This window comes from Pipistrellus kuhlii, unplaced genomic scaffold (genome assembly GCF_014108245.1).
Source record: "Pipistrellus kuhlii isolate mPipKuh1 unplaced genomic scaffold, mPipKuh1.p scaffold_m20_p_9, whole genome shotgun sequence".
Classification (NCBI taxonomy): Eukaryota; Metazoa; Chordata; class Mammalia; order Chiroptera; family Vespertilionidae; genus Pipistrellus; species Pipistrellus kuhlii.
Genome location: NW_023425595.1, coordinates 49,220,750 through 49,364,928, shown reverse-complemented (window position 1 = coordinate 49,364,928; position 144,179 = coordinate 49,220,750). Strand labels below are relative to the sequence as shown.

Sequence of the window (144,179 nt, the reverse complement as noted above, 5' to 3'; positions counted from 1 at the left end):
CACCAGTCAGACTGTCTTTCCTGAGGCAAATTCATTCCAGATGCACTCATGTAATTAGAGTCATCAAGTGCTAAAAATACTCAGTTTGTAATAGGTTGTAAAGAAAAGCTTGTGCGTTAAAGGAAGGGCATGGCAATCACAGGAAAGATATTTTGAAATCTATATGATGAATATATATATACATTTTATATTTAGTGCTTGTGAAATTTTAAGCTGCTCAATTTAGAATATGAAAAATACCATAAAATGAACAATTGCCACATCTGTCGTGCTCTTTGATGAGATTAGCCTTTTAAAATATTCTTCATTTCACACCCCAAATTTTCAAATAAATAATAATAGCAATTATAGCTTCCTCATGTTAAATATTCAATATGTGATTACTTTTAAATGGACAGTAGTAAGATCATTAGTAAAATAATATTTACTTATATAACTCAACCAAAACAAAAACAATCTTTTTTTTTTTTCTCAAAGAAAGCATAAGTGGTCTGCAAATTCAAGGTCAGTCTACTAAAAAATGGCAAAGATTTTTGAAATAATAGGCTTAGCTTTAGGAATTCATTTGAAATATAGATTTAATTTTAAACATGTGTATGAATATGGAGGCACCCTGAAACCATTGCAGGGAAAGAGGGAAAAAATATATATATTTTTCCTCACCAATTGAGTAACCACCTTTAAACCTACAATATTTTACTTCCTGATATGCTCACAATGAGCTGTGAGTGTTTTCTTTCCCTATTTTACTGATAAGGGAGCTGAGGTTCAGGGTTCTTACTAATTTGCCAAAGGTCACACTGCTGGAATTCAACTCTAAGCCAGGTTACCCTCAAAACCTAAACTCTCTCCCACTGCCTCATGTAGATTCCTAATAATACCAAGATCACTGGCCAGTATCCCGTAAATATTCATTTTTAAGAATGAAGGTTTTCCTTTTTCTTTGTTGGACAGTTAATACTTTGTAATTATAATTCTGCCCAGGCTATAATATTTTAAATAGGAAGTCTTACCCATGGATTTTAATTTCCCCTTTTAAGGATAGAGAGAATTGAAGCACGTTTTAGATTTCAGTGATTTTTTAAGTGAGTCTACAACAAATGCAGAGATAAAACTTTATGATTCAACTAATTGTAGTAGTCAAATGCAAAATAATTATTCACAGCAGAACCCTGTGTAAATCTAATTAATCTTGGACCCTACCCACAATAATTAGTCACTGAGGGTACTCATTACAATAAATCAAGAAACTAACTATTATTTCAGGCCATAAGTCTACTGGCTTTCTAATAATTCACTTATGGTCCATGTCACTAAGGATATCATTTTAACCAAATAGGTTCTGCCAGTTGATTTATAAAGTTCACTGATTACTTGTTGGCAGTGGCAGGTTGTAAGAGCCTTTAAGAGAAGAATCTTGCCTTACATATTTTTGTTTTTCCTGTGGTACCCCAAGCCCAGTGTTTGGCACAGAGTAAGGCACATGGTAACACCTATTGAATATACTGCTCAAACAACTTTTAAAGTCAATGCATATATTTTCAGAGTTGGTCCCATGGCACAGTCTCAAGGGCGTTAGAAACGTAAGTATATATGTACCACGATGCAGACTAGGAGGGGAACCTACTGGCCCCAAGGTGAATTGTAGTTTAGCCTTTACCGAAAGACAAAGTTCGCCAAAACCGGTTTGGCTCAGTGGATAGAGCAGCAGTCTGCAGACTGAAGGGTCCCAGGTTCAATTCCGGTCAAGGGCATGTACCTTGGTTGCAGGCACATCCCCCAGTGGAGGGTGTGCAGGAGGCAGCTGATTGATGTTTCTAATTATCTATCCCTCTCCCTTCCTCTCTATAAAAAATCAGTAAAATATATTTTTTAAAAAAGACAAAGTTCATCACAGACATCAATTTAGCTCCATTCCCCAGCAACTAAACATTTAACAAAAAACTGACAGATCGAAACAAAACACTGCCATTAACAGACACCATGAAACTTTTTTTCCTTTTGCATGAGTCCACAATGCAGTTCAATCTTTCACTGTTCTGCTGGCAGGTAATGCCAGCACCCCTGGAGGAATGAAATATTCCAGTTTAAATTTCAGGTCCCATAAAGGCACAAAATAAGTAATTTTGTGGAAAATGACACGGTGGCTTCCTTCTCTTCTGTCTTGTAAACACAGTCTGGTTTTCTGGGAAGTGGGGAGAAGAAAGTTGCTTCTACTTTATTTTCACATCTGTAAATTTAATATGCTCTTTAAAAAACAATCCAGGTTATAGAAAAACATAGACACAGAGAAGACGACATTAGTTAGGGATGATTATTCACATTGTAAAGGGATTCTCCATAAGGCTGTATTAAATACTGAACCCCCCCCTGGGGCAGTGAATTTGGGATGTGATTGATAAGCAGCTTTCTGGGCCCGGCTGGAGTGGCTCAGTAGGTTGAAGTGTTGTGGGTACACCAAAGGGTTGGGGGTTTGATTCCCGGTCAGAGCACATACCTGGCGGTTTTGCTTTGATCCTTGGGTTTTGGTTTGAACCCCGTTGGGGTGAGTGTGGAGGCAACCAATGGATGTTTTGCTGTCTCCCCTCCTCCCTCCAAAATTAGTAATAATAATAATAAACCTATCATCAGGTGAGGATTTTAAAAAAAAAAAAAAAAAAGGAAAGCAGCTCTTCAAGAACACATTTGTGTAAAGAGAGGTACACTTATATATTCACCTGATCTCTTCTCCAAGGACAATGCAGCATCTTGTTTCCGTTCACTGGCAGGGGAACAAACAGTACTTGTTAAGAAACAGTCAACGGATTCTTGGATGACCCTCCTCACCTTTCTCAGGAGCTGAGGATTTGAGGAATTCAACCGACAAAGAGAAAGACTTCCTTGTGGCCACAGCCACGGTCCTTCCACTATCCCACAACAAGGATCTTTCTAAAACCAGGGGTCTGCTGCATCTTAGTCCAATGAAATGTGAAACGAGCAGCAGCGTGTGTGACATTTGGACTCAGCACAGGCCACAAACATGACCTGTGGCAGGCGAGGAAACTCGGAGCAACGGACTCAATGGCTTCTTATAGTGCAGCTATCTCTTCACCTCTGCACTGGTTAATTAGCAGGGGAGAAAGGTGATTTCTCCGATGCCCATCAATAGCAAAGAGCCCGACTCCTCCTCGCGCAAACCCCCCCCCCCCAAAAAAAAAACAAACAACCCATAAAGAACTGAACCGGGATCCTACCCACCCAGCCTTTGTGCTGAATAACACTGGCACATCACCTTGTTCCCACAAGCAAAACCTTCATCCCAGGATTTGGCAATTCCAGGAGATACACAGCAAAGGATCAAAAAGCTGACGACTTGAAAGACCTCCCTGGGTGGCTTCACCGCTCAAACCAGCGAGCCAGGTTGCGTTTGCTCTGGGGCCGGTCGCCGGCCCTCTGCACCGCCTCGCAGGTCCGGCACCAGGGCTCGTCCCAGAAGGAGGTGATGTGCACGGCGTAGCGCCGGCGCCAGTGGAAGTAGCGGCGGTAGACGGCCGGGTTTCGGTCCAGGAAGAGCAGGTAGGCGGCCAGGGAGGAGGCACTGGGGAAGTCGTCCACGTGGATGAAGGCACCGCGGGGCAGAAAGCGCTCGTAGTTGGCACGGTCGGGGCCCAGCACCACCGGCACGGTGCCGGCCAGCAGCGAGTTGCGCCAGAGCTTCTCCGTGATGTAGTCCAGGTGCTGCGAGTTCTCGAAGGCCAGGTAGAACTTGTAACGGGCCACCGTGTGCAGAAGCCCGGCGTCGGGCACCGGCCGCCGGCTCCCGCCTTTACCGAACACGTCCACGTGCACGTGCTGGCTCAGCTGGTGGAAGTAGCGCACCCGCGCCTGGCGCTCGTCCCAGTTGCTCACCACCCAGGCCACCAGCCCCCGCTTCCGGGCCAGCGTGGGGGCCGGGCCGGGCGGCTGGTCGCTGGGATGCGTCCTGGAGTAGAGGTAGCCGTAAGGCACGAAGATGTCCGAGTCGGCCCGGTAGGACAGCGTCCAGTTGAAGAGGTTCCCTGCCAGGCTCCGCAGCCCCGGGGAGTGCGAGGGCGACTCGAAGTTCATCCACACCCAGCGCTGGCCCGGGGGCCTGTGGCCCGAGACGCCCACGGTTTCCTCCTCCGCCTCCTCGTTCAACACCCGCAGCGCCAGCTCCTCCGCCGAGCGCACCCGGGCGCCCCAGGGCGGCGGGGGCCAGTCCGGGGGCCCCTTCACCAGGTCCCGGTGGTGGAAAAGCACAGCCTGGGCTTCCCAGTAGGCGGCCCGGTCGGTGAGCAGGCGGCAGCCGCTGATGTTGAAGCGCAGCCAGCAGTCGGGGGGCGGCCGGGTGGCGCTGCGGCGCCCCGCGAAGGGCTCCCACCACAGCAGCACGCCCACCGCCCGCGGCGGGGCCGGGGCGGCCCAGGGCAGCGGCGGCAGCTGCCCCCAGCAGGCGTAGGCGGCCAGCGCGGTGCACAGCAGGCCGGTGGCCCCCAGCGCCGAGGCGGCCCGCGGCAGCCCCCGCACCCCGCGCCGCCCGCGCCGCGCGCCGCCCGCGGGGCCCCCCGGCTCCCCCATGGCGCGCGCACCCGGAGCCGCCGCGGGCGTGGGGCAGCGGCGCCCGCTCTCATACTGCCGCTGCGGCTCCAGCCGTCGCTGCCGCTCGCCGCCACCGGCCCTCAGTCCCGAGAGGGCGGTCCCGGATCCCCAGGTCCGCAGATCCTGCTCCCCGCCCCGCAGCCGCCCGCGGGGCGCGCCGCCAGGGCGAGGTGAGCGAGCGCGGCAGGCCAGCGGGGCGCCGCCCCGTCCCTCCCCTCCGGGGCGCCCCCAGCCCGACCGGCCCGGCCAGGCCCCGGGCGTTTCCTGCTGCACCTCCACCCGGTCCCTTCCCTCTCCGCTGCTCCCGGACTCCCGGCTGCGCCCCGCAGGCTCATCCCCGCCCGTTACTCCGGATCCCGCCCCCCGGGGTCCCAGGCCTTTCAGCGCCAGCCCCGCGCCCCGCTCCAGCCTGGCGCCCGGCCCTCCCGGCCCTTCCAGAGCCGCCCCTGCGCTCCACCTTTCAATGGCCCGAACCCGCGCCCTGGAGCGAGGACCCGGGCACCGGAGTCTCTCCAAAAGTCGCCGCGGCGCGAGGGCGGGCGCAGGTACCGGCGGACGGGCGAGCCTGGGATGCCGAGCCTCCTGTTTGAACGGAAGATCAGAGTCCACTTCCTTCCTCGCGGCTCCGCTGTGGCCAGCGACGCCTGCCGGAGAGAGCGAGCCCCATCCAGATCCCCGGAGCCATGGGCGACCCTGACCTTGTGACCCACTGAGACAGGCCAGAAGTCTTGCAGAGGTTTTGCATTTAGTGGAACCAAGTTTTAAGGTTAAACCCTACGGTCGTAAGAACCCTCCCACCCCCCCTTTGCCTACTGCCTCAGGCACAGGGTAGAGAAGAATAAAAGGTTTTCTGAACTATTGGAACGTTCTCTCTTTTGCTCCCCACCGAACACTTCAGACTGCTCAGCTCACAGCATTCTTTAAAAATTATATATATATATATATATATATATATATATATATATATATATATATATATATAATTGATTTTTTACTGAGGGGAAAGGAGTGGGAGAGTTAGAAACATGAGAGAGAATCATCGATCAGCTGCCTCTTGCACTCCTCCTACTGGGATGTGCCTGCAACCCAGGTACATGCCCCTGACGGTAATTAAACCCGCAGGCTGAGGCTCTATCCACTGAGCCAAACCGCTTTGGCTCACAGCATTCTTTGTACTGGGGCTAGGCGGCTAGGAGGACTCACTAAACCAAAGATAAAGATAAGACGCTGGAGGTCTTTGTTCTCAAGCAGTTATCTGCCCATTCAGTGACGTAAATGAATGTATATCACCAGTAATTTTACTAAGCACTAAAGAAACAATTCCCTCATTTAAGATTATGCAAAACACTCTGGCCTATAAAAGGATGGCTAAGATAAATAATATGTCACCAAGCACTAGGTCCTGATCAGGTTTATTCAGAAGGCAACAATCCGGCATCGATTTCTACAGTTGCTTGAGGAAACTTTTCTCCTATGGCTTAAATGTGAATTTCTGGGTTTTAGCCTTTTTATGTAATTAAACGTTTATTCAGCAACATTCTAAATAGGCCGTGGATGAGCTGAGGACTTGAGAGGAGGCAGTTTTGAGAAAACTTAGAAGATCACACACAGCTGTGCATCGGTGATGGCCCAGCCCAGTGTCATGTAAGTTACAGAACGTTGTGAGGGGAAAGATTTTCTGGGAATGAGGCCAACCTGTCAGATGCGTTTAATGTTATGCACACAGAAAATAAACTTGGGTTTACTGTGTGGATTATTATTTTTTTGTGTGTGTGTGAAGAACTTTTTCATTAAAAATCAAGTCAAGCCTTGGCCAGTGTGGTTCAGTTGGCTGGGCATCCTCCCCTGCACCGAAGGGTTTCAGGTTCAATTCCCAGCCAGAGCACATGCCAAGCTGTGGGCTCCATCTTTGGTGCGGGGTGTGCAGGAGGCAGCTGATCCATGTTTCACTCTCACCCTAATGTTTCTCTCTCTTCCTCTCTCGCTAAAAATCTAAAATAGGGGTGTCGAACTCAATCAGAGAAGGGGCCAAAATCTAAAATCCAGCCTAAATCGCGGGCCAAATGGTTTACTGAACAGTCATAAACTGTCATTGTGATGGAAACGCAGCGGAGTGCAGTGATGACAGCACGGTGCAGGCCACATTGCAAGGCCTGGCGGGACGGATTTGGCCCCCGGGCCTTGTGTTTGACACATGTGATCTAAAACAACAACTCCAGATTGTAAATGTTTCTATAAAAAATGGTTTCAGGTGGCCCTGCCTGCCGGCCTGCAGTAACTGTTTGGGAGCCGGTGTGAAAGTGCTCTGACTACTAGTATACCCATCAACCTGGTACCACTTTCTTCTACACACTAACACCCTTTTCCTAATGAGTCTATATATTTTTTATTTCACAGAATCATTTTCAAGCTTCTTAAAAGCAAATTGTCATTGAAACCAGGAACTACAGTGATTCTCTACTGTTATTTTTAATTAAAAAAGAAAAAGCTATAAATGCATAAATAACCTTTTTTCAACCAAATGAAGGAAAGGACACATTGACTTTTCTTTTTATGCAATTCATTAATCTATACATTTATGCACCTTCCTTCCCCACGTTAGTAAAGTAAGACATCATAGATAGATTTGTGTCCGGTGCATGGAAGGTAGGCATTTGGTAATGTTAATCTATCAATACTTGCTTGCTTCCTCCCCCTCCTCCATGTTTTCCCTTAAGTTCTCCAGATATTCCAATTAAACCATCAGAATGGCTCAGATCCCATGAATGTCAAGTTCCATTCTGTTCACTTACCTTGGTTGGGTGCTAGGCCACAAATTGCCCCTACTTTAGTCTTATCTTGGTGTGTATGGGTGGATTTTGGGGGGAGGGGGATATACATAGCAGGAAGATATGGCTGGGTCAGAGGAAACCAATCATGACTTTTCTACAAACTAGTCATGCACCACATAAGGGCTTTTCAGTTAATGACAGATTGTATATACTAGTATAGCCATGGTCCTATAAGGTTATAACAGCTGAAAAATTTCTATTGCTTAGTGACATTGTAGCTATCAAAAGATCATATAGGACATATAGCACAATGCATTTACCTTTGTGGTGATACCAGAGTAAACAAACCTGTACCACCGGTTATATAAAAGTACTAGAGGCACAGTGTAGAGTAGGGGTGTCGAACTCAATCAGAGAAGGGGCCAAAATCTAAAATCCAGCCTAAATTGCGGGCCGAATGGTTTACTGAACAGTCATAAACTGTCATTGTGATGGAAACGCAGCGGAGTGCAGTGATGACAGCGCGGTGCGGGCCACATTGCAAGGCCTGGCGGGCCTTGTGTTTGACACATGTGGTGTAGAGGGTCCCCTGGGAATGCACATGGATGACCTTTAATTATCATCAGCTGAACTCAAGGCACAGGCAGAGCCATGCCCTGGGACCATGTTTCCCCAAAATGTGGGAGACTGTTATCAGTACTGATTTATCTTTATCCATGTGCTTGGAATGAGGAACGAATAGGACCTTGACTTACCCAGGTCTTGATATGCTAAATCCCAGGAATGAGGGAATGAATAGGACCTGGGCCCACTCAAAACTTCTTTGATTCTAAATTTTTCAAGGAAACCTCCCTTTATTCTTTTGGAAATAAACAAATGCGCTGTGTTGTCTGTGGTGGGTGGTGACTGTCTCTCTATCTGAGTGACAGCCTCCCACCTGGGTCCCAGTTTGAATCTATTTTTGTGTCTTGGTCTCTTTTTTTCTTTAATTTCTTAATCCCCAGCTCCTCCACTCAGGAACCTGTGGTTTTCCGTGCGGGTCACGGAAAACAGAGAAACAGACCCCACAGCACAGTACATGAAATTTGTGCACTCGGGAGGGGAGGGGGTCCCTCAGCCTGGCCTGCATCCTCTCGCAGTCCGGACCCCTCGGGGGATGTCCACCTGCCAGTCTAAGCCAGCAGTCAGACATCCCTCTCGCAGTCCAGGGCTCTCATAGTCTCAGACACCTCGCTTCTTACCACCTGCTTACAGTGGAGCAGGGGTCCTCAAACTTTTTAAAGTGCGGGCCAGATCACGGTCCCTCAGAGAGCTGGGGGGCCGGACTATATGAACTACTAATTCCTACTGTAACACCTCGGCTGCGCTCACTGCCCAAAAAACCTGGCGGGCCGGATCAGACTCCTCTGTGGGCCGCATGTGACCCGCGGGCCGTAGTTTGAAGACGCCTGGATAGCCTAGAACAATAGACTATACTGGCTTGGTTTGTGTAAGTACACAAGATGTGTTTTCTCTGAAGATGTTCAAACAAGGACAAAATCACATAAGGGGTGCGTGACTGAAGATCTTCCACGTTGATTTATTCACAGGGCAATCGTTTGTTTTCATTTGAAATGAATGGAGAGGAGGAGGATTAGGGAGGAAAGGTATTATGGGAAAGTAATAATGCCAGGTGTTCTTATTTAACCAACTGGGAAACTGGGATGAAAAACACTACTTCTACCTTCAAGAATCTATAAGAGAAACAGACCAGGGAGAAGGAAGAGATCATGGAGAGCTTTGAGAAGATGGCTCCAGGAATAATTAGGAAAGGTTGAAATGGGGGAGGAAAAGGGCTGAGGTGTTCATCTTAAAGGAGCAGCATATGCAAAAGCCAGGCAGTGAGGACTAGAACAGTAGGTTAGGAATTACTAGGGTTTTGTTTGGCCAAGGAGATGGAGTTTTATGCTGTGGAAAGAACTTGAAAGATTTTAACAAAGCAAGGGAGCAAGGATTTTTAAAGGATTATTTGTAAGGGCAGGTGATATATGGAAGGAGACAGGAGGTGGGCTTCTGGCATGCTGACCATGTTTATTGATGTAGGCACTGGTTAATGGGTGTGTTTGCTTGGGGAAATTTATCAAGCTACATGTTTACATAGTAATACACACACACACACACACACACACACACACACATATATACCTAAGTAAAATGTTTTTAAGAACAACCATTTTGTTGTTAGTAAAGGATAAATTGGGTATTAGGGAACCAGAATAAGAGTAGAAATAAATGCAGTTGCTGTTATATACACTGAGTGACCAGATTATTATGATCTCTGAATGCATAATAATCTGGCCACTCTGTGTATATCCTGTATAATATAAGGCTAATATGCAAATTGTCCCCTCGACCAGGAGTTCAACCAGCAGGCAGACCGGCCAACTGCCCATGTCCTCTCCCCCTGGCCAAGCTGGCCAGACCCCACCCATGCACGAATTCATGCACCAGGCCTCTAACACACACACACACACACACACACACACACACACACAATGGCCAGATTATTATGCGTTCAGAGATCATAATAATCTGGCCACTCAGTGTAGATGTGAAACAAAAAGCTACCTGAACAAAGAAACTAGTTGTGAGAATAAGGAAGAGGATTAAAGGAGAATAAGACATTAGGAATTCCTTCCTCCATTAAGCCTTTCTGGATGCCCATATGCACATATCTATATCCAAGGTAGGCTATAGGCCCCTCCTATATGCTCCCACATATGCATCTTTCTGTTTCAATCATAACTCCATCCGGTGCACAGATCTAGGCATCTAGTAGTATTCAGCACCTCAATGAATACTTACTGAATTTATGAGTGCTCTTAATGTCTTACTGAAATTACCTTTCAGTATCTGTGCTCCCACTAGAATGTGGGAGGTATCGCGAGGAATTGGCTGTGTGAATGACTTGCTGTGACCTTCAGAAGCCCCTTAAGCTTTCAGTGTAAAATGCTGCACGGGTGCTAATCAGAACCCTGCAGACAGGCATCACATACTTGACCAAATTAGGCTGGCTCTCACTGACCCAACCTGGATCAAGAGCTCATTCTTGAAGCAGCCACTGCAATCAAGGGACATCTCTGTAGACCCTCTATTGGAGCTTCAGCATGGAATCAGCCCCATCTAAACCTCAAGGCCTAACAATGGGGGGAGGGTAGTTCTCCAAAGGAAAATATACTGTTACCTGAAGAAAACATAGGCATGAAAAAACAACATAGCCTGTGTAAATTATTATTATTCTAAATGAGAGGCCCGATTCACGAAATAGTACAAGGGGCTCAGCTCTCCCATGGCAGCTGTCTTCGTCCCGCAGCCACGGCTTCATCCAGAAGGTCATTCGGCTGTCCAGTCTAATTAGCATAGTACACTTTTATTATTATAGATGAACTCTAAATCACCCGAGAACTGTAAACGTTCTATGATTCTTTTTAAATTGGTAACAATCAGCACACGATTCTTTGTGCACTGAAAAGGCCTCTTCGCTTCCACAAAATGTTACACAAGAAAGCCTGGCTTTCAGTGGCAATATGAGGACAACCAGGTCAGGTATAAAGGAGGGCTTTTGGAACCTGAGGATTGATAAAGCAGCAGAGAGGAGAGCTTCAGACATCAAGGCTCATTTTTTTCAAGCTGAATGAGTAATCACTCACAACGTGTCCAAGAATGACCTACCTATTCAGTTCCAAAATGTAATATAGGACACGATTCTCTGGGGGCAAGAACCAGGCCAACTGTGGTTCCTAACAGTCCAATGCGTTCTTTGTTCCTCCCCAGGGGAATGGTTCGTGGTAAGCCTGTCCTGGTGCTCCTCATCAGAGACAGTGGGTGTTTCCTAAGGGAGCCCCGGACACAGTCCAAGTGCTTAGGGTCTTCCCTGTCGCACCCAGCTCTGTCAGCCTGGGCTCCGAGAGGCTCCCCTCAAGTGGTTGCTAATTTTTATTGGACCCGAGATTTCTGTGACTTAAGATTGACCTGAAAAGTATACTTTAAATTTTGTTGTTTTTTCTTGAAGAAAGAAAAGAGCAATTCAGAGTCCCTCCCAGTATGATGTACTTACTGTGAAATGGGGAACAACCAGTGAGCAAGTGTGGTCAGAAAGGTTTATCCATAGGCAAAAAGGTAGGGATTGTTTCCTTTGGAAGATCAGTATGAAAATGATTGTTAAAAAAAAATCAAGAATTGTGTAAGTTCAACAACAACACAATTGTTATTGCCCTGTTAAATCATTGGTGGAAAAATCCTTGTTTATCTAAGTGCAAAGAACACACTGCCCATAAAAGACATTGTTATGAATAGTTAATATGAGAATGTACTATATCTATTGTAGGGTTTTAGTCTTTTGTACATTCAAGTTTTTCCTGTACACTTGCTTGACTGAACAGGTAATGCAAGAATTTTGGATGTTCAGAAAAATGTAATAAAATTTTTATGAAAGTCAGATATGCTTGTATGATATTTTAAATATTAGGGGGTTTCCCTCTGAATTCTTGTTAAAATATTCTAAAATACAGATTTTCAGTCACATGTAAAAATGATAGAAATCATGACTCACAAAAAGAAAATTATCTTTTATTTTTTTAAAATATATTTTATTGATTCTTTACAGAGAGGAAAAGAGAGGGACAGAGAGCCAGAAACATAGATGAGAGAGAGACATTGATCAGCTGCCTCCTGTGCACCCCCCCACTGGAGATGTGCTTGCAACCAAGGCACATGCCCCCAACCGGAATCGAACCCGGGACCCCTCCAGTTCACAGGCTGATGCTCTATCCACTGAGCCAAACCAGTCAGGACTATCTTTTATTTTTTTAAGAAAATTATTTTGACAGTGAAAAAAACATGTTAATATCACACAGTGCAATATGTGTGATCTAAGTGTATGGTAAAAGTGGCCTTTCCAAATTCTCTTCAGGTGCACCAGTACTATCCTCTTACCCCCACCCCAAAGCTACTTGGGTCTTCTGTCAAGTAAGCACAAATCCTGAATGTCAGGAACTTCAGCTTATTGGATCTGAGCCTACTATGGCACCCGCCCTGTATCAATACTTACGTGTGGCCACACTCCAGGCTGATGCTCAACTACTGAGCCCTGACTCCAGGAGGCAGCCCAAATCTCTGAAGATGGAGTGAGGATCTTGACTACTCTCCCTTCCCCCTGTCCTGACCCACTTTTCACACAGAACCAGGGCACAACTCACAAAAGAAAATGGAAGGAAAATGTATTTTCCCCAGGAGTCAGGTAATTCTGCCCTGACTAGCAAATTCCCCCAAGCAACCAATCAGACCGCAACAGTGTGGACCGAGTTCCATCACACTCATTCCTGTGACTCTTCCCTTAAAAGGGGTCTGAGGGAATTGAAATATTAGGAAATACTTGTTGGATTAAAGTACGCAAAATTGCCGAAACCGGTTTGGCTCAGTGGTAGAGCGTCGGTCTGCGGACTGAAGGATCCCAGGTTCTATTCCGGTCAGGGGCATGTACATCCCCGGTGGGGGGTTGTGCAGGAGGCGGCTGGTCAGTGTTTCTCTCTCATCAGTGTTTCCGGCTCTCTATTTCTCTCCCTTCCTCTCTGTAAAAAATCAATAAAAAATATATTTTTAAAAAAATTAAAAAAATAAAGTAAGCAAAATTAATGACCTATAAATGATTTTGGAAAACTGTGGAAATGCATGTTGCTCATAGAGCAAGAAAAAAAAAAATTCTGAAGAAGTAGGACAGCCAAATTTATCATTCTTGGTTAAGCTTATTGTAGCTGAATACACCACAGCCCAGAAATGTTACAGGCTGCATGAAGATGAAATCACATTGAAAATGCTGGTTATAATAGGATTCTTTCCAACAGCTCCACAAAGAACCTTTGGTCTGTATTTACCCTTGGTGATGTTTATGGCAACTCAACAAGCATAAGATTTTGGAGAGAAAGGGAAGGACGGTGAGTGAATAAACACTGCCCGTCTAAGAGCAGCTGCTGTCCTGGCAGTGCCTCTGTGCTTTGCATAAAGAGGAGATTTCTTTCTTAAGTGAGCTCCTTTACAAAGACTAAATTCCCTGGGTCATTCAAGACAGCAGGGAAATGGCAGCAACTCTTTAACTCAGAGACATTTGATGTGAATGACAGAGGGAGACACTGCCTGACCACCCACTCACGTAGCCCAGAGAGACACACTGTCTGACCACCCACTCACAGAGCCCACCACTCCTCACTCCCACCACCAAACAGCTCTCGTGGCCCTTCGGCTCCCTTGAAGCTCCTTGGGCACATGGTCCAGTCCACAGGGTAAGAAAGAGCAATGAGGATTGTTGTTAGAGTTTGATAGGATGATCCCAGGGCTGGCTGCATTCCTCTGAAAAATAAAATACTTTCATTTCCCCCACCCCCCCACCCCTTTACTTTGATATACTGTGGACTGAGAATACTGTGGTCTGACAGTAGAGTCAGACCTTGTTTGAGCTTATAAACCCACAAAAGTATAACTTCACGCAATAACGTTTATTGAATGTTGATCATGTGCCAGGCACATGAGGGACAGCTGAACAAATAGACCGCCATTTCTGCCTTTGTGGGATAGATAACTACCACACTCAGCACACCCGTTTGAATTATAGCTTTAGAGCAATTCCAGAACTGAAGAATCCAAAGATTGACATGAGACGCTGTGATGTGTTAGGCCAGCATACTGTTTCTTGAAGCACTATTTTCCTTTTTTTAAAAAGACAAAAATATATTTTTTATTGATTTCAGAGAGGAATGGAGAGTGAGAGTGAGAAAGAAACATCAATGATGAGAGAGTCATTGATTGGCTGCCTCCTGCACTCCTACACTGGGGATCAAGCCTGCAACCCCGACATGTGTCCCAACCAGGATTTGAGCCCTGACCTTCTGGTTCATATGCTGACGCTTAACCACTGAGTCACGATGGCCAGGCCAGAAGCACCATTTCCTCGATTGCTTTGTTACTCTGTCCTTTGTCACTTCTGCATTGATCAAGTGTCACTGTCAGAGTAGAAAGCTCTTTCAGGCCTCTACCTTTATACCTTTCTCTTGTCCATTTACAGTTAGGTAGGCAAGGCTTGTCAGATTGCCAATGAAATTTTTCATGTTAAAGAGATGAAGTTTCCGTTGGTGGGGAGGGGTAGATATGAGTCTCTCCCTGCCAGTTTCTATTGTCTCCCTTTTGGTTATAGAGATGTGGAATTATAAACCAGAAGGAAGCCATTTAGTCCACACACGTGCTCCAAGCAAGCACTATAATTAAGTCAGATAAAACTAAAGGCAGTTGGTTGTATTAGTAAGAATTCTTTTGGTTGTAATTATAGTGACTTACTGGAGGCAGCTTTAGACAAAAGGAGCAAAATTTACTACAATTCTAAGTGGCATCATCTATTGTATAGACACCATAAAAAATAAGGGTTGGTTACTTAACATATGTCCTTTCCATTTACCATCAAAAAGGCATCTGAAAGGTAAGAATATAAAGACTGAAAGTGAGACATGGTAAGAAATAAATTTTGGTATTTTTCTGAGTAAACAGCATATTATAATATGATTCGTATTTGACCTTCCTCCTTTAATCTAAGCTTTGTCCCATGCATTTAATTGCACATTGAAAACATGACTTTATCATGGTTTCACCACGTCACACACCCACAAAAATCTGTAGTTGCCTCTGGTTGGAATTCTAAAAATAGGCACACCCTGGATCATACCCTATATAAGGAAAACCACCAGTAAACAGCCCTGCCCATGCACACAGTTTTAGAAGTTATTTTAGCCCTTTATTTTTTTTTTTAATTTTATTTTGGTGTGGTAAGAACACTTAACATGAGACCTAACCTCTCAACAGATTTTTAGGTGTACGATACAGTATTGTTACCTGTAGGCACAATGTTGTACAGTCAATCTCTAAAGTGTACTCATCTTGTGTGTAACTGTTGATCAGTAACTCCCCTATCATGCCTTATCCCATCCCTGGCAACCACCATCCTATTCTTTGCTCCTTTGAGTTTGTTTATTTTAGATACCTTACATAGGTGGAATCATATAGTATTTGTCCTCCTGTGACTGGCTTATTTCACTTCGTATAATGCTGTCCAGGTCCATCCATATTCACCTCCAATTTCCTGTCCCGTGTGTGTGTGTGTGTGTGTTTGTGTGTGTGTGTGTGTGTGTGTGTTTTATACAAGTGTGTGAATCTGGCTGAAACATTCTGGGAACTCAGGAGATTGGGGCTCTTGAATGGGCAAGGCTGACTCTTAACTTGATCACATATTTTTATTCAAAGTCCTTCTGGTTTATTCCTTCTGGGGTATAAACACACAGGCTTCTATCAGGATTAAGGGGAATTATCTGGGCTTTGAAAAAGATCTAAGGGGTTTCCTATCAATTGCATAGGAAGAAGGAGGTGGAAATATTTCTTAAAATACCAAGTTTAGAAAAATTGGACACAAAATGAATGCCCATCAGTAGGAATAAGGTTAAGAAAATTTTGGTACTGTCATGCCAGGACACACTATAGAGCCTATAAAATCATGATTTAGACCAGTGGTTCTCAACCTTTTTAATGCCTCGACCCTTTAATATAGTTCCTCATGTTGTGGTGACCCCCAACCATAAAATTATTTTCGTTGCTACTGTTAATGAATCGTTATGTATATATCTGTGTTTTCTGATGGTCTTAGGCTCTACAGCAGAGCTTCTCAACTTTCTAATGTCAAGACCCACAGGTTGAGAACCTCTAGCAGGGTCGCCTAAGACCATCGGAAAACACAGATGGTCTTTTATCTGAGTGGCTCACAGATACTTTTGCCATGACTTAGTTGGTCAAATGAGGAAGTGGAGTGCAAGCCCTAGGACACTAAGTTACCCAGTATGCTATCACCTGTCTCTGGCACACACTGAGGACAGTCAAGGATTACTGGGGCCTGGAGCATATAACATGAAAAATGTAAGTGAGCAAGTTGCAAACGCCTTTAGAAAAAGAAAGAAAAAGCATTTTTGTTTCATTTCTGAACTCAGAAGGAATGCTTCTATTGTATATCACCAAGTGTGAAAATGGCTGTTGGTTTAAGATTACTATAGATTTTTATCATTTTCAAGAAGTGTCCTTGTAATTCTGGTTTTTTAAAGAATTTTTATTTTTGTTGGGACTGGTTTGGCTCAGTGGGTAGAGCATCGGCCTGGGGACTGAAAGGTCCCGGGTTCGATTCCGGTTAAGGGCATGTACCTTGGTTGCGGGTACATTCCCAGTAGGGGGTGTGCAAGAGGCAACTGATCGATGATTCTCTCTCATTGATGTTTCTAGCTCTTTATCCCTCTCTCTTCCTCTCTGTGAAAAATCAGTAAAATATATTTTTTTTAAAAAGAATTTTTATTTTTTTAAAATGCTTACTAAATTAAAAACTCAGAAAAGATCCATCAGATATAGTAATTTTTAGAACCATCCTCTACATTTGGTGTTTAGATGGTTTCAGTTATTTATTACTACACATAATCCTGGCATAGATAACCTTGTTCATGAATTCGGTTAGGAAGATGTGCAATAAAGAACAAAATTTAACCACAAAAGGAACCAGGGCCCCCAAATAGAAAAAGGATGGATATCCTAGCAAGGAAACAGAAATCAGTCCTCAGTGGAGCACCCAGTCCAAGCAGCAAGTCTGAGAATGAATGGGGCTTGGGAAGGGAGCTGGGGTGGGGATGGAGGGGGTGGGAGAGGAAGAGCTTGATTATTGGGCAGTAGTAAAGTGGAAGAGAGGAAGGAAATCCCTCAGCAAGTTTGTAAAGTCACCCTGGGAGCTCAAGTGCAAACCAGACTTCATTACTAATGGGTGAATAATATTCTCGAACCATTGCACTTTTTCTATGTCATCCTAACATACATGCAAAAAGGTTGAGGGTAAGAAGTTTTAGAAGATTAAGATCTTTAGATTAGTAATGCTTTACCTCAACTCCAGGTCATTTTTGGTGTTATATTTCTTGACTAACTTAAGGTGCAATCTCTCCAATTTTAGCCACTGGCCCCAAACACTGTTATGGAAGGAGCCAGTGATGCGAGAGTTCCATAAACACGGTGGTGGCTGGAATTGGCTTACACGTAGGATCTCTGCTAGTGTGTATTAGCTAAATGGAAATTTTTATATTTAAATCTGGAGAAGTTTGGACCTTGACTCAAGAGCTTATTGACTGTGTCACCGTGTAAATATTTTTAAGTAGGGAAGGAACATAACTAGTCAACAGTCTTTGTTTACCTGACTTGATTTATTACATTAAAACTGAGAAATAGACTTGAGAACTGTAAACTGGAGGAAGTTTTTAAAGATGATCTTAGCCTAGAGAGGAAGGAGAATGAAAGGGGTGTTGTAACCAGAATACTAGGGGGGGAGGGGAAGGAGAAACCTTTTTTGGGAGGTGGTAGTGGTAATTAATCACAACAGTTACATATAAAATGAAAAATCAAAAAAAGCCAAATGTAAAAAAAATAGGTTAGTAAGTGCAAAATTTAGTACAAACATATAAAGATTTTAATATAATTATTTTGAATTAAATTTTAATGAATGGGAAATTATATGTTATGTTAAAAGGGATAATAGCCCTGGCCAGATAGCTCAGTTGGTTAGAGTGTAATCCCTATATATCAAGGTTACAAGTGTAGCCCTGGTCAGGTCACAAAGAGTCAACCAGTGAATGCATGGATGGAACAACAAATGGATGTTTCCTCTCTCTCTCTCTCTCTCTCTCTCTCTCTCTCTCTCTCTCTCTCTCTCTCTCTCTCTCTCTTTCTCTCTCTCTCTTTTTCTTTCTCTCTTCCCCCCTTCCTTTCTTTCTCTAATATTAATAAATAAATAAAAATTTAAAAGGGATAAGAAATATAAACAGTATGCAATGTGATTTCAAACATGTAAGCTAAAACATATTACTAGGAAAAAAGAATTAAATTGTTCAAGTGTATCAACACACTATCAATGGCTGTTTCTGGGAAGTGAATTACAGATTTTTTCCTTTATTTTCCAGTTTTTAAAATCTACATATGCATTATTTTTGACAACTGGGGGTGGGGTGGGACAAGAAGATTGGATTGTTTTCCATCTTTTAACCTCTTTTTAACCCAGTAGTATTAGTAAAATATATTTTTTTAAATCTCTCCATAAACTTCCTGGCTGCTTACTATTTAGTGGACAAATTCTAGAAAAATGAAGGGCTCTATCAAGACTAGCACTAAAATGACTGTTTCTGAGTCAGAGACTTTTCATCTGGGTTATTCATTCACTAACCTGTATAGGTATAGCTGGATGGATGTTTTGCTTTGTTTGTTTGTAATGGATGAACATAATGACACCCTCGTGAAAGATTTGGGTTTATAATGTTTACTTGAAGTGAAGACAATAAATATCGTTTTGTTTTATCATGCTTTACATATTTAATAAAATAATCTGAATTAAAAGACCAATGTATCCCAACTGTAACAACAAAAATAAGTATATTTTCCTTCATTGTTTTTAGGTGCTTAGTAAGCTTTACCAATAGTCTATGATAACATTGGCTTAATTTATAGATAGGAATTAATATTAATAATAGAATTTATAAACATTTTTTTACACATCTTAAACTGTGAAACAAGCTGGGGGTTTCTTCTCTGTTTTTCAGACATTAGGAGAAAGGGGTTTCTTCTCAATGGAAAAATATATTCTTCTTATCCTAAAGTAAAGAAAAATGTGAATAAGTAAGTACGTTTTCACTCTGGGGAAACGCCCTTTAATCCCAACCCCACTTTAATCTAAATTTGATTTGTTCCCAAATGTACTTCATTTTGTAGAGCAGAATGTAAAAGCCACAACCACAGGACCCAAGTAACCGAGAAACCACTCCCATTCTGGGAGCTGCTTAGAAGCACAGAATGTCAGACCCCTGGCCAGACCTACTGCATCCGAATCTGAATTCTAATAAGAGACCCATGTGATCTGTAGGCACAATGAAACTTGAGAAGCACTGGGATAGACAACATATATATATATATATATATATATATATATATATATATATATATATATATATGGTATTGATTTTTTTAGAGAGAGGAAGAGAGAGGGATAGAGAGTTAGAAATATTGATGAGAGAAAAACATCCATCAGCTGCCTCCTGCACACCCCCAAATGGGGATGTGCCCATTGACCAGAATCGAACCTAAGACCCTTGAGTCCACAGGTCGATGCTCTATCCACTGAGCCAAACCAGTTAGGGCAAGACAACTTCTTGTTGTTTGCTCATGTCACAGACTGAGAAGGCAACTGATCAAAAAAATAAATGAAACTTGTGAGGATGATGACAGTGAAACTTCTGTTTGCAGTCTCTAACAGAAATGTGTTTTAGAGCTACAAATGGATGATCATAATTCTAAATTTAAATTTTAAATAATGTGCATGAAATATTGGAAAAGTCATAGCTGCAATGATTGTGTTGTTCATGAGGAAAGTAGCCCAAGTGAATAATAATAATAATAATAATAATAATAATAATAATAATAAAAAAGATGATAAGTGAAGACTGATTGCACTATCTAAATGAGAACATTTTATAGAAGTTCCTGGAAATATTGTAACCCATGGAAAAACTCTATTTGAAAGCATTAGTTCCAAAGTGTAAGATGCGTGAAACTTTTCATGATTCACACACTAAAGTCGATAGGTTCCCTTGCTTTTCCCTCTGTTATCTGCCTTCTCTTTAATTCAGCAGTCTCAGGCAGTGGAAAACCATATACTTATGTGGAGGGGGAGGTGTGAGTTAGCAGCAACAACATTCTGAACATATAGTATGCATTCATCACACTCTTCCGATTCATCGTACATTGGTCATTCTCATGACAAAACATGATTGAGCACTTAGCCTGCCAGGCCCAGGGCCAAGTTCTAGATACACAATGGTGAGCCAGAGACAGTTCCTGCCTTCATGGGCTTCTGATAGTGTATGAATTACTACTGATCAAATTTTGAAAGTTACTTGTATATTTTGTTCATCCATGTTATTTCTGTGCCTTGTACTTGTCTACCTTTTTTCATTGATAATGAGAAATGTTGAGTTCTTAGTTACTGGTCTGATTCATATCTACCAATTAGTTATGATTTGTATACAGATAGTGGCAGTTCTTACAGCAAGATGCAGCTGGCAACTTACAAATGTGAAGCTAAGAGAGATAACAGCAACAATTACATATGGTAACATGATCACTATATGGGCTTGACATGGGGCTGGAGATAGAAGGCTGAGGCCTGCTAGGAAGGCAGTCTGGGAGAGTAACAATGAGCAGGAGCCATGAACAAGTCTCTCCTACATTATATGGATGGAAGTAATGCAATTATGGTCAAAATGAAATGTATTTGTAAATCAAATGTCCCCAATTGAGGAATTGGGTAATCTATTTTGTTTTCAAATGAAGGTAATTTTGTTCTTTAAACCAGTCTTACAACATGGCATTTAGAAAATTATTCACCTTGAAAATAAATTGCTTTACAAGTTAGCTTGGAATGACGGATTTACCCACTGTAAGTGGGACCTGACTAATTGGGTAGAAAGTCGAAATCAACAGCCCCCATTGGGCACGTGGCCCAGACTTAGGTTGAATCAACCACTGCTTCATGACACAGATATCTTTGTAGATTTTGAGTGCAGTTGCCTCCCAACTTCTAATCCTGCAATCCTGTAGCCCTGGCCTTGTGCCTGTCTAATCACTATGACTGGTTCCACCCTTGTTTTCCAGTGGCTGGATTCTCTGCCATGGTGGCCCAGTGATTCAGAGTATAGTCTCAGAAGTTGGATGGACACAAAGTTTGTAATTCTGACCTCGGTACCTCCGAGACATGGGGTCTTGGGTAATGCAATGTCTCTATGCCTCAGTTCTCACCTGGAAAATGGAGATTAAACATCTCATCTCATGGGATCATGTGGGTTACAGAACTATATAACACACTGCCATGCCCGGCACATGGTAAATGGTGGCTATTACTACCTATTAAACCGAGGTCTCCATACTGGCTCCTTTTTGCTACATGAATCTCCTATAGCAACAAGGGTTTCTGTTTATTTGATTTTATTAACTTGTGTCTTAGTGGCATTATTTTCTTTCTACTGATTTCATATTCCAGAAGCTGTCTCCCTGGGAATCCTTCTCCTTTGCCCCACTTTTGCTGTCCTCTCACTGTACTCCAGGCTTGGTCACTATTTGTCTCAAAGAGGCAGTAGTGCCTAGTGGTTAAAAAGCTACGGAAGACTTGCTGCCTGGGTTTGAATCTCAACACTTCCACTTACCACCTGAGTGACTCTAGTAAATTACCCAACCTTTCTGTGCCTCAGTTTCTCAGAAATGAATTGTATCTGCGTCATATGATTGTTGTAAAGATGAAAAACATTGCTGAAACCGGTTTGGCTCAGTGGATAGAGCATTGGCCTGTGTACTGAAAGGTCCCAGGTTTGATTCCGGTCAAAGGCATGTACCTTGGTTGCAGGCACACCCCCAGTAGGGGTTGTGCAAGAGGCAGCTGATCAATGTTTCTCCCTCATCGATGTTTCTAACTCTCTATCCCTCTCTCTTCCTCTCTCTAAAAAAATCAATAAAATATATATTTTTAAGAAGACTAATATATGTGAAGAATCTAGAATCATAAGTGCTACATAGCATTTGCTATTATGTATTTTACTTGAGTAACCCCAAGCTTGGCACTTAACCCCTTCTCTCTTTTCACCCTGGGGTAACCTCCTAATTGTAGAGATATTTTTAGGATTTGTATACCCATTTTCATGTCTCTAGAGACTATCTGGACACTGCTTGTGCTTCCAGGTCAAGGCCCCTGCTTTCTCCATATCCTGCCACAAATGTTCCTGGCAGACACTGGTTGTGACAGTGAAAAATGAGGAATAATTTTGTCCCAAACTTTATGTCTGTGAGGTGCAGTGCCCCTCTTACATAAAATAGGGTGAAACCAAGGAAGCCAAGCAAAGCGGTTGCCTTATTCTCCCCTACTCTCCTCACCTCCCTCTCCCCACTTCCACTGGTAAGCAAAGGTCATCCATCTGGAAGCAAGATTCCTCCCCACTGAGGCTGACTGTACGCTACAGTTTCTTATGTGGCTATACAAAGCAAAGGAAAGAGAAGTACGACTCAGAGCATGAACTTCCGTTGCATACATGGGGTCATTGGTTAGCTGCACTGTTACTGTTTAAATTCCACAATGAGGTAATGTGGCTAACCTAAAAGGAACCAGAGAAAAGCAAGGCAAAAAAAAAAAAAAAAAAAAAAAGATTGAATTTTGATTGAGAACGCTGACTAAAGCAAATACCACTGGTGTGTAACCCATTCTGTGCCCTCAGGACTTTTGGAGGAAGTCGGGGTATTGGGGTCTTACTTCTCAGCCCTCCGTGCCTCGAATAGTACTTGGCTTGTGGCAGTAAGGTGTTTCTGCTGGGCGGTCCTGGCTTCAAGCCTCCCACGGGGAAATTCCTTCTAATGCTCCAAATCCCTTCCAGGGCCACTGTTAATATTTTCAAAAGCAAGATGGTTATTAGCTTATTCTCTTTTTAGCACAAAGTATTTTTAAAATATTTATGTGGTAATTATTTTTTTCAGTCATCTGGTTTGATTAATCAGATCAAAGGTCTTTATTATTTGTTTTATCTTTTACTCCAGTTCATTCATTTCATTATTCCTTATGCAATCAAACCTCTACATTGTTTAATTAGATAATTTAATTTGATCCTTAAGAAGTCGATGAAAACCCAATATGGAAATATAATAAAATGCAGTAAGATAAAAAATATATAATAGTTAAGATATAAATTTCATTCAGTCAACTTTGTCTGATTCTGATTTTATTTTTTAAACTAGTGGCCTGGTGCACAAAATTCGTGTAGGGGGAGGGGGTCCCTCAGCCAGGCCTGCACCCTCTCCAATCTGGGACCCCTTGGGGGATGTCCGATTGCCAGTTTAAGCCTGATTCCACAGGGCTGCTGGCTCCTAACCGCTTACCTGCCTGCCTGCCTGATTGCCCCTAACCACTCTGCCTGTTGACCTGCTTGCCCCCAACTTCCCCCTTACTGGCCTTTTCACCCCCAAATGGCCCTCTTGCCAGCCTTTTACCCCTCAACTGCCCTCCCTTGCAGGCCTGATCACCTACAATTGCCCTCCCCCTGCCAACCTGATCACCTCCAATTGCCCCCCCCCCCCACCACCAACTGGCCTGATTGCTCCCAACTGCCTCTCCCTGCTTGCCTGCTCACCCCCAACTGGCCCCCTCCCCTCTGGCCTGATCACCCTAACTGCCCTCCCCTCCTGGCCTGATTGCCCCTAACTGCCTCTGCCTCTGCTCTCACCATGGCTTTGTCCAGGACATCCAGAAGGTCTCCCGGTCTAATTGGCATATTACCCTTTTATTAGTATAGATTAAATCTTTATTGTTGAAAGTATTACGTACGTCCCCCTTTTTTATCCATTGACTCCCATTACATATGTTCCCCATTTTTAGCCATTGACTCCTTCTAGCCAGCCCGTCCCTGGCCCCAGGCCTTCACCATTGTCTCTGTTTAAGGATTATGCATATATACATACAAATTCTTTGATTGATCACTTCCCACCCTCCCTGCCTTCCTTCTGAGATTCCACAGTCTGTGTTCTATGCTTCTATGTCTCTGGATTTATTTTATTCATCAGTTTATGTTGTTCATTAGATTCAACGTATGAGTGAGGTCATGTGATACTTGTATTTCTCAGATGAGCTTATTTTGCTTTGCATTATACACTCCAGGTCCCTCCATGTGGTCTCAGAGGGTAAGAGATCTTTTTTCACCCCCTAGAAACATAAAATCACTAGAAAACACTAAAGCAAAATATTTAGAATGTGCTGCCTACACATTGGCACAAGGCAGATTAGAGACTAAAATACTGATACTATTCAATAAGTATTGGTTTAGTAATGATTTGCACTGGGCTTTTCTCCATATCCTAAAGACAATTAGTTCATTTTCAGATTTATTCTACACAAATTTGGTGAAAAATCTACTGTGTAGAAATCTGTGACCCAAGTCAAGTAAGGTAGTGAATTCAGGTTAGTGCTCAAGTTGTCTTTCCCATTTTGGAAGCTGTAAATTTCAATGACATACATTTTCTACAGGTCCAAAGATGCCCACTGACATCTGATCCCTTGCTAAAGGATTTCATACCATGTAATGATTAGGGCACAGCTTTTGAGTTAGTAGGAGATCTGGGTTTTAGTCTCTGCTTCACCACCTACCAGTTATATGACTTTGGGCAAGTTATTTAACCTAGTATGTCTCATCTATGAAATAGGGATGATAATAACTACCTTAGAGAATTATAACAAGATTACGATAAAATGGAGAAAAAGGGCCATACACTAAATAAATAGAGCTATTATTTGGAAAGGAACTATAAGTATGGACTTGGATTCCATTTCTAGAGGTGCCGAGAGCCAATTCCAGCATGTAATAATTACAAGAGTTTCCCCAAAAGGTTGGTGAAGCTTGGGGAGCTCAACAGGGTTGAGTCATATGTAGTTTACCTATTGGAAATGGCTAACTGGCACTTCCCCCAAACCTGAATAGGATTGTTAGTTGCCAGACAGCTCAGGGCATTTTATTGCCTCATGTTGGCCAAACACCTGAAAAGCTGTAGGCTATTCCCCAAACTGATAATGCTTCTAAACCCTTTGATACCTTAATCTTTGAAGTGTCTTGGATAAATTGTGTTTAATAAAAGCATGGGGTCCTGAGACAAAGAGAGTCATCAGTTCCCTTTAGCTGAAGCTCCTCTGACCCCCAATGCCTTTCAAAACTGTCTTTCATCCTTGGACTCCTTAATAATCTACGCACAGCCCCTTTCTCCAGAACGCCGAACCCTTTGTAAGGCTGGGGAAAGAACCCTGGCATTATGGTGCCCTAACGAAGGACGCCAACGTAGAGGCATCGTGACTGAGCTAATTCTCTGAGCTGAATGACAATGCTTGTTTCTCCCTCTCCTGAATAGCAGCTGAAGCTATCTGTCAAGATTAGTTTCTTCCTTCTTCTTCAAAAACTTTCAAGGAAAAACTCCACAATCTCCTTCTGTCAAGACTTACAAGGTTTAAGCTGTTGCTTATATCTAACCTAAATCTTCCCCCACCATTCAAACCAGATTCCTCTTATTCCATCTCATCTAGAGATAGATAAGGGCTGCTCACCATCCTCTGGGTAGTAAACTCTCAGATCAAGGAGCCCACAAACGATATTAAATACCCATTGTGCAAGGCACCCCATAAGAGAACAAGGAAGCAGATTTAGATTTGTTCTGCACTGTGGGAAGGTCAGGTAAATGGGACACAGTTTAAAATCAGTTGGTAGAACTATGTAATAAAACCATGGCCAATTAGATAGAAAACTTGCACTAATCTGATTTAGTTGAGGTCTTTCAGATGCAATCACAAGCATAGCTGGAAGTTTACAACTAAATAGGAAAAAAATACTTGAAATGCAGATGTTCAGAAATGCATGAAAAACAAACAAACCCTAGAAGGATAATATGTGCATAAGTATGTTCTGTACTCAAAGGTAGAGGCTGCTGTAAAAAAATAGCATTACTTTGACCTGATGTGATGTTTGGATGAAGAGGTTACGAAAGATGATATATTCTACTGGAGAAAGATGATATATTCATCTGAAAAGAAGCTCGGATACCCTCGGAAGCAGCTGCCTCCTTAAAGAGAAATCCAGCTCCCTCAGCTCTGGCCAAGGTCATGGCCACGCGCATTCTAGGAGGAAGGAACACAAAGGGGGAGCAGTGCCAGAGACCTGTGTTGGCAGCTGGACCCGAAAAGGGAAAGGGCAGCAGGCACAAGAGTGAAGCTAAGAGAAAGGAATTAATTTTTTTCTCCAAACTCATGAAATATGGTAGCCCTCATACTTGGGTAAAAACTGCTGTTTGAATTTTAACCTTGCTATCTGACTTCGACCTTCGATTACTAGCTTGAACAATAGGGTAGTTGCAGGAGATTGACTCCCACTGACTCAGTAGCTTCAGGGGTAGAAACTGTAGATAACCTTTAGTTCTGCTTTTGTATTATGGGCAAGATAGGGCCACATTCCAATGTCCAGCAGGGTGTGACTGGGAACCCACCCTGCGGGCTGTCCCCAGTCTTTAGAATTTAGTCCTGAGGGGCCAATGAGGGTTAGCCGAGGCAGTGACATCACCGACCTGAGTAAAACCCCTGGACTGGGCGAAATTCGCTCTCTTCCGCCATGCTGCCGGCGTGAGTGGGACAGCCCATGCTAGCATGGAGATGGCTCTTTTGTTTATTGCATCGGGCTCGGCTCCCTGGTGGTTCTTGGGGATCATGACTGGAATCCCCAGCCAGGACCATGAAGGACCCCCATTCCGGAGAGCCTGACTGGCCTCGGTAGGTGTGTGTTTGTCTGTGTTTTTGTGTGAGCGCTCTGGAGGGACTGCCCCTCCATCAGGGCTCTTACCTGGGTGTTTACTGGCTGCTGCATCAGCCATGGTTTGAGCCCAGATTAGAATCTGTAATAAATTCTAGCATGCTTAATCAAATTGGCTCCAGTGGTCCATCTCTTGGGGACTCGCTTCGTAACAACTCAGACTCTAGCAGGCATTCTTGTTTCTCCTCCTCTCATGCCCCCAGCCCTTTCTACTCAGAGACCTTTCCAGTTATGTGTTTTTTTAAATCCCTACCCGAGGGATATATTTATTGATTTGAGAGAGAGAGAGAGAAAAACATCAATGTGAAAGAAACATCAGTTTCCTCCCCTACTCACCCTAACCTGAGATTGAACTGCAACCTTTTGTTGTATGGAATGACATGTCAATCAATGGAGCCACACAGATAGGGCTTAGGTGTGTTTTTAAAGTTACTAAACCACGCCTTTATGCTGGAAAGTACAGCCAATGGGGCCTGGCCTGGTCTTTCAGGGAAGTAAAGCTCACCCTTTAAAAATATTTGTGTTCTCTTCAGCTGCCTCTGGGCTGTGCATAATGCACATCAGAGCCTGAAAAGCCAGTTTATCTTTTATTGTTTTTTTTAAAATATATTTTATTGATTTTGTACAGAGAGGAAGGGAGAGAGATAGAGAGTTTAGAAACATCCATGAGAGAGAGTCATCGATCAGGTGCCTCTTGCATACCCCCTACTGAGGATGTGCCGCAACCAAGGTACATGCCCTTGACTGGAATCAAACCTGGGACCTTTCTGTCCCCAAGCCGATGCTCTATCCATTGAGCCAAACCTGTTTCGGCCTGAAAAGCCAGTTTAGAGACATATAATCAATGCCTCCTTTGTGTAAACACGGTCAGATATGATCAGAGAAAGAAAAAGGTAAGTGATTTAAATTTATGTTTGTTGGCTTCCAGGTTCTGTAATTATCTTGACATGCCTTTGGGGTCCAGTAAATTCCTTGCATATTATAGGTAAACAAAACATTTTTGTTGAATGAGTGAACAAATAACAAACATATCCACTGTCCCTGAGCAACATCTTACATTCTCTCAGTTGGTACTAAACATAATAAATAAACCAGACTCTAAATTAAGCTTCCGTGCATTAGCCATTAGCACAGAGAGACACAGATGAATGGATTTGGCAGGACACTATTGAAATCATTGGGGAAGGAAATGAGGAAGAGAAAGGTAGGAAGCTTCATTAATCAAATTTATCATGACTACTTACTAAAGTTCTACAGGTCTTAGCCAGAAAAATACAAAAGTCCTTGCAATGTGGAAACATTAAATTAGAATATTAGTTTTATCTCGGCAAAGTCATCTGTAGAATTTCTCAGAAACATATAAATCATTTAAAGATAAATCATTCCATAATGCATTCCTCCCAAACTTACCTCTTCTTTTTAAAAAGTTGTAAGGAGGGGGAAATCTTCAGGGAATCGCTAAAAATATGTGAATGATGATGTCTGCTAAATTCGCATATGTCCAGAAATTTCCATAAGTTGCCCCAAATTCCATTTTCACCCGACAGGAGAGCTGATCAGAAAATTGCATTTCTTTTTTTTTTTTTTTTTTTTTTTTTTTTTTTTAGGATGCACAGAACCTTCCTGGGGGTCCTGGCCCTATTCTCACCTGTCAGGAATGTGTGTGATGAAACCTCCGTTCTGAATCTAAACTGGGGCTGAAACAGGGGAAATGTGCCAACTTTTGTTTTGGTGTTGGTTTTGGGGTGTGTGTGTGTGTGTGTGTGTACTACTATTTGCTAACACACCGTAGTTGTTTTTTAAAGAGGACAGTATAAAAGCAATGGTTAAGAGTCTGCATTCAAATATCAGCTAGTTCAGTGTGTGAAAATGGGCAAGTCACAGAATGTCCCTGAGCCTCGCCTTCCAGATCTGCAAAATGGGAATAATAAGAGCACAGGGTTGTTGCAGGAATTAAGAGAGATAATTCGTAAACACTCTCATGTCCAGAAGACACACTGTGAATGATAGTTATTATGATAATAATTAGTATTCCCATTATCTGTCTATCTATCTATCTATCTATCTATCTATCTATAGACACCCTTCATCTACCTCACCCCTCATCACAACATCCAATGCTTCTTACTGAGCCCATATGTCTCTGCTTCAGGAGCCTGGAAAAATATCAAAAGCCCAGAGAAGAGAGGGTTTAGAGGCCTGGCCCATTTTTCCTGTGGCCACTAATAGCATTCCCTAAACCTAAGTATGGGGACACAGTAACCACCACCTAGGACATCTTGGCCATTGCATGGTCTTCACAGATCTTATTAACTATTGTCACAGCACAGCCATAAGAACAGATGGGACAACTTGTGCAGCCAAGGGCCCCAGAAGACTTCACAGCTCCTTATCCAGAGTCCCCTATTCCTACCCAAACAGCAGTATCCCAAAAGAAATCTATTGCTCACTCTGTTAGATGTCCATAAACATAACTTCTGGATCTTCTAGGGTTTATTATTTATTTATTTATTTATTATTATTATTTTTTACCAATTTCACTTAACCCAAAGAGAGGAAACTTTTGATCTCTTACCAACCAAAGAAAAAGAGAAAAAGCACATACATAATTTAAGTCTAATGCTTCTGGATTCTTGACATTATTAACTCAGTCACAATTAAAACATGACATAATTTGAGTTGCTTAACTTTGGGACAAATCCCCCTCCTAACAAATGGCAGAATTTCTGCAGTAGGTATACCTACATGCACTTTGTTATGTGCCCATGTGTAGGTGTTTTATCATTGATTGAGGAGAAGCCCAGTCTGGACAGTTTTTGAGAACTCACCTTCAGCAATCATATCATTGTGAGAGTCTATAAAATGGATTGTTTAAAAAATCAAATGAACCCAACTAATATATACATAACTCCACAAACATGCTTTAATACATGCATATACCTTGGAGTCCCTAGAATTTAGATTGACTTGTGTATACCTAAGAAATAGTATATATTGTTTATCTATCTTAGAGAACTTCTAAAAGAGAGCGAAACCAGGCAGGTAATATAAGTAAGTAAAGTCAGGGTTAAAAAAATAACTGGCTCTTCTTGTCTTATTTTCTTTCTACTTTTACTGGAGTCATGAATGCCACGGAAATACTTTTTTCCTACTTTTACCACAAGAAGAGGAAGTGTGCAGTGAACGTGTAAACATTAAATAGGGTGTGATATGCCCCACATGACTGGGGAAATGGGTGAGCAACATTTAACAGTTGAGTGGAGAGGCCAGCAGGGACAGTGGGACCCAGCTCTAGCCGCTGCTGCCAACTGTGAATGTTGACTCTGTTGTCACATCTTTCTTTCTCTCCCCTCCTTTCTCTTCACCGGAGATAATCTGGAAATAAGTATGTTTGCAAGAGGAGGCTAGCATATTAGCCAACAGTTTGGATCATGAGCCAAGCCCTGATATCTTTTTAAAAAATATATATTTTATTGATTTTTTTACAGAGAGGAAGGGAGAGAGATAGAGAGTTACAAACATCGATGAGAGTCATCGATCAGCTGCCTCTTGCACACCCCCTACTGGGGATATGCCCACAACCAAGGTACATGCCCTTGACCGGAATCGAACCCGGGACCCTTCAGTCCCCAAGCCAACGCTCTATCCATTGAACCAAACCGGTTTCGGCAAGCCCTGAAATCTTAATGAGTTTAATTTTGGACGTGGATCCTAGGTACTTATGGGACATCTGGGAAGAGAGGGTTAGCCTGGAGACACAGATTTCAGAAGCATGGCAGTGATATAGTGGAGGAAACTACAGGAATAGCTGAGCCGATTCAGGGAGAACTCATGAAACAAGATGAGAAGACTCTGGGTAATATCTTGCAAACATCCACATTTGAAAATGGAGGTCATTTAAAACTATTCATAAAGGAGGATTAGAAGGACTAGCCAGAAAAGAGAAGAATGAGGACATTGTAGTATCAAGGACTTTGAGGAAGAAAGAAGGATTAAGGAGAAAGCCATCAACTATGTCAAATGTTGCAGAAACCTCAAGCCACTAGATTTAGCCAGAATATGTCACAGGAGGCACTACAGTGAATAGAAAGTCAATGGTGCCCTGGTCTGTGCTCAGTTGGTTAGAGCATCATCCCAATAAGCCAAGGTTGCAGGTTCAATTCTCAGTTAGAGTAATCCAGAAATCAACCAATGAATGCATAAATGAGTGGAACAACAAATCTCTCTTTCTCACTCGCTCTCTCTCCCTTTAAAATCAATCAATCAATCAATCAATAAAAAAGAAAGTCAATTGCATTTGGGGTCAGACCTGAATTTGGAATTCGGTTTTCCCATCTACTTAATGTATAACCTTGGACAGTAAAAGAAAAACTCTCAAAATCTTAGTTTACTCATCCATAAAAATGGGTAACACCTATATCTCAAAAAAGCCATAAAAGCTATAGCACATGGCTTTTGTGAGAGTTTGTGGTAAGTAAAATAAAGATTCCATCCTCAGGAGGCTTGTGTTCTAGTGGGAGAGTCAATAAAGGAGTACACAAATTAATATATAACTCAGGAAGTGATAGAAAAAAGAATAAAGTAATATAAAGGCTTAGAGAGTAACTTGGGAGGGAGGATAGTTTCTATTTTAGAGAGGTTGAGAAGGTTGGTAGAGAGGTTGCCTCTGAGTAAATGACATCTGAAGTGAAATTTGAATGAAGAGAGAGGAAGATATTTGATGTTCTAAGTGAAGTGTAAAGGTGGGGGTGATGGTAGGGGTAGTAGGTTTGGCCTGCTCCAATATATCAAGAAAGCCTATATGGGTAGAGTGGATTAGGAAAGTATAGGAGATGAGTTCAGAGAGGTGAGTTGGCCATAGAAGGAGATTAAAACATAAACAAAGACTAATATGGAGCCGTTGGAGAGTGTTGAGCTTAGAGGCGATGTGTGAAGATTTACATATAAGACGTCCCTCTGATTTCTGTGCAGAGAATAAATGACAGAAGCTGTTATAGGATGTTACTGCTGAGCCTGCAAGAAATGATAGAGGCTTGGGCAAGGCTGCAGTTGGGGAAATTTAGGCTATATTTCAAATGTAGATTCAATGATTGATGGGCTGGATATGAAGTTTAAGGATTTGACTTCTAGGTCTTTGGCTTTCTCCACTGAGTGAATGGGGTACCATTTCTTGAGAAGGTCAGACATGTTGAAAAGTGGGATTTCAAAAGCTGGAGTAAGAACATGAGTTCTGTCTGGGCATGGTAGGTTTGAGGGACCTATTAGATATCCAAGTGGAAAGTTAAGTAGGCTTTTGGGATTTTAGGGGAAAGCAGAAGCTAGAGAAATCCATCTTGGAGTACAATATGGTTAGATATGACCACCCAGGGAGTCAGTATAGATAAGAGAATAGGGCCTGTGATTGAATTCTCCAAAGTTGACAGCAAAAATTTTCCAAAGTGGTATGAATGAAACCAGGAGGTTATAGCATGGGGACCTGGAGGCTATTTGAGAATGTGTTTTAACAGGGAAGAAGTAAACAACTGTGTCAGATGCTACAGAAAAGTTGAGTTTGATGAGTTTGTGGATTGTATCTGATCTTCAAGATCATTGGATTGGACCTTCAAGAGGAAAGCCATTTGAAATCTGGAAGACAACCGTTATCCTGGATTCATGGAAACAAAAACCTAATTGGAATGGATAGAGGAACAAAAGATAAAGAAATGGAGCCCGTAGGTCAAGTGTACTAAACTCTCAACATCTATAAGAGCCAAAAAGAAAGTAGTTTGTTTTCCATAAGTAGAGTCCCTTTAAAACTTAGCCTTAAAGAAAGTATTTTCAGCTTTGAAAAATTTTTATAACCTAAAATAGTACTTCTCTGCCACCTCTAGTGGATATTATTAAAATGCAGCCCAAGCATTCTCTATTTTATTTGAATATATTTGAAAAGGTTATGATATTTCCTATTCACATAGCCTGTCTTATAATCAAATATATACAATAAGAATAATACATTGCCCAGCTGTCGTAGCTCAGTGGTTGAGCTTTGACCTATGAACCAGGAGGTCACGGTTTGATTTCAGTGGGGGCCCCTGCCTGGGTTGCAGCTCGATCCCCAGTGTGGGTGTGCGGGAGGCAGCAGATCAATGTTTCTCTCCCATCATTGACATTTCTGTCTCTCTCCTCTCTTCCTCTCTGAAATCAATAAAAATACATATATATTTTAAAAATATTAATTCAACATCCAAATAGTATATAAATCATATATATATAAACCCAGCAACCGAATGGCAGAATGACCAGAACGACTGGTTGACCAGTCGCTATGACGTGCACTGACCACCATGGGGGCAGGTGCTGCCCCTTGGTGATGAGTGTGCTCCCACAGTGGGAACACCACTCAGCTGGCTGGGATGAGCAGCACTCTCACAGCAGGAGCAGCCGCTCAGAGGGCAGGTCCACAGCTGCTATGCTGACAGGGATGAGTTGTGCTCCCATAGGGAGCCATCTCTGCAGGCCACACTCCCCACCAGTGCACAAATCAAATCCTTGCACTGGGCCTCTATTAAATTTATAAGTATATAAATGAAAATAAGCCCCAAATATAATTGTATAGATTACACAGTGTTTAACTACCAGGGAAATGGTATGCAGTCTTCGTTTCATGGAAACAGGTTAGTGGGCACTCTCCATCCATTCACAGGAGTTCAAACTAGACTGTAACTCTCCTTCCAGATACCACATGAACAAAATTGCCCACTTTACTAGTCTCTTCTTCTGTAAGAATCAGTGAAATGGGAGACCTGAAAAGATGTTTCTCTGGCTGGTTTTGAAAAAGAAGGCAAATGTGTCAGGAGTCTGAAATTATGCACCTTGCGGCCTGCAGTGTCTGCTCTTAGGAATTTTTAGAGAATTCAGGCCTTTCCTGCCTGGTGTTCAACAATCCTCAGAGTCATGTTTTCATTTATTTTATTTCTCCCAGCAGTGCTGGTACCCAAGAGAGTTTCTATAAAAAACTGATGATTAGTAATCAATGAGAAAGAACTGTGAAAATGAGAGGCTCCAGCAGTCTCAAAATTACATCCGTGAGGAATTCTGATTCTAGAGCATGTCTTTTCCCCAATGAACCACCAGTAGAAGCTCTCAATGCCATGTAACTCATATGCTATATGTATGTGCATTAAAACCTTGGATAAGTTGACTTATTTAAATGACTTAGATTCTTCTGGGTCAGTAATTTGCACAGCACAGCCCCTTGACCTGGGAACTTGAAACAAATGCAAATTCTTGACCCCCACCCCAGACTTACTGAGCAGTTTCCAGCAATCTGCTTTTGATAGGCTCGTAGGTAATTGTGATGGAATCTAATGTTGGGAACCACTGTTATTGGTCATACATACAGTATACTGATAAATATCAAAGATGTTATTGTCCTTTTCAGGCGCTTGGTAAAAAATTATGCTTGCCATTAAATAGAAATAACTTCAAAAAAATCTGAGATAGCAATGTAGATACTGATACTTAGTAATTTTTTCTTCTAAATATAACAGCTTGTTTGGATATAGGCAAATAATTTATAAAATTACTTCAATAATTTCCTCAAAGAGCCATTTGTCTTTTTTTTTTTTTTTAAATATATTTTATTGATTTTTTACAGAAAGGAAGGGAGAGAGATAGAGAGTTAGAAACATCAATGAAAGAGAGTCATCGATCAGCTGCCTCTTGCACACCCCCTACTGGGGATATGCCCACAACCAAGGTACATGCCCTTGACCGGAATCGAACCCGGGACCTTTCAGTCCCCAAGCCGACGCTCTATCCATTGAGCCAAACCGGTCTCGGCCCATTTGTCTTTTGATAGTCATAATTTTGTAATAAATAATCATTCTGCAATCAAATAGGCAATTTCATATCCATTTCACAAATACTGTCCACTCATTTGTCACCGAGATTACCTGCAGGTGGATTTTTAATGTGGCATTCATCTCTCTTAATATAGAGTTCTTCTTCCAGTACTTCCTTAATTCTCTTGTGTGGCTCACAATATAAAAATTTCTTCCCTATAAAGACATTAACAAAGTTGGTTATGTACCATAAATTCTTCCCAACCTTCTAGCCATTACACTTATATGGGTAATTTTTTAAAAAAAACATATCCTTCTATACCAATGCAGATGATAAACCCTGTAGACTCTTTTTTGGAGGGGAAGATCTGTTTTTTGGGGGGGCTTCAAACTGTTTAATAATTCCTGAAACTTTTGTGTAGTTTAAGATACCTCTTTTAGGTGTTATGTGGAAATACATGGAGTTTTCTTCATTAGCTTCAAGAACACTTTCAGCCCTAGCTGGTTTGGTTCAGTGGACAGAGCATCAGCCTGCAGACTGAAGGGTCTTGAGTTCAATCTGGGTCAAGGGCAAATACTAGTATTTCAGTTGCAGGTCCTCTCTGGCTGGGGTCCTGGTCAGGGCATGTGCAAGAGGCAACCAATCAATATTTCTCTGACATCAATATTTCTCTGACATCAATATTTCTCTGACATCAATATTTCTCTGTCTTTCCTTCTCTCTGAAAATTAATGGAAAAATATCCTTGGGTGAGAATTAAAATTAAAAAAAAGAACACTTTCATTTGTTTAATAAAATCCTATTAAAGACTTACTTTGTGCCAGGCATTTGGCTAGGGGCAAAGGACATAGCAATGAATAATTCAGATGTGTGCTTGGAATCTACAATCCAGATATATAAGAGAACAGCATCAGCACTATTTAATCATCATTTTTACAGACTGAACCTGAACTGTAGTAGTTAATCACTTATGGACCTATGACTTTGTCCTGGCCTCTAACCTGTCCCTAAAGGACATCACTGCAATAGTGGGGAACTGTGTTGTTTGTTCGAAGTACCTTAGCTATATTTTTTCAGCTCTGTGCTATCTGACTGTGTCTGTCTCTCCAGTCTCTCCTGTCAGTCTTTCTCTCTTGTTCTCTGAGCTGTAACATGGTCCTCTTGCCTGTCCCCACATCTATTTTCTCTGCCTAAAGAGTGGTTCTCCTAGTATTTTTGCACAGGGAACTTGTATTCAAATTTCAGGTGTAGCCTTAAATTTTTCTTTTTTTTAATATATATTTTATTGATTTTTTTACAGAGAGGAAGGGAGAGAGATAGAGAGATAGAAACATCGATGAGAGAGAGTCATTGATCAGTTGCCTTTTGCACACCCCTTACTGGGGATATGCCTGCAACCAAGGAACATGCCCCTGACCAGAATCGAACCCAGGACCCTTTAGTCCGCAGGCTGACGCTCTGTCCACTGAGCCAAACCGGTTTCGGCAAATTTTTTTAAAAAAAAATATTTTTATTGACTTCAGAGAGGAAAGGATAGGGAGAGAGAGAAGCAACAATAATGAGAGAGAATCACTGATTGGCTACTTCCTGTACACCCCCTACTGGGGATTGAGCCTGCAATCCTGACATATGCCCTGACCAGGAATTGAACTGTGACCTCCTGATTCATAGGTCAATGCTCAACCACTGAGCCACACCAGCTAGGCAAATTTCAGTTCTTTAGGAAAACCTTCCCTGACTCCACAATCTCAAAATGCTCCTGGTTATTTCTCCTCGTAGCATGCTCCTCTTCCTTTAATTTCATTTATTGCAATTTATATATGGCTTTATTTACTTTATATACAATTACTTATATAACTAGTAACATATCTTCCTTACCAGACCATTAATATCCTAACCTAAAAGCAGGGATGTCTATTTAGTCAGAGCTTGGTATAATAATAGATGTTTAGCAAATGTATACTCAAATAGAATCAAGCATTGTTCAATTAGATAGAGCTCGCCCTGGTCAGTTTGGCTCACTGGATAGAGCATTGGCCTGGGGACTGAAAGGTCCTGGATTTGATTCCGGTCAAGGGCCACATATCTTGGTTACAGGCTGCATCCCTAGCGGGAGGTGTGTAGGAGGCAGCTGATCAGTGATTCTCTCCCATCATTGACGTTTCTATCTTCCTCTCTCCCTCTCCCTTCCTCTCTAAGAGCAATAAAAATATATATACATATATATATATATATATATATATATATATATATATATATATATATATTTTTTTTTAAAAAATTGGATAGAGCTCAAGACTGTTCTCCATGCATGTCTGCCAATGCAGCCTTGTGAATGTCAGGGAACCAGTAGTTCTAGTCTCAACACAAAGAACCATGGAACACCTAAACAATAAAATACTTTAGCTATTTAATAGCTGGCTTTAAACTCACAAAGATATGGCAGGTGCATCATCTTTTCCAAACTAACCAATGGAGAACACAAGTGAATAGGGCGGCTTATGTGCAGATTGGCCCAAATGGGGCAAGAGACGCGCTGCTTCTGGCCGTGGCCCTGGGTCAGGCCAGGTCATGAGGACCCCACACACCCTTAGACAAGGACAAGGTCGAGCTACCTTCTGCATCTCATTGTCTCCCCAAAGCTAGGAGTCATAGGAATGAGATGGGGTCAGCATTACTCCAGCTTAACTCTGGTTTAAACTTTTCCTGGTTAAAATTAAGGCAAAAAAGCCTTTAAGAAATGTAGCTAAGAAGGAAGAAAAGCCTAAAACAAGTTAGTAAAGAGGAAGAGACCACCTGTCCCAAGTTCAAGTCTCTTGACAAATTTCAGCCCAGCTGCTAGAAGAATTTATAGAGGAAATCACAAAGGTTTTGAGGAGCTAGTATAGGCAAATAATCCCTGACCCCAAAGAGAAATGAAGAAGGAAGGAAGGAAGGAAGCAAGAGAGGGAGGGAGGGAGAAAAAAATTAAAAATTAGCAGCAGTTTAATGTCAATCTTCACCAACATTTTGAATGAATTGGTCAACAGATTGATTGTGAGTACAATGAGGAGCTGTGATTACTGTGTTAAGGACTGCTGAAAGCAACATTATTCCAGACTAAACTGTTTTGTTTTTTATTAGGAGCTAATAACAATTGCTATAATTTATCGAATGCTACCATGCCTTAAGCATCTTACATGCTTAAGCATCTTAAGCATCTCACTATCACCCTATGGGTAGGTATAATTATTCCTATCTTATAGGTGAAAAAATAACTTCCAAAAGTCACAAAAAGTCATCAAAAAAAAAATTAAAAGTCTTGCACACCTAATTCCTCCCAACCCAAGTTACTAACCAAGCTAGATTAGAGAGATGTAGCCACAATGTATCTGCCTTTCAGCAAGGCATTTGATAAAGTGCATTTGTAGGAGACACAATGTCCATGTCTGAGATGCTGATTGACAGGTCAGGGGCTTCTAGAGGCTCTTCTTGGAATTGTTGAGATCACCATCTAATTTGCTCACTTGGATGTGGAAAATGCCAGCAAACTAACGAAATGTGAGAATGGCACAAACTTGGTAAAGGGCAAACGTTCAGGACTCAAAGAGCTACTTCTATACCTGGAATGAAGTGATAAAATCCACATGATGGTACAGGGGGATAACTATACCAACTTGTATTTAGGAATTATGGATGTCATAGACTGCACTTGTTAAATGTGTTAATAGTATAAAATGTCTGCCAAAACAGCTAAGGCAATTTTGGGTCCATTTAATAGGAGTGTCGTGTTCAGATCAAAGGAGGATATAGTCCCACCAGACTATCCTAATCTGATCATACCTAGAATACTGGATTCAGTGATTTAGTAAACTGGAGAACATCGGAAGAGGTCAACCATCATGGTGTGTGGGCTACAAAATATTTTAAAGGTAACATTGAGTCTATGAAAGATTTAATAGGTGCTCAAATTAACCTTTATACAATTCAAGGATGAAATTATATCACTTTAATGGGAATTGGACCATACTCTATCTGTGTATATTTGAGAACAGATCCCTGATTAGGGAGGTCAAGCTGTAGAGAGACTGCAGACCTTTCCATAAAATAGACTAAAAACATTTGAAAATTGACTGAGTATTTTGTGTGAGTGTGAACAGCCTGACTCTACTTAGGCTGAGGCCCTAAAAGGAGGTTTTTGGGGAGGTTAAGGAGGGAACTCTAAATGACTCTGCGATCTACAGAAAGTTTAGACTCCTGCCTCAATTCATTACTCACTTCTCTGCAACTTTCATGCCCAATGCCTGGCATGAAGTAAGGACTCAGTATTTGTTGAGTTGATGAGTGAATGGTTAATTCTACCTTTTACACCTACTGCCATGGGAATAAAGAACCTTTATATTCTAGCATCTTTAATGAGAAAAGTCCTAGATGAGAATTTTGTCAAAATAAGAAATTACTTAAATATATTAAAATACTTTCATATACTGAAGTATGTTGCTTTAAGGCCTCTGCATGCAGAGAAATAATGTATCATAATCAGTCATACTGGAGGTGATGCTGAGGGAAAAGGCCCTTTCACCAGGAGACAGAGGTTTTGGGGCTTCTTGATGAGGTAGGTCTTGTGGGAGGACTGGTTTGTGATCCCCCTCTCCCAGCGGGAGACAGCCTCTTCAGCCCAACCCTCCCCCCAGGGACCGCTGAGCTGGGAGGTAGCTGCAGAACAGAGACAACTCTCCAGAGACCCAACAAGGCAACGCTGCAGAAGGGCTGGAGACCGCTGGGATTCCGACCTCTCTGGCTTATTATCTTCCCCATCATCATTCCTGTACATCCATGGAACAGTATGGATGAGCACTGCGACCTGGCGCCGACAGACTCCCGTTAACCACAGCGTGGGCTGTGACTGTGGCCCAGAACTGCCTTCTGTGCGTTTGGGAGGGAGAGCAGGGAGGAGACAGCAGGGTAAAAAGTGGCCCAAAGTTGTGAGATTTTAAAAGGATTCGGTAATAATTTATGGACCAAAAGCCCAAGAGACGAACGAGTTCACGTGTTTGAAGTATTTCTCCAGCCCTGGCTGAGTGACCGTGGGAGAGTCGCTTCCTTTCCTCCAAGCTAGACCTCAGGTTCCTGGTCTGTAAACGGAAGGAACTGGCCAACATGATCTACATGTTTCCGTGAATATTGATCTATAATACAATATTCCGAAATATTATTTATATTACATATAACATTTTTAAAATATATATTTTATTGACAGAGAGGAAGGAAGAGGGATAGATAGTTAGAAACATCGACCAGCTGCCTCCTGCACACCCCTTACCGGGGATGTGCCCGCAACCAAGGCACATGCTCTTGACCGGAATCGAACCTGGGACCCTCCAGTCCGCAGACCACTATCCACTGAGCCAAACCGGTTTCGGCTACATATAACATTTTAATGACTCTGTATTTTGATACATTTTATGTATACACCCCCACCCCCCCCACCCCATACCTTCCAGGCCAGTGACGCAACCAATGAAGTGGGAGGCTACCTGGGGAAATGGACTTGGGTGCCATCACCTCTCCTTTCGCCAAAACAGCAGCTCCACCCTCTCCCTCCCAAACCTCCCCGGCTTCAGCCAGCCTCCGCACTCCGGGGTCCGCCAGCTTCCTGCTCACCGGCTCTCCACAATGCGTGTCCCTCTGCACAGGGGAACTCACACTGCGTGTGCGGCTCCCAGGGGCCGCCGTCGCCGGGCTCCCCGCGCGCCCTGCTCCCCAGCCCGGCCGGCGGCCCCAGCCGCTCCGGGTCGCTGCCCGCCTGGGGCGCCGCCGCCGGCGAGTCCTCCACCCTCATGCCGCGGGCCGGTGTCTTCGCCGCCGGCCTTCCCAGCATCAACGCCCGTGGCCCAGAGCCCGGAGCGTCTCCGGTTGCCATAGTGACCGCGCAGGTCCCCGCCCCCAGCTGCTCTCAGCCGCCTCCTCCCGGCCCCAGGGTGTCCTGCACACCCCAGAAGGCGCTGAAGCTAGGGGGCCGCCCTTAGTTACTGACCAAAGCAAAGGATTTGCCCTCGATCAGTTTGGCAAGAGGGGCTTTACTATTCCCGGGCAGGGAAACTGAGATTCAGAAAAAGCTAAGGAAAAGGTCTTAGTGGCCCAGCGGGAATCCGAATTCAGGGAAGTCTAGCACCAAAGCCTAAAGAACAGGTCGCCACCTGGAACAGGCAGGAGCGGGGGCAGGTACTGGACAGGGGAGTGGGAGGTAAGGTTATGTTTATGGCGTCTCACTCACACACAGAACGAACGTAATGGAATAAATGAAGGTTGAGGATTCCCAACTGTTGGATTCTAAGTGTTGAATCACTGTTGTTGTCATTAGACAACGCTTGTAGTTTCCAAGCACTTCCGTATTCACAATCCATTTCCATCTCTATAACAACCAATTTTACGGGTGAGGAAATCAAATTCAGAAAAAAATTGATTTGATAGCAAGTGGGAAAATCGAGAGTTTTATCTGGAGCATGAGATTGCTTTTGTTTGCTTGGGTGCTTTTTTTGTTTATGTGTGTGTGTGTGTGGGGGGGGGGTGTTGTGCCCCCCCCCTCCCCCAGCCATATAGAAGAGGGAATTATGCTGTGTTAATTTTATGAAAGCTAAATGTGCATTATTTTACAGAGTTAAATAGTTCTACGAGGCTTATAACCAAATACAAGGGACCCCATCTGCCTCCATTTCACTCCAGAGGCAATCACTTTCACTTCTTTTGGCTGATAACTATTTACAACCATATAACCAAATGCTCATTTAGCTGCTTTTTATTTTTAATGTTAGGTATATGTTGATTTTCTACCTCGGAAGACAAGGATTTAGCTATCATTCATGCTCACCAACTATTCAGATACTTATTGCCTCCTTCACCTTCCTAAAACAGATAAGCTGAGCATTTTACATGACCATGAATATGTAAACTCCAGTGATAAATAACCACACCCAGTCATAACCTTTTTCTTTCTGGAGTTAATAATTGCCTTGTTCTTTAATTTGCTTGATTTTTAATGTCCATATCACTAATTCCCACACTCTTCATCCTTGTGTAAATCTTTTTTTTTTTAAGAAGAGTTTTTGTTGTTGTTGTTGTTGTTGTTATTTTTTTTAGAAAGAGGAATGGAGCAGGAGAGAGAGAGAAACATCAATGTGACAGCATAACAACCATCACTGTCTCCTGCACTGGAGATCTAGACACTACCCAGGGTGTGTGCTTTAACCAGAAATTGAGTTGGCAATCTTGCCATGCACCGGAGGACGCCCAACCAACTAGGCCACACCTGCCAGGATTGTAAATCTTTTAATAAGTTCAAACACATGAGGAATTCTACCTTTCCATCTTTTCTAGAAAGTCTCTTTCAGAGTCTGGACTGGTTGGTTGCTATGTATACCTGTGGTTGCACAGCTGCTGTCTAAGGATTTTTCTTCATCATCATACCTCTCCTGCACTGGATCCCTTACTTGTGAATCCCATCTTTTTCTCTTTCTTGGAAGAGCATATCTGCAGTTGCCCTTTGATAACTGGTCTATGGGAGATAAAATATCCAAGTCCTTATAGGTTTACAAATGTCTTTATTTTACTTTCTATTAAAATAGAGGTCTAGCTGGATAAAGAACTCTACATTGGAAATAATTTTTTTCTTAGAATTTTAAAGTCATTGCACCAGGGTCTTTTGGAATCCACTGTTGCCATAGAATTCTGCAGCCCTTCTATTCCTTATCTCTTGTGTAGAACCTGTTTTTTATTTCTAAAAACTTGGAGAATCTTCTCTTTTTCTTCATTGTTTGAAACTTCATGATGATACATCTTGATTTGTGTCAAATTTTCAACCATTTTACTGGGCATTCAGTAGATCATTTCAACCTAGAAACTCATGTCCTTCACTTAGAGACTTAAAAAAAAATCATTTCATTGCAGTGTCATTGTTTTCTCTGTTCTCTCTGGAATCCTGTTATTTGTATGTTAGATCTCCTGATTTGCCCTCTAATTTTCTTACCTATTTTATATCTGTATTTCTGCACTATATTCAGGGAGATTTCCTCATTGTTTTCTAAACATTTGATTTTTCATTTCTGCTATCATGTTTTTAATTTCTCAGAGCTCTCTGATTCCTTTTTTAAAAATATATTTTTATTGATTTCAGAGAGGAAGGAGAGGAAGAGAGACATAGAAACATCAATGATGAGAGGGAACCATTGATTGGCTGCCTCTGCACGTCCCCCCACTGGGCACTGAACCCACAACCTGGGCACGGGCCTTTGACCAAAATCAAACCTGGGACCCTTGAGTCCTCAGAACAACACTCCATCCACTCAGCCAAACGGGCTGGGGCATAGCATATGTTTTTAAAGTTAACCCATGCTTAGCATGTGTCAAAATTGCATTCTTTTTAAAGATGAATAATATTCCATTGTATGTATATACCACATTTTATGTATCTGTTCATCTCATCTGTTGGTGGACATTTGGATTAAACATTTCCACCTTTTGCCAATTTCCAATGCTGCAATGAACATTAGTTACAGATTGTCTGTATGAGCTCCTGCTTTCAATTCTTTAGAGTATGTACATAGAAATTGAATTGCTAGATGATATGAAAATTCTTTAACTTTTTGAAGAATCATCAAACTTCTTCAAGTCGCTGTACAATTTTACATTCCCACCAGCAAGGCACAAGGATTCCAATTTCTCTAACTCCTTGCCAACATTTGTTCTCTCTTCTTTTACTTGCTCTTTCTCTCTCCCCTTTCATAATGCCTAGCTATCCTAATTAGGGTGAAGTGGTATCTCTTTGTTGTTTTTATTTGCATTCCATTCATGCCCTGTGATGTTGAGCATCTTTTCATGTGCTTATAGGTTAGTTGTACATTTTCCTTATAGAAATGTCTATTCAAGTATTTTACCCATTTGAATTATGTTCTTTGTTGTTGAGTTGTAGGAGTTCTTTATATGTTTTGGATATTAATCTCTTATGATAAATATTAGAGGCCCAGTGCACAAAATCTGTGCATGGAGAGGCTGGGTCCCCTCAGCCTGACCTGCACCCTCCCACAATCCGGGACCACTGGCTCCTAACTGCTGGCCTGCCTGCCTGCCTCATCATCTCTAACCACTCTGCCTGCCTGCCTGCCTGATTGCCCTTAACCACCTCTGTCTTGGCCCCCACCACCACAGCTTTGCTGGAAGGACTTTTGGAATGATGTCCAGATCTTTTGGCTGTCTAGTATTATATAATTGGCATATTATGCTTTTATTATTATAGACTATTATAAATGGTCTTAAATATTTTCTCCCATTCCATCAGTTGTCTTTTCACATTTTAATTTTGATGTAGTCCCTACTTATGTATTTTTTTCATTTGATAGCCATAATTTTTGTGTCATATCGAATAAATTATTGATAAATTCAATATCATGAAGCTGTTTCCCCTATGCTCTTTTCTAAGAATTCTATAGTTTTGACTCTTACACAAAGTGGGGCAAAATTAGATTTACACTTGTTTGCATGGAAAATAATACAATAACCCTAAATAATAAAAACATAGCATTCAAATTGTCCCCTCAACAGGGAGGTTGTCTGGGAGTTCAAACGGGGGGTGGGGCGAGCCTGGGGAAGGGAGGGAAGCCCCAGCTGGTAGCTGGCAGCCAACAGGTGCTAGAGACTCTACCAGTGCACACATTTTGTGCACTGTGCCTATAGTTAACAAAATAATAATACAAGAATAGACTGTTTCACATACTCATCACTGTAAACCTACTTTTGCGCACCATGTATTTAGGTCTCTGACCATTTTGAGTTAACTTTTGTATTAACATTATAGTGTGATGTAGGAGTCCAACTTTATTCTTTTGCATGTGGATATCCAGTCTTCCCAACACCATTTATTGAAAAGGCTATTATTTTTTTTCCTCCATGGAATTGTCTTGACACCCTTGTCAAAAGTCAATGGTCCATATATGGGAAGATTTATTTCTAGACTCTCCATTCCATTTCATTGATCTATATGTCTATCCTTAATATCAATACCAAAATGTCACAGTTAACAGTTTTCTAGAACATTTTAAAATAAAAAAGTGAGAAGCCTCCAACTTTGGTGCTCAGTAACAATAGTTAGTGCTTCTTTCATTGCTTTATCATACTTGTTGTTCTCAGAACAAAGGTTTTGCATTTCTTGTGTTAATTTTATTCCAAATTTTTTTATTCTTTTCGATGGTATTGTAAACAAGTTTCCTTAGTTTAATTTTCACTTTGCTTACTAAAAATGTTTAGAAAGACAATTGATTTTTATATCGGGTCTAGTAATAATTAATGTCGTTTTTAAACATTCGTTTAAAATCTTGCTTGGCGTTGACTTGTATTGACATAACCTTCAAACATGTGGTATCTACAGAATGTGTGAAGTGCAATTAACAAGTTTTGTTTGAAAAAGTTTGTGTTTGGTACGGTTTTTGTTGCAAAACTAGGGCTAAGAAGATGGCAGATGAAGAGCATATTCGGCACTGCATGCTTTACGAGTTCCAATTAGGAAGAAAAGCAAGTGAGGCTGCAAAAAACATCTGTAGTGCTCTTGGTCAAGATGCAGTTAGCGCCAGAAAATGCCGGCATTGGTTTGAGAAATTTCGCGAGGGAAATTTTTCGTTAGATGACAAGAGTGGTCGAGGCCGTGTGTCCAATTTTGATTAAGAAGCTCTTCAAGCTCTTTTGGTGCAAAATCCTCAAATTACCCACAAGAGCTTGCGACAACTTTAAATTGTTCACAAAAAACAATTTCCAATCAATTGCGTGCACTTGGCAAAGTCCAAAAGTTTGGAAAATGGGTTCCTCATGAGTTGACCGACAACAACCGTAATCAAAGAGTCACAATTTGCAGTTCGCTCCTCTCTCATCAAAACCGTTTGCCGTTTTTAGAGCAAATTGTTACCGGAGATAAAGAATGGGTGCTGTATGTTAATTTGAAAAGGCGGCCTCAATGGTTGGACAAAAATGAGGCTCCGCAGCCCACGCCAAAACCTGACTTGCATGTGAAAAAAGTGATGTTGTGTGTTTGGTGGAATTTTAAAGGAATTCTTCATTATGAACTTTTACCATCTAACCGAACCATTTCAAGTGCAGTGTATAGTGCCCAATTGGAAAGGTTAGCCCAAGCTTTAAGAGAAAAAGAACCCGCGCTGATTAATCGGAAGGGCGTAATTCTTCACCATGATAACGCACGACCGCATACTGCAAGAATCACTGCTGAAAAACTGCACCAGTTGGAATGGGAAGTTCTCCCTCAACCTGCATATTCTCCTGATATTGCCCCTTCCGATTACCATTTGTTTCGTTCTTTGCAAAACTTTCTTCTTGGAAAAAAATTTAATAATGAAGAATGCCTCAAAAATGCATTGACCGAATTTTTTGCATCAAAATCACAAGAATTTTACAACAGAGGGATTAAAATGCTTCCTGAGCATTGGGCACAAGTAGTAGAAAACAACGGCAACTATATTGTTGATTAAATTTTGTTGTATTGTTTAAATAAATTCGATTTAAAAAAGTATTAGAAAACGACATTAATTATTACTAGACCTAATAGATTGATCTTGTATTCTGAAACATTGCTGAGTGCATTTATTAGTTCTAGTTTTTTCAATGGATTCCTTATTATTTTCTATATATAAGATTATATTATCTACAAAGAGAAGTGCTTTTACTTCTTTTCCATGCCTTTTATTTTCTTACCTAATTGCACTGGCAAGAATTTCCAGTACAATGTTTAATAGGAGTGGTGAGAGTCAACAACTTTGTCTTGTCCTTGATCTCAGAGAAAAAACATTTGCCACTAAGTTAGGATGTTAGTTTTGAGTTTTACAGATGTCCTTAATTGGGTTAAGGAAGTTCACTTCTATCCTAGTCGGCTGAGTGTTTTTATCATGAAGATTACCTTCTTTGTGTATTATGTTAGTGGTTGCTTTAGTGTTTATAGTATACATCTTTAACTTTTCACAGGCCACCTTCAAGAGATATACCACTTTAGGTACAGTTTTAGGAACTTCCATTTCTCTCCTCCCAGCCATTATATATATATATATATATATATATATATATATATATATATATATATCCTATATACTTATTGGCATACATTTTACTTTTAGCTATGTTATAAACTCTATAAAAATGAATACTTCTGTTTAAACAATTATGTTTTTAAATATTTTATAAATCTGTTTATAACATTTACTTGTAAATTTAATAAGGCCATTTAGGGCATTTTGAGAATCACAAACATTTGAAATTATCTTTTTTTTTAATTTTTAAATTTATACTTTATTGATTTTGTACAGAGAGAAAGGGAGAGAGCGAGTTAGAAACATCGATGAGAGAGAGTCATCAATCAGCTGCCTCTTGCACACCCCCTACTGGGGATATGCCCGCAACCAAGGTACATGCCCTCGACAGGAATTGAACCCGGGTCCCTTCAGTCCCCAAGCCGACGCTCTGTCCATTGAGCCAAACTGGTTTTGGCTGAAATTATCTTTTTTTTAATGTAACTAATAGTTTAAGTGATAAATATATTTACATTGTTGTGTAACAGCTCTCTAGAACTTTTTCATCTTGCAAAATAGAAACTTTATACCTACTGAAGACCAACTCCCAATTTCCCCTTTCTCCCAGCCCCACCAACAACCCATTCTACTTTGTTTCTATGAGTTTGAATACTTTAGATCTCATATGAGTAAAGTCATGCGATATTTACCTTATTGTGAACTGGCTTATTTCATTTAGCACAGTGCCCTCAAGAATCATCCCTTTCTTAGCATGTGACAGCATTTTCTTTTTAAAGGCTAAATAATATTTCATTTTATGTATATACTACATCTTCTTTATTCATTCACCTATTAATGGACTTTTGGGTTGCTTCCACCTGTTGGCTATTTTGAATAAGGGTTTGATAAGTGTGGGTGAGCAAATAACTCTATTTGTATATTGACCCCTTATCAGATAATTGATTTGCAATTATTTTGTCCCATTCTGTATTTTCCCCTTAAACTTGAATCTCCTCTAGATTTCGATGTTATTTTCTGTATATTTATTTTTTTTCCTAGAAAAAAATATACAAAATCCTTGCTATGCTAAATATCCCAAGCCTAATACTTCTTTTCCTTTGTGTCCTATTTTCTTAACAAGAATATTTAAATTTGGTCTCCACTTTTGCATTTCCCACAGTTTGTTTCCAATCTCATCATGTTACTAAATTTAGTCTTTTGAAGGTCACTGATCACCTACTAATTTCCAAATCAAGCCATGATTTCTCATATCTCTTGGCCTCTCCAATAACATTTGACAGATTTATACCCCATTTTTCTTGAAAGGCTTAATAATATTTCATTTTATGTATATACTAAATTTTCTTTATTCATTCATCTATTTGTGGACATTTGGGTTGCTTCCACCTGTTGGCTATTCTGAATAAGGCTTTGATAAGTATGGGTGAGCAAATAACTCTATTTGGATATTGATTCGTTGGTTTTCCTCTTGGTTTTCAAAACTGCATTTTCCTGACGATCCAGTTACCTCCATAGTGGTAATGTCTCCCTTGCTGTCATCATTATTTTTAGAATTTGAACCTCATCAATGTAGACATTTCTCCAAATTTCCTTTTTTCTCCTTTTACTTATTCACTCAATTCCAACACTTTTATTATCACCTTAAGGTGCTATACCTTTTAAATATCTCCAGATTCTATCTTTATCCTGACTCCAATCCTAGATTTCTGTCTGCTGGTTGAACATCACAGTCATAAAACTTTGGAGCTGAAAGAAGCCTACAGAAACTGTTCACAGTACCCAAGGGATTTCCTGCACACAGAGCAGGTGTGTCTGTATCGCTTAAGCTCCGCTTTTTTCTGCATTGTTTGTTCGTTTAATATATACTAGTATTCTTTGAATGACTCCTTAATGGCTTATAGACATTTACAAGATAATGTTATGAATAATTTGATGCTAGTAAATCTGACAATTTTGATGAAGTGGACAATTCACTTAAAAAACACAACTTTTAAAAATGGACAGAAGAAGAAATATCACTTTAATAGAAGTAAACATAGAAATATAACTATTAAATATATTGAATTCAAGATTAAAACCTATTCCACAAAGAAAACGTAAAGCCTCACTATTGAATTCTTCCAAACATTTACAAATATTATAACACTAATCCTATTCAAACTATTCCAAGAATTAAAAATGTCAACTCTTCCCAACTCATCTTCATTTCAAAATCTGAAAGAACACGACAAATAGTAAAAGTATATGTAAATCTCCCTCATGAAGACTGATTCAAATATTAAATTAGATATTAGCAAATATAACCCAGCATGTTAAAAGAGGATAACACATTATAATAAAGTTGTGATTATTCTAAAAATGCACAGTTAGTTAAACATTTGAAAATCAAGCAATGCAATTTATTACATCAAAATTTTTTAAAAGGAAGAAATGAAGCTTTTTTTTTTTTTTTTCCACCAGTCAACATGGTTGTGCACATAGAAAATTCACAAGAATGTATAGACAAGCTAGTAGAATACATTTACTAAGGTCACTGGATACATAGTCACAAAGAAAAAAAATACAAATAAATAGAAAGTAGAATATAAAAAACAACATATTTATTATAGTATCAAAAGTCACCAAACACATAAGAATAAATATAAGAAAAACAAAAGAGCTGTACCCAAGTGCTCTAAATATTATCAAGAAAATTTAATGAATACCTAAGTAAATGGAGAAATATATTATTTTCAAGAATTGAAACATTGTTAGTTGTTTTCAAATTGATCTATAACTCTAATCTAAATCTCAGCAGGATTATTTTATAAATAGAAATTGACAAGGGAATTCTAAAATTGAAAAGCACAAGTCAATGCAAAGGTCCAAGAATGGCAAAAAAAACATTAAAGAATAAAAACAAAGTTGAAATATCGATAGTTACACTCCCAGATACCACGACTTACTGTCAAGCTATAGTATTAAAACTTAGGTATGGAACAAAGTAGAAACAGACCAAACCAAGTACGATCACCAGATATATAATAAAGTTGTCACTGCAATGTAGTGGGGGGACAGGAAGAGGGGATGGTCTTTTTCATAGGTGGTATTGGATAAGCTGGCTATTATTTTGAGAAAAAATAATCTTGACTCCTATCAGACATAAAACACAAACATAAACTCAAAATGAATTATTACACTAAAGGTAAAACGCTAAAACTAGAAGACACTATGTTCATGATCTTGGGATAGGCAAGCATTTCTTTAGTAGAAAACAGAAAGCACTAACCATAATGAAAACTGATAATCAAGAGGTCATTAAAATTAGGATATTCTCTTCATCAAAATTACCATTAAGAAAATAAAAAGGCAAGCCACAGATTGGAAGAACATTTCTGCAATCCCTATTTCCAACAAATGACCAGTATCCAGATTATATAAAGAATTGGTGCCCTAGCTGGTTTGGCTCAGTAGATAGAGGGTTGACCTGCAGACTGAAGGGTCCCAGATTTGATTTTAGCCAAGAGCACAGGCCAGGGTCGCCGGCTCTATCCTCCCCAGTAGGGACTGTGCAGGAGGCAGCCAATCAATGATTCTCTCTCATTATGTTTCTATCTCTCTATCCTTCTCCCTTCCTCGCTGAAAGCAATAAAAATCTATTAAAATAAATAAATAAAACAAAAAGAATTGGTTATAAAAATCAACAAGGGCACACAATCCAATAAGAAAATGGATAAAGATGAACAAGCACTTCACAAAAGAGATGCAGATGGCCAATCAGCACGTGAAAACCTTGCTCCACATAATTAGTCACCAGGAAACTGAGAATTAAATGTACAATGATATATTACTACATGACTATTAGAATGGCCATTTAAAGAAACCACACACACAAGGTGGCAGTAAGAAGGATTGGGAGGATATGGACAATTGAAACTCTCATTGCAGCTAAGAGTATAAATTGGTTAACACTTTGGAGAACTGTTTTGACAGTTTTTACTAAAACTGAATATAAATATATTCTTTGGACTAACAGTCCTAACACTAGGTATATACAGAAGTGTATAATGTGCACATCAAAACCATATTCTAGAATGTTCATACCAGCACTATTCATAAAAGCCTCAAACTGGCCCTAGTCAGTCTGGCTCAGTGGATAGAGCGTTGACCTGCAAACCAAAGGGTCCCAAGTTCCATTCTGGTCAAGGGCTGTACGTTGGCTCCTCCCTAGCCTGAGCCCTGGTCAGGGTGCTTGCAGGAGGCAGCCAATTGATGTGTTTCTCTCAAGTGTATGTTTCTGTCTGTCTTTCCCTCTTTTTTCCACTATTTCTAAAAGATCAATGGAAAAATATCCCCAGGAGAGAATTAACAACAAAAAGCCCCAGACTGAAAAGAATTCAAAGGCCCTTCAAAAATCAACAAAATGTACTTACAAAGTATTTTAGTTAAAAAATTAGTCTGAAAGTTTTACTTCTAAAAAATTGTTTACTTTGATCAAATAAAAAGGAATTATGCAATTATTATTATTTTTGTATCCAATATCAAAAAGCTTGGAGATAAGTTAATAGTTAATTGCAATAATTATATTATTTTAGATGGCTTATTTCCTTCTTTCTCCTTCTAAATATGTTTTGATTTTCTATTTCCAATTATTATGTGTTTCAATTATACACCACCTGAAATCTTTTTAGGAACAAATTATTGATAAAAATAAGTATAAATTGTACTGTTTTATCTAAAAAATGTGGTTACAATTTTACTTTTTTTGTCAAAATAAATAAAAAATGAACAGCAAAAACATCAGAATGGCTTATCCTATTTTCATTTTAATTAAATGTAAAATATTAATATGGCCAATAGATGGAGGCAAAACCAAAGACTAAAATTTTATTGTAATAAGTTATAAATTGTATCGGTTCTATATACTTATTACTTATTGGCACATTAGTTAAAACTAGGTGGATTAATTTTTACAGTTTGTGTTTAATTTTATAAATTTTGAACACATCTCCAGAAGTTATTTCAGTCTTTTTTTCTGCTTAATAACAGGGCAACTAAATAACAATGGATGGTTAATTCTATTGTTTTACCTCCAGAAAAGATGCTAGAATCACTTTGGTATCCTAGATTCTAACATTCCTGATCCAAATTATTATTATTATTTTTTTAATATATATTTTATTGATTTTGTACAGAGAGGAAGAGAGAGAGATAGAGTTAGAAACATTGATGAGAGAGAGTCATCGATCAGCTGCCTCTTGCATACCTCCCACCGGGGATATGCCCGCAACCAAGGTACATGCCCTTGACCGGAATCGAACCCGGGACCCTTCAGTCCCCAAGCCGACGCTCTATCCATTGAGCCAAACCGGTCTCAGCCTGATCCAAATTATTTTAAAGTCAACAAAATCTTTCTTATAATAATTAAGCCACCTTTTCAAATTTGTTGGAGTATTGCCAAACAGACTATTTTAAATTAGTTTGTTTCCTACTTTACCATTTAATGGATAAATTGTTTCTTCCAATTACAAAGGGCTTTTTGCTTGGGATTTTAAAATTCCAGTGAATTAGTGAATTCTTTTTTTTTCTTCTTCCTTTTTTATAATTCACAGGACTCTGCAGCCCCTGAGGAAGATATACTCCTAAAATCTGACGGAGAGATCCTCATCAGTCCCTACTTGCTATGGAAAAGAACAAAAGGATGAAATTAGTCATTGCTGGATAGCTACTTTTAAAAATCTACTTTACTGAAGAATAACATAATGTACAGAAACTTAATTCCATTTAAGTATAGAATTTAATAATTTGGGCAGTTGTATACACCTGCAATGAAGATACAGAACATTCCCACCACTTCCCAAAATTTTTCCCGCCCTTCTCCAGTCCAACTTCTGGTCCCTGTCACCAGGCAACTACAGCTCTGGGGTCTATAAATGAATTAATTTTTCCCCAAGTAGATATTCAGGTGTTCCAGCACTATTTCTTTAAGGGAGTTTCTCATTGAAATCCTTAGATGCTTTGTCAAACTTTAACTGATCATTCATATCTGGATCTATTTCTAGACTCTCTCCTGTTGACCTATATGTGTCTAGTCACACTGTCTTAAAACTGCTGCTTCACGATGAGTTTTGAAACCAGGTGCTATAAATTCCCCAACTTTATTATTCTTTTTAAAAAATTGCTCTGGCACTTATGATTTAATGAAACTTTTGTATATTTATATTTTATGCCATAAAATGCAATTTGCTTTTAATAATGGTAATTTTTACGTCTTAAACACTACCATTACATCAAAACAGTAATAAAGAAAATGGAATCTTTGTTATGATTATTTGATAGACTAACCAGTGATACATGGATATTAACATTCAAGAACCCCACTGATGAAAAGCTATAATATTTAAACGTGAGCTTTCTGAAAACTTACTTTATGAACACAGGCAATTTACTTAGCCTCCAATAAGCCCAGCTTCCTCATTTCTATCATGTCATCTATCTCACGGGTTATTGTGTGGCTCCTGAGATAACATGTGAGCACTTACAACACAGTTGGTACACAGTAAGCACTCAATTGTTAGCTGTTAATAGTATCACAGTGGGTCAGTATAGCACATCTTGGATATATAAGAACTTTTATAAATAAGATCAGAGGAGAGTATTTTATAAATGATGATTGGGGAAGGCTGTTAAACAAATGTGGAATATTTTTTACACTATGATTTTTACATATTTCATCTTGGAATTCATTTTTAAAGTGAAACTAATTGCCAAAATTAATCACACCACATTATTTTTTATATTTAAATAACAAACAAAAAGAGTTTTACATCGGTAATGACATTAAGAGAGTATTGTCTAATTCTCCAGTGGTTTTATACCTGGAACCTGCTAACTCCCTCCTCATCTCATTCTCCTCCTACAAAGTCTGCTGGCTTTGCTCATTCCTTTCCTTCTAGGAGTAGAAAGCCTGTATATCAACTTAGCATTTTATTCAACAATGCAATGAAAATTTACATTTGTAGTGGTGTAACCTATTAAAAATCAGAATTTGATTATCATCTCCATTAATACCAGGGAGTTAGAATTTCTCTAAAAAATAAACTCATCCGCCCTAAAAGGTAAATTTCCTAGAGGCCAAATCTAGGAGCAGGGGTTGAGTTTTTCTTACAAATGACACTCAATATCGAAGCATTTTCTTTTTCTAATTGTATGTTTTAGCCAATTTTGAAATGTTTAAATGATTTCATTAATAAAATACTAAGAACTTAACATGGAATCAATGATTAGTGTTTGAGTGTACACTGATAGATATTTGGACTCTAAGGAAACATGCTTTAAATAAAATTTAATTGCATGCTAATAAAACAACTTTGAGGCTAGCCAAATAATGAAATCTCCTGCCTTAGAGATTTTTGATGACAGAGCAGGGAACATTTGGCAATGTCTGGAGACTTGTTTGGTTGTCTTAAGTGGGGAGGAGTGGGAGGTGCTCCTGGCATCTAAGAGTAGAGCCAAGAAGGCTGCTAAAGATTCTGCTGTGCCCAGGATGCCCCACAACAAAGAACTATTTGGCTCCAATGTCAACAGTGTGAGAAAACCTGACATATGATTACCTTTCTCGATGAATTCCAAAACCACCTCATTTTCTAAATGTGCAGACTAAAATAAAAGGAATAGAAGGACCCTAATGTTTCTTCCTTTTGATTCTTCTTATAAGCTTTGCCTCTCTTCAAATAAGAACTATGCAAGAGCACATGAAAGCAAATATGAGCTGTAGTACTTTTTTTTGGAATGTGCTCTTAAGAATCTGTTTCTTTCTTTCTTTTTTAAATATATATTTTATTGATTTTTTACAAAGAGAAAGGGAGAGGGATAGAAAGTTAGAAACATCAATGAGGGAGAAACATCCATCAGCTGTCTCCTGCACGCCCCCTACTGGGGATGTACCCGCAACCAAGGTACATGCCCCTGACTGGGAATCGAACCCAGGACCCTTCCGTACGCAGGCTGACGCTCTATCCACTGAGCAACACCAGCTGGGGCAAGGATCTGTTTCTTTCATCAGTTGTTAGTATGATTCTCGCAGCACAGCTACATCCTGACCTAGAGTCGACCCCTTTAATTGGGATATGCTTTCTATGTGAGTTATTAAATTGGAGTGTGAATAAATCTGAGAGGCATCTAATTTTTAAATAATGGCAGGCTCACTTTCTAATTTTTTTGATTGCTAAAAATTGCTTCTGTTTAAGGCAGCTATATCTGAAAAGGGAACGCTAATGACTGTACAAGACACAGTGTTCTTAAGAACTCACATTAATCCAGTAATGTTTTCCTAATTTTCAAGTACTTATATCTAGTAGAGGTGAAATGCTGAACCTATTATAACTGAAAGAGAAGGAAGAAAACAAATTAGGTAGCAACTAGCTCTTAGATTTTTATAAGCTATGCATTTCATTAAGCAGATTTTTCTGGCCTCCATATCCCACTACTCTGAGCTCCTCTGGAGGTTATGGTCTTGTCAATGTCATTAAATTCCTGGCAAGAACCATTTGATAAATGATTCCAACTGAGTTTCAATTGGATATATCCAACTGAGTTGCAATTGGATAATTAAAGCAATCAATGAAAAATGAATCCTTTTACATTTTTATTCCATTTGCTTAGTGCATCTTGAAATGGGGGAAAATTAGATAGGAATTTAAAGAACAACTCATCTGCTAGGCATTGAGAAGCTGCATATAGAATGAGCAATAAGCCATTCTGTTTCCAGGCTCTGGATCCATTCTGGAAATACATTTTCTCTCAGAACCTTGTATCTTTAAGTCGTTGTAATTATCTCTAAAATTCTTTTGCTTTATTTTGCTTACTTCCCGAGTTCTCTCTTTTGTTGGATACTGTTGACACCTAGCAGGGACCTTGAAAGATGTGGAGGTGTTTGGATTCTTGAAAGAAGCTCTATGCTGCACATTTTACTGGAAAGTCATAAGAGGAACTACACATAGGAATATAAAGGTAGAGCTTTGGGATATTCAAGGATCCAAACACTTAAAGCAGGAAGGATATTTCTGCTTGAAATGCTGGGTAAAGGAACCACTCAATACCATTATTTTTTTACAAACCTACCATGTAATAGGTACCCCATCCATATCATAGCTCTATGCCTTACAAAACTGTAACTAGATATTTCCATTTTGCATATGAGAAAACAGAGTTTATTTGCCCAAAGTCACACAGAGGTGGCAATTGTATTTGAACCCAGATTTGTCTGCTCAGAGTTTAATGCGCCTCCTAGCTATTCTGCTATGCCTCCAGGGAATGTTTCAGACATCTGACCTACCCTGTTCATTAGAGTGGCCGTTAGTTAAATGAGGCTAGTCTGAACTGAGATGTGCCACAAAACACACTGTTTTTGAAGACTTACATTACCCAAAAGAGTAAAATAACTCCATAATTTTAAAATATGTATCTCAAGCAGAAATGAGATATTTGGATTTATTAAATAATATGTATTATCAAAATTATTTAATAAATTAGTTTTTGTTTTAATGCAGCTACTAGAAAGATTACACAGGTGGCTCACGTTATGTTTCTGATTCAGATTATTTAGCTCTGATTTAGATTATTTCTCTTAGGTTCCCAAAAGTAAAATTTTAGGGTTTCAAAGGGATATTTTCAGGAATTTAAATCATCAATAGTTACTCAATACTTCTTTACTGTTTTCTAAATGTAATAAACAGAAATCTTAAATTTCCTAGACAGAAAGCACTTGATATTACACTGGTTAAATGGTCATCTGGTCATCCTATAGAGGGGCTAGAGCATTCCACAATAAGCTAATTATAGTAAAGGCATAATCAGTGACAGTGATCATGTTTTGTACCTCCCAGTTCCACCAGTTCCTAGAGTCATTTCAGGCAGGGGTAAGGTTATGTATGTGTTGATCATGAATCAGAGTACATGCTACTACGTCTCTGGGTTACTTCTGATCATAATGTTCTAGAATAGTGGTGGATATGGTGATAAATGCCAACAAATAGAAATAAATGGATGCTTTTACATCCTTAAAGACTCAAAATCCCATCACTGTGGTAGGTTGTGTGTGGGCCAGTAAACTCTCCAGAGAACTGTATTTAAGATTAAAAATAACAAAGCTGTTTTCTTTCACTGTGTGCTTATGAATTACGATGTGTCCCTTAAACAATGACAAAAAGTCACCTCCTTTTCAGGCACATAAGTTAATCATGATTAAGTAAGCCTTAGTTATGAAAAGCATATTTTTCCCCCCCAAAGTATAAGGTAAGAGAAAATTTTGTTTGCAAACTGAGCTATTTAGTCTTCTGAAACTACAAAGTGCAGGTAGGTAATATAGTAAAAAGCATGATTAGTGAATGACTTCTACAGATAGAAGAGTCTAGTAAATACTGAGTAAAAAGGAAGCAAATGATATAAACTCTGCCCTAAGGGATAGAAGGGATTCCCATGCACTAGTTTATAGTGTTGAGGCCTGAAAACCAGGAAGTAGTTACATGTCAACTCACCTCCTGGTCAGAAAAAAGGTGGCTTCTTCGGCCCTATACAGTACTTAAGTGAAAAGCTTATATAAAATCATGGATGCAACTCACTCCCAATTAAGAAAGGAGCCATGGGCTCTTTGCCTTCCAGATAACCAGGCAGCCTCATTTAGCAGTCTACTGAAATAGGACGGGTCCTGTCATACTGTCTGTCATGTGGTATCACTAAATTGGGTCAGATGAAATACAAAGCAACTCTCACTTTCTGCCAAAACCCTTATATCATAGATATTGATATTCTGAAACCCAGGCCTCTCCTTGCCAGATATCACAAAGCAACTGAAGTTCTCTTAACTCTTGAGACCAGTTTGTCACAATATTCAGTCCTACATTACCTTGAACTTTTCAGAGATTCTCCAATTTTGTTCTAATGTAAAAACTGCCACACATATTTGATGAAACAACGTTACTTACTCTAGGGTGATCGGGTTACAAGTGCTGACTCAAAATAGACAGACCTTGGTTGACATTGAAAAAAATATAATTGAAATAAGGGACCACTGATTTAGTGCCCTTTGTCTAGTGTTAGTTCTGGTGTCGAGAAGATACGAGAAAAGCCTTCAGGAATAGTCACAGAGGGCTTGGTAGTCAATGGGAAACTGCTGCTGGAGAGACCAGGAGAGCAGACACTTAATAAATGTATGCTGGATGAACAAATATGCTCTGGATTCAAGGGTGCTATATACAGTTAAAAAAAAAAATTCATGCCTTTTTTGTTGTTGTTCAAAACTTTTGTTTTTTTAATATTTATATTTATGCTTTTGTCACTATTCTCACTGTGACTTAAAAAAAAAAAAAAAAAAAAAAAAAAAAGCCTGAGCCACTGTGCGGTTCTAGCCCCAATATAATCATCATCCCCTCACTCTTAGAATTCCTTTTCATTTGTCACTTGGCCTTTGTATGGTTTGTATAAAAAGAGGACCCTGGAAAATCAATACTTCCTGTGAACTTGAGAAGCTAGAAGAACAGTGCCCAAATAGGCAGGTAAAACCAACAGGGCAGCAGATATATTACAATCTCTTGGACCAAGGTATAGTTGTAGGCATGTCTAAAAGTCATGCTAATTCACCAATAGAATAAAGATTATATAGGTGGACCAGGGTGAGGTAGGACTATCCTCAGGTCTGGGTGAATTGTGGTAGGAGAGGCAGTATATAACAATCATTGATTAAACACCCAGCTAACTACTTTCCTAAAATTCTAGGTTCCAAAACACAAAGATCTAGGTTATTGACTTTATTTAACTTCTGAAAATTCAAGTCACTACGTTAGTTCTTATGGTTTAAAATGAAAGCAAATGGCTATGACAGCTGAACTGCACCAGTATACTTAAGACTTTTAAATTGAATTCTGAGTTGCTTTACCTTATAAAAATACATGTCATTATACTAAATATTCAACAAAAATTCAGGATGGGGATATTTAAAAATACATTTCCCTTGGGTCAGCACCAAAAATATCATTAGTTTTCTGTACAACTCGGGGCAAATTTTTAAGTATAGATAAGTTAAAATTTTTCTGATAAAAACCACACACTCCACAGAAACCAGTAAAGATATATCCAAACAGCTTTCAAATACATTTTGACATCAAGGTCAGGCAATTCACTTGGATATAACGAGTACCACTGAATTTTTGTAGTAAAGACTTTTGATGTCAACTTTGTCTTATCGGGGTTTTTGACATCTCATAGAAAGGAGGCACTGGTACTAAATGATTAGAATCGTTAAGACTGAGGTGAAGAATTTGTGCAACCTTCCACAATTTCAAAGAGGTAGTGATAGGTACTTGTCCTCCTGGCAATATCAAATGCAGTTTCTTCCAAGTTGTTTCTCAGACCGGGTTTGACGTAGCGGTTCATCAGGAGGAGTTCTAGGATATCTTTGTTGTCTCTGTTCCCAGCAGCAAGGTGTAAGGGGGTCAAGAGGCCTTTTGTCTGGGCATTGATATCTGCATCATGCTGAAGTAGGAAAGAAGCTACTCTAGTATTATTCCACTTACAAGCGCTGTGCAGGGGTGTCCAGCCATCCATAGTCACCGCATGAACATCTGCTCCTTGTGCAATTAGCTCACGGACAACCTCTAAGTGTCCACTGTAGGCTGCTCGGTGAAGAGGGGTGTACTCATCTTCATCTCGGGTGTTCACGTGAGTGGCCTTTTCCGAAAGTAGTCTCCGCACGGTAGACAGCTGAAAAGAAAAAGAAGATATTTAAAAAACCCAACTCAAAACAAAACAGTAAATCGAGAAAATTAAACTGTCTAGTGATTGACGTTCAATAAAAACTTGTTAGCAGGTGACTTTAAAATGAAAACAAGATTTCATTTTTGGAGGGAGAGGGTCAACGGTTTAAGAATGAACCAGTTAGTGTTAACCATAAACTGTTGATTCTAAGAATGTGATTCCCTGAATATCAAACCATATATTTATGTCCAAGACCAACTAAATGTATAAAAGCTTTAGTCCTAGATGAATAATTGTATTTAATCTTTTATATGTCACCTGTAAAGAAAACATAACAACAGGCTGACTTTTTTCTGAGGAGCAGCACACCAATGACATAACATATAAAACTTTATGAAATAAATTTCTTTATCAGAGTGTAATGGTATTAAACAGCTCAATTCCTTCTAACTAAAGCAACCTAAGACATGTTTCAAGGAAGTTTGGTCTATGGGCCTGTGGTGGAATACAGTGTGCTCTTGGGTTAAAAAGTTATGCAAAAATGCAAGGCATTTTACTTATTAGTTTATTAAGACACATGAGGGAACTTAGTAAAATTAGGTAAAAGTAGCTGCCTGGGAAGAACAGACTTTTAAAAAATATTTTATTAATTTTTTACAGAAAGGGAGAGGGATAGAGTTAAAAATATCGATGAGAGAGAAACATCAATCAGCTGCCTCCTGTATACTCCCTACTGGGGATGTGCCCACAACCAAGGTACATGCCCTTGACCAGAATCAAACCTGGGACCCTTCAGTCTGAAGGTCCATGCTCTATCCACTGAGCCAAAATGGTTAGGGCGGAAGAACAGACTTTTAATGTTAAGTCAGACTACCCTGTTTGGATGATCCTGGGCAAATTAATATTCCTGAAAATCTCAATTTATTTTAAAAAATATATATTTTATTGATATTTTACAGAGAGGAGGAAGGGAAAGAGATAGAGAGCTAGAAACGTCAATGAGAGAGAAACATCGACAAGCTGCCTCTTGCACACCCCCTACCGGGGATGTGCCCACAACCAATGTATATGCCCTTGACCGGAATTGAACCTGGGACCTTTCAGTCCACAGACCGATGCTCTACCACTGAGCCAAACCGGTTTTGGCAAAATCTCAATTTCTTACTCTGTAAAAGGGAATATTACTTATCTTTAGGGATATGAAAGGATTTAATAAAATAATAAGGCATATGGTATAGTTGGTATCCAATAAATGTTAGTTCCCATCCTCCTTTTCCTAAATAATAGTTATTTTTAGGATGATTCTAACAATATAAATGATTTAAAAATACTGATGATTGCTTGTGATCTTCATAGTTAATTATCCTTAAAGTCCCCCAAATACCTAATTTGACTTTTTGTAGCTTAACATATACTTTCATGTACATTGCCTCATTTGATCCTCAAAACCTTGCATAAAAGAGGCAGGTATTAAATGACCACTTTTACTGATAAGAAAATAGAGATTCAGAAATAGTAGGATTTTCCCAGAGTTACGGATCAAATAGAGGCTCAAGGTCAGGTCTTCTGGCTCCAAATTTTCCTGTTATATTATGGTTTCTTCCCTGTTTGTTTACCCGATTTTTTTCAGCAGCCCAAAGAAGCAATTTGCTTGGATCTTTTTCCATCTTTTTTTCTTGGAGTTGATACCACTCTTCAGTTTCTTCATCTTGTTCCTCTTCTTCATCAGAATTCCCTACCCAGAGACTTTGGGTACCAGTGGGGATAAGGTGTCCATGTGTTTCCAACAACTCAAGTTGGTTAAAGTGTTCAGAAATGTCCAAGGAATTCTCTGGGTCTGGTTGTCCATCATCATTTACTTTCTCCTTTTCCATTTTTACTACTATTCTACACACAAAGCATTTCAAATACCAGCATATAAATAATCTTTTTAGAGATGAATTATGTCTGCTTTATTTTATTCATCAATATCTGAAAAAACAAACAAAAATTATTAGGAAAAGAGCAATTGAGGTTTTATCAACATCATATATGTCTTACAAACACACCCAAATAAACCTTGTCTAAACTCTTTGGTGTTTATTGATACTCTTTATATTCACTAGATATTAGAGTTGATAGATTTCATTTGTCTATATATTTAATAACCTAATATTTCTTTTTTGTTATTGTTTGCTTCTACTAAAAAAGTGGTTATAACTGTAGAGTGGTTATAACTGTACAGTCATATCTCATTTTATTGTACTTCACTTTATTATGCTTTACATATACATATATATATTTTTTACAAATGGAAGGTAAGACCCTCCACCAGCAAAAAGATTACTATTTGCTTCAATGGGATGGTTTGGAACTAAACCCACAATATCTCTGACTTATGGGTGTATTTATTTTGAACCTATTGGTTTAGATACTGTTGTATTATGCTAAGAGTGATAAATGCTTAAAGCTTCTAAACTGTAAATAATAAAGACAGGTACATTTTAAAAATACTCACCCGAGGATATGCTTATTGATGTTGGGAAGAAAGAGAGAAGGGGAGAGGGGGAGAGAGGGAGAGAGGGAGAGAGGGAGAGAGAAAGAAAGAGAGGGAGAGAGGGAGAAAGAAACATAGCTGAGAGAGAATGGATTGGTTGCCTCCGGTACATGGCTCAACCAGGAATCGAACCTGCAACGTAGGTATGTACCCTGACAGGGGATTGAGCCTGCAACCTTTCAGCATACAGGATTATGCTCCAACTGAGACACATCGGCCAGGGCAAGCCAGACACATTTTAATAAAATACGCTCCTAGATGCTATAAGAGGACAAAAAACTTCTACTAAATAAAAACTACTTAAAAGAATCAGGAATTTAGAGACAGAATAGCCCTCAAAGGACATGTATCCCAAACTCTTCAGTGCAGACATCTTTATCATGACATCTGTAATAGTTATTCTATTTCTACTTAACTAATTTCAGGCTTGGGAAAATTCATTGCTTTAAAAGTAGTCATATTCATTGATACACAACTATAATTCTTAATTAGCTTATTGTTCTGAAACTGAATTTTGCTGTCACTCATGCCTTCATTTAACAAATATGAATAGAATGCCTGTCTCTGGGTACCAGGATTCAATCATGAACAAGATCCACATCGTAATCTCAAGAAGCTTACTGTAAAGTTGTATGTCAATTGTAATTGAAAAATACGTTTAAAAAAATACAATTTTTAGCCTCCCAACTATATTTGTTTGGATCCTTATCTTTTCAAGGCTCTTCTCTGATGTTAATTCTTTCATTAAGTCTGTCTTACTCCTCAAATTAGATCTCTCTCAAATTCTACATTTTTTTGTGTGTGCTATATAGTGTCTTATTTCACCACTAATTTCGTGTTTTGGCTTCTTAAAATATAGTAAGTTTAGGTATAGGGACTATATTTAATTTACAATCATGTGTCACTTAAATACAGCAAGAAATATTGTAGAATTAAATTTAATTAAGGGCCCATCACTTGATTTTGACTGAAATGGATTTGAGAAGTTGGAGAATTAGTCATACCCCTAAAAGACTTATTTATTTCTAATTTTACAAGTTTAAGAGTATAGAGTCCTAATGCATTAGATTTTATTAGTAGTGCAAAGAGCATTAAACTCGAGTTTAAATCTATCACTCATGTTTAGTACCTTCTCTGGGCCTGTTATTTTATTTTAAAATGTAATGATTTTAGAAAGAATTCACAGGTCTGTCCAGCTTTCAGTCTATGAGAGACATTATCAGAATTGCTTTATGTTTTTTTTTTAATATATTTTATTAATTTTACACAGAGAGGAATTGAGAGGGATAGAGAGTTAGAAACGTCAACCAGCTGCCTCTTGCACACCCCCACTGGTGATGTGCCCGCAACCAAGGTACAAGCCCTTGACCGGAATCGAACCCGGGACCCTTCGGTCCGCAGGACGACGCTCTATCCACTGAGCCAAACCGGTCTCGGCTGCTTTATGTTTTAATAGTTCTCACTTTTTTCTTCATTCTCAAACTATTCCCCGAACTTTGCAACACAAAAATGACCATACATTTAACCATGAAACAATAAACACCAGTAAATAACAAAATTAACTAGTTATCATATCAATTTAAGGACAGATCTCATGGGTCACCTCTCCTTTTTATAAAGTCTCTCTTTTTATAAATTTTGAATTTACTGCTCTGGATACAGTAAATTGCACATTAACATTTTCTTGGTGGATTTAGTCTAAACAGTTAAAGCCAGATGCACTCACTGGTTCAGGATTTTTCTTTTCCATATACTATAAACTTGACATAATACAAAACTTTAAACTTAACGAAGAAAATGAAAATATGCACCTTTTATAGGTCAAAGAAAAGCAAGTCTTAGCATTTGGATTCATCTGCAACAAAACAAAACAAAACAAAAACAAAACTCCCAAATATATTAAGAGGTACAAACTGTGCTACAGCAGATCTAAAAGAAGTTGTACAGAGTCCTTTTGAAAAAGTTAAAACTATTTCTAAGATTACTTTTCATATTTAAATGTACAGGCATTAGCCACTTTACAAATATTTACACAACCCCAAACAATCTTAACAAACACTAGCTTTTTCAGCAGCCACCAATACTTCTTCAGTGGAAAAGAAACACTAAAAAAGTATCTTTACAAACATTAAGCTTTTATTTATAATGATTTTATGTCTTACCCTAAAACATTTCATTAGGGACTTACTGCCTAAAAATTCCAGTTGATTACAATCCTATAATTGCACACAGAAAAAAAAATCTGATATGATCAATAGGTTATAATCTCAACTTTGAGTTTTCAGTTTCTGTTGTTTCACGTCATGTGGAAAATAAAAGCACAAAATGGGAAGTAAAGCTAAAATGCATATTGCACTAAGCTACCATAAAGCGTAGGGGACTTGATCTTTTCAAAATGTCTACAATGAATTGATTTTTAAAACAATTCACTAACTGCTGTTCAATACAGAGTTAGCGCTCATATTACTACAGTGCAAAAAGTACTGCTGCCCACCCCCCAAAAAAATTTTTTTTGAAAGCAATCTCGAGTACATCAAAAGCATCTGAGGCACTAATGAAATGCTAATACAGACTCGCGTATAGCTTTTATCCTGGAATCAAGGGAAGACTTAGGGCAACTGTCCTGGTTCAGGATTTAAAAAGCCAATCAGGATCCTTGGTGATATTCCACTAGGGAGAAATGGGGTGTGTTTTGTTTTGTTTTAAACAGGGCGTTTCTTAACCTAATGGACACATAAATGACAGGTGGGGCCAGAAACCCCATTTTACAGGTGAAGGAGCTGAGGTTGGAATAGATGGAAACAACTTTGCCCCTAGATTAAGAAACTTCAATAGAACCCGAAAGCCCAGATTTTCTAAATGAAAAGTTTCACTTCTTTCTGAACTGCACTAGACTACTGCTGTCAGCACAAAGCAATACGGATGTGCTAAATCCGAGGTCAAACGCTAAGGGGAAACAGCGAAAGGACTATGGTCTGAATGTTGAACCTCTGGGGATGGGAGGAAGGGGGAAGGCCACCAAGCCCCGGCCCTCCGGCACCGACTGGTCACTCCACAGGCCCGGCGTCGCTCCCCCGGCCGGCCTTGGGAACAACCGAAAGCAGAGTAACAGCTCCAGCCCCACCTAGAACCCGAGACGCGGCCGGCTGGCGGGGGTCGACAGGTGACCCGCCCCGAAGGGGCCAGGAGATCTCCGATGGCGCAAGGAGACCAGGAAGAGCCAGGAAGGGTCACCCACCTTACAGAGGGGAATTCGCCGCCGCACACCTCGCTTCCGGGGTTCGTCCCCTCGGCTGCTCAGGATTGGCTCCTATGCGGGGGCGGGGCCTCGCCGCTAGTTTCCAAGCGCCCTCACGGAGCCCGCCAGCCAATGAGAGCCGAGGAGGGCTGGAAGCGCTTACGTCATCCACGAGGTATCGCGAGAGGGAGAGGCCGGGCATCCCTCTCGCGCCCAATTCAGGTGTACGTCCAAGCAGTTCTCAGAGGCGAGTTCTGGCCGGGCTGTTGCGTTTTATTTTTTCTGCTCACGAATCGCCCTCCTTACTGGGTAAAAGACAGCCTCAGTCCCGATGGCGTGGCTTTTGGAGAGACTTTAGAGTGGGGTAATTTACTAGGAGTCGTACCCGCCTCCTGTATGTGCAGGATCTCGGGCGGAAGCCCAGCGTGGCGAGCCCACTGGGAAGAATGGGCTGGGTGGGCTGGGAAGGAGTCCTAGGGGTTCCGCGTTCTGCTTCTAAGTGTCTGGTGGCGGCGGCGTGTGGAGGCTTGGATTCCCGGCACTGGGAATCTGGACGTGGGAGAGGTGGTTCAGCTCTAGCAGCCTCTCCTCTCCTAGGCTGCCCACTGGTTCCGCTGGCACCTGGCAGCGGAGGGTACTTCTCCCGCGGACCACGTGCTTCTGTTTATTTGCACCGGCTTTATTGGTGGGGCTATTCTCTTTCCAAAACTACCCCATTCCTTTGGTGTTTGAGCCGGAAGTGGCCTCCATGATGCAGAGTAGCCTGTCCAATTCCTTGAACATTCTTGTTCGTGTGCTAAACCAGAACCACATTTTGCCCACTAACTTAACGGTTTCCCATAGTTTTAGGGAGATGGTTGATGGAATGGCAACTAGAGCTGTGCTCTTAAAAAGTACAGTAGGTGCTTAGATGAAATTGGACTCTTCCACTGTTGCTAGTCTGCTCTTTTAAAATGCGTGTTTTAAAACAATATAATTTTGTTTTTAGAATTTGGAATCGAGTTTTCTGAACCGGGGATTGCTTGGAGAGAAAACTGGTCCTAGAGGAACTGGACTGACCGTAGAAATGAGTCCTGCAGATGCCCTGTAAGCACTTGTCTTCTGGAATCTTTTTCTGTTGCTATGGTTTTTTTAAAGCCCATCAACTAAGATCACCCCAAAAGAAAACGTATTTAATAAATTAGCAGTAAGTAGCTTAACTGAGCAGAAGTGATAATCATCGTAAATAATATTTGGACTGTTTAAAAAGTCATACTAGATGTTTATTAACTGAAAGATGGGGTCTTGCAGTAGTGTGATTATGTTGCTATATTATGTAAGTTTATGTTTCTTAGGTTTGTCTTAAAATATATTCTTGAGCTTTAAATATTCTTGAGCTTTCATGGTAAAGTCTTACTAGTCAAGGCAAGTCTGTTGAAGCAAATTTTTAGATGAGTAAATTGCTCTAGTACTGAATAAATTGGAAATGATTTTGAGCAAAAAAAATAGGTAAAAGGACAAGGAACAGGAAGGTAGAAAAGCTTTAGACTTGGAGTCTTTCACCCTGGTTTTAATTTCTTAATTAATACTATGACTTTAAGCAAGTTAGCAATTGTCTAAACTTTGCCTCAGTTTCTTCATTTGTATAATTGGAATAAAAATGTCTTTCTCAGATTTATTTTGATGTTTAAGTGAGAGAATCATATGAAAGTAATTCATAAGTTGCTGTGGAAGCATTGGATAGTAACATGAGTTGAAAGTATTCAGATCTGCCTCTGTGTACATAGCAATCAGAACTGTGTGCATATCATTTTTAAACGTTCTGAAGAGAAATCTTTTCTGGAAGAATCTCTTGCACGTAAAGATTTGAAGTGTATGTGTGAGTGTGTAAAATATGTATTTTGAATTATATATACATATACATGTATATCATATATAATAAAAGCCTAATATGCAAATCATTCAAATGGTGGAACCACTGGTCGCTATGAAGCACACTGACCACCAGGGGCAGGTGCTCAATATAGGAGCTCCTCCCTGATGGTCAGGGGGTTCCCACAGGGGAAGCGCTGGTCAGCCAGAAGTTGGGCTCATGGCTGGCAAGCCCAGCATCAGTGGTGGGAGCCTCTCCCGCCTTTGTGACAGCACTAAGGAGCAGTGAGCTGAGTGGTAAGGAGCGAGGGGTACCGGAACTGCGAGAGGGCACAGGCCAGGCTGAGGGACACCACCCCTCCGCCCTGCACCCCCCTACCCATCCTACAAATTTTGTGCACTGGGACTCTAGTATATATTATGGATAAGTGAAAAATAACCTGAATTTTAAAATGGGGTTTTAATCCTATTTCACTTAGTTGTGCAATAATTAATTTCTCTGTGTTTAGTCTTCTTTTTTTTTTTATTTAAATCAATTTTTATTGTTCATATTATTACAAAGGTTCCTCATTTCTTCCCCCCTCCACCAGGTTCCCACCCCATCCTCCGCCCCCTCCCCACCCCCCATTGTCCTCATCCATAGGTGCACAGTTTATGTTCAGTCTCTTCCCGAATCCACCACTCCCCCTTTCCACAATAACTGTCAGTCCACTCCCCTCCTGTATCTCCAACTCTACTACAATCAACAGCTAATATTGTTCATCAGGTTTTTCAACCTCCTTTTGTTGTTGTTGTTGTTGTTTTTTAATTAATAAACTTTTACACTTCTAAGAATAAATTTTAAAATCTAATAATTATAAACCTTGTTTTTTCTGCCCTGGGAATTGAGAAGCAAACTTGTATACATGTAAACTTGCCCTTAGGCTATCAAAAGGTATAGCCATTCAAATGTAAATGAACACATTGTTTAAAGATAGCTGTTAGTTGGAAATGGATTACCTGTTCTGGGTGGGAAGGGCTTGTCTTCCCCTTTCTCCATTAAAATTAGGTGTTAGCTTTAAAATCTCTTTTTGGCAAGAGACCTTAAACTTTTAGAACTTCAAATTTTTCAGATAGTAAATCAGTTACTTAGCATTTTCTCAAATCAATAATACCTCCACATGCCCAAGGATACACTTCACACAAAAGACATTTCTAAATAGATCAACTAACCTCATCCAGACCCCACACAAGGCACTCACAGATCAACACCCCAGCGCTATACTAACTCAACACATCCAGATCTAAGCCTTCATCACTTGATTCAGCAGACCCTCAAGTTCCCCCAAAAGTTTCCAGCCATGTCTGAGAGGCAGCCCTGGGGCGTGGGCAGGCGAGGAGCTATCTGTTCCGGGCCTAGCCTCTGTTGCTCTGGTCTGCTCCATAACCTGCCGCTCCCGGCCTGGCTGCTGCTGCTCCGGGCCTGGCTGCTCCCGACCAAGCTGCTCTGGGCCCGGCTGCTGCTGCTGCTCTGGGCCTGGTTGCTCTCGACCCGGCTGCACTTGGCCCAGCCACTCCGGGCCTGGATGCTGCTGCTCTGGGCCTGGCTGCTCCCGACCTGGCTGCTCTGGGCCCCGGATGCTCCGGGCCCGGCCACTCCAGGCTTGGCCGCTCCCGACCTGGCTGCTGCTGCTCCGGGCCTGGCTGCTCCTGACCCGGCTGCTCCCAACCTGGCTGCTCCAGGCCAAGCCGCTTCGGGCCTGGCCGCTCCCGGCCTGGTTGCTGCTGCTCTGGGCCTGGCTGCTCCAGACCCGGCTGCTCTGGGCCCAGCTGCTCCTGACCCGGCTGCTCTGGACCCGGTTGCTCCGGGCCCGGCACTCTGGGCCTGGCCACTCCTGACCTGGCTGCTCTGCGTTTGGTTGCTGCTGCTCCGGGCTTGGCTACTCCCGACCTGGCTGCTCTGGGCCCGGCTGCTCTGGGCCCGGCCGCTCCCAGCTTGGATGCTCCGGGCTTGGCTGCTGCTGTTCTGGGCCTGCCTGCTCCCGACCTGGCTGCTCCGGGCCTGGCCGCTCCGGGCCTGGTTGCTCCGGGCCTGGCCATCCTGGGCTTGGCCGCCTCCACCCCAGGCCTGGCTGCCACTGCCCCAGGTCTGGCTGCTCCGGGCCTGGCTGCTGCTGCTCTGGTTCTGGCTGCTGCTGCTCTGGGGCCTGGCTGCTGCTGCTCCGGGCCCGGCTGCCACTGCCTTGGGCCCAGCCACTCTGGGCCTGGCCGCCGCCACTCCAACATTCTGTCCTTTTTTTTTTTTTAAACGCATTTATGTTACAGTGTTGGCTGCTGGGTTGAGTTCTGTGTTAGTCTTCGATTTTTTAAGATCTTTGTATTCTTTCTTAAGTAATTTTACTATCTTTTGCTATTACTTGATTTCTTCACATTGAAAACTTCTTCGGTTTCTTCCTCCTTGTCCTGGGAGCTCAGCAGGCTGGCCTGCAGCACTCCTTTGTTCCCCGCAGCCTCCTGCGCGGCTCCAGCCTGTTGCCAGGGTCGGCACCTCCCAGGAAGCAGCCCCTGGCCTTGGCTCCGTGGCCAGCGATCAGCGATCGAGGGCCCAGCGGCACCCCCCTCTCCCCCTAGGGGCCCCATCACCCGGCTCCTTGCTGGCGCCCGGCTGGCCGGTGTCCGGCAGCGGCTCCTGCTCCTCAATGCGTTCCTCCCAGTCTGGAGCTTTTTTCTCCTTCCTGCTTGGAGAGTCTAGCATCAGAGTCAACAGACTGTCCTCTGCGCGCAATGTGCGCGATTCTGGGGCCTCTGCCCCTCTCTGCTCCCCTGGGACTCCGCCTCACAGCCCAGTCTCCCCCTGCCTGAGCCTGGGTCCCCAGGGTCTGGCCCAGAACTGGGGCTCAGCGCTGCTGGTTCTGGGGTTCAGCCCAGTCCGGGGCTTTTATTTCCTTCCTGCTAGGGAATGCCAGGCAGGCACCCAGCCTTCTCCTCCTCTCCGGCTGCATCCTCTCCGCACGCACGTGTGCACCATGCGCAGCATGTCTCCGTACCTTAGACTTTTTCAGCTCCTCTGATTTTCCTTCTGCTTTTCTCTTTCCTTCTTGTTGTAGAATTTTCAGTCAGTCGACTACCTGTAGCTCTGGGCAATGACCACTCTACATTTTAGTTGTATTCCATTGAAATTGTTGTGTGCTGCTGCGGTTAGGTGTTTACCTGTGCAGCCTTCTTGGATCCCACTTCTCGTGTTGGCCATGTAGTCTTCTTATTTTTTTATATTATTATTATTATTATTATTATTATTATTTTTTAAGGATATTCTTGGCTTTATCTTTAAAAAAAAAAACGTGTTTTTTTTTTTTTTTTTTTTTTTTTTTTTTTTTTTTTAGAGATAGAGGGAAGGAGAGGGAGAGAGCTAGTCACAGACCTTTTAAAAATTCGTCTACATTTGTTCTGTATTGAATTAGTGGTAGGCAAAACTATGTGGCATGAAAGATCTTTTGAATACTTCAAATTCAGACTTAGTTTAAGACCAGAAAAATGATTTACTTTAAAGTGATTTACTGCTGTAATCTGCTTTATAAACTTAGGTTTTAATTTACTTGAACTTTCTTTTAATGAATTATATTGAAACATTTCTTTTTTTTAATACAGTGACGATGAAAATACATTTAAAATTTTAGTGGCAACTGACATTCATCTGGGATTTATGGAGAAAGATGCAATCAGAGGAAACGATACATTTGTCACACTTGATGAAATTTTAAGGCTTGCCCAGGAAAATAAAGTAAGTTTGCTTAATGTTTTTCAGTGTTCCCTTACTCAACAGGCTCTTTTCCCTATGCTATGTGCTCACATTGCCTGTTTAAATATCAGTATACTAAAAACCCAAAGCAGGTTTTGTGTGCTTTGTGCCCTTAATTCAAGTAGGAGTTACTTTTGAAAATAGTTGATAAAGATTTACAAATATTGATGGGGTATTTCCTGAATGCAGAAATGTCATAGTTTCTACTTTTAAAGAACATAAGGGCAACCAAATTTGAGATAAGACAAATATCCAAAAAGCTCAGATGCAAGGTCATATGTCATAAGAAAATTATGAAGAACCTTTTCTGGGAAATTAGAGGAGGAAGAGATGGTATTTAGAAGGGAAGAGCAAGATGAGTTCAATGAAGGAGGTAGCATTTAACTTGAGCTTTGATGGGTGAAGAGCACAGAGAATGTACATTTCACAGGAAGCAGGAGGAAGGACACACAGGTAAGCCAATATGATGTATGTCGGGAACAGCAGGTCTGGTCAGCTGTCTGATAGGCCATGTGTTTGTTAGAAAGCATCTTGAAAGTCCAGAAATGTGATCTGAATGGCACTAAGGAGAGCTTAAATGCCAGATTGAGGAGTTTGTACCCTATCCAGTAGAATGTCTTCTGGCAACAAGGTATAGCATGAATTGGAGATCAGTATGAGGCCTCTTTAAGGACATAGCCTGGGATGGAAAAGAGGAAGTGAATGCAAGAGATATTCCAAAGATAGCATTTGCATACTTTGATTGGTTAGTTGTAGGAAGTGGGGTTGAGGGAAAAGAGGATGACAGTGACTGAAGTGTGTTAAGATTGGGTGAATGGTGGTACCAATAATAGGAATAGGTTTTAAATAAGGAAGAGGTACTGCTTTATGTGGGAAGGTGATGAATTCTGATTTAGACCATTTGGGTTTAGAGATTCCAGTAGGATATTCAAGGAAACATTCCTACAGGCAATTGAAATATTGGTCTAGGGCCCAAGAGAGAATCCTGTTTCCTTTATTTTCCTACTCTTAGGTGTTAAAATATCTCTTTCCTTAAGCATAAGCTCCCCCTAACCCCTCTCTACTTTACCCTTTCCTTCTCTTTTTTTCTTGTTTTCCTTCCCTGCATTCCTTAAGTTTAATTGCCCCCTCCCCTCACAGCCCCAGGTTGGTACTTCCAGATGCATAGTATATTTACTTTTTGCCTTAATTCTTCCTTACACATACTTTTCTGAACCATTTAAAGTAAATTGCATGTATAACAATAGTGCACTTACCAAAACCAGGAAATTAATATTGACTCAATACCATTATGTAATTTTAAGATGTTACCACTTGTCTCATTAATGCCTGTTATACCAGTTTGGCAGGTAGGGTTGTCTCCAAGTTCCCAGCCAGGATTGCATTTGGCATTTAGTTGTCATGTGTCTTTCATCTCTTGTAGTTTGTCTTTGTTTTTCATGACTGACATTGTTGAAGAGTGCAAGCTAGTTATTTTGTAGAATAGTCCTCAGTTGGATATGCCTGACATTTACTTCGTCGTGATTATATTCACTTTTGGCCCGAATACCACAGAAGCCAGTTTTGTCCTTCTTAAGATTCCCTGGATCATAAACCACTTTCTAAAAATATTTAAAATGTTTTTCCTGCCATAGCTGGTTTGGCTCAGTGGATAGAGTGTTGGCCTGCAGCCTGAAGGGTCCCGGATTTGATTCCGGTCAAGGTGGCGTGGCCAGATTGTGGGCTCTATCACCATTAGGGGGTTTGCAGGAGGCAGCCAATCAATGATTCTTTCATCATTGATGCTTCTCTCTCTTCCTCTCCCTCTCTGAAATCAGTTAAAAAGTGTATATATATATATAAAGTTTTTCCTTCTGATACAATACACAAAATAAAATTTACCATCTTAACCATTTTTAAGTGTACACTTCAGTAGCATTAAGCAAATTCACATTATTGTACAATCAATCTCCAGATTGCCTTTCAACTTGGAAAAGTGAAACTACAACTCTCCTTTCCCCTTCCCCCTTAAAATAGTTTTTTATTTGTTTTGTTGTTTTCTTTCTTCTATGCCTTCGATTATGATTTTCTTCCTTTACTCAAATCATGTATATTTTTGAAGATCTAGCTTAAATCCCACATTTTTATTAAACTTTCTCTGACTGCTGTAGGAATGGAAAATTTTTCCCTTTCTTTCACGGTTCTTTGGCTGGTCTGATAATTACATTGACAGATTAACAGGAGAAAAACAAATTTCAAACATAAAAGTATGAGACTCCTTGGTAGTCAGGTAATCGAGGCTCACATACCATCCTGAGCCAAAAGAAGAAGGGATTAGAAGTGTGGGGCTTCAGAAGGGTGTGGGGAGGAAGCAGTCCACAGGAAGACGGGAAGAGCAAATGTTGGGTAATGCAGATAAGTCTTTCTGATACAAAGAGTTGTCTCGGTAATAGTCTCTTCCTGGTATAGGCTGTCTGTCTAAGCTCTTTCAGGCTGTTGAGGGAGGGGTAGAAATGTCTTAGCTAGGTCTTAATTGCCTTCAGCTCAAAATAATCCCCATGCCAAAATGGTGTATTTAGCTCCCACCCACTGCTAAAGTTCACAGTGATCTGTACTGCTGCGTTCTTTTGTATAATTAAAAACTTCATCAAATTTCTTCAGTCAGATTGGACACTTACTGAAAGCATCAGTGTTAGGTGTGGTTTCTCCTTCTCTCTGGTTGTTCCTCAGAATCTCATTTATTTTCATAGCATCACTGTGTAGGCAGATCCTTCCCAGACTTACTGCTCACAGAGGAATTTCCTTTCCTCAGTTAGAATTCACTGTTCTAATGGCATTTCTGCTCCTGGTTCATTTACATATCTATTCTAGTGCATGTCAGTCTGACTTATCTCTAGATGCAGAACAGTTTGTCTCTTCCATTAGATTTGAACGTTTTTTAGGATAGGGATTGTATTTTATTTATCATTGTATTCTCAGGACTGAATACAGGTTATTTATTGCACATTGTCAGTATTTAATGAGGGCAGGGCCATTAATGACTTTGTAGATTATTGTTTCTTTAGCTACCAATACCTGTAGGAACTCTAATTGTTGAATAAATTGAATGAATAAGTTGGATTGAATCGGCTATCTCTTTCATAGGTTCCATTAAAGTGCTACATTTTATCCTTGATTTGAATAATGGGGGAAAATGTGATCACTTAGGGTTGCATCAGAAAGAGATTGGTGTTGTAATTTGAAAATAGCTTGTTTGAATGTGGCCAAGAAAACTAAATTAGAATGATTCATCACCAGATTGGAAGGTGCTTTAAATGAGTAAAATAAAAAAATAAAAAATTTAAATTTCCATATGTAATGGCATCATACACACACACACACACACACACACACACACATATATATATATATATACACATACATACACACACACACACACATATACATTTACCTTTCACCCATGGAAATATTTCGTCTATAAAACATACTAATTTTAACACTTTTCTGTTGACTAGGTGGACTTTATTTTGTTAGGTGGTGATCTTTTTCATGAAAATAAGCCCTCAAGAAAAACATTACATACCTGCTTGGAGAAATTAAGAAAATATTGCATGGGTGATCGTCCTGTACAGTTTGAAATCATCAGTGATCAGTCAGTCAACTTTGGTTTTAGTAAGTAAGTATATTTATGTGCTTACGTGAAGTTTCCTATGTAGAGTATTTTCGTTAAAAGACACAAACACATTAACATCGAGCCATTTCACCTTTATTATAGCCTATTTTCATAGTAAATGTTGTTCTTTGAATTTTCTATGCATTGTTATATTAATTTGTAATTCCCTAATTGTGGGACTGATATCTTTTTGAAATTTTATTGTACATTTGGGTATCCTTTTCTGTTCATTTCCTTTGCTCATTTTCTAAATTGGGATTTTAAAATATATAAATATAAAAAAATATAAAATATAAAAATATATATTTTATTGATTTTTTTTTATAGAGAGGAATGGAGAGGGATAGATAGTTAGAAACATCGATGAGAGAGAAACATTGATCAGCTGCCTCCTGCACACCCCCTACTAGGGATGTGCCTGCAACCAAGGTACATGCCCTTGACCAGAATCAAATCTGGACCTTTCAGTCTGCAGGCCAGTGCTCTATCCACTGAGCCGAACCTGTTTCAGCTAAATTGGGATTTTTGCCTAATGTTACTGACTTTGATGAAGCTATGTATACTTAGTATTTTCCCCCAATCAGTGGATTACCTTTTGACTTTGTTTATGGTGCCTTTTGTTGATTGAGATATTTAATTTTGATGTAGTCAAATATATTATTGTGTTTTGTGTTGTTTTTAAGATTTGTGCTTTTGGGACTTATTTTTGATATCCACCTCTAAGAACCCTATGTCATAAAGGTACTCATGTTTTTTCCTAAACATTGTATTAAGATACCACATTGCATTTACTTGAAATGTTCTGTTAGTTTTCTTCAGCCTGTACCAGTTTCTCCATCTTTCCTTGTCTTTTATAATCCTGAAACTTAAAAATATATATATATATATTTGTATTGATTTCAGAGAGGAAGAGGGAGGGAAACATTAGTGATGAGAGAGAATCATTGATCAGTTGCCTCCTGCACTGGGGATCGAGCCCACAACCGGGCATGTGCCCTTGACCGGACCCAGGACCTTTCATTCTGCAGCTGACACTCTGTCCACTGAGCCAAACCAGCTAGGGCTTGATCCTGACACTTTAAAGTGTACTGGTTATATATTTTATAGAATGCCCCTCAGTTTGGCTTTTTCTCATGATTACACTAGAATTATGTGGGGTTTTTTTTGAAGAATATTCCCCACAGAAGTGAAGTGCCATTCTCATAGCATATCAGGAGTACATGCTATCAACATAGCTTATCACTGGTGAGGTTAATCCTGATCATCTGGTAAATGTGGTATATACCAGGTTTCTCTGCTATCAAGTTCCTTTTTTCCCCTTTCTGTACACTATTTGTTAGAATGGAGTTGCTAAATCTAGCTATACTCAAAGAGAGGGAATTAAGTTTCACATTCAGGAGAGAGGAGTGTCAAAGGATTTATGGCCATAGTTAAAACTACCACTGTGACTAGTAAATATTTTGGGAGGATATTTTGAGGGCTCTATTCAGTTTCTCCTTAAAGCTTAACCACTAGACCATGCCAACCGTGCGGGTTTTCTTTAATAAAGTGTAATACTTTGACATATTTTCAAACTTGAATTGAAATAAATTGTTACGTTTGATTTTATTTTTTTTAAACTTCAAAATTGTGGTCTTTTGCCATCTTAAATCACCCAGTTTGCCTGTAATTGCATTATTTTCTAGAGGCTACTGGGGGTAACAGCTTTTGTCTCTTACAGAACCTTTAATTACCTTACAATTTTTTATTTTTATTTTTTAAGGTTTCCGTGGGTGAACTACCAAGATGACAATCTCAACATTTCGATTCCAGTGTTTAGTATTCATGGCAATCATGATGATCCCACAGGGGTAATTATTGGGTTCTTACAGTTGAAATAGAAATGGCCAATTTAGTTTGTCTGTAGAAAGCAATTTTTATTAAATAGAGTCAAAAAGTCAAATTGATTTTTTATCATTCATAAAAGCTTTTATACTGCTTTTTAGATAATTTTTAGAAATTTGGACTAACAATTGGTGTGTGAAGTATGCTTTTATTTCATTACTGCTGAGATGAACAATAAGTAACCAGGACTAGCAAAAAGCAAACATCTATCATTTGTACAATGCTTTACAGTTCACCATGTGCTCTTGTGTCTCTTATCTCATAGAATCTCATCTGTAGGAAATCATTGTTTCATATACAATTTTAAATGTAAATTAGGTCATCTTATTACCTGTTTATTTGGGAGTAATAATAGAAGTCCTAAACTCAAAATATCTTTTTGTTTTATCTGTTAATGAATATTATAAATCACTAGTTATCTAGTCTTTTCCCTCCTACATCTTAAAGAGGCCTGCTTAATATTAAAAAGCACTTATTTCATGGCTAGCTTTTATTTTTCAGTGGCCAAGCCATCATAAGTTTTGATGAAATAATGTTTACTTTACATTTAGCATGTGATTCCAATTGGAGAACATTTCTAATAGAAAAAAGGTAACAACAACTTTTAATATTGTAATTCTTTTTCAAAGAGACACTTTGTTAAATTTTTTTTGTAACTAGTATATAGAATATATTTTAATATTATAGTTAATAATATGATATGCAGATTACTTATTTTTAATATATAATAATATTCTTTGAAAATGTTTTACGTAGGCAGACGCGCTCTGTGCCCTGGATATTTTAAGTTGTGCTGGATTTGTAAATCACTTTGGACGTTCAATGTCTGTGGAGAAGATAGACATTAGTCCAGTTTTGCTTCAAAAAGGAAGCACAAAAATTGCTCTGTATGGCTTAGGTAAGATGGTTTTATTATTTATACCAATAAATATTTAATTATCTAAGGAACTGGGAAATCAAATTCTGGAGTTAATTTTGTTGCTGTTTGGGGAAAAAATGAGGCAAATCTCTATACTCTATATATTTTTATTTAGAGATATATAAATTCTTTATATAAATATATAAATATAAATTCTTATTTTTATAGTTATATAAATATAAATTATTTATATTTACTATAAAAATGATAGGTTTGGGTAGATTTTTTTAGTAATTAATAAGAACTAGTAGTCCTGATTCTTGTTTTCAATAGCAGTTTTGGTTAAGAAATTTTTTTCTTTAGTATCTACTTATTGTTCTTTTTTTCTTTCTTTTAGACTTAAAGAATCCTGAACATTACAATTAGAGTAATTAGATATTTTGGTCTTTGAAGGTTCTAAAGCTTCACTGTCCAATGCAGTAGCCAACTAGCCTCATATAGATGCTGAGCACTTGAAATGTGGCTCAATTGAACTGAGATATGCTAACAGTATCAAATACACGTAGATTTCAGTGACCCAGAAAAAATGTAAAAATACCTTACCTGTTTCTTTTTACTTGTTTTACTTAATGTGGCCACTGGAAAATTTTGAATTATAGATTTGGACTGCATTAGTGACTCATTTTTGTTAGTTTTTGCTAGTCTAGAGTTGTCAGCTCTAATGCTCAGAAAATTTGCCTTTATCAGCTTTATTATCAATTTATTTAGTGTCCAGTAGGTAAAAGTCTATTTGCTAAGCTTTATTCTATTTGAATGAAAGACCAATGACCTTTTTAGAGTGCAAAGTTTATTTATTGTGTTTTCCCTGGATTAAGTTTAGCTTGATATTTTGTTTTTTGAATACCATAGCTTTATTTTATATAGAGTATTATGAAAATTATATTCCATGTTAAATCAACCTTGAAGTACCCTGAAAGAAATTGGGGGGAAATTTCACACTGTAGGTCTTACTACTTTTTGAGTGATTTTAGTATAAAAGAAGCCTTAGAAGATCTTTCTTATTTCAGTTGTCTTTGAATATGTTCATAAAATAATCAGTTATGATGGATGGGTTTATTTAAACACTTTTTTCTAGGGAGCTTATATTCTTTGTCCATTTCTTTTTTCTTTTTTTTTTTTTAATATATTTTATTGATTTTTTACAGAGAGGAAGGGAGAGAAATAGAGAGCTAGAAATGTCGATGAGAGAGAAACATCGACCAGCTGCCTCTTGCACACCCCCTACTGGGGATGCGCCCGCAACCAATGTACATGCCCTTGACCGGAATCGAACCTGGAACCTTTCAGTCCGCAGACCGAAGCTCTACCACTGAGCCAAACTGGTTTCGGCTCTTTCTGCATTTCATAACTTCTCTTAAGTAAAAAAGCATCATGTTTATATTTTCAAGTTACAAAAAATGAAGTTGAGATATATGTCTGATTTTGCAAGTAATAGAGTAAAAGGTTTTCTTAAAAGAACTGGTATTTTAATCATTACAATGTTTCGGTTCATAACTGCAGAAAAATAGTTGATCTTCTCACGTTCAGACCAAAGACATCCCATTATGCTTCACTCATCCACTTTCTCTCAAACTCTCATCTCATCTTGTTATATTTTCCTTAACTGGTCTCAGTCTACTCTCCACCCCCTGCTCTCACCCCAACCCTTCTCAAACACTCTAGAACTCTTTTTAGCGTTGGCAAATTCTCTCATTTCATCAGGAAATTGCTGAGCAAGTATTGAATGTTGCCTCTGCTCTCTGACTGGGCCTGAGGTTACCGTGTCCCACACAGTTCTCTCTCAACCTTTTATGGGCTCCAGGGCAAGAGGGTGGGCCAGGATGATCCCTGTTCTCCTGGTTCCTTGCTGCCACTTTTTTCCTGCCTGCATCCTCCCTATTCCCTTGGAGCTCAATGGCAGTAGGCTAAACTGCCCTCTCCTTTCCCTCCGAGTTTTTCCCTACCTACAGATTTGTGAATGTTCTCAGTGCTTTAAGACTTATATAGATTCACCTTCCAATGCCCTGGACTTTGTATGCCTTGACTTTTCCTCTCTAGTTATAGGTTCTGTGTTCCACCATCTATTCCGTTTGCCATATTCTAGGAATCCTCTTTAGAGTCTAGGCCTCTTCTAGCTCTTATGCTTTTGCATTGTTGGCTTTTCTCCAAAGCCTTGCCTAATCTCTACATAAAGTAGCAACCTCATCCCCTCACTGATATTCCCCATTTTAACACTCTGACATTTTCTCCTTTATAATTCTTAAAATTTTAATTTGTGTGTTTGCTTACTTGTTTGTGTTGGCCTCCTTTATTTGAGCAAGCTAATCCTTTGGGGTGGAGGAAGAATTATTTAAATTTTAATCAATTATTAAACAGCACAGTATTTTTTTTTATTGTTTAATGTATTCAGTACAGTATTTTTACTTAAAAACAATATATATGACTATTTACTTATAAATACATTTATTTTTTATCTCATCCCTCTTTCTGTGTATTTTATAATATATTTGTTAGGTCAAAAGTGCTATGTGCTTATTATAAAGGGATAATGAAAACAGTATTTTAAATAGAAATGTTAATAACAACTTAACCTAAAAACTCAGATTTTTATTCCACATTTTTCAGATTTTGAAAGTGTATATGCTTGACAGGAAAACAATCTTTGAATGCATTTAACTGCTCAGCAGTTGTCATGCAAGAACTTAGAATACATTCATTTGCAAGTAATGATACAAGATATCAAATATATCTCTAATTGGAAAATGAATTACTTACAAAAGCACATAATTTAGAAGCAAAACATTTTTTTTTTTTTTTTAACCAAGTAAGAAACCAGTTTTAAAATAATGTCATGTCTATTTCAGGATCCATTCCAGATGAAAGGTTATATCGAATGTTCCTCAATCAAAAAGTAAAAATGTTGAGACCCAAAGAAGATGAGAACTCTTGGTTTAATTTGTTTGTGATTCATCAGAACAGGTAAAAGTATTCTTTGGAAATGTTGAGTCAAGTATTGAGATTCTCCAAATCTCTGTTTCCAGACTTACCTATTTGAGTAAAATGCTCCCCATTTTTTGAAAGTTGTCAGTGCACGGTCAGGCAAGACTTAGATATGTATGATTGCATTTAAAAATTTTTCAAAATACATTTATACCTATAAAAGAATATTTAGGGCATATGCATAAGGTATAAAAATAATCATAAAAGGAATGTCTAAATATCTCAAAGAAGTGTAAGTAGTGCTCTTCTCTGACCCCATTTCTTGCTCCATATTTCAGAGAGAAACACAATAGTCAGTTTTTATTTACTCAGACCATTGCTTTTCTTTATTGTTTAATCACATATATATCCACTGGTATAACTGGACCCTTGCTGTAAATTTTGCAGCTGGCTTATTTTCAATATTCGAGGCCAGTGCACAGATTTGTGCACCAGTGGGGTCCCTCTGCATGGCCTGCAGGGATTGGGCCAAAACCAGCTCTCTGATATCCCCTGAGGGGTCCTGAATTGTGAAAGTGTGCAGGCCAGGCCGAGGGACCCTACCTGTGAACGATCAGGGCCAGAGAGGGTCTGCGGAAGGCTCCAGTGCGTGTCCGGCCCCTCTTGCCCAGTCCCAATTGGGGCTGATCAGGGCTGGCCAGCCAGGGAGGGACTGTGGGAGGGCATGTCCAGCCCATCTCGCCCAGTCCTGATTGGCCAGACCCCAGCAGCAGGCTAACCTGCCCTTGTGGTCAGTGACTGGTCGAATGGTTGGACACTGGCACATTAGGCTTTTATATATATAGATTATGTCACTAAGGTGTATCCATTTTGCTGTTTAAAGGTATAATTCATTTTTGCTGATGTAACAGTATTCCTGTTAGTGAATATTTTATATTATTTCCAGATTTTTGCTTATCAAAATCTTGTAAACATTCTTATGCATGTCTCCCGGTGCATATATGCAGGTGTTTTTCCATATTATTACATATAGCTGGATTAGCTTTCTTTTGTTAGTAGTTTTAAGAAGTTTAATCTTATTGATAAGGTGCAGGAATGGTGACTTGAAGAAGCAAAATTTATTATGTGATCATTATAGTAAAAAAGTGTGAGATGGTAATGGTAATATCAGTGAGAAAGCTGAGAAGTTATTAAGGAATAATCTCAAGGGATTTGGGTTTGATTTTTAGACCCTAGATGTATGTTTTCTGTATAAAAATATTCCTAAGTACATGATCTTGCTCTGATTTCACTTCCTGCTCTTCCCTGCATTCATTGTGCTCAGCCACACTGATCTCCTTGATGTTTTGAACTCACTGACCACATCCCCACCTTTGTACCTTTGCCATCTGCTTGTCCCTCTGCCTAGGTCTTTCTTCCCTTGCCTGCTAATCCCTTACATCAGGGTTCTGCTCATTTGTCACCTGCCAGAGAGGCCTTTTCTAACCACACTGTATTGTGATATCTCCTTTCGATGTCACTTTTATTTATCTTTATCATGTCCATCACTACCTGGCAAATTTTATATATATATTCTAAAAAATGTATACACATACTTTGAATAATTTTAAAGACAGTGTTCATTAAAATACATTTCATTTTCAAAATTGAGTTGTCAGCTGTTGAAGTGTGTATACATTTTTCTGAGGATACATCTTGTATTGTTGGTTGTTCCCCTCACTAGGACAAGGACTTTGTTTACCTACGTGTCTTCTGCATTTAAGTATTTGTTGATTGAATATTGTTTTGCATTAAATGAATGTTAGATCAGAGTATTTGGATACTTTTACTTAAATTCCCAACAATATAAATTAGTGTTAGGAAAAACTTTTCCTTCTTATTTTGACTCACGTTGGGTTTTCACATATCTTTTAATAATAATAACTAACCTCAGAATAAAACCAGAGTTTGCAAATCACTTATATATTTTATTTAATATGGAAAACTCTTCTCTCATGTAAGATTGATATTCTTTTTTTAATATATAAATATATTTTTATTGATCAGAGAAGAAGGGAGAGAGAGTTAGAAACATAAATGATTAGGGAGAATCATTGATTGGCTGCCCCTTGAATATTCCCTGCTGGAGATTAAGCCTGCAATTCAAGCATGTTCCCTGACTGGAAATCAAACTGTCACCTCTTGGTTCATAAATCAATGCTCAACTACTGAGCCACAATGGCTAGGCAGATTGACATTCTTACTTTCATTTTTATAATCAGTAATAAAATAGATGATGTTAAAAAAAATGACTGGGCATATTTAGAGATTTGTTTTTATTCTACAAAGTTTCACTTTTATTTTTTGTGTTCTTTATTTGCTGTATAATTCGACCAAATTATAGGTTTTTATTAGTAACAGGGCTCCTGCTTTTCTGACCTGCCCAAAGCAGGTTTCTCCTCTTTGAACCTTTCGTAATTTGTATCTAAAAGTAGGATTGACTGCTTTCTCTTTCGGGTCTCCTACTTGCCTGTGTCCTACAAATTTGTAAGCCCTTTGAGGAATGAGATAATGTCTTTGTATTCTCAATCCCTTGCACACAGAAGGGGATGTAACAATTCTTTAATGAAAGGAGAATAAAGATCTATACAGTGGTTCCCAATGTGGGGCACAAGCCCCACAGGGGTGGCAATTTGATTTTTAGGGGGGGCAATTTGAGAATGAGTCATTAACAGTGAATTTTTTGCATTTCTTATAGTTCTAGTGGCTTCATTATACAGTATGTAAATATATATTGTGACATATTTATCCGTTTCAGTTCTCTAATATATGTTTTGAAACTTTATTTGCTATTTTTTTAATCACTTCATATTATTATCTTTTTTTTTTTTGTAACAATTTCTTAGTGATTTCTTCCTCAGTACTTCACCTGTCCTTTCATTCTTTTATTTTTCTCTTTCATGGCTGCCATGTTCTTTGGAAGCTCGTTTAGACACTGATAATCAGAGAGATGCAAATTAAAATAATGAATTATCACCCCACACCTGTCAGAAAAGAAAACCATTAATGGCCTTTTCGGCTTCTACATGAATAGCAGTTGACTTTTGGGATAATAAGAATTATACATCACATGGGGGGGCATCGGGTGGGGCATGGCCAAAACAAGGTTGGGAACCACTGATATAGATACTTAATATGAAATTTTTTTATATCTCTGAACATTTATTTGTTTTTTAAAATCTTGGTATAGGAGTAAACATGGAAGTACTAACTTCATTCCAGAACATTTTTTGGATGACTTCATTGATCTTGTAATCTGGGGCCATGAGCACGAGTGTAAGATAGCTCCAACCAAAAATGAACAACAACTCTTTTACGTGTCCCAACCTGGAAGTTCAGTGGTGACTTCTCTTTCCCCAGGAGAAGCTGTGAAGAAGTGAGTAATTGTTTTCTTTTCCAAATCAACTTAAAAAAAATCTGCTAAAATATTCTAATTATCCCAGAGTTACACACACACACACACACACACACACACACACACACACACATATCTTTATTGGTTTCAGAGAAGAGGGGAAAGGGAGAGAGAGATAGAAGCATCAATGATGAGAGATAATCATTAATAGGCTGTCTTCTGCATGCCTTCTACTGGGAATTGAGCCCACAACCTGGGCATATGCCCTGACCAGGAATTAAACCATGACCTCCTAGTTCATAGATTGACCCTCAACCACTGAGCCATACCGGCGGACAGATATCTCATTTCTTTTGGGGATGAGGGGAATTATATAATAGCGTAGTTAGTAGTGATTAACTAACAGAGGTTTTATTCTTTAATCCTCTCAAGTTCTGATTGTTAAGATGATAATAGGTTTAAAGAATATGATAATAGGGTGTAAGTTAGCTGTTTTTTTCTTCATAGTCTGCTGCTAATTTATTTTATATATGCATGTGCACCTATACACACTCAGATAATACATATATATGTAATAGCATATACCATATATACTACTATAATAGCCCTGATAACATTTTATTATTCTTACTGTTATACTTGTCTTCTATTAAACTGTATATTTGTTCAGGCAGAAAAATGATGGATGAGTGGATTTTATTCTGAGGAAGAAGAATATTTAACATTTTTTCTCTGTGATATAACGTCAAATTGCTAAAAATATTTTTAAGGGCATGATTTTGTAAAGAATTGTTTTGTAAAAACTTAGAAATGTGGTAGTTTTGGTGCGCACATTTTCCTGGGGAAATTTACAACCTGACGAGCCTTTCCTTTCCTCCTCATTTCAGACACATTGGCTTGCTTCGGATTAAAGGAAAGAAGATGAATATGCAGAAAATCCCTCTTTGCACAGTCCGGCAGTTTTTTATGGAGGATGTTGTTCTGGCTGATCATCCAGACATTTTTAATCCAGATAATCCTAAAGTAACCCAAGCCATACAAAGCTTCTGTTTGGAGAAGGTAATTCTTCTAGGTAAAGGTCAATGAGATCTACTTTAAGTGAGAGATTATTTACATTTAATTAAATAATTCAGTCATTAAGCCATTATATAGAATAGGATAAAAGCAGGTTTACAGTTGTTTGTATGGAAAATAATGACTAATAAATAGTACAAGAATAAACTGTTTCATGTACTAACAGCTGTAAACATACTTTTGCCCCACCCTGTTTTTATCACAATCTCATGGAGCCTGTAAGGAGCCACCTTTGTTCAATAAATGAGTTTAATTGTACCAAAAATCTTTCAAGTCTTCCAGATGGAGGAATGTTATATACAGTAGAAATTTTCATTAAGCCCCCTCCCAATTCCTTTCCCCCTTCTCAAAAACATATACATAAAAAATTTTCTCTTTTTACCCTGATTAGATCATTTATTTTATTTATGAAAGCAGGCAGTGGCTTTGATTGGGAATGGGAGAAAATTATGATAGATGAGGAGAACCTTAACCTATCTGCATTAGGCATCCCTTTCGCCCTAAAAGCTACCACAAATAAAGTCTTAAAATGTGTTTGCTATGTACCTCACACCTCCCCTTTCATGCATTTGCCTCCCCTAAACCTTTGCACAAATTCTAGAGCCACTACTGAAGTTGATCAATGCACTTAATAATATGTAAGTTAACAGCTTACTACTCATTGCTAAAACTTCATTCTTATTCTGTGCTAACTCCTCTGCTTTGTATTTTATTCTCATAAAAAAAAAGTCATATGAGGTAGTAATAATGGAAATAATAATTATCACTGATATTCATTGCCTGCTTATATATTCTGGGCCATTGACAACATTTTGCATTTAATCCACTCAATGATGCTGTGGATAGATTATCCATCCACATTTTATAGAGAGGGAGCTGAACCTTAGATAAAGTAATCTGCCCCGTGTTGAAGCGTTAGCAGCAACATGTAACTCATAACTAAAAGGTTAAGAGTATGCTGGTTTTAAGATGATTAGATCCAGAAACTCAAAATAAGATGGGTCTTGCCGAAACCGGTTTGGCTCAGTGGTAGAGCGTCGGTCTGCGGACTGAAAGGTCCCAGGTTCGATTCTGGTCAAGGGCATGTACGTTGGTTGTGGGCACATCCCCCGTAGGGGGTGTGCAAAAGGCAGCTGGTCGGTGTTTCTCTCATCGATGTTTCTAGCTCTCTATCTCTCTCCCTTCCTCTCTGTAAAAAAATCAATAAAAATATATTAAAAAAAGAAAAAAAAGATTATGGGTTTCTCTATCTCTTTTTCCAGCCCCATGCCACCCATTCTGATAGTTTCTGTCTTAAATTTCACTGTAAGGAAGGTGTTTTCACATGGTGGCCCACAGACATACCTGAATCATTTCCCTCACTAGATTTAGATAAACCCCTAGTATTGGACTGAGGTCATGTGCTTGTTCCTAAACGTGATCTCTGAAGCCAGGAAGATGGAAAATGAATAAATTGGTCAGGCCTGAGTCAGGGAACCCAGGGTCTCTTTACTTTGGCATAACTGACAATTTAAAAAAAATTATTATTTTTAAAATATATATTTTTACTAATTTCAGAGAGGAAAGGAGAGGGAGAGAGAAACATCAGTGTTGAGATAGAATCGAGCCTACAACCCGGGCATGTGACCCTGACCGGAATCGCACTTGAGCCAAACCAGCTAGGTTGGCACAACTGATATTTTAGATTGGGTAATGTTTTGTTGTAGGAGTTGCCCTGCATTGTAGGATTTAAAAAAAATAAAAATAAAAAAATGTATTTTTGTTGATTTTTAGAAAGAGAGGAAGGAGAGAGAGAAACATCTATTAGGCTGCCATGTTCTCTACAGAGGATCGAGCCAGAAAGTTGGGCCTGTGCCCTGACCTGGAGTCAAACTGGGAACCTTTTGGTACACGGGACGATGCTCAACCAACTTAGCCACACCAGCCAGGGTGCATTGTAGGATTTTAACAATATCCTGTCTGACCTCTACCCACTGGATGCCAGTAGTATCCTACTCTCACGTCATGATAATATTTTTATTCTGAGATTGAAGAAATGCTTGAAAATGCTGAACGGGAGCGTCTGGGAAATGCTGGACAGCCAGATAAGCCTCTTATACGACTGCGAGTAAGTCCTATTTTATTTTATTTATTTTATTTTATTTTATTTTATTTTATTTTATTTTATTTTATTTTATTTTATTTTATTTTATTTTTGAGTAGCTTCTATTTCAGGTAAATTGAACTTTATTGACTTTTCAGAAGATAGTATTGCAGAGTTTATTTCACTCTTTGGCACCTTTGCCCAGGTGCCTGGAATGTACTTCTCTCCTTCCATAATACTTCCTCCAACACTCACTTAAGCTTCCCATCTTCGTAGAAGCCTTTCTTGACCTCCCTTCCTTTGTGTCCTCAGTTTACTCTGTACATACTTTTTACAGCATGATTTCATTCTGCTTGCAGTTATCTACATGTTTGTCTTCCCAGGCAGCTTGTGAATTTTTTGATGACTGTTTTATTCATGGCTGTAGCCCTGATCCTCAGCCTAATGTCTAGTACATTGTGAACACTCAATAAAGTTTGTGTAATGAACAAGCTTTATGACTCCTAGGAGCAGCAAATCACAAATAAAGCTAGGCCAGAGTACAATGGTTAAAATATCTGAAGAATCTGAGGAAATCTAATAGCTTGAACATTTCACGTGTTTTATAATATGGCAGCTGTGGAGATGGTTTGGGTACCACAAACATAGTTGCTGTGGGAGAACTACATTGTTCTCTTTATCAGGGCAGAAGGTCCCATGTTTCTCATCTATGTCTGCCTGAAACCATTAGAGCCAACAGACTGAAATAGAAAATTGGCATTCTTTTCCCTAAGCACAGCAAATTACTAATTCATTTGTGAAATAAGAGAACAAATAGTTCGTGTGAGTAATATTCCAAAAGTACATTGTATTAACCAGAAACCCCTCATTAATTCATTGATTCAGTGGATCAATATTTATTATACATTCTGTCCTGCAGGGTGGGAACACAGCGGTGATAACACAGAGGAGCTGTTGAACTTGTGAGCTTATGGGAGGTGGAGCTGTGAGACACAGTAAACAGATAGCAAGTAAATGGACAAAAGTCGTTTTGTGCTGAGTGTGATGAAGAGTCTAAGTGGTTAGGGAGTAGTGTAGAGAGGCTGGTGATGCGGTATAATGCTGATTCCAGTGCATTACATTGAGCACAGCTAGTTTAGGAAAATGATTACAGTTGACCCTTGAACTTATATGTCGGTTTTTTGAGAAATGCTGTAAATCTATTTTCCTTATGATTTTCTTAATAACATTTTCTTTAGCTTTATTGTAAGAATATAATGCTCACACAACATACAAAATATGGGTTAGCCAACTATTCATGTTATCGCTAAGTCTTCTGGACAACAGTAGGCTATAATTTGGGGGGAGTAGGAAGTTATATGTGAATTTTTGACTGTGTGGAGAGTCAGCACTCCTGACCCCCACTTTGTCAGCTGCTTATCTCTTAGAAAGAAATGTAATATTTTTCTTTGTAAAGGTCTTTGTATCATTATATACTTTTTTAAAAAAGACACAGCCTTGAGGTTGATTGTTAGCTTTAAGTAGATCCTGTGTTTTGAAGGGTAATCATTTCTCAAAGCTCATGGATTTGATTCTTTTTCTACATGGATTTTCCCAGCATTTATTCTTGCCAAAGTGAGAGGATATACCTAAGAGGAGAGACCCGTTAACTAATGCATGTGGAGAATTTTCTTTCTGTTTTGGAAGTTTAAAATTTTGTTTAAAATTCCACCTCCTTTTCAGATGGTACTTCTGGTGCCTAAGGCTACTGATGTTTTCTCTGTTTTTATTATCCTCACTTGAGAATATGTTTTTATTGATTTTGGAGTGAGAGAAAGATAGAGACAGACAGACAGACACACAGACACCAATCTGAGAGGGAAACTTTGATTGGTTGTTTCCCATACACACCCTAATTGGGCATCGAACCTGCAATCTTTTGGTGTATGGAATGACATTCCAACCGAATGAGTCATCCAGTCAGGGCATTACTAGTGTTTTCATGGGGAGATGTAGTTATTCCAACATTGTGAGAATTTTTGCTATATCTTGATTCCATTGAATAGTGTTTTGCATAAGCTTATAAACTTTATTTTTTTCTCTTTTATTTATTTTTTATTTTTTTAAATATATTATTGATTTTAGAGAGGAAGAGAGAGGGAAAGAGATAGAAACATCATGATGAGAGAGAATCATTGATCGGCTGCCTTCTGCACATCCCCCATTGGGGATCAAGCCTGCAACACAGGCATGTGCCCTTTATCGAATCAAACCTGGGATCTTTCAGTCCATAGGCTGACACTCTATCTACTGAGCCCAACCAGCTAGAGCTAAGCTTATAAACTTTAGAAGCTTTATTTTTGCAGTTGAATAAATGGTACAGCACTATTAGGATCTTTAAAATGAAATGTAGAACATTAATTTATTAACTTAAAAGTATTGAGCGTAAACCTAAATACTGAAATGACTTATTCTGTATTTCCAGGTGGACTATAGTGGAGGTTTTGAACCTTTCAATGTTCTTCGCTTTAGCCAGAAATTTGTGGATCGAATAGCAAATCCAAAAGATGTCATCCATTTTTTCAGGCGTAGAGAACAAAAGGAAAACAAAGGTATGCTAGTTATTTTTACAAATTAAAAAATGTTCTTACAGGGTTTATTTTAAATCAGTCTTTAATAAAAGACAGATAATAAATTGACAATTGAATAATTAAATTTCTTCTAAAAATTAGATAGCAATATTTTAAAACTATGTTTTCTTTGATTTTTAGACAGAAGGGGCAAGAAAAGGGGAGAGAAAGAGATAGAAATACCTATGAGAAACATCTGTCGGCTGCCTCCTGCATGCCCGCTACTGGGGATTGAGTCTGCCATTCTGGCATGTGCCTGGACCAAGAATTGAACCAGTGACCTCTTGGATGTATGGGACAGTGCTGGACTGTTGAGCCATACTGGCTGGACAATAGCAATAATTTTTAAACTTATGTGGATATCAAAAAAAAAATGGAAGGCTTTTCCTACAGATACAGTTTTTTTCAAACAGTGCTGCTGACTACCAACATATACAGACATTCCAGATTTATTGCTCAAAATAAATATTTGCTATTTATTATACATTATTCACGTTCAGAGAATATATTCTCAAAGTTTGCATTATTAAGTATTTCAGCTTTAAGGGTATACAGTGATTTAGGAAGACACCAGTCTTTTAAAATAGGAAGTGGCCCATAGTTCAATGTTTCTGATGACCAGATAATTACTTCCCATTAAACATTTTGTAAAAACTAATTGTCCTTAATTTAGCATTTATCAAAACAGGTCATCAGACTAAAATAGTTGACCCTTGAACAACACAAGTTTGAACTCCATAGTTTCATTCATATGTGGATTTTTTCAGTGAATATATACAATATTGTATATGTGCTTTCTTTTTCTTATGATTTTCTTAATACTGTATTTTCTCTAGTTTGCTTTATTGTAAAAATACAGTATATAATATACATAATATACAAAATATGTATTAATTGGCTGTTTATATTATCAGTAAGATTTCCACTCTATAATAGTAGGCTATTAGTAAAGTTTTTTGTAAGTTACAAGTTACATACAGTTTTTTCAACTGTGTGTTGAGTCAGCACACCTAAGCCCCAAATTATTCAAGTGTTTCTTCATAATAAATATTATCATGTTAAATAGCGAGGCTGTTTTCCTTAGAGCTATTGAGTCAAAATTTTCATAGAAAAATACAGCCCATGTTTACAAGTAAGCTACCTAGGTTCTTACTAACTTGGATTTAATGGCCTTCTGTATTCATGGTCAAATTGTGATAAAAATTTGTATGCTGTTAATTTAATCTGAAATAGTTTTGTAGATATTTAAATGGAGCTCATAAAATACTGTTTTTGTTGTTTTTTGGGGAGTGCTGTATCAAATAATTATATTTTCGTGTTGTGAATTTTAATTAATTACTTATTGATAATGCTTTACTTTAATTGTTCATCCTTATTAATTGAAATTTTATAGGTGTAGCATTTGTAAGAACAGAATATAAAAGTAGTTACTTGAGTTTTACTTATAGTCAGTTTTGTTCCAATTATTTCTTTTTTATTTAACCATAAACTGCTCAGTAGAAACGAGGACCTCTTTGAATGTTTTATTGAAAGTATTTTTGTTATTTTGACCAACTCTACTATTTGAATACAGGTGTTACATTACTTTACCTGTCTGATGTCTAGAGAATCAGCATAGTAATTGTGCCTACCTCTTAGGATTGTTACGAGGCTTAGTAGAACTGTGTGCGAATGATTTTAACATAGTGCCTGGTATAGTAAAATGTAGTAATCATGTTTATGTATATTAATTCTACTATCTTGAAATTCAAAAGAGATTTTTGTTCATTTTTCTTTACCACTTTGCAAGAGGCACACTGAGCTTTGTGCCTCTTTATTCTCTAGGCTGTTGCATATACTTTTTCCTCTGCCTAAAATAGATTTTCTTTGTGCTAAGTGAGCCTTACTCATTCGGCAAGGCCTGATTCAAATGATAGCTGCATTGGATAGCGCACATTATGCTGAACCTTCTTTAAGAAGAATTAATTTGTTTCTTCTCTGTGAGTCATATTCTTTGTTCTTACCTCTCTGTTGTAGCACTTATCACCCTATATCATAATCATTTGTTCTCATGGGCAGGATCCTATCTCTTTATCATTGTGTTTTCAACGCCAGGTCCAGCACTTGCTATATAATTACTGTTTGTTTCCCTGACAAAGATCAGCAGCAGAGCAGATACTACTGGGCCCCATGCTTCCTGACTTCTACCCAGTGCTCTTCTGTCCCTCACCTACTGTTTTCTGAGGCAGCCAACCTGCTTAGGAATGCAGCAGAAGTGCTTTAAACATACACAGAATAGTAAAAAGATAGGTACTTCAAAGCTGAGATTTAATTAAATTAATAATTTTTAGTTTCATCAAAAGACATTTTAAAGTGAACTCGGCTTTTTCTGTTTTGTTTTGAACTGCATGTAGTAGTGACTGTTCATAGAGTTCTGAGCTACTGCCTTGACTCATCCCAAGGCCCTGGCAGTGTTACTTATCCACAGCTGCTTCAGTATTATCAGTAAAGATGTCACTATAATGGAAAAAAATAAATAACATCTTAGTATTATTATTGAGGTAGTTTTTATCTTGAGCGACCCCTGAAATGGTTTGGGGACCCCCAGAGGTCTGGGGACCTCCATGTGAGAATTGCAAGAAATACACCACTTAAAGATTCAGAAAACAAATACAGACTGTGGCTATTAGCAAAAATGCCATGGGTTTATTTTTTTTACTTAGAATTTACCACATTGAACAAGCCAAAAGTTGATAACATTTGACCACATCTTCTCTACTGACAGCACCCGGAGTGAGTTTGGGTGCTGTGTGTAATAACAGAAGCTGCTCCTTTTTCAAGAATTTCTTTCTTCTAGGAGAAGAGATCAACTTTGGGAAGTTCATTACAAAACCTTCCGAAGGAACAACTCTAAGGGTAGAAGACCTTGTAAAACAGTATTTTCAAACTGCAGAGAAGGTAATTCCTTAATTTCAGTTCACAATTCAAATAATGGCTCTTACAATAACAGATTTTTACTTAGAATTTGTATAATGGATAGTTGAAATAAAAGGAATCCTCAAAATGTTTTCAAGAAGTAAGTATGATGGCAATTAATTGCATGCATTTATAGCTACTGTACACCAAAAGAAATTATATGCTTAGTTAATGTTATTAACCTGTTAACTGAGCGGGACGTATAAATACGTCAAATGTAAACAATATCAGGTACGGGTAGGACATATGAATATGTCCTTGAAATATATGTTGCGCCCTGAGACGGGTGGGACGTATATTTCTGAACAACAAAGGTATTAGTCATCCATACATGTCTCAACATGAATTTAAGACACAGAAGGAATCAGTATAATTTTGCTATTGAGAGTGGTAGACGTGTTATGGGTGAGCAGTGACGGGTACGTACTTACACTTACCTATTTTTGTATTATATATTATTTACTTATATTTTTTATATCTCCAACCTTTATATAATAGAAAAACATATAAAATTGATCCAATCATCAATAATTTGTCAGAAAAGTTTAAAAGTTTTTATGTATGTGAATGAGAAATATGCGTAGATGAATCTCTTTTATTATGGAAAGGGAATTTATCTTGGAAACAATATATATCTACAAAAAGAGCTAGATTTGGAATGAAGTTGTTTATTTTGAGTGAAAGCCAATCTGGATACGTACAAAATATAATTTTATACACAGGCAAGGACACAAATTATGGTTTGAACTACCCACAAGAAAAACAATCAACAAGAATTGTTTTGGGGTTAACACATGACTTACTGAATAAAGGGTATAGGATTTACTTAGATAATTTTTATACATCAAATTCATTTGGCTGAACTCTTGTGTCAAAACAATACAGACATTATTGGAACAATGAAGATAACAGAGTCAGAATCCCCAGGGAAATAAAAACAAAAAAATTACAGAAAAATGTACATATAGTAAGAATCAAAGACAAACTTATGGTTTTAAAATGGAAGGATAAAAAAGACGTATTGATGCTCAGTTCTATCCATAATGACTAAAAGACAATGATTGAAAAGAGAGGAAGAAGGCAAGAAAAACTGAATGTTGACCTGGATTATAACAAGAATATGGGCGGCGTAGATTTGGGAGATGGAGTTATGGTGGCCTACACGACTGCCCGTAATAGGGTAAAAAAATTTTATAAAAAAATTTTTCTACGGTTAATTGATAATGTGCTGCTTCAATGCATATATTATATACCAAAAAGACAAAGGTCATTTGGATCGATTACACTTTTTGATAGAGTGTGTAGAGAAATTAGTAGATAACAACATAGTGAAAACCCATGCAAAGACATCAACAAGCAGCTCTACATCTAAACCATCACGCTTAGTTGAAAGGCATTTTCCAGAACAAATGAAAAGCGATATAGGAAAAACTAAATCCAGGAAATGCCGAGTTTGCTACAAAAAAGGTGTTAGGAAAGAATGTACAATATATACTGGTGTCCAGATTGTAAGGTAGCACTATGTATCAACAATTGTTTTAAAATATATTACATGGAAGTTGAGTTTTGAATTTTTACATCTATATCTCAATTTTTTACTCAATATTTCTATTTTATTTGTGTGCTTTTGTTTATTGTTCTGTAATTGTTAACTTTTTCATATTTTTTATTGTGTATAGAAATAAAAAATGTATATTTTTTGTAATCTTTATAATTGTTTGTAAAATTTATAATTTTTTAATTCGATGTTTTCATTTTTTTGTTGGTATTCTTTTCTATTTGTTTGTAATTTTGTATTTTCCTTTGTGCTTTATATATAAATAAACGAAAAAATATATATTTCATTTATTTTAATTAAATATAAATAAAAAATAATAATATAAAATTACGTCCACTGGGCATGACGTACTGACACGTCCTAGTGAAAGAGTATGCGCCCGTTGTGCGTTGCGTAATTAAAAAGGGAACTCCCCGGTTAACAGATTAATAATAATATTATTGTTGCTAGAGGCCCAGTGCATGAAATGCGTGCACGGGTGTGTAGGGGGGTGTCTCTCAGCCCAGCATGCACCCTCTCCAATCTGGGACCCCTCGAGGGATGTTCAACTGCCCGGGATCGGGCCTAAATGGGCAGTCGGACATCCCTCACAATCCAGGACTGCTGGCTCCCAACTGCTTGCCTGCCTGCCTTCCTGATTTCCCCTAACCACTTCTGCCTGCCAGCCTGATCACTTCTAACCACTCTCCCGCCAGCCTGATTGATGTTTAACTGCTCCCCTGCCAGCCTGTTTGCCCCTAACTTCCCTGCTCTGCCAGCCTGGTCACCCCTAACTGCCCTCCCCTAAAGGCTTGATCACCCTCAACTGTATTCCCTTGTAGGCCTGGTCCCTCCCAACTGCCCTCCCTTGCTGGCCATCTTGTGGTGGCCATCTTGTGTCCACATGGGGGCAGGATCTTTGACCACATGGGGGCAACCATTTTGTGTGTTGGAGTGATGGTCAATCTGCATATTACTCTTTTATTAGATAGGATTGTAGCTATTGTTGATGTTGTTATCCTCTTTTTTATTTACTTATTTATTTTTTGATTTTTATTGATTTTTTACAGAGAAGAAGGGAGAGAGATAGAGAGCTAGAAACGTCGATGAGAGAGAAACACCAACCAGCTGCCTCTTGCACACCCACTACCGGGGATGTGCCTGCAACCAACGTACATGCCCCTGACCGGAATCGAACCTGGGACCTTTCAGTCCGCAGACCAACGCTTTATCCACTGAGCCAAACCGGTTTCCGCTATCCTCTTACTTTTTATTGCTACTGCATAAGTCTGAATCCACGATTTACTTTTCTTGCACCTGGATATAATTTGAGAATTACATTATTATTATTAAATTTATCTTTATTATTGAATGTATTATAGATGTCCCCTTTTGCTCCCCATTAATCCCCTCTATGCCTCATCTACTCCCTGCCCCTTGTCCAGGCCTTCACTACACTATTTTCTGTGTCTATGGGTTATGCATATGTGCATATAAGTTCTTTGGTTAATCTTTCCCCACCCACTTACCCACCCCTGCCTTCCCTCTTAGATTCACCATTCAATCTGTTCCATTCTTCTCTGCCTCTGGGTCTGTTTTGTTCATCAGTTTATTTTGTTCATTAGATTCCACATATGAGTGAGATCATGTGATACTTGTCTTTCTCTCACTGGCTTATTTCATTTATCATAATACTCTCTAGGTCTCTCCATGCTCTCTCAAAGGGTAAGAGAGCCTTTTTTTACAGCTGTATAGTATTTCATTGTGTAAATGTACCATAGCTTTTTTTATCCACTCAACTACTTATGGGTACTGGGCTGTTTCCAGATCTTAGCTATTGTAAATTGCTAATTACATCACATTATTAATATAGGAATCACATTATTAACATAGCTACCACATTGTGAAGCTCCTTTTTTCTTTCTTTTTTTTACTTAGAGTTCTGGCTAAGAAAGAATTCAGAGACAAGACTGAAATTATAAGAGAAAGTTTATTTAGAAAGCACAGAGGTAGAAGTGAACAGTAGAAGAAATGGGTTCAGAAAACAAGTATAGAGGCAAAAGAAGGGTTCTTGGAGTTTAGGAAAGAGCGAGGCAAGGAAAGCATGCCTGGGGGAGGCGATGGAGAAAGATGTGGGCGTGTTTTATAAAGAGCTGCCAAAGCAGTTTTTAAGCCATAAGTATATGCCACTTTAAGATCCTCCAGTTGTATTAGTTTCCTTTTGCTGCTGAATCACAAACCTAGTGGTTTAAAACAGCACAGGTTGCTCTGACCAGTTTGGCTCAGTGGATAGAGTGTCGGCCTGTGGACTCAAGGGTCCCAGGTTCAATTCCAGTCAAGGGCATGTACCTTGGTTGCGGACAAATCCCCAGTAGGGGGTGTGCAGGGAGGCAGCTGATGAATATTTCTCTCTCATTGGTTTTTAAAAATATATATATTTTATTGGTTTTGTACAGAGAGGAAGGGAAGAGATAGAGAGCTAGAAACATCAATGAGAGAGAGTCATATTTTGTGGCTCCTGGGCAGCTGCTTCCATCTTTGCAGCCAGCAATGTTGTATCTCTCTGGCCATTTTCTCCAACTTACATCTTTCTCCGACTCCCTCTTCCACTTTTAAGGAAATCCATAATAACACTGGGCTTACCTCAGTACTCCCTCATAAACTGATTTAGCAACCTTAGCTCCATCTGTAACCTTAGTTCTCCTTTGCCATGTTACATATTCACAGGTTCCAGAGATTAGGATATGGATATTTTTAGGGTTAGCACACTGGTTAACATAATCACTTAATCAGTAGCTGCCCCTTCTGGTCTCCGTATTCCAGCCAGTCCAGCCTCTGCATGTTCACCTGCCTTGTTTTCACTTTGCTTTTCCTGACTCCTAATATTTATTAGTTGGCTTAATTGCTGTCCATTGTTTTGTTTTCCCTTCAATAACTAGATAACTTGTCTTTTACCCTGGAAACATTATTCTTGCATTTTTCTTTCTCATTTAGAATTATTTTGTAAGGGATGGATACTATTTTCTGCATCCATCCAGTGATTTGTATCTCTCTTGCAGAATGTGCAGCTCTCACTTCTAACAGAAAGGGGGATGGGCGAAGCAGTACAAGAATTTGTGGACAAGGAAGAGAAAGATGCCATAGAGGAATTAGTGAAATACCAGTTAGAAAAAACACAGCGATTTCTTAAAGAACGTCATATTGATGCCCTAGAAGATAAAATTGATGAAGAGGTGAGTAACTAATTTGGGGGGATAAGTCTATTTAGATAGTCTCTCCTTAAGAGTAGCTTTTGAGTTTCCTTCTAGTAAACAGTTCATTATTTACTCTAATTTGTTTAGTGTTTTTTTTTATATATAAATTTTTTTAAAATATATTTTATTGGTTTTTTACAGAGAGGAAGGGAGAGGGAGAGAGACTAATGTCGATGAGAGAGAAACATCGACCAGCTGCCTCTTGCACACCCTCTACCCGGGATGTGCCCACAATCAATGTACATGCCCTTGACTGGAATCGAACCGGTCCACTGACGCTCTACTACTGAGCCAAACCGGTTTCGGCAGTGTTTTTTTTTTTAAATTTTATTGGGATGACATTAGTCATCATGGGCATATAGGTTTCATGTGTGGGTTACTAATTTACAAAATCTGTATATAGGACAACGTGCCCACCACCCAAAATCAAATCTTCCTCTGTCACCTCTTATTAGGACCCTTCTCCTCCCCAGGCAATCACCACACTGTTGTTTGTGTTCGTAAGTTTCAATTTTATATTCTACATATGAGTGAAATCATATAGTTCTTAGCTTTTTCTGTCTGACTTATTTCACTTCACATAATGTTCACACAGTCCATCCATGTTGTTGTAAATGACGCTATTTCATCCTTACGGCCATGTAGTACTCCAGTGTGTATACATCAGTATCAAATCCTAATATCAGTGGACCTGTACAGTTCAAACTGCATGTCCAAGGGTTGACTGTTCTGTATTGGTCAAAGTGGCAACAACTTGAGAAAAATATTTAGTGTGCTGCTGATGAGAGAACGAAGTTTGAACAGTTGCCCTGAGACACAGTTTGATAGTGTTTGACCCTTTCACTCAGCTCTGGAGAATTTTTCTAAGATAATAGTGAGGTAGAGATTGGTGTATGGAGTAACTCATTTTAGTGTTATCTGCTGTTATTTCTTTCAACAAACAAATCTGGATCCTGTTTCCCTTTACTATATTTTTTGGTTCCTCTTTACAGCAAAATTGCTTCAAGGATTTTTCTATATTTTCTGCCCTGATTATTTTCCCTTCTTTTCCTCTTAAACCCATCTTAAACTTCATTATTCCACTGGAACTGCTCTTGTCATGGTCACTGGTGATCTCTGTTGCCAAGTCCCCTAGCAATTCTCCACCTTAAATTTCACTTGACCTCTTCCTAAACCTTTTTTAAGGACTCCATACTCTTTTGGTTTTTTTTCTTCCTCCTTGTCTGTGTATTCTTAATCTGTATTCTTAATCTCTCGTCTCCAACCTTTTAAGTTGGAATCCTTAGAACTCAGTCCTTGGACTCTGCTATCTACACATTCTTTTTTGTAATCTCCAGCATCCTGGCTTTCAATACCATCTCTTTGTTCAGTGGTGACTTTCAAAGTCTAGCCAAAATATTTCCTCTTAACTCTAAGCAACAGCCTACTAGTTATTTCCACTGGAATGCTTAATAGACATCCCAAACTTTTTTTTTTTTTTAATCCTCACTCGAGGATATTTTTCCATTGGTTTTTAGAGAGTAGAAGAGACAGGGAAAGTTAGAAATATCGATGTGAGAGAAACACATCAATGGGTTGCCTCCTGCCTGAGCCCCGATCTGGGGGACCTAGGAGGAGCCTGCAGCCGAGGTAAGTGCCCTTGACAGTAATTGAGCCCAAGACCCTTAGCTCCGTAGGCTGATGCTCTATCCACTGAGCAAACCAGCTAGGGTGACATCTCAAACTTTTAACATTCCCCTCATAATTGCTAATTCTCAGCCACTACTCTCTCTGTAGTGTTCTAAGAGAAGCACCATTCTTTCGTTTGCTCAGACCAAAATCCTGAAGTCACTCTCTTTCTGGACCTGTCTCCTGTCTGTAAATCCTTTTTTCTACCTTGAGAATATATACAGAATGTGACAACTACCTACATTCATCACTGCCAGTGGGCTAAGGCATTGCCATTTTTCAGCTAAATTATTCCAGTAGCCTCCAAACTAGTCTCCTTAATTTCTACCCTTGCCCTGTCTCCACCCCCTATTCTGTCCTTAATTTAGCTTTGGATAATCCTAACATATTTCGGACGAAGTCATTCCTACCTTTAAAAAAGTTTTTCCAGTTTCTTGTAAAAGGCCTTATGCAGTCTGGTGTTCTGTTACTTCTTTATCTTCTTATCTGTTCCAGCTATAGCAACCTTCTTGCTATTTCTTAAAAATACCAGTCATGCTTCTGCTCCAATGTCTTTGCATAGATTTTTTTGAATGGAGTGATTTTCTCCAGTTATTTGCAAGATCCATTCCCTGCCTTTTAACATCTCTGCTCATACATTACCTTTCCGATGAGGCCTTTCCTGGTCATCCTATTCGGATTTCACCCTGTCCTTCTTTATTTTTATTTTTCTCTGAGCACTTACCACGTTTTGCAGAGATTTAACAGGTTCCGATATTTGAGAAGACTCACAGGACTCCATTGAGCATACTCAAGGTTTTATTTAAAGGCTGGTGATTGAGCACCTAGAAACCAATAGGTCACCAGTTTGATTCCTGGTCAGGACACAATCCCAGGTTCAGGTTTGATCCCCAGTGGGGGGTATGCAGGAGGCAGTGGATAGATGAAGTTTCTTTCTCATCGATGTTTCTATCTCTCTATCCCTTTCCCCTCTTCTCTCTCTAAAAATCATTAAGAACTTTTTTTTTTTTTTTTTTAAGGCAAAGGGTAGAGTAGAGGAAGAAAAAGAATATAGGGACTCATTAAGGATCCTATTTGCATATAGTGTGTCCTGGATTGAAAACCAAAATCTGTGTAGAATTTCCAAAGGGGTGTTTTATCCCCCTCTGGTCACAGAATCAAATAATGGTATCTAACTGGTTATTTAGTTTGAACAAAACTGGTCTTAGAATTGCCAAAGGCTCCTCAGAAATAAAAATAGAGCTCTTTCAGTCTAGCTTTAAATTAACTGGATCCTATATGCCTTCTAAAATACAGTATAACTTGTTATTTTGTATATTGACTATCCTTACACTCCCTTTCTCTCTCTCTCTCTCTCTCTCTCTCTCTCTCTCTCTCTCTCTCTCTCTCTCTCTCTCTCTCTCTCTCTCTCTCACACACACACACACACACACACACACACACACCAGATTGTAAGCTCCAGGAGGGCAGAATTTTTTACTATTTTGTTCAGTATTATATTCTCAGTTTCTTCTATGCACTTGTGCAGAGTAGGTGCTTAGTAAATATGAGCTGAGTACATTATTAAATGAATGGAGCTTCTCTCTATCTACATAACTATTTTGAGACCCTTTTGAACCAATATAAAAGGAATCTCTGGTATTCTTCATGGTACTAGGACCAAGGTCAGCAAACATTCAGTGGTTGACTGTTGATGAAATGGATCTTCAGGGGCCCACTACTTCAGAAAGGCTCCTGAATGTCTGTAGCTAGATGTTCAAGAATGATTTGAGCAATGTAATAAATAACTGAAACCTCTTAAAAGTGAGATTTTTAAATCTTGCTAACGTATAACACCGGTAGGATATTAGAAGTTTTTTCTCTGCAGTTTGGCAGTTTTTTCAGAGACATGGAACTTTTTGGCAGCAGGTAATAAAAGTTTGATTAGGGCCAATAATATTTTTTAGAGTACATTTCTGAAGTTTTAATGTAAGTCACTGGGAAAATATGATTTCTTTAATCAATGTTTTGTGAGAGAAGACTATACTTAAATTTCCAGATTGTGTTGAAGATGGAAAGCATCTGTTATTAATCACTTGTAACCCGTATTTTACAATTCACATAACAGGAATAAGCAACATTTTTATTATTGACTCTTATAACCCAGGTACGTCGTTTCAGAGAAAGCAGACAGAAAAATACTAAAGAAGAAGATGATGAAGTCCGAGAGGTAAGTTTTCTACTCTGAATCCCTATGTTTACATGTCAGTTTTTTAAATTACCAAGGAGGTGCTAATTTAGCCTCTGCCTGAGGCTACCCAGCAGGAGCTATGGAGAGATATGCAGATTCCTTTTCTTTGTTTGGGTTTTGGAGGTGCCCAGATGAGGCCCAGCTGTGAAGCAATGCCAGCTTCTTTGGGGCCTTGGGGCTTCTTTTGGATGTTCTGGGTCTCACTGACTCAACTACAATTTGTTAGGGAAGTTTAGATTGCAAAGGGCCAGGTCATTCATATGCAAAAGCCTCTGAGCACAGCTGGGGTGGGGCAGAGTCTCAGGTCAGAGCAAACCACAATGGCTTCTTGTCATTGACTACCCCCGGGGCTAAGAGGCCCTCCCCTCCCCCTCAGTGTCCCTTGGTAATCACTGCAAGTACCTCTGAGAGAAAGCCGCCCTCGAGTTCCACCTATTGCCAGACAGTCCACTTTCTCCCTGTATGAGTCTGGGTTTCCAGAGTCTCACCAGGAACTGGAGTTCAGAGCAGTCGGGAGCTTTTATCTCCTTCCTGCTTGAAAAAGACCCGCATACTCAGTTGCCAGACCTCTCCATGTGCGCCTCTCTATCTCTGCCTTTACTTCCACAGCTTCTCTGAGTCTCAGTATGCTTTTCTCTTTCCTTCTAGTTGTAGAATTTCCACTCAGCCAGCCTTTCTGTGGTTCTGGATGATGTCCGTTTTGTCTTTTAGTTGTAGTTTAGAAGTTGTTGTGCAAGGTAGCAGTTCACGTGTTTACCTATGCTGCCATCTTGGTTTCTCTCTATATGTTCACATTTAAATAAAAAACCAGACAGTGAATATTTTAGGCTTTGCAAGTCATATATGGTCTCTGTCACATACTCTTCTCATTTTTATTTTTTTTATAGTCCTTTAAAAACATAAAAACTATTCTTAGTCTGATCCATAGTCCATAGTTTATTTGGCCTCTGATTTCTTACTTTCTGACTTTGAGGCAGGGTTGATATCCTCTTTCAAGTGGTAATATCAAGTCTTGTTCTTTACCTAAAATTTTTTTTTTGGGGGGCGGGGGGCAGAAAGGATTGTTAGGGCATTGTTCTTTCTCTAATTGAATTGTAAGAGTACTCATGTGTGCATCCTGTGTATATGTAGCATTTTTAGGGTTTTTGTCATGCAAAAAAGTATCCTCCATTCGTAAGGAGGTTTTTTTCTTCTTTGTTTAAATCCAGAGTGGGTGATGAATTAAATGTCTTTATTGCATCTGTGGAGATAAGCAGATGGTGGGGGAGATCCCCCACTGTGTTCTGTTAATATGGTGAATTGTAATACATGGCCTGTTATTTACCCATCCTCAGTACCACTTTGTGAACCTCCTGGTAATGGGTGTACTGGTCTTTCCTTTGATTCTCTTTGTTTGCCTTAATATTCATAAGTAAGATATTGTAATTTTCTTTTTTTCATGTAATCTTACATCAGTTTTTAATGCCAAGTTCTCCTGGCTTTATAAAAAGAAATTGGAAACTTCCTTTATCCTCTGGGACTATTTAAATAGCAGTGTTCTGTTCTTTGAAGATTTGGTAGAATTTACCTTTGAAGTTTTCTGGTTATTGTTCTTTCAGGAGTATAGTTCTTTTAGTGATTTTCTCAAAGTTTTCTTTGATAATTAGTTATTGAATGTCTCTTTTTTTACTCAGTTTAGGTAATTTATTTTCTAAATTACTTAGAATTGAGCATAATATTTTATCATGATTCTTTTATTTTCCTTGGATCTTTGTTTCCTCCATTCTCATTTTTTTTTGCTTTAATTTAATAATTTAATTGTTTTTATTTGTTCTGATATGCAGTATTTTTATTGCCATTAATTTCTAGATATTATAGAATTTTAGTTTTGTTTTTCAGGTTTGGAGTTAGTGGTTTTATTTTGCTATTATTAATTTCTAATTTTATTGCATGGTTATTACTCTTTAGACTCTGATATTTTTTAGCACCCCATTATATATTACTTAAAACAGTTTATGGGGTCTTGAAAAGTATGTTATTTTCAGAGTATATAGTTTAGCACATATCAGTTAGATCTAGCTGATCTGAAATTGGGTCCCCTTTTTTTCTTTTAAATCTACTTTTTAAAATGACATCTGATTCTTATTATTTGTGGTAGTTATGTTTTGAAAAGTCACTAAATTAGTGAACACTGAACAATTGCTTCGAGGGAAAATATAGAATTAGGTTTCTGCTAGCCGTTAAACATTTTCATCAGCTGAACAATATATAACCTTTTCATATGTGTTTATGTTACATTCTTGATTTGTTAACGTGGAACTCATGGCCAGGAGCCCTATATTTCAGGATGAAAGGGGCCACATGCTAACCTAACATGTGTGGCAGTCTTGCAAACTGTAAGACCTAAACTAACCACAAGGATGGTCTGAAATTAAACCTTTAAAAGCAGTTATGGTGGGTAGCTATGTCCTAAGCTGGTACCTTCATTGACAAGGTCAATCTATAATAGACCTTAACTGAGCCTATTATCTTTTTGCATCTAAGATAACATACCTATGAAATGTCTGGATAACTTGTAACTTACCTTTTTCTGGACCCTCGGGGCATAGCCAACTGTTCCTGGGTAGCTAGACAGAGACCATGAATTCCTTCACTTTTATTGTTACCTTGTTAATTGTTGACTGTTAATTATCCTGCACCCACTTAAGTAAAAGAAGTATGTGTCTATCATTTTACTTTTATCCAATCCCAGAGGTTTCCCCACTTTACTTTCTCCTGCCTTCCTAATCTATCACCAGTGGGTTTTATATAACCCACTTACATCTCCTCTTTTCATTGTAATGTATTAAACAAGGTGAAAAACTTTCATTCTCTGGAGCATTATCCCAGTCTGTTGAGATTCTACTTCCCAGCAATTGTCGACAGTTTGGCTCAAATAAACTCACAAAAATTCTTTATAGGTTTGAACGTTTTTACGTTAACAAAGGACACTTGTTTAAAGTACAAGAGCTGAAACAAAAGGGCTGATTGTCACTTTGTTTGACTTTGTTTGTGTACCTGTGTGTCAGACTACTTAGAATTTTCACTACTTTGCACATGTCCACGAATGACCATGAAAGTATCAGGATTGTTTTTGGGATTACAAATACATTTTGGCAAGTAGGTGAATTTGCAAATATGGAATCCAAAATGAGGATTGACTGTACTTCATCTGGGATAAGAAAGATGAATTGGAATATTTTTCTACTACTTAAAAATATTTTTTGTTGTATTCCCTGAAGTTTTTTACTTTGTGTTATGACATCATATTGAGTCCTTCATATAATAATTTGACTGTTATTTCACTGCAGCTAAGATCATCATTATGAGGCTGTATTACTTCCCCCTCCAAACACCCACTTCTCTCCTATTTATACCCTGCCTGCTTTGTTCTCATCTCCTCTTTTTAGCTCTGTCTCTCCTTATTTCATGGCCTTACAGAGAGCTTGGAAATGCTCTAGCCACTATAACTGGACAAACAACGGGTCTGTGCTGCCTGTCACTACTGGAGCCAATTAAGCAGAGACAGGGTTGAATCCTATATGAGCGTTTATTCCAAGACTGCCGGCAGCGCGGGAGAGCAGCAGGTCATCCACAGATATGCTCTGTACCCCACCGTAAGGCGGCTGCTTATATTGGTAGAACTTCAAAACAAAGCAGGCAAAAGGGCAATGGGCAGTTTACCAACATGCAAAGGGCTGGGGTCTTCAAAGGGCTGGCGAATCTGGTTCTGCAGCAAAGGTGTTCATCTTTCCACGATGATAGGCAGCTCCCAAAGGGGAGGAAGGGCTGCATCTCCAGGTCAGCTCCCAGGTCCGGAGTGTGACCACCAGCCAGGTTAGAATGTACCTTCTTTAATCAGAATAAAACAATCACCGTTAACAGAGCGTGATTAATATTTCTTACAGTCCTAGCTGGTTCCCTAACATTCTGTTTATGCCCTTATCACCACCTCTTTTAGACCCAGAATTAATCATTCTAAGCAAAAGAATCTTGTTATGGCCTCTTGATACATACAGATCAATGGTAGAAAGCTCTGCACTGCTAAAACTCTTCTCCCAACCTTCTTCCTTTGCCAGGTCACATGTTCACCATATCCATCAACTCTTCATAAATTTTGTATTTGGGGGTTAGATCTATTTTTTTATTTTAGTGAAAATGTATGGTGTTTTATTTTTGTTCTCCTTGTTAAATTTTGTTTGGCTTAAGGGAGGAGATCAAAGCAACATTGCTTTTATTCTGTTTTTAATAAGAAAATCTGTATTCATTTCAGCACATTTTGTTACATCCCAAACGTGTCTATCTAAACAGTTTCTCCTTCCTTCCTTCCTTCCTTCCTTCCTTCCTTCCTTCCTTCCTTCCTTCCTTCCTTCCTTCCTTCCTTCCTTCCCTCCCTCCCTCCCTCCCTCCCTCCCTCCCTCCCTTCCTTCCTTTGTTGATTAATCCTTTACCATTTTTATCCAACCTCAAAATCCACCTTCCCTGACAGCTATCAGTCTTCTGATAGGTGTGTGTGTGTGTGTGTGTGTGTGTGTGTGTGTTTTTACCAAATTAAAGTTTATCGTATATTCTTGATTTTCATTCTTCTTCCAGGTTTCAAATTGCTATATTTTATCTAATTCTTGTTATACATTTATGAGATACTAGAGGTTCTGGGCATGAAATTTCATGCACTAGAGGGGTCCCTCAGCCTGGCCTACTCCCTCTCGCAGTCTGGGACCCCTTGCTCCTAGTACCCGCCTGTGGCGAAGGCGGGAGAGGCTCCCCTCACTGCCACATTACTTGCCAGCCATGAGCTGGCTACTGGTTGAGCTGTGCTCCCCCTATGGGAGTGCAGTGAGTCCAGGGGGCAGCTCCTACATGGAGCATCTGCCCCCAGTGGTCAGTGTGCGTCATAGCAACAGGTCATTCTGCCTTTCAGTAGATTTGCATATTAGGGTTTTATTATATAGGATTGCTTATGTTTTTCTGATTGCAAAAGTAATATTTTAGAAAAAGTACATTGTAGAATAGTTGTAATATCTATCTATATATATAAGGCTAATATACAAAGTGTCCCCGCAGGAGTTTGACTGAGAGACCAGGAGTTCTGTCACTCGCTATGACATGCGCTGACCACCAGGGGGCTGCGCAGAATGAAAGCAGGCCCCAACTGGCAGGCAGGGAAGGGAAGTCCTGGCTGGCATCCTGAGGCCCCAATTGGCCCTGATTGCTAGCCAGGGTTAGGGACCCTACCCATACACTAATTTCGTGCACCAGGCCTCTGGTTTAAGAATAAAAAAAACAAAAGCATCTTAAAATTTCATCATCCCAAAATAACAGCTGTTGTGATTTTTTTTCTTCTTATTTATTGAGCCCATTGTACAAGGTAGTTCAAAAGTTGACAGTCTCTTACAAATGATGGCATTGAATTACGGGCATTGGCAATCTGTCTCCCAGTTCTGACAGTGTAGATTCTGTGAAATTTTATCTTTCTTGGGAAACCTTTTAAAAGGTCTTGGTTTGCAGGTAGTATTATAAATCGATCTGACAAGTTACAGGTTATGAATCTGACTGATGGGGGAAGGAGGTTTTCTCGCTTTACACTCTTATAGCATGGCTAGTGAAAAATAATAACATAGACAGTTTTTTAATATTAAATGTTCATCTGAGTGGCCAGACTAATGACTTTTTAGGATGATGCACTTTCTACTAATATGTAACTTCTCCTTGTTATTTTCTCAGGCCATGAGTAGGGCCAGAGCCCTCAGATCTCAGGCAGAGGACTCTGCTTCCGCCTTCAGTGCTGATGACCTCATGAGTGTAGATCTGGCAGAACAGATGGCCGATGACTCCGATGGTGGCAGCACAGCAGCAGCCAGCCAAGGAAGAGGCCGAGGAAGAGGCCGAAGAGGAGGAAGAGGACAGAGTTCAGTGTCAAGAGGAGGGTCTCAGAGAGGACGAGGTAAGCACTGAGGACACTGAGTCTTTGCCCACATTTAGACTATGCCCTTGAGTGGGAAATACAGTTCTGTATTCCTTTGGTATAAGTGAGGTACACAGTCTTCTAAAAATTTATTTTGATAATAAATTCAGCTTTATTGTAGTTCTGACATGAACATTTTAATAATAAATTTTAATGGGCTGTATTGTACAAAGGGTTTTAATTGCTCTAAATAACGTGTTTTTTTTGTGTGTGTGTGTTTTTTAAAAGAACACTGTATTTTTTCACACAGCACCTTTTGGTACATTTGATGTCATTATCTTTTACACGTACAAAGGAATAGTGAGGCAAATATGAGGTGTTGAGCAAATGGCTAGCTAATGACAGTGGCAGCAGGAAGAAAACTCCAGATCATAAAAATTATTATTTTTGTTACCATCATTAGATGCCCACCCTCTTATAAAGTGGCTTCATAAAATTTGTTTGGGAAAAAACTACCCCAAATACAATTTGATTTCTTAAAGCAATTACTAACATTAATCGCCATCATTGTGTTTAATGTGACTTGTGTTTACTGTTGTATTTACTATTGTCACTGAATAGTCCAAACAATAGAAAATAGTCATCCAGTGACCTCCTGATCCTTAGGAATATTTAAAAACTATTTTTATTACATATTTTTTCATAGGAAAAATTGATAGTACATTAGTTAAAAATATCTAGAGAGAGAAATCTTAATGTTCTAGTGATAATTCTGATAATTTTCCTTACATTTAGAGAAATTTTTCTTAAATTTTAATTGGAACAGTATTAGCCAAATATGGTGGAAGTATAGTCTCTGAAAACTGACTGATCAAATTCTAGATGTTTCTTCTTTTGTATGTCTTTGTCTTTTTAAACATAAGTTATATTTTGACATAACTTCATTAAGATTTTATTTTGGTGAGGTTGGATAAAAACCTTGGCTGCTGACGTGACTGTATGTTTATTTGCTCATTATTCTCACAGCAGGCACTCGTCTGGAAACTTCTACTCGAAGCAGAAGTTCAAAGGCCACTATGTCAACATCTAGAAATATGACTATTCTGGATGGTGAGTATAGACGGCAAATGATTATCTAGCAGTTATTTGTAAGTTTCAACAGAGGAAGACCTAGGAAACGCCCTTAGTAAATCTCATTCCTCTGTGTTGCCATCACTGGGTAGTCAGAAGGGCTATCAGAATCACAGGATAAATTATGCTAATTAAAAGATCTTCACCATTGATTGGAGCTCTTGGAGAGGGTGTGCTGTTTGTTTTTTTTTCTTAAAAAAATAATTCTTTATTATTGAAAGTACATATATCCCCTTTTTTCCTCCATTGACCCCCCCCCCCCCCTTCCAGCCCGCCCGGCTCCTGGCCCTCACCACCCCATTGTCTGTGGAGAGGGTGAACTTGAAAAAGTAATTATTATAGCCCTGACAGTTTGGCTCAGTGATTGGAGCATTGGCCCATGGACTGAAGGGTCTTGGGTTCAGTTCCTGGTCAAGAGCACATACCCAGGTCCAGTGAGGGCATGTGTGGAAGGCTACCAATCGATGTTTTTCTTTCACATCAATGTTTTTCTCTCTCTCTTCCCCTCTTCTGCTCCCCCCTTTCCTCTCCCTTCCACTCTCTCTAAAACTCAATGGAAAAATATATTCAGGTGAGGAGAAACAAAAACAGTAACAAAAAAAATTTTTTTAAGCAATTTTTACAATTGTTTACTTTTAGACAAATTTGATTATTTTCCTTTTATCGAAGGGTTATTAAGACAGAAAAAGTCAGTATATCTACACTGTTCAGAGAGAAGGAACTTCTTTTTTCTTCTAAATCCTCACTTGAGAATATGTTTGGAGAGAGGAAGGAAAAGAGAGAAAAAGATCGATGTGAGAGAAACATCAATTAGCTGCCTCCAACATACCCTTGGACTGGGGATCAATCCCAAAACCCAGGCATGTGCCTGACCAAGAATTGAACCCACAACCTTTTTGGTGTATAGGACGACACTCTTAACTAACTAAGCCACTTGGCCAGGGTGGAACTGCTTCTTAATATATTGTTTACTTTCCTTCCTCATTCTGCTTTTGTCTCTACTGTTAGTATAGAGTCATGTGAGCTATATATAAGGGAAATTATGGTTAGGTTTCTTTGAATTCATTTCCTGTCTGTGTTCTAAAAATCATCCTCAGACTAATGGGACTTCCTCAGAAAAATGGGACCTCCTATTTTAAGTAATAACAATATAAAAATTTAATAAACTCTTTTAAATAGTTTGGTTTATGAGATCAGCTGAAGTTGTAAGATATATGAAAATACATGTCAAAATAGGTGGTGATAATTTTTTCCTCCCATATGTATTTTTTTATATTATCTTCTGACTATAGATAACTTTTATAGGTAGTAGGATTAATTTATGATGAATGAAGAGTTGGACTAAATCTCACAAAATGAAATTTAGCAAGGGTAAATATAAAATGCATTTATATACAGGGAGTCAGAAATAAATAAAACAGTTCTGAGAGGTATATGACATTAGCCAAAACCTCAGTCAAAAAGACTTAGATCAGTAAGAATTCTACAGGTTGACCTAACTATCCAAATCTACTGATAATAGTGTCTTCTCAAGCATTATTAATAGGAGTTGTACATCTCTAAAGTAAGTAAGTTCTCCCCGTGCACAGAATTACAAGCAATATGCCAAAAATACTGTGCTCATCTTTGGAACTGTATTTTAAGAGGGATACCAGCTATATATAATCACTCAGAAGACAAACCATATATTTTTTAAATGGTAGAAATTACTTGGAATATCAGATCTGGAAAAAATTCCAAGCCTTTACATAAATTAAGTCCTATCATGAAAGATCAAATAGATTTGACTTGTATAGTCCCAAAGGTGGTGATTTTAAATCTATTTTGATGCCCTGGCCTGTGTGCTTAGTGGTTAGAGCATGGACCCATGCACCAAAGGGTCAAGGATTTGATTCCCAGTCAAGGTCACGTACCTGGGTTGTAGGTTTACTCCCTGCCCTTGGCATGTGCAGGAGGCAGCACAGGGGGAGTGCTGCTCAGCCAGAAGCCGGGCTAATGGCTGGTAAGTGCAGCGGCAGTGGCAAGAGTCTCTCCCACCTCTGCAGCAGCGCTAAGGATGTCCAACTGACGGCTTAGGCCCACTCCCCACACCATCAGTCAGACATCCCCTGAGCGCTCCCAGACTGCAAGAGGGCACAGGCTGGGCTGAGGGACCCCTATCCCCAAGTGCATGAATTTCGTGCATTGGGCCTCTAGTGTACTATAAAATATTTTTATCATAGGTATCTTTATGAACATGGCTTGTTTACTATATTTCAATGAGCCAAAAAATCATATGAAACTGGCAACAAGGCATTGATTTATTTTAAAATAATTGCACCTCCCTTCAGATTTTAAGAAAATTTAAATGGTTTTATAATTAGGCATCACACGTTTTTACAGATAGGAGTTAGAAAATTTTCAGCTAAAAAAATGTGCAAATTTTTTTTTAAATATATTTTATTGATATTTCACAGAGAGGAGGAAGGGAGAGAGAGAGAGAGCTAGAAACGTCGATGAGAGAGAAACATCCACCAGCTGCCTTTTGCACACCCACTACCAGGGATGTGCCCGCAACCAATGTACATGCCCTTGACCGGAATCGAACCTGGAACCTTTCAGTCCACAGACCAACGCTCTACCACTGAGCCAAACCGGCTTCGGCAGAAATGTGCAAATTTTTCTGTTACTTTAAGAACAACATAATGGATATTTCATCTTTTTCATTACAGCCTTTAAATCTGTAAGACAGCAGCCCTCACGAAATGTTGCTACTAAGAATTATTCAGAGGTAAGAAAAAAGTTATACAGTTGTGTTTAATAACGTGTGTATTCTGAATTACAAATTGTCTCTTCTTTGACAAAGTAAATAAAAGAAGAAAACTTGTGGAACATTAAAGCTGGAGAAAACTTTACCAATGATCTAGAAAGGGCTTCTAGGATTTTTTTGTTTTGTTTTGTTTTAAAAAATAATGGTTCACATAAATCTATAAATGTCTGCATCTAGTAATATTTTTAAAGATAACAGTGTTGAAACAAATAACCCATGCATTAAATACTAATTTAGAAGTATTCTCAGTTCAGACAGAGGTCTTATTTATGGCAGGCTTCCTTTTGCTGCGTATATTCTCAAACTCTGACTTGTGCCTTAATGGCTAAAGCAGGATTCAGGCAACTAAAAGGTTGAAGTCGAAGGACCTCTGTGTTCAGTTCTAGATATAACACAGGCCTCTGCTCTTCCTTTGCCTTCCAACAAGAATCCAGTGTGGGCTTGACTCTTGTTACATCACTTGCAGAACCCTGGTGTCTTCACTCCAGGCCAGAGCTCTTCCTTCTATATCAGGGCTTCTCAGCAGCAGCACTGTTGAGGTTTAAAAAAAAAAATTATTGATTTTTAGAAAGAGAAGACGGGAGAGAAACATCAGTTTGTTGCTGCACTTATTTGTGCATTCATTGATTGCTTATTGTATTTGCCCAGATCAGGTGATGATGCTCTAACCAACTGAGCTACCCAGCCTGGGCACTGTTGACATTTTGGACCCGGATAAGTCTTTGTTTTGAGGGACACACTGTAGGATGTTTAGCAACATCTCAGCCTCTACCCACTAGATGCTAGTAGTACCCACTGAGTTCTGACAATCACAAATGTCTCCAGACATTTCCAGGGGTTTATGGGATGTGAGTGGGGCTTAAAAACCACTGCCCATTGAGACTCATTGCTCTATATCATACTGCCTCAGCAGCTTTTTCTAAAATTTTATTCTTTTTTAAAAAATATGTTTTTATTGATTTTAGAAAAAGAGGAAAGAAGAGGGATAGAGAAATAGAAACATCGATTAGCTGCCACCTGCATACACCCTAGTAAGGGTTGAGCCTACAACTCCCAGGCATGTGTCCTGACTAGGAATTGAACCAGTGATGGGTTCATGGGTCAATGCTCAACCACTGAGCCATATTTTTTAAAAATATATTTTATTGATTTTTTTACAGAGGAAGGGAGAGGGATAGAGAGCTAGAAACATCGATGAGAGAAAAACATCAACCAGCTGCCTCCTGCACACCCTCACCGGGGATGTGCCCGCAACTATGGTACATGCCCTTGACCGGAATTGAACCTGGGATTCTTCAGTCCGCAGACTGACGCTCTATTCACTGAGCCAAACCCGTTTTGGCGCACTGAGCCATATTGTTTGGGAAATTTTTATTCTTTTTGATCTCTCGAGTACCTGGCACAGTTGACTACTACAATTTGCAGAAAACTTCTCTGTCCTGATTCTAATCTTGTTCTTTTATCTCTTAACTTCATCCTTTTTATTCCTATCTTCTTTCTACTATTCTCTTACGTGTGGGTGTACTAGTGCTAAATAACTTTTATCCTGAGCTTTTTTTTATTCTTTTTAATCAACTATTGCCTGCTCATATTTTAAGATCATATCTAAAAAAGTTATTGTCATGTTCGCAAGGTATTTTCCCATCTAGATTTTTCTATTTTCAGTCATGAACACGAGTTTAAAAAGAACAAGCCATGCCAAACCAGCTTTTTTTTTTTTCTTTTTCTTTTTTTTGATTGAGGTTATACATATTAGGTGACTGTTGAATCCATTTAATTCCTTCAGAGCACATAAGACAATCTTCTGATAGTTTTATGGACAGACTGCAGGACTATTGACTAAATTCATAACCGCTTGTACAATTGCATTTTAATGACTTTTGATTAATAGTTCAATGTCAATCTCAAGGGTGAGGTCTCAGGCGCTATCTTTTCAGTATTTTGTCCTTGGCTTTACGTTAGGTGAAGACATAGCAAATGTGTTATTAAGTGTCAAGATAACACAAAATGTAGATGAATGGGTAGCATTTTGGATGTTAGAATCAAGAATCACAAATATCTTTACTGGGGCTTAAAGCCAACCAATTGTATTTAACAGGGATAAATGTAACAGAAAGATAGATACCTAGCACTTCCCACCCAGTCTTACACCTCATTTAAGATTTGAGCTCGAACACCAATGGTTGAACTCATTAGAACCCAAGAAAATCACAGGGCCTTGTCTTTACCTGACCCTCTGTGAGTATTCAGCAGGCCAGCTGCATGTTCCTCTAGGTCACATGTGTCAAACACAAGGCCCGCGGGCCAAATCCGTCCCGCCAGGCCTTGCAATGTGGCCCGCACCACGCTGTCATCACTGCACTCCGCTGCGTTTCCATCACAATGACAGTTTATGACTGTTCAGTAAACCATTCGGCCCGCGATTTAGGCTGGATTTTAGATTTTGGCCCCTTCTCTGATTGAGTTCGACACCCCTACTCTAGGTACCCAGGCTGCCCTGGTGGCCTAGAGAGCAGCAAAGTACTGTTTGTGAAATGAAGAGGAACCTTGGAGGAGGCCAGGCTGAGCTTTAGTTTTAATAGTTGCTCATTACGTGATTTCTGCCTCCTTTATTTTGACTGGTTTTGTATATTAAAAAACAACAACTTGAGATTCAGTTATTTATTTTAAATTTAAATTTCTATTCCCATTTGTTGCTTTGTTCTCTTCCACTGAGATGATTGAGGTGGATGACTCTGATGAAGAAGACCTGCTTCCTACCACTTCAAAAACAGATCAAAGGTAGGTACAGTGGCTTCCTACAAAAAGAAACATTTGAAAAAATTAAAAGTTATCTAGAATTTTACTAATACATATTACTGTGCCACAGATTTATTTTCAACTAGTCAAAAATGTAGAGAAGTGAAAAATAGACCCAAGGACTATTTCAAAGAGGAGATTCAGCATTATTACAAGTATTTTCACCGAAAATGTAAATTACTGTATTTGTTTCCTTCTGTCTTTATTGGCCACTGATTTTCTTGATGGAGTACTATGTTCTCCCTAGTGAACAGAAAATAGTTTTGCATTTTGCTAATGCTTGATTTCAAATTCTCTTCATCATCGTATCTTTATATACTGAGTTATACAGGATGCCATGCTAACCACTGAAGAGAGGATCACGTTGACTTTCTCTGCCCTCAGAGTACTTACATACTTTTCCTGTCCTTTTTGGGTTTTGCCTCTTACCCAAAGGCTTGACTTGGTTCAGTATCACTATTTTCTTCTCTGGGTTAACATTTTAGATGAGTGCTGTTTAACTAAAGCTCACTTAATGAAAATTTTTACTTATGAAAATCGTCAACAGTTTTTTAATAATTTATTTCCTGTGTGAGCATTATATTAGGTCTGATGGGGGACGTAAGTGTTTTAATCAGCTTACTGCTTTCAGGCAACAAATTATAGCGGAAAAGAGAGATGAACACATTTCAATCCATTAAGGGATGATTGAGTCAGCACATAATTACATGTGGAATTTTATTACACAAACTAAGTCTAAGTGCAAACAGGCTCTCAGCAAGAGGAGCAAGCAGTGAAGACTCTCATAGAAGAAGCAGGGAGTGATATTAATAGAGGGAGTAAAATTACCTGCGATTTTAAAGATAGGAATTACTTGGATTAGTGGGGTGGAAAAATGACAGCCAATGGTAATGACATGAGCAAGAGCTAAAGAAATCAGGCAGGGAGATGGAGGGAAAAGCTCTATCTCAATATGTCTCAAACTTTTTTTCATGATCTTAACCGTTTTTTCATTAGCTAAGGATAAAAATTAAATTTGATTTAAATTAATTAAAATTATTTTAATTTAGAAATTAAATACTAAAGAATGGCATTTTGCTGGGTAGGATTGAGCTTGAGAGAGCCAGAAACCATTGTAACATCTAAGATTTTCACCTCCTCCATTTCTGGGAACCAATTTTCTTTCTGTGGATGTGAGATTGTATGGTTTATGTGAGTTAAAGGTCGATGTCAGAAAAATAGGTATGTATAGTTCCACATCTACTTTTTATTCAGTTAAACCCAATGCCAGGAGCTGGGGATAGAAAGATGGAATAACTTTAGACATGGAAACTTTGAGATGCTTGTGAAATTTATATGAAGGGCGGGTATAGATGATTGGATATAAGACTCCAGAACTCAGATAAGAGGTTTGAATGGTGCCTTTATTTACCTTTCAGTAGCTTGTAACTTGATATGCAAGTCACTGGAATAGATTGATCACCTTGAAAGAGAATGTAGAGAGAAAAGAGAGTTCATGTGTTGATCCTGAGGTAACAACCTTTAGACTGTAGGTAGAGTAGAAGAGGCAACAAGAAAGACATGAGAAAAACCAAGGAGAATACAGAGTTGCCAAAGCTAGTGCTGGCCTTTGCAGAAGGAGTGAAAAGGACCGAGGTGGGCTCAGAGGCAGGTCAGCTTTGTAGTTGTGGTAGGTAGTTGAGGATAATTGAGGTAGTTAGCTCTTGTTGAGAGATTTATTGGAAGAATATCAGCATGACTCAGTCTATCGAAGGAAGTTCCTTTCTATGTACCACTTGTTTGTTCTTATCTTTGTAAATTAAAACACACACAAGCAAAAAAACAGGGCTAGCTTTCTGTTTTGTTTTTCTGTAGTGACTATAGTTCAGCTGTGTAGGTCATTGTTTTTTATTACCAGAACTAATGAAAATACTGTTTTAGGATGTTTGACATATACTTAAGGCTATTAAAGGAAAAATATCTTGATTTTATTAGCATTTGGGGTTGTCTACTTTTCAGTAAAATGTTGGTTGGGCTTCTTCTTTACTTATGAAGTGGTAGTAACTGAGTATTTAGCACTTCCTATGTGTCAGGCACTCTTTTCATCATTTCCATTTGAATTAGCTCATTTGGAGCTCACAGCCACTTCAGGAAGTAGATATAGCTTACTACTACCTTACCCCATTTTACCTTTGTAGACAGTGCAGAGGGTAGGCTAAGTAACTTACCTAAGGTCACCCAACTACATGGCCGCGCATTCAGCTCCGGAACTTGTCTCTGCTATTGCTTCTTTTTTTTTCTTTTTTCTTTTTAAAAAAATATATTTTATTGATTTTTTACAGAGAGGAAGAGAGAGGGATAGAGAGTTAGAAACATCGATGAGAGAGAATCATCAATCAGCTGCCTCTTGCACACCCCTACTGGGGATGTGCCCACAACCAAGGTACATGCCCTTGACCGGAATCAAACCCGGGACCTTTCAGTCCACAGGCCGACACTCTATCCACTGAGCCAAACTGGTTTCGGCTGTTGTTGCTTAACACAACAGACCAGCTCTCAGATTGTAGTGCAAGCAATAAGAATCACTTAAATGATTCGAGGCAGTTAGAAATTAACATTCTGGCAAGAAATCTGACTTCAGCCTTGCAGACTTGTGCTTCTGATGAAAGCAACTGAATGGTACAATTTTAGGCTGTTTTTTTTTAATTACAGTAGAACCTCAGTTCTCGAACTTAATGCGTTCTGGAAGGCTGTTCGAGAAGCAATTTGTTTGTAAACCAAATCATTTTTCCCCGTTAGGAATAATGTAACTTTAATCTGTTCCAAACCCCAAAATAAGTCCTTGTTTTAACCTTTCTTATATACAGTAGGTGTCTAATGTACTGCTTAATCTATAAAAACTTCTTAAATGTATTGAACCGCTCCCTACTAGCCTTAACGGAATCACTTTCAGCACTCGCTCCAGGGGTGTGTTTCAGGTCATCACACAGCATCTTGGCTCGTTCAAATTTCACTGCGTTGGAAATGGCTGTCACTGGCTAACTGCTTTCTGTTTATCCAAACCAGCAACAGTTTTTCTACCTCGCCAATTGCCCATGATTGTGGTTTTGTAAGCACTTTCACACCTTTAGCAACATGAAGTACAGGAACTGCTGGCACATAGTAACAACGGTATGAGTGCTTATTAAATAAATATAAAAGGCCAGGGAAATAAAGCAAGAGTGATGGCAAGAGTGGAAAGCAGTAACAGCACTAATAATTTTTGGAAGTAAAGTTTAAAAAGGAAATAATTTCCAGCTGTAAAAGTCCCTTCTGCCGCATGGGCAATGGAAAGCCTGATTTTCCCTGAAAAAAAAAAATTGTTCCAAACTCTGCCGTTGTTGTACTGGGACTAAGAGGACCCTTTCAGATTTGATACTGGCAGATTCTAACCCTCTTCTTAATGCAGCAAGCCAGAGAAGATCTGGCTCCATCCGGCCAGCTGGAGGAGGAGACACTGAGGGGATTCTATTAAGCCTTGCAGTGGGATAACTAACATTTTTTAGGATACTGTTTATGTGTCAGGCACAGCTTAAGGTCAGTTCAATATTATGCTTATAGCACTGCTACACCTGACTTACTGGCTGACCATCTCTAGACAGGATTCTAATAGATGGCTTTCAATTTGATACAACCCATCCCTTATTTTTGAGCCACACGTGAGGCTAATCAAATCAAACACTATCTTTTGACATCTGAGACAAAAGCCTATTTATTCAAACCTAAAATCAAAACAGTATAATCATTTCTTTCCCTTCTCACCATTGATTTCTGGGGACAGGAGTCTGTCACAGGTGAGGTCTCTAGGTCTCTGGAGAACTCTGATACAGAATTAGGGCTCTTGCTATGATCAAATGAACCAGCGTTCGTCCTAGGTGCCTGGCTTGTTTCTGCGCCCTGGGGGTTATTTGTCTAGGGAGAAATCAGAAACCAGAGTCTGGTCTCCGTGGGTGTTTCTTTCCATAACCTCCTCCACCTTCCCCCAAATCCCCTACAGGATCTGGTCACGAGCACATGCTTTATGCTTTTGATGATCTCCTCTCTGGCACAGATGGAAATAAATGAGCAATTTACCATTGCCTGTTTATATCAAGAAGAGAGAGATTCCGAAGCTGGTTTGGCCCAGTGGTAGAGCGTCGGTCTGTGGACTGAAAGGTCCCAGGTTCGAATCCGGTCAAGGGCATGTACGTTGGTTGCGGGCACATCCCCGGTAGGGGGTGTGCAAGCGGCAGCTGGTCGGTGTTTCTCTCTTATCGATGTTTCTAGCTCTCTATCTCTCTCCCTTCCTCTCTGTAAAAAATCAATAAAAAAATATATTTTAAAAAAAAAAGAACAGAGAGATGGAGACTCTTCAGATGGATCAGTTGATTAAATTCCTTGATCCTCTACCTATAAAGCTTAACAAATCCTCCTGTCCTTTACTTTTGTGCTTAAGAACCTGTGATGTTTGTGCTTCCTTCTGACATAAGACCTCTTGATTCTCAATCTATTTGTCCAGAGAAGAACTTCAGACATATTTATTTTGTTAACATCCCAAAGCATCTCAGAGTTAGCTAAAAATTCACAACACTGTTTTCACTTAAGATGGGAATCAGCAAAAATTTTTTGTTTTTTAAATATATTTTTATTGCTTTCAGAAGAGTGAGGGAGAGGGAGATAGAAACATCAATAATGAGAGAGAACCATTGATCGGCTGCGTCCTGGGATCAAGCCTGCAACTCAGGCATGTATCCTGACTGGGAATCAAACCGTGACCTCCAGTTCATAGATCAATGCTAAACCTGACTGTGAGCCACGTCAGCGGGGGAGCAAATGTTTTCTTAAAGGGCCAGGTGGTAAATATTTTAGGCTTTGCAGACCAAGAGGCAAAAATCAAGAATATTATATAATTACTTAGATAGCCATTTTAAATGTGACTGTTTCAAAATGTGAACATTCCTAGCTCACTGGTGGGCTGGGTTTGGCCCACTAGCCATGTTTGCAAGCCCCTGAGCTAGGGTGGCATACTTGTTTTATTAATAAAAAAGACCCAGGAATATGAGTTCCACTACCACAAGTTAAGCTTCATGAGGGTAAGAATAATGGTTTTCTTGTGCTCTGATATTTCCCAGGACCTATCGTAGTACCTGGCCAGGAGCAAGTACTCAGTAAGTCCTTGCTGTTTGGTTTGGGTTGAACATGAATAATACAAACAGGCAAGTGGTGAGCCTTTCCTAAGATCCTTTTATCTATAATAGAAACAGAATTGAGATTTGAATGAAAAAATATTTCAGTATAGCCACAATTTGCAGGAGTGGGGGATGGTAGTAGACACTATATTGATAATACAAGAAAGGATCTGTATAATGCTTAATATATCAGGCACTGATCTAAGTGTTTAAGTATAGTAACACATTTAATCTTTGAAAAAACTATTATCCTCATTTTACAGTTGGGAACACTGAGGCACAGAGAGGCTCTCAGTAAATGGCAGAACTGGAATTCAGACCCTGGCCTCAGAGGCTGTTTCTCACTATTAAGTTCTTACTGCCTCTCAGGTAGAACAAAGGCAGTGTGTGGTTATTTTTATTCATGGTTACTACTAGAATGGAAAACTTAGTTAGAAAGGTACCTTTGCTGAGTTCTCTGGTTCATTTTCTCTGTTTTTCCCATATTTTTGCATCAGGTGGCAGAACACATCATCATCATCATCAAGCAAGCCCGCATCCCAGAGCCAAACAAGTAAAGGGGTCAATTTTGAATCAGATGAGGTAATAAAGTAATATAGTTAAATCTTAATTTTCAACTGCTTATAAATTTAAACAAGGGCTGTAGTTGCTGGAATTATTTTTTAAAATAATTTTAGTTAGTAATTGAGTCAATAAGTAGCATCTGTTGAGTGCTCATCATGTAAATTCCTCAGATGTAAAAGGCCTGCAGATTTTTAAAATATTTTACTCACTCAACTCTTATTTCATTTGCCCTGTTAACAATAGGATCAGAATAGTTTTTTCAACTTCTGTCATTCATATTTAGAAAAATGATAGCAATGATATCCTGATATTTAAAAATAAAAATATTTATTTTTAAATCCTCACACTGAGATTTTTTTTTTCTCCATTGCTTTTCAGAGAGAGGAGGGAGAGAAAGGAGGAGAGAGAGAGAGAGAGAGAGAGAGAGAGAGAGAGAGAGAGAGAGATATGAAGTGAAAGAGGCATATTGATTAGTTGTCTCCCACACTCACCTGACCAGAGTGAGGAGTGAAACTGAAACCCAGCTACCTGCCTTTGACTGGGAATCGAACCTGAGACCCTTCGGTGTTGGGCAAATGCTCTAACCACTGAACCATACTGGCCAGGGCCTGATAACTTTTAATGTTACTTTAATATAAATTTATTAAGTACCCACTATATGCTGCTCATATTTCATATATGAGATGGTATAGGGTAGTGATTTTCTTGTTCAGACATTGTCTGAAATGCCTTATAGCGGATGTAATGGGGAAGAAACTTCAGTTCAAGATATTTCTGGGACAGAAAATCTGATCTAACTTAAATGAGAAGGGAAAGGAAGAGGTAGAATCAGGACTTTGTTTCTGATTATTTATTTGCTTATTTGTTTCAGCTAAGTTGAATGAAAGCTACAGGACTGAAGGAGCTGGCCTTTCCCTCTCCTCAAGTGGCCTTTGCTCGTTTTTGTTGAATTGTTTAAAGATGCTGCTCTTAAGCTGACCACCCCCTTCATTTACTTATTTTATTTTAATTGTGGTAAAAACACTTAACCTAGAGCTTTACCATCTTAACAATTTTTAGGAGCACAATTCACTGTTGAGCATTTTCTCATTGTTGTGCAGCAGGCTGCCAGAACACAATCGTCTTCCCAAACTAATCATCTCTGCTCATTGAACAGCTCCCCATTTCCCCCAGCCCCTGGCAGCCAGCATTCTGCTTTCCACCTCTATGAATCTGATTACTTTAGGTAGATAACCTATATAAGTGGAGTCATACAGTAGTTTGCCTTCTTGGGACTGCCTATGTGAGCATAATGTCCTCCAACTTCATTCCAGTTGTAGCATGTGACTCGCCCCTCTTATTTTGAGCTTCTAATGCTGTCATGTTCCCTGTATCCCAGCCATGGTTTTAGAAGACTCACCAAATTCAGGCTGCAGAGAAAAACTGCAGCTGGAACTCAGTCTGCCAATTAAAACCTAACATGTTGCCTCCAAGAAGAAAGTGAGAGTTGACTGCTTTGTTAATCTCAAAGCTGCTAGAGATACCAATGGGCTACATGTTACAGTTTAAAAATGTATAAGGTTCATGCTAACTGCAAAGAATTATTAGCATATACTCTGTTAAACTTCGACTTGAATTTATCTCTGGTTTATTATTAAGTTTTGCCTTTGAGAGTAGCAGAAATGAATCAATTAATGAAAGTGAATTTTTATTTCTCCAGGCACCTATTTCTCACCAGAGATAGCTAACTTAGCCAACAAAGTCTAACATCAAATAATTATTCCTTTTAATCATGTCTTAAAAGTAACAAGTAAAAAATTTGTGAAAAAATATTTATGAATATTTAGTTGTAGAATAATAAAAAACCCAATTAAATGTTTTATTATCAAATTACGTAGCTTGTCTTATCTGAGGTTTGTTAGTTTTCATTCCCTTTAATTAAATTCTTGGTTAGTCTCTATTCTTATGAGACATATAATCTGCAGGCCAGCATCATAGAACTTTTTGAAAGTGAAATACTCTATTGATTTCTTTTTCCAAAAAAGATTTGAAAGATTATTTTGCTAGGTTTTTTCCTTGCATCGGTCCGAGTGGAGCTGTTTATTTCTGGTACTATATGAGTAATGAGAAATAACAATTACAGCTACTTCTGAGTGAGGTGATGTGGCTTCATTATTTTTTTGACTGAGTTTTCAAAACATTGACGACTCCAATAAGAAAATATAAATGAAAAATGCCTATTCAAAAACCAAGTAGAAATGACTTGCGGAGTAGTTCTTTTTCTGGCTTGCTTATGTTTATGAGCCTTTGTTAAGGTCAGTAGCTAAAGGAAATGTATATGATCAATATTGTAAGTGTATATGTGTGTATGTGTGTGTGTGTATATATACATATATACACACACACACACACACACACACACACATACCAGGATAAATATTTATTCTTACTGCTTGCTAAGGATAATTAGACTTATCTCAGCAGTGAAGTCACTAATAAGGAAAGAAGGAAGAGAAAACATAAATAGATAAATTATTCATATTTATAAAGGAAATAGAAAAATGAACATCTACAAGTGAAGGAGAAAATTATTCTTATTGGTATTGGTTTGCCATAAGAACTTCTATCTTGTCTCAGTGAAGTGTGCAGCCATCACTAAAATAACATTTGTATGTCATTTTAGGATGACGATGATGATCCATTTATGAACATTAGTGCTTTAAGAAACAGAAGATAATAGATTTAATGGCACTTTGAAGTTTTCAAGATTCAGGAAAAATCAAAATGGTACAAGCTAAGAGTTTACAGTTGAAGATTTTTAAAGGATTGCTGTTAACTGAAAAATCTGAAAGGAATGTACTTAACAGAGAAACTAATGTATGACAATTTCAATTTTTGGGTATCATTTCCTGAAGTGGCTCCATTACTTGAGAAACATCCCAGCTCAAGGACATATAATATAGCCTTAGTTTCCTTCATTTTATATTCTGGTTGTTAACATTACCTGGAAATGCTCTATAATATTTAGACTGTTATTTTCCCGACATATATTAGTGTATGTCTTAGTGAGAATGTTGCTTAAATATTAATCTTGAATAAGGATTAAAATAAATATGCCATTATACATTTCTGCTTCACAGTCAGTCTATATTGGTCTTTCAATGCAGTTATATTTAGCTGCAATTGAGAAAAAGATTTTATAAATTTAACCTCTTTATAATTTTAATAATTTATAGAGATTCTTGATGTGCTGTGAAACTGTGCTGAGCTTGCTGTTTGTTACTGAGTGTGTTCTCTTCCTAGTGCTAGTGGTAGTGTTAGCCACGGGGAGTTTGAATGGTTCAGATGTACCTCATACCTTGAGTAATTAGTTAGAAATTAATATTAAATAATAGAACAATCAACCAGGATGACTGACGTTTTTATTTCAGTTGTAGCAAAGACTTTAGAAGATTGTGTTCCCTTTGGGTGGTAGCAGTTTTCTCCATTCTTTCCCATTCTTTATGGTTCTCTCTTTCTGTCTCTCTCTCATCTGTTTCTAGGAGGAAAAGAAAGTGTGTTAAAAGGCCCCTGAGAGTATTCCTTCCCTTCACCTGTGATGCAGTTATAGTTAAAGACCCCCGTGGAAGTTGTAGATGGCAGAACAGCAGCCTGACATTTTGTCCCATGCAGAAACAAACCCTTGCCTGAGCAGTATTCATGTTCATTGGCATAGTCAGACCTGGAATGTGTCAATTATAGAAGAACATTTGCATAGTGGCTGCCTTTCTATTATGCCTCTGAAATGGCCTCGATAAAGAATTGTGATGTAGCACTCTAATGAGTTTCTTTAGAAACATTTTCTCTACCTAACTTGAGCATGAGGATTAATTTTAGCAGGCATCATTAAGTCACTGGAAGGCACTGTGAAATATTCTCAGGCACCTCTCCCCACATCTGTAATATTCCAAGTGTTTGAGTGAAGCCAAGGTGAAATGGGAACGAGAGTTGCTCTCAGTGATGGCATGGATGCTAGTTTGGATGGCAGACCCCTGCCCAGGCCAGCATCTACTACTGGCTCTACTTGCCTGCCTCTGAGACATGCTTGGGTGAGGCTCATCATGAGGGAGGTGGCCACTGAAGCATCCTGACAGGGTTCTGGGGAAAAAGAAGAAGGCTTTCTCTCTGTCTAAAAACTTCCTCTGAGTGAGAAAGAGGCACAAAATGCGATGCAATTAGCTGAGAGGTAAAATTCCCTTGAATTGGTCACTAGTGTGTCACTTGCTGGAAATAATGATAAATAAAACATGAAAGAAAAACTGCTGATTAACTTGTTGCACAGTTAAATATGCCATCTATCCTTGATGTTCTGTATTGATAGGGTCCGATTTAGGGGCTTGGAGACAGTTTTAGACATGTCAGTACAGGTGTGTGGAGGTGATTCCAGATGATTGGGGAGCATCAGCAGAAGCTCTTGGAGGCTGAGAGCAGCGATGAAAACATACTGAGGGGAAAAAATCCATCATTTACCAGAGAGTGCATCTCTTTCTGGTGTTTTGTTCCCTATCATAAAAATACAAGAGTGCATTCACAAGGTTATAGATGCACTATGGTTTTAGGTAATACAATTGGTGCTTAGAAAATTCAAGCATGTAGACATGTAATTTTTAAATTTAGATACATACACATTTTCTAAACTTTTAACATTGCAAAATATAACAACGGAAAAATCGTGGTTTAACAAATAAGTGTAAAGTGAGCCCTTACGGCGTCTCTGCAGCTCAGGAGAAGGGACATCACTGTGGGGAAGCTGGCGGAGGGAGCTCTCTGAGTGCCTTGACTTCTGTAATTCAGAAGCCTTTTTGCCACAAGGGGGTGTTTCCACCATTAGATGGCCGGTTGAAGATGCAACTGCAAATCTAAAATAAAAGTTAGTGTGATTTTGCAGTACATTTGGGACCTATGCAATAATACCCTATGCAGTAATACCAAAACTTGCCTTCTAATCTTATATAATATTATATGTACATTGCTTTATCTATTTTACCCGGCTCAGTCTGTTACTAAGGGAATTGCTGGTTTGATGCATTTTACATATTATAAAATAGGTTTGAGAAGGAAATGTTTTGTTTTGACAAAGAGAAAAACCTTTTATTTAGAAAGGTTGAATTAAAAAGTCTCCCACTGTAAAATTTTTTTCTGTTGAATGTACTATGTTTAAAGATATCTTTCCCCCAGTGTAATCTGATGTCTTTTTTCATATCTATCATATATTTAACTCATAGTATTTTGTGGAATTTTTAAAGCTACATTAACAGTATAATAAAGGTTTTATGGAATAAAGATTTGGCTTTTTGAGTCTAGAGAGCTTCCATGTTCTTGAATGAAAAATGTACACATTTCATCATTTGCTTATCACATTCCCTTTTAATATTTTTTAACTTAATGTTCATTAGCTAGATCTGAAAATACTAGGATTTCAGTTGATCTCTGAGAGCCAGTTCAAATAGCATGCAATTGCCATGGGTGATATTTGTATATCTTTGCCATGACTGATCACTAAACCTGGTTTTATTTTGTTGTTGTATCCCTTGAGGATATTTTTTTTTCCATTGATTTTTAGAGAGTGGAAAGGAAGGAGGGAGGTGAGAGAGAGAAACATCCAGGGCAGGGAAGGAATCCACAACCCAGGTACATGCCCGTGACCTGGAATCGAACCTGCAGCAACATTGGGTGGTTGGGCCGATGCTCTAATCACTGAGCAACACCAGCCAGGGCTGATTTTAGTTGCTTTTAAATTGTAAGGGAAGTACATAATAGTCTTCACAATTTAGATATTGAAATATATATCAAAACATGGATATTTCCCTGTAATCCTATCCCCAGAAATAACTCCTCAAGGATAAAGTAAATATTTCTCCAATTCCTTTTGGCATGACTATTAGCAAAATATGACGTAATTTAATTGTCGAATTAGAACCCCAGATTGTATAGTCAGATATTTTAGTCCACATATCAAGGCATATAGGTTCACCTTGCTGTTTATCTTGACATTCTGATTTTCCCACATCAGCTTTTAATTGCACCGTCCTTGTCTGTTTCGAGGGGTAATTACACTGCTTTTCTGTGTGCAATTTTAACGTTATCACTCAATTTGGGTCAAATAGAAGAATATTTCTTCTGTGTGCCTTGCAGTCAGAAATAGTAGAGTGATTTCCAGAGGGCTCTTAGCCATTGACTGCACATGATGGTTGATTAGCTGGGACAGATGTAGTGGGCACTGGGCTGGTTGGCCCGGCCCCACTCTCCTGCCTCCAAAGCCACTGCCGTGCGGATGATTCATGTGCAGATGCCCAGCTCTAGTGCATTAAGTACCCTTATCACACTGTGCCTGCTTAGTTTCAAGGGTTTTGTTTATGATACTTAAACATCAGCATTTTCTCCTGATAAGCTGATACAACGCAAGTCACCCTATTGATGCATGTGAACCGATTTGAACTGAATCTACAGTCCATATTCCAATTTTGTCAGTTGTCCAAGTAATTTCTTAGCATGTTTCCCCCTTCTAGTCTAGGATTTTATTTTATTTTTTGAATATGTAGGAAATTAACATGCTTCCAGAAATCTGATGCAGCAAAACCATTCAAGATGTGTGCTCTGCCCTAACTGATTTGACTCAGTGGATAGAGCGTCGGGCTGCAGATTGAAGTGTTCCAGGTTTGATTCCGGTCAGGGTCATGTACCTTGGTTGCAGGCACATCCCCAGTAGGAGGTGTGCAGGAGGCAGCTGATCTATGTTTCTCTCTCATCGATGTTTCTACTCTCTATTCCTCTCCCCTCCTCTCTGTAAAGAATCAATAAAATATATTTTTAAAAAGATGTGTGCTCAAATCTTATTCCCTTTCCCTATCCTTTTACTCCTTTCTGCTCCACTGGTCTGTCTCTTCATAGACCTCCTGCACAGGTTTAAATAAAGAGGCTGTTGTGCCACACCAGCACAGCCAAGGGTTCGGTGAGCCTGAGGGAGGACGGTGAAGGTGATGAATAAAGACAGACAGAGAATAAGCTGGGTTTATGTGGATCTTCTGTGCCTGACTGAGGCCACAGAACAGATCCATACTGCAAGGCTGATGCTTTATTTATAGTCAAGGACAAACAAGATAATTTACAATGTTCTTGTAAGTTTCATTTGTTTTGGCAGCACTTGCTGCCTCCCCCACAGCCCATTATATTTCCAGGAAAGATCTAGGAAGCAGTCACAAGATCAAGCTTTATGTTTAGAGGACTGTGCCCTCTAAGCTGGGACATGTTTGCAACTTTGCCAGCAGGTTAGCCCGAGGCTTAACCCTATAACCACTCCCTACATCTCGCCCTTTCTTTTAGTTTTAAGCTACTAATAATGGAAGTAAAATTTAAACATCAAGAACAAATCTCTGACTATTAAAACATTAACAAAACAATGCCAATGCAAAACCCAGACATGGCTGTTAATAAAAGAATGCCAATGCAACACAACTATAATGCCAATGCAACACAACAATAGAGAAATCAAACTACAGTAACATTTTCCTACTATCAATAAATGAAAGTTTCTTTTGCCGATTTACTCAAGAGTCCTCAGACTTGGCTGTGCGAGGGTTTGCAGAAGCCTGGCAGCTAACCAATGCCTGCATGGCCAGAAACATGGTTGAGGGAGTAGCTTCCACTTCTTGCTTTTCTGCCATCTGCTGAGCCTCAGTTGTTAACTCCTTCAGCTGACCCCATGTTGGCACCTCGGTCTCTTGCATAGCCTTCGTCATCTTCCTTCTCCGCTTTGCTGTCATTAGGGCAACTTTCCGTCTTTTTTTTCTTTTTATTTCTTTATTGATTAAGGTATCACATATTTGTTCTCAACCCCCCATTCAAATGACGAGACAAAGAGCTTATCTGGGTCCATTGTGGTGATGCACATAACACTCTGGCACTCAAATTGGCTGCACTGCTCCTTCTGAAAAGACAAACACAACCTCTTCCCTACATCATTACTGGATCTGGTCCAAACCGTTGTCCAGTTTGTGCATCCTTCCATCGGGCTAACCCCGAGGATGCTATTATATAGGAGGTCCGATGCCTTTCGGCTGCTGTACAACCCTCTGCATCGCAATTCAAAAAATTTAAAGTATAAAGAACATGACTGAGTTTGTTTTAAGGTGACACCTAATATCTATCTCCTCCTTTCTGTTTTAATAATTACATTATAAGAGTATGATTTGTTCTTTCCACTATTGCTTGACCTTGAGGGTTGTAAAGGATACCAGTTTTATGTCAAATTTGATATTGCTGACAAAAATGTTGAAAATGTGGGTGCATTGTCTTTAGCTCTAAGGGAGGACCTAGTACTGAAAAGGCAGCTAGGCAATGATTAATTACATACTTGGCACTCCCATTTGGGGAGTTGCAAAGATAAAGCGAGAGCAGGTATCTACATTACCATGTACCCATCTATGCTTACCAAATTCCAGTATGTGAGTGACATCCATTTGCCAAATTTGATTAGGTTTAAGACCCCTAGGACTAACCCCCAACGATTGTACAGGGCAATGAATTACACACTGAGAGCACTGCTTAACAATTTGACAAGCTTGCTCCCGAGAAATACCAAATTGTTTGCTTAAGGCAGCAGCATTTTGATGATGCAAAGCATGGGAGGACCGGGCAAGAGAAAATGGGGTAGCCTCTTGCATTACTACAAGGAGGCAATCAATAGCGTCATCGCCTATTGCTAATGGACCAGGGAGACCTGAATGAGACCGGATATGACCAATAAAGCAGGGAAATTGTCTTTCTCTAATGACTTTTTGAAGGTTGAAAAATAAATGAAAGAGTTCCTCTGAATTAGTGTGCCCTATAGTAGCTGTTTCAATAATTTTGGCCATACTTACCACATAGGCACTAGCACTATATGGGTTAATGGATTCTGTAGCAAAATCTGTCAAGGCATAGATAAGAGCTTGTATTTCTACCTGTTGTGCTGAAATATAAGGGGTTTGAAGGACCTTTGCACCTCTGCTGCGGTAGTATCCAGCTTTTCCAGAACTGGATCCATCTGTAAAAATGGTTAATGCCTGAGGTATAGGTAGTGATTTCACTATCTTTGAGAAGGTAAAGGTAGTGACTGAGAGAAATTGTAAAACCTTATTTGCTAGATAACGATTACCAACCTGTCCGGAGAAATTAGCAAGTGCAACTTGCCAATTTGTTGATCGTTGCCAGAGCCAATCTTGCTGTATAGCTGTAAATGGCACCACAATAAGGTCAGAGTCTTGGCCCAAATGACCCCAGTGGGTGTATGTGTCATAGGGAGAATTAAAACCTGTAAAGGAAGGGAGTAATCAATTCTAGTAAGTTGTGCTGAACTTAAGACATCCTCAACTTTATATAAGGCTGTCTTGGCTTCCTCTATCAAGCAGTGTGGGGATGATGGAGATGAATCTCCCCTTAGTATATGAAACTAGAGGCCTGGTGCACAAAATTAGTGCACAGGATGTGTGTGGGGAGGGGAGGGGGTGTCCCTCAGCCAAGCCTGCACCCTCTCCAATCTGGGGACCCCTCAAGGGATGTTCAACTGCCTGTTTAGACCCACTGGGATCGGGTCTAAACAGGTAGTCAGACATCCCTCTCACAATCCAGGACTGCTGGCTCCCAATTACTCACCTGCCTGCCTTCCTGATTGCCCCTAACCACTTCTGCCTGCCAGCCTGATCACCCCCAACCATTCCCATGCCAGCCTGATTGATGTCTAATTGCTCCCATGCCAGCCTTTTTGCCCCCAACTTCCCTCCTCTGCTGGCCTGGTCACCCCTAATTGCCCTCCCCTGTATGGTTGATTGCCTCCAACTGTCCTCCCTTGCAGGCCTGGTCCCTCCCAACTGCCCTACCCTGCTGGCCATCTTGTAGTGGCCCTCTTATGTCCACATGGGGGCAGCTATCTTTTTTTTTTTTTTAATCGATTTTTTAAGTTTATTTAAAAGGTAATTATATTCATATTATTACAGAGGTGATTTCATGCACAATTGCAGAGACAGGAAAAATACTTCGTGATATATTGAAACTGATACCTTTAATGTATCTTAATATATGAATTAATGATAGTTATCATGAACAAGTGATTGATATTTTAAACATTGATAATTTTTTAAGAAAAAAAGATTAAGAACATTAAAGTTAAAGTACATTACTCTGCTTTTAAAGAACAGGAAAATATTTTATAATTATTTAAGGAAATTAAAATCTTCAATTGTATCTATAATAATAAAAGTGTAATATGCTAATTAGACCAAATGTCCTTCCAGGGTACCTTCTAGATGAAATCAGGGTTGAGAGGAAAGCCCAGGTCCCGGGTGTCAGAGGGAAGCCGGTGCCAGCAGCCAGGGGAAGAAAGGCCAACTCTTTCATGAATTGTGTGCATTAAGCCTCTAGTATTTAGATAATCTGTTTCAAAAGTATACATTTATCATTCATTATAAAAGTGAATTTCTATTGTAAAATGTGCATTCTTATAAAATATAAGAATATAAATAGTAATTTCATGTTTTTACAAGTGCTTAAATTTTAAGAAGCCATTACATAAATGTACTAGTGTACATATTATAAATAACTTCTTGGATATTACTAAGTGTTATCTCATTTTAATAACAAATACAAGGAAAAACTTTTGGTTTCTTTTTTTTTTCCTCTTTCCTATCTACAATAAGTTGAAGTGAAAAATCATTTTTTTTTGCATTTTTTTTCTTTTTTTTATTTAATATATTTTATTGATTTTTTTTTGCCTCCCTCCCTCCCTCCCACACATCCCCTCCCTCCCCAGAGTTTTGTGTCCATTGGTTGTACTTATATGCATGTATAAAAGTCCTTCGGTTGATCTATTATCTCCCCCAGATCTTCCTCCCCTGGGGGCAGCTATCTTGATCTTGTGTGTTGTAGTGATGGTCAATCACAATATTACTCTTATTAGATAGGACAGAGGCCTTGTGAATGGGTGGGGGCCAGCTGGTTTACCCTGAAGGGTGTCCTGGATCAGGGTGGGGGTTCCCTCGGGGTGTGGGGTGGCCTGGGTGAGGGGCCTGTGGGGGTTTGCAGGCCATCCACACCCCCCAGCAACCCAAGCAGAGGCCCTGGTATCTGGAATTTATTTACCTTCTACAATTGAAACTTTGGAGCCTGGAGTGGAGCCAAGCCCCCTCCTCTCTCCGTGGCTGCCTCCATTTCTGTTTGGATTTGTTTACCTTCTATAATTGAAACTTTGTAGCCTGGAGTGGAGACCTAGGCTGGCCTGGGCTGCAGAAGCTTGGCTTCCTCCGTTGCCTGAGAAACCCAAGCTTCTCTCCTGGTCTCTGTGGCAGCAGCCATCTTGGTTGGGGTTAATTTTCATACTTGCTCTGATTGGCTAATGGGCATGGCTTATGGGTGTAGTGGAGTGATGGTTAATTTAAATATTACCCTTTTATTAGTTAGGATAAAGGGCTTAAGTAAGCAGTGGTTAATTTTAAAGCAGGTTGAACCCAGTTAATATCTCCTAATAATTTTTGGAAGTCATTTAATGTAAGTAAAGTATCAGTCTGAATTTGTATTTTCTGAGGTTTTATTGTTTTTCCCTCAATAATTCTGCCAAGATAAGAAAAAAGAAATGTCCTTTGAACTTTTTTGGGTGCTATGCATAATCCAGCACAATGCAGAGAATCCTGCCTTATAAAAAATATTTAATTACTTCATTTTTCCCTTCTTAGAGGCCAAAACCTTCATAACATTTAAAGTATATTTGTTAACTTTTATTTGATAAGGCTTTCCATGCAATTTCAAGTATATTAGATCTGTTAAATTTTAAAAGATTTCCTTTAAGAAGAGAGAATAAATTTCTTATATTACTCTGGGCCCTTGAAGCTTTCCAAGAATCATCTCTGTTAAAGCCTTGAAATTTTAACATTGGGGGGGAAAAAAACCTATCAAACAAATATCTATATATGATTTAAATCAATTATATCTTAAACTAGTTTTTGCATAGAAAAATTTTGGTTGGAATCACAGAATTAATCCTCCTTTTTAATTTGACCAATAATAAGCAACTTATTTTGAATTCCTAATTATTAGAGAAAACACAACATTTTATTTTCTCAAAAATAAGTTCTTATACTTTAGGCATATTATTACCACAACTATATAATTTCTCCCAATTTAATTTGAACTTTTAAAGCTGGCAAGTCAAATATATTTAGCATTTCCTAGATTAATAACACTTCATAGTTTTAAGAAAAATACAAGACATAATCAATTAATAGATTCAATTCTGTCCTCTAGGTTTTTTATAAGGCAAATTTAAACTTTATCTTTTATTTGCCAGTAGCTCTGGAAAACCAGGTTTGGTTTATTCGAATGTAAATCACCACATTTTTCAAAGATGGTTCCTGGTAGGAAATTAGATTACCCTTCTGCTGGGGGGAGGGCGTCTACCCCTTCCTCCATTAACAAAGGGCATAGCTAGTTACCTGGGCTATTTAGATTTTTTATCATTAATACATTTCTTATCTATATTTCAATAATTTCTTTGAGATTCAAATCCAATTCCAATTATTTTAAGGCATTTACTTTGGATAAATTCTATAACAGAGAATTTGCTGGTTTTCTTGAAGGCCTTAAAAGTTAACTTTTTAACAAGGTTCATTAGCATTTTGAAAACTACTCTATTATTATAGAAATACGAAGCCTGTTGCTGGAATTACCTTGAATTTCTTTTCATGCTTAATAGATAGAGACAGATCTTAATTTTTTTTTTTTTTCTTTGCTTTCCAAAGTAATAACTATCCACCCAATTTGGCCAAGATTTGCATTTCCCTGCCACATTCCTCCACTCCCCTTCCGGAGTGGGCTCTAGGCAGTTCTGAATCAGGGACCATAGACTGAAAGTAGAGGCAGGCATTTCCTCTGGACTTTCAGCTATATAATGATCATGAAATTCTTTTCCTACTCTCTCCCATGCCTCTATATTTACCTTTTCTACCTCAGAAAACCACGGGCAGGTTTTACTCACAAAAATCCAAAAAATCGAAAAGCTGTTCATACTTCACAGAACAGCTTGGAGCATGGCTTAAGCATGGATATGCATGCATGCTTTCCCTGCAATCCTGAATTTCCCATGTTTTACACCTAGCTAGTACTATGCCCTTCCTTACTGCATGTGCACACCTCGGGGCCTCCTTTCACGTGACATTTGCAGTTCCCTCACACTCAGGTCCACATTGGGTGTCACTGGGGCTGAACTCAGCCCTGAGTTGGGCGCCACCTGAGCCATGCCAGCACACCTAAGGTTTTGGCGAGTCTGAGGGAGAGCCGGTGAAAGTGAAGAATAAAGACAGACAGAGAGAATAAGCTGGGTCTAGGTGGATCTTCAGTGCCTGGCTGAGGCCACAGAACAGATCCAGACTGCAAAGCTGATGCTTAGTATTTACAGTCAGGGGCAAACAAGGTAATGTACAACATTCTTGTAAGTTTCACTTGTTTTGGCAGCACTTGCTGCCCCTCCCATAGCCACAGCCGTTAGCTAAAGAGGAGAGATCCAGGGAGCAGTCACAAGATCAAGCTTTGTGCTTGGTGGCTGTGTCCTGTAAGCTTGGACTTGTTTGCGATTTCGCCAGCAGGTCAGTCTGAGGCTTAACCCTATAACCGCTCCCTACAGGCTGTGTCGTATTTTAATGTCTGATAGGACTAAGCACCCCTCATAATTTTGCATTTTTAGTGTTTTCCTAGCTGTTTTTTTTATCTTTGCTCTCCCAAATGAATTCAGTATCAGTTTCCTAGCTCCAGCAATAACAAAGCTTTTTGGCATTTTTATTGGGATGGCATTAAATGTATAAATTGGCAAGAACTGACATATGGATGTCTTGTCCAAGAACAAAGGATATCTTTACATTTATTCGTCTGTTTTGTGTTTCAGAATTGTTTTAATGTATTCATAGAGGTTTTGAACATTTTTCAAATTTAATCTTAAGTATTTTGTCTTTTATGTTGCTGCTGTGATTAGTTTTTTTCATCCATTAGGCCTTTTGTATTTAATTCTTAATTTTAATCCAGTTTATCATGATTAATGATTGTTTTGTGTCCTATTTGAGAAAACTATTTTTCCATTCTAACATCATAAATTCTTCCAGAAGCTCATCTGATTGGCCTTTCACAGTGAACTACAGTCCCGTTGGGCATTGATTTTTGTGTGTGTGAGACAGAAATTTTGTTTCATCCTGTTTCATATGGAGATGCACTTGCCCAGCAGTATTTGGTGAAGTGAATGTCCTTTTCCCCTGTTCTTCAAAGCGTGCCCTTGCCTGCTCCCTCCTTCCCTTCTTTTCTTCCTCCTTCCCTCCCTTTCTCTTCCCAGAGCTTTAAGGCAATGTATTTTTTTTAAAATATATTTTATTGATTTTTTATAGAGAGGAAGGGAGAGAGATAGAGAGCTAGAAACGTCGATGAGAGAGAAACATCAACCAGCTGCCTCTTGCACACCCCCTACTGGGGATGTGCCCGCAACCAAGGTACATGCCCTTGCTTGGAATCGAACCTGGGACCCTTCAGTCCGCAGACCGACGCTCTACCACTGAGCCAAACCGGCTCCGGCAAGGCAATGTATTGAGAGCAGCTTTTGTGTATCCCAAGGGTGCTAAGCTGTTCTCCGTCATTGGCAGGTGTTATAGCTGGTGGCTCCTTTGTTGCTATTAGTCGGTAGGCCAGAATGCAAGGACCACATTAGCCATGAGCAGCAATAAAATCACCATTATCATCCCACAAGGTGCTGATTTTCTGTCCACAATATTCACCTGCCTGGTTTCAGTGCAGTCTCTCACCTGTTCCTCCAACAGGTTGGCAAGGTCATCATTATCTCATTTTGTTCATTCAGCTCATTCCCAATCTCTTGCTCCATTTGTCTTTGGCAACTTATGATGGAAGGAAGGGCATTGAGGCCTGTGCCCTTGGTTATTTTCTGTTGCTGTTGCCAGATTTCATCAAAACCCCAGCCTGGTCGAAGCCAGTTTGGCTCAGTGGATAGAGTGTCGGTCTGCGGATTTAGGGGTCCCAGGTTTGGTTCCGGTCAAGGGCATGTACATTGGTTTCGGGCACATCCCCTGTGGGGGGTGTGCAGGAGGTGGCTGATCGATGTTTCTCTGATCGATGTTTCTACTCTCTATTCCTCTCTCTTCATCTCTGTAAAAAAAAAAAAAAAAAAAAAAAAAAAATCAATAAAATATATTAAAACAAAACAAAACAAAAAACCCCAGCCTGTGGTCTCCTCTGGCTCCTCAGAGAGCCAGGGATTGGGCATGCCTCGCTAAACTCCTCCTGTCATCCGGCTGGACCTTGGATGTATTTCACCATTTCTTTCATACTGGTTTCGTTGTTGCATTTTCTCAGCAATCTCTTGGGCAATGTGGCAAGTGGAATCATATGTGGAGGACCCTGGCCTCCAGCGGAGGGAGGGCAGAGTGGACTAGAGTCCTGTGAGGAGACACTGGGGTTTGTGACTCTATGGAGAGAGCTGAAGGGCCAGCTGCCCGGATCCCTGTGCGGAGTCCCTCCCCCACACTGCAGACACCTTCTTTCTTGCAAGGCTATCATGTAATCATTTATTAAGAGACTACATTATGTACAGATCTGGTTTTGGACTCTTTAGTCTGCTCCATTGCTCTATTTGGAATGAATTACAGTAGGTTTATAATGAGTCTTTTTCATAATTTTCTTTTTCAAGGTTGTCTTAGTAATTCTTGGCTCTACAAATTTTCAAGTGTATTTTATAATTTATATATACTGCTGTGACCTAATACAAGATTTATCAGAAATAACTGTCTAGTTTCAATTTGGTTATAGTTCTGAACTATTGTCAAGTTGTAGTTGATTTACTTTATACCTGATCTCATTCCCAGACTTGACTAGACATTTCCTTTGATCCAAAGAAACTGATTGTGGTGTTATATTGATGATAGTCATTCTGACTGGTGAGAGATGATATCTCATTGTGGTTTTAATTTTCATTTCTGATGATTAATGACAGTGGCCATCTATTCTCATTGGAGAAATGTCTATTCAGGCCCCCTGCCCATTTTTAAAATTGGTTTAGTTGTTTATTTGATTTTTGTGTTAAGTTGATGAATTCTTTATAAATTTTGGCTATTAACTCCTTATTAGATGTGTCATTGGGATATATTTTCCCATTCAATAGGTTGTCTTTTTATTTTATTGATGGTTTCCTTTGCTGTGAAAAATTATTTAAGTTTGATGTGGTCCCAATTTTTAATTTTTCTCTGATTTCCCTTGCCCAAAGAGATATATCAGAAAAAACATTAGTGAGGACAGTGTCAGAGGTTTACTACCTATTTTCTGCCAGGAGTTTTATGGTTTAAGGTCTTACGGTAAGTCTTTAATCCTTTTTTGAGTTTATTCTTGTATTCTTGTAGTATATGCTATGCAAAAGTGATCTAGTTTCTTTTTTTTTTTTTTTTTGCTTGTATCTGTCCAGTATTCCAACATCATTTACTAAACAACAAGTATTGGAGAAAAGGAAACCCTCATTAACTGTTGGTGGTATTACAAATTGGTGCAGTCACTATGGGGAGGTTTCTCAAAAATTAAAAATGGAACTACCTTATGACCCAGCAATTCCACTTCTGGATATTTACCCAAAGAAATCTAAAACACTAATTTGAAAATATATAGGTACCTCTATGTTTATTGCAGCATTATTTACAATTACTAAGATATCAAAGCAACCTAAGTGCCTGTCAGCGGACAATTGTGGTATGTATATACAATGGAATATCACTTGACCATAAAAAAGAATGAAATCTTACTGTTTGTGACAACATGGATTATGCTAAGTGAAAAGTCAGAGAAAGACAAATACCATAAATTTCATTTATATGTGGAATCTAAAGAACCAAATGAAACAGAAACAGACTCATAGATACAGAAAACAAACTGATGGTTTCCTGATGGGAGAGGGGATTGGGAGGCTGTGTGAAAAAGATGAAGGGATGAAGATGTACAAATTGGCAGTTACAAGATAGTCACAGGAATGTAAAGTACAGGGAATATAGTCAATAATATTGTAATCTATACTAATAAAAGCCTAGGTGGTGTCTCACCATCACATCATCACAAGATGGCTACCCCATGTCACAAAATCAGGGGAGGGCACTTAGGGGCCACCAGGCCAGCACGGGAGGGCAGTTGGGGGTGAGATCAGGATATTAGGGGAGGGCGGTTGGGGGTGACCAGGCCAGCAGGGGAAGGCAGTGGGAGTGATTGGGCTGGCAGGGGAGAGCAGTTGGCAATTGGGCTGGCAGGGGAGGGCAGTTGGCAATTGGGCTGGCAGGGGAGGGGCAGTTGGGGGTGATTGGGCTGGCAGGGGAGCAGTTGGGGACAATTGGGCCAGCAGGGAAGCAGTAGGTGTCTATCAGGCTGGCAGGGGAGTGGTTAGGGGGTGATCAGGTTGGCAGGCAGAAGCAGTTAGGAGCAATCAGGCAGGCAGGCAGGCAAGCGGTTAGGAGCCAGCAGTCCTGCTGACAGTCGGACATCCCCCAAGGGTTCCCAGATTAGAGAGGGTGTAGGCTGGACTAAAGGACATCCCTCCAGTGCACGAATTTCATGCACTGGGCCTCTACTCTCTATATAAAAGCCTAAGTGACCATTTGACCAGTAGCTATGATGTACACTGACCACCGGAGGGCAGATGCTCAACGCACAAGCAGTGAAACATACAACAGACTGATGAATCTCAGAGGGAAGAGGGGAGGGGATGGGTGGGAAAAGATTAACAACCAAAAATCTTATATGCATACTAGAGGCCCGGTGCACAGATTTGTGCACTGGTGGGGTCCATTGGCCTGGCCTGTGGGGAACAGGCCAAAACTGGCAGTCATGACATCCCCTGAGGGGTCCCAGGTTGTGAGAGGGTGCAGGCCAGGCCAAAGGGACCCCACTGGTGCACAAATCCATGCACCATGCATCTATTATTATATTAATAATAACTATGTATGGTGCCAGATATGGTATACTAGACATATTGGGTGAACTACTTCATAAATTATATGAATTTCTATCTGCTATCTTGTACACCTGAATCTAATATAAACTAATGTTGAATGTCAACTGTAATTGAAAAAAATGAAATTGAAACTTGCTCTGTAAGATTACGAAGGTACCATCTCCTTGCTAGAATCTTTCTGTTTCTTACCTGAAATGTTATCAACCTCCTTTACTTGGCTTAATGTTCCTTTGCCCATTTGTGACATAGCCCATTCAAGAGAGGGTAATGTTTCTTATTCCCCCCCTCACACCCACCTTCCCTCCATCTACACCACTTAAAGTGCATGCTGTCATTTTCCCTTCTCTGTTGAAACCTTGCCGTCATTTACAAAACACCCAACCTTGGTTTTCTTCCAGTTCTGATTCTCTTACCCAACCCTCTGTCTCCCCACCCACAACCTTCCTTCCAGCTCCCTGACACAGCCATTTCCTTGTATTCTGCAGAGGTCCTTTCTCATCAGATGCAGCTGATGCTATAAAGGGACTGGGGAGCCCGGCTGCTGGGGCTCAGTAGTTGAACATCAGCCTATGAATCAGAAGGTCACAGTTTGACCCCTGGTCAGGGCACATGCCTGGGTTGTGGTTTTGATGCCCAGTGTGGGGCATGCAGGAGGCAGTTATTCAATGATTCTCTCTCATCATTAATATTTCTATCTCTTCCTCTCTGAAATCAGTAAAAATATATTTAAAAATAAAGGTTTCTTTCAATGATTTTTAGGGAATGAGGAAAGGAGGAAAATGAAGACGAGAAATGTGTATTGAATTGCTATTCTATGCTAGGCTAAGAGTGTGTGTGTGTGTGTGTGTGTGTGTGTGTGAGAAATCATTTAATTTGCAGGACAACACTGCAGAGTAGGCACCACACAGCTAATAAATGGTAGAGCTAAGATTGAAATCGAATTCCATCTGAATCCAAATTGCCTTCTTTATTCATCAACACACTGTCTCCCATAACGAAGGCATGTCCTGCCTTACAAGTAAAAACGTTAGCCTCTGATCCTTATGCCTCTTTAAACAGGGACCATGCAGAAAAGCAAGAACAAGTTCCAGGCAGAATGTGAGCTGGGTTTAAAGTTGGTGACTGGCCCTGGCAGAGTGAACCCTGAAGAAGGCTCTTCTTTGGAGAGAAACATTTCAGAGAGCTTACAGGGATTCATGTTTCAGAGGACTTACAGTGGTAAATATGGGTGAGCCAGTATCAAGCTTGAGAATATTGAAAATGTAAATGGCTTCTAATCAGTTTAGATAAAATCCAATAGATGATAGACTGAGAATGGATTTCCACTAGGATTCTCAGGATTGATTTAGTATGTTTACTGTGTCCATCAACCAAAAATTTATTTAATAATGATTTCCCACAGAAGACTTTTCTATTTTGTTTTTTCCCCAAATCACATTTACTAGTTTTTTCTCATTATAAAAAAAAAATTCTAGGAAACCCCCAAAATACTAAACAGCATAAAGAAAAAGTATATGTATATATATAATTTGTGAATATAGCTACTTTGTTCCTTTAAGGTAAATTATTACATGTGAACCTTTGGGACATAGAATGTGGTCATATTTAAAGAGTTGTTAAAAAATTGACAAATTGCCTTGTATGGCTAAAAACATGAATTTAAAAAGAACAAAAAACGACAGACTGGTAATGCAAACAGCTAATAAGCCAAAGACTTTATTGGTAGTTAAATTAAACTTATTAAACTATCAAAATAAAATATTTCATTCATTAAACATTTTTTAAAATTTTACTTAATTATTCACATATATTTGTATTACACAGAGTATATTTGATTACAGTTAGTGATTTGCTATATAATTCTTTTTAGGTCAATGAAAATGAAAATTGTCATTCATTCAATATTGAGTGATTAAATAACCCACAATAGACATAACCTTGTGAAACTTATAGTGTAAAAGAAATATACCATTTATTGACGACCTCTTTGCAGCCAGACTGTGCTAAGCACTTCATAAACATCCTATATAATAAAAGCCTAATATGCCAAGTGTCTGGTTGGCCAGTCAGCTGTTTAACCAGTCAAAGCACAATATGCTAATGATATGCTAAGGTTGCTCAACTGCTCCCTATGATGTGCAATGACCACCAGGAGGAAGATGCTCTGACCGATAGGTGAGGTTGCTGCTGGGGTCTAGCCAACAAAGACCGAGCTAGACAGGCAGACACACCCTGGAGCCCTTCCATGGTCCCCCCTCAGCTGGCCAACCTCCTGTGTCCCTCCCCGGCCTTGATTGTGGGGTCCCTCAGCCTGGCCTGGGCCCTCTTGCAATCCAGGACCCCTCTGGGGATGCCGGAGAGCTGGTTTCAGCCCAATCCTGCAGATCAAGGCGAGGGACCCCAAATTGGTGCACAAATTCATGCACTGGGCCTCTACTTATTATATAGTAATCACCACAAAGTCCTAGGAGGGCAGTATTTTTATCTCCTGAATTAGGAAGCAGGTGTTCAGGGACTGACTAGCACAGTCACATGGCTATACAGGTTGAGGATTGAAGTCCAGCTCTGATTGACTCCAAAGATCTCTCCATTAGCTTCTAGGTGAAGATTTTTAAACCTTGGAAATCATTAAAAAAAACCTTTTATACTGCATTTCAAAAAATCAAGTAAATGACTGGGTGTGGGTGAGGGAGCAGCAAAAGAGATGCTTTCATGTTGCTAATGGGAGTACAAATGGAAGCAATCCGGCAAAATTATCATGAGCCCTAGGGCATTTTCATCTTGTTTACCTAGAATTCTAAGGAGGACAATCACAAATGCATTCAAAGATTTATATACAACTGACTGAATATTTAATTTTAAAAAGTAGAGTATATATAATATGCTCTCTCAATATTGCATATACTAGAGGCCTGGCAAACAAAATTCATGTACGGGAAGAGTCTCTAGGCCTGGCTGGCAATAAGAGCCAATCGGGACCCTCCCTTCCCTAGCTGCTGGGGCCTTCCTTCGTTCCGTGCCACCCCCTTGTAGTCGGCACATGTCATAGTGAGCAATCAAACTCCCGGTCTCCCAGTGGGGACAATTTGCATATTAAGCTTTTATATTCTATATAATAAAGAACTATCATGCTAATTAGATCTAAAAGCAGTACAAGTGTCCGGATGACTTTCCAGACAAAGCCAGGGCTGCAAGGGTTGGCTAAGGCTGCAAGGGCCAGCCGGTGCAGCTGGGGCTGCAAGGGCCAAGCCCATTGCATGAATTTCATGCATCAGGCTTCTAGTATATACTAGTAGGTAATGTAGTCTATATCCATGCCAGGTTAAATGATATATGATGTCTGGAATTTGAAACCTGGGCCAGAGGAGGGGAAATGAATTGAAGTTGGAAAATGAATTATGTGAGTTTATCATACCATATTCCCATATAAAAAAGTCTAAAATATTTATGTAAAAATATGATTTCATCAAGAATTTATTATGGTGAAAAAATACATTATGGTATGGTATTTCATGAGACAAAAATATGCAGCTGTTCAAAGGGTTGTTTCTGAGAAAAATTTAGTAACATGGAAAATGCCTTCAGTAATGTAAGCAGGACACAAAACTGATATCTCATTTCAATTATGTGAAAAAACTTAAAGGAAAACACATCAAAATGTTAATAGGAGGATTGTGGTGATTTTTATTTTCTTACTTATGTTCTTATGTGTTATTTTTACAAATATTTATACTTAGGGGGGGAAAGTAATTTACAGAGGAAAATAGTTCATCTTTACCTGTAACAGGTCCCTTACTATTGTCACAGTTCTGATCAGCCAACTGACCTGGTGTAACCCAGATGACAATTTTTGGTTATGTATTAAGAGGCCATTGGCAGAGAGGAAATCACACTGCTGGCTTTGTAAATTTATACCCTAGATATCTACTGCCAGACACACAGCCAGTTGTGTTTATCAGAGACATATTTCCATTGTCAAGGAGTGACGATAAAATGAACAATTCCATTTTAATTCTGAGTGCTTTTGAATTTTTGTGTTAAAAAAATGTAATAGTCCTAACCAGTTTGGCTCAGTGGATAGAGCATCAGCCTGGGGACTGAAAGGTCCCAGGTTCGATTCCGGTCAAGGGCATGTACCTTGGTTGCAGGCACATCCCCAGTAGGAGATGTACAGGAGGCTGCTGGTCGATGTTTGTCTCTTATCGATGTTTCTAACTCTCGATTCCTCTCCCTTCCTCTCTGTAAAAAAGCAATAAAATATATATTAAAAATCATGCATTAAATATTAAGAGCCTGCTCTGTGCCAGGTACCAAGCTAGGCTTGTTTCAAAAGATGAAAAGAGCAGAGTGCCTGCATTCCAAGGGAGCTCAGTCTAACGGGAGAAACTGGTGAAGAGTTGGTACATAGTGTAAAAAACAATGCTGTATGCCCCGCTGGTGTAGCTCAGTGGTTGAGCATCGACCTATGAATCAGGAGATCACAATTCAATTCCCAGTGAGGGCCCATGCCCAGGTTGCAGGCTCAATAACCAGGAGGGGGCATGAGGAAGCAGCCAATCAATGATTCTCATCATTGATGTTTCTATTGCTCCCTCTCCCTTTCTCTCTGAAATCAATAAAAATATATTTTAAAAAATAAGGCTGTGATGGCAGTAAGCTCAGGATGAGCCATCAGACCCAGGCTGGGGGCCACAGCCTTGCCAGAAGTTACTTGTTGCTAAGATACTTTATTTAGCAATTACATTTCGAGATATACTATAAACGGTACAGCCGTTTTTCTCACACTATGTAGATTTTATGACTCTGCCCTTAATTTCAGGATTTTAAGATATCCTTAATAGTATTTCCCCCCCAGGTTTTTAAAAATTAATTTCTTTATTGATTAAGGTATCACATATTTGTCCTCAACCCCCCCATTCCAATCCCCTCACTCATGCCCCCACCCCCTTATTGTCCTTGACCACTGGTAAGGCTCATATGTGTGCTCATAAGCCCTTTGGCTGATCTCTGCCTTCTATCCCCACCCTCTCTTTGAGGTCCAATAGTCTCTGGGTCCTTATCCCTGGGTCCGTTCTTGTTCATCAGTCTATGTTGTTCACTCCCCCCCAGTTTTAACTTCACTATTTTAATATCATGAAATACAAGTACAAAACATTGGAGATAAAATAATACATTTGTGTTTTTACTGGAATCTGTACCACCCACTCCTAACCATTGAATTAATGGCTTTCTATGGGAGTTTTCTACTATTCCTATGAGGTTTTGTCATGGAATAAAAAAACTCGCAAGTCTTTTCTCAACCACTGCATATTTATAAGTATATTAATATTTCTATTCTGCTGCTTTGGAGAACTGCTGAGAAATACAAAATCACCTTAGCCAAGAGTTTTGAGTAATTTTATTTCATAGTGGCTGAAATCTCCCTTATGTTTGCAGTGCAAAGACACTGTGCCATTATAAAGGGTAAGAAAAAGTGTTGTCTCAATAACCCTCTTAAAGTTTAGGAAGGCCAATGACCATTTCCTGAAAAGTACAGAATCTAAAATAATAAAAGCATAATATGCTAATTAGACCAGGCAGCCAAATGTCCTTCCAGGTATCCTTCCAGGCATCCTTCCGGACAAAGCCACAGTGGCTGCGAGGGCTGAGAGCAGCCTGCAGCAACAAGGAAATGAGGGAGGCTTCTTCCCCTGATCAGCCTGGTCACCTCCCACAGAGGGAGGCCAGACTGTGACGTATGCCCACTCCCCCGCTGCAGCCCAGAGACCGCAGTGGAGAGGCAGTGAACCTACTGAACTGCGGCAGCAGACACAGCAGGGCCGGGATAAGCAAGAGTGGCAGGCAGTGTTGGACTGCTGGTTTCACCCGATCCCCACAAGCCACGCCAAGGGACCCCACTGGTGCACGAATCCATGCACCAGATCTCTAGTACTATAATAAAGAGTTATTGGCTAAGCAGTAATTCATGAAATTATATTTACACTAGAGGCCCAGTGCATGGAATTCATGCATAGTTGGGGGGGGGGGGTGGTGTCCCTTAGCCAGCCTGTACCCTCTCCAATCTGGGATCCCTCAAGGGATGGCTGACTGCCTGTTTAGGTAGTTGGATCAGGCCTAAATGGGCAGTTGGACATCCCTCTTACAATCCAGGACTGCTGGCTCCCAATTGCTCACCTGACTGCCTTTCTGATTGCCCCTAACTGCTTCTGCCTGCCAGCCTGATCACCCCTAACCACTCCCCTGCCAGCTTGATTGATGACTAATTGCTCCCCTGTAGACCAGGTTGCCCCCAACTTCACTCCTCTGCCAGCCTGGTCACCATTAACTGCCCTCCCCTGCAGGCTCGATCACCCCCAACTGTCCTCCCTTGCAGGCCTAGTCCCTCCCAGCTGCTCTCCCCTGCTGGCCATCTTGTGTCCACATGAGGCCAGGATCTTTGACCACATGGGGGCAGCCATCTTGTGTGTTGGAGTGATGGTCAATTTGCATATTACTCTTTTATTGGATAGGATAAGACAAATAATGGCAACAGAGGGCCATAAAGCCCCACATCCACTAAAAAAACAACAACACAAGTTTGCAAATATTGAAATTAACTTTTTCTTTCCTCTAAACTGGTTTAACCACAACAAGTGAGAGTAACATCAGCCAATAAAGAAAAAGTAAACTGC

General features: G+C 39.4%; 4 protein-coding genes across 7 annotated transcripts; 1 reads left to right on the top strand and 3 right to left on the bottom strand.

Moving 5' to 3' along the window:
* Positions 1 to 2,253: 2,253 nt before the first annotated feature.
* Positions 2,254 to 10,487, bottom strand: FUT4 (fucosyltransferase 4). Its single transcript, XM_036428657.2, is given in 4 exon segments — positions 2,254 to 4,745; positions 4,748 to 4,802; positions 4,804 to 5,243; positions 10,406 to 10,487. Coding segments are annotated over 4 exon segments (1,947 nt in total). The 3' UTR covers positions 2,254 to 3,375.
* Positions 10,488 to 18,427: 7,940 nt separating this feature from the next.
* CUNH11orf97 (chromosome unknown C11orf97 homolog) lies at positions 18,428 to 41,134 on the bottom strand. Its single transcript, XM_036426265.2, has 4 exons — positions 40,349 to 41,134; positions 34,816 to 34,920; positions 22,804 to 22,929; positions 18,428 to 19,105 (listed from the first exon to the last, which is right to left on the bottom strand). Exons 1-4 carry the CDS (start codon positions 40,605 to 40,607, stop codon positions 19,101 to 19,103), a joined length of 495 nt encoding a protein of 164 aa, XP_036282158.1. The 5' UTR covers positions 40,608 to 41,134; the 3' UTR covers positions 18,428 to 19,100.
* A 15,896-nt stretch (positions 41,135 to 57,030) lies between these two features.
* Positions 57,031 to 65,400, bottom strand: ANKRD49 (ankyrin repeat domain 49). Of its 2 annotated transcripts, none has more exons than XM_036426262.2 (3): positions 65,271 to 65,400; positions 61,113 to 61,467; positions 57,031 to 59,502 (listed from the first exon to the last, which is right to left on the bottom strand). In XM_036426262.2, exons 2-3 carry the CDS (start codon positions 61,368 to 61,370, stop codon positions 59,041 to 59,043), a joined length of 720 nt encoding a protein of 239 aa, XP_036282155.1. In that variant the 5' UTR covers positions 61,371 to 61,467; positions 65,271 to 65,400; the 3' UTR covers positions 57,031 to 59,040. The 2 variants fall into 2 exon arrangements, with proteins under 2 accessions (XP_036282155.1, XP_036282157.1); XM_036426264.2 differs by lacking the exon at positions 65,271 to 65,400 and adding an exon at positions 65,157 to 65,179.
* A 2-nt stretch (positions 65,401 to 65,402) lies between these two features.
* Positions 65,403 to 124,373, top strand: MRE11 (MRE11 homolog, double strand break repair nuclease). Of its 3 annotated transcripts, XM_036426256.2 has the most exons (20): positions 65,403 to 65,579; positions 66,259 to 66,356; positions 70,749 to 70,881; positions 74,394 to 74,554; positions 76,314 to 76,401; positions 77,192 to 77,333; positions 80,198 to 80,312; positions 83,503 to 83,688; positions 84,555 to 84,726; positions 86,768 to 86,848; positions 89,289 to 89,415; positions 92,270 to 92,370; positions 96,985 to 97,158; positions 100,994 to 101,056; positions 106,820 to 107,039; positions 108,027 to 108,110; positions 110,843 to 110,901; positions 113,657 to 113,721; positions 119,423 to 119,507; positions 122,152 to 124,373. In XM_036426256.2, exons 1-20 carry the CDS (start codon positions 65,403 to 65,405, stop codon positions 122,203 to 122,205), a joined length of 2,385 nt encoding a protein of 794 aa, XP_036282149.2. In that variant the 3' UTR covers positions 122,206 to 124,373. The 3 variants fall into 3 exon arrangements, with proteins under 3 accessions (XP_036282149.2, XP_036282153.2, XP_036282151.1); XM_036426258.2 differs by lacking the exons at positions 65,403 to 65,579; positions 66,259 to 66,356 and adding an exon at positions 66,438 to 66,456; XM_036426260.2 differs by lacking the exons at positions 76,314 to 76,401; positions 77,192 to 77,333; positions 80,198 to 80,312.
* Positions 124,374 to 144,179: the final 19,806 nt, after the last annotated feature.

Coding starts and splice junctions, on each gene's coding strand:
- CUNH11orf97 (XM_036426265.2), bottom strand. CDS start 40,607: ATGGCAACCGGAGACGCTCCGGGCTCTGGGCCACGGGCGTTGATGCTG. Junction 34,921..40,348: donor ACACGCATTGTGGAGAGCCG/GTGAGCAGGAAG, acceptor ATGTCTTTATAG/GGAAGAAATTTTTATATTGT. Junction 22,930..34,815: donor CATTAAAAATCCACCTGCAG/GTAATCTCGGTG, acceptor AAATATTAACAG/TGGCCCTGGAAGGGATTTGG.
- ANKRD49 (XM_036426262.2), bottom strand. CDS start 61,370: ATGGAAAAGGAGAAAGTAAATGATGATGGACAACCAGACCCAGAGAAT. Junction 59,503..61,112: donor GGGCTGCTGAAAAAAATCGG/GTAAACAAACAG, acceptor TTTTCTTTTCAG/CTGTCTACCGTGCGGAGACT.
- MRE11 (XM_036426256.2), top strand. CDS start 65,403: ATGAGAGCCGAGGAGGGCTGGAAGCGCTTACGTCATCCACGAGGTATC. Junction 65,580..66,258: donor CGAATCGCCCTCCTTACTGG/GTAAAAGACAGC, acceptor TTTTGTTTTTAG/AATTTGGAATCGAGTTTTCT. Junction 89,416..92,269: donor AGAACAAAAGGAAAACAAAG/GTATGCTAGTTA, acceptor TCTTTCTTCTAG/GAGAAGAGATCAACTTTGGG.